Source organism: Nannobrachium achirus (genome assembly GCF_963921795.1).
Source record: "Nannobrachium achirus genome assembly, chromosome: 6".
Taxonomy (NCBI): Eukaryota; Metazoa; Chordata; class Actinopteri; order Myctophiformes; family Myctophidae; genus Nannobrachium; species Nannobrachium achirus.
This window is the reverse complement of record NC_137815.1, coordinates 32,986,501-33,130,679: the sequence shown is the minus strand read 5'-3', so window position 1 is coordinate 33,130,679 and position 144,179 is coordinate 32,986,501. Positions and strand designations below refer to the sequence as shown.

General features: G+C 41.9%; 5 protein-coding genes across 10 annotated transcripts; 4 read left to right on the top strand and 1 right to left on the bottom strand.

The window, feature by feature from the left end:
• Positions 1-1,839: 1,839 nt before the first annotated feature.
• Positions 1,840-18,755, bottom strand: ninj1 (ninjurin 1). The gene is made up of 3 exons (XM_080728647.1): positions 18,634-18,755; positions 7,293-7,542; positions 1,840-3,886 (listed from the first exon to the last, which is right to left on the bottom strand). The coding sequence occupies exons 1-3, from the start codon at positions 18,691-18,693 to the stop codon at positions 3,747-3,749; spliced, it is 450 nt and encodes a 149-aa protein (XP_080584773.1). The 5' UTR covers positions 18,694-18,755; the 3' UTR covers positions 1,840-3,746.
• Positions 18,756-23,616: 4,861 nt separating this feature from the next.
• On the top strand, positions 23,617-71,995 carry wnk2 (WNK lysine deficient protein kinase 2; the record flags this gene model as incomplete). Its single annotated transcript, XM_080728145.1, has 32 exons — positions 23,617-24,384; positions 33,758-33,930; positions 34,186-34,406; positions 36,118-36,275; positions 37,543-37,631; positions 38,792-39,011; positions 41,233-41,512; positions 41,742-42,055; positions 42,206-43,129; positions 43,770-43,868; positions 44,692-44,745; positions 47,105-47,203; positions 47,663-47,854; positions 49,429-50,199; positions 51,278-51,327; positions 52,001-52,163; positions 52,260-52,376; positions 52,937-53,110; positions 54,256-54,298; positions 54,656-54,802; positions 55,720-56,174; positions 56,661-57,122; positions 57,710-57,767; positions 57,916-57,980; positions 58,691-58,894; positions 61,312-61,712; positions 62,186-62,415; positions 62,867-63,085; positions 63,881-63,982; positions 66,744-66,788; positions 66,941-67,290; positions 69,201-71,995. The coding sequence occupies 32 exons, from the start codon at positions 23,617-23,619 to the stop codon at positions 69,513-69,515; spliced, it is 7,962 nt and encodes a 2,653-aa protein (XP_080584271.1). The 3' UTR covers positions 69,516-71,995.
• Positions 71,996-72,895: 900 nt separating this feature from the next.
• Positions 72,896-92,708, top strand: LOC308287780 (inter-alpha-trypsin inhibitor heavy chain H3-like). Of its 3 annotated transcripts, none has more exons than XM_080729037.1 (20): positions 72,896-73,046; positions 74,071-74,231; positions 74,604-74,708; positions 75,222-75,384; positions 76,015-76,125; positions 76,919-77,047; positions 77,971-78,087; positions 78,223-78,391; positions 78,490-78,600; positions 78,746-78,927; positions 79,098-79,277; positions 79,933-80,054; positions 80,544-80,794; positions 82,242-82,388; positions 88,471-88,572; positions 89,102-89,206; positions 89,823-89,991; positions 90,839-90,993; positions 91,706-91,793; positions 92,548-92,708. In XM_080729037.1, exons 1-20 carry the CDS (start codon positions 72,978-72,980, stop codon positions 92,660-92,662), a joined length of 2,751 nt encoding a protein of 916 aa, XP_080585163.1. In that variant the 5' UTR covers positions 72,896-72,977; the 3' UTR covers positions 92,663-92,708. The 3 variants fall into 3 exon arrangements, with proteins under 3 accessions (XP_080585163.1, XP_080585162.1, XP_080585164.1); XM_080729036.1 differs by having other exon boundaries at positions 82,242-82,391; XM_080729038.1 differs by lacking the exon at positions 82,242-82,388 and adding an exon at positions 82,096-82,182.
• A 2,341-nt stretch (positions 92,709-95,049) lies between these two features.
• On the top strand, positions 95,050-112,068 carry LOC308287779 (inter-alpha-trypsin inhibitor heavy chain H3-like). The gene is made up of 19 exons (XM_080729035.1): positions 95,050-95,518; positions 96,960-97,120; positions 98,190-98,294; positions 99,050-99,212; positions 99,720-99,830; positions 100,705-100,827; positions 102,034-102,150; positions 102,273-102,441; positions 102,548-102,658; positions 103,140-103,321; positions 103,877-104,056; positions 104,872-104,993; positions 105,527-105,840; positions 106,410-106,670; positions 108,110-108,214; positions 108,561-108,732; positions 109,514-109,662; positions 109,838-109,925; positions 110,887-112,068. Exons 1-19 carry the CDS (start codon positions 95,450-95,452, stop codon positions 110,999-111,001), a joined length of 2,817 nt encoding a protein of 938 aa, XP_080585161.1. The 5' UTR covers positions 95,050-95,449; the 3' UTR covers positions 111,002-112,068.
• Positions 112,069-114,501: 2,433 nt separating this feature from the next.
• il17rc (interleukin 17 receptor C) lies at positions 114,502-139,544 on the top strand. 4 transcript variants are annotated; one of them, XM_080727906.1, is made up of 17 exons: positions 114,502-114,630; positions 114,838-114,929; positions 119,762-120,082; positions 123,341-123,545; positions 128,871-128,968; positions 129,484-129,595; positions 130,575-130,616; positions 131,495-131,616; positions 131,802-131,864; positions 132,101-132,164; positions 132,652-132,878; positions 134,386-134,445; positions 134,568-134,619; positions 135,127-135,222; positions 136,598-136,633; positions 137,091-137,407; positions 137,944-139,544. In XM_080727906.1, the coding sequence occupies exons 3-17, from the start codon at positions 119,972-119,974 to the stop codon at positions 138,403-138,405; spliced, it is 2,067 nt and encodes a 688-aa protein (XP_080584032.1). In that variant the 5' UTR covers positions 114,502-114,630; positions 114,838-114,929; positions 119,762-119,971; the 3' UTR covers positions 138,406-139,544. The 4 variants fall into 4 exon arrangements, with proteins under 4 accessions (XP_080584032.1, XP_080584031.1, XP_080584029.1 ...); XM_080727905.1 differs by having other exon boundaries at positions 123,341-123,554; positions 137,097-137,407; XM_080727903.1 differs by having other exon boundaries at positions 123,341-123,554.
• The last annotated feature ends 4,635 nt before the right edge of the window (positions 139,545-144,179 follow it).

The following is a 144,179-nucleotide window of genomic DNA, read 5'->3' as shown; positions in this document are numbered from 1 at the left end:
CAGAGACCGGCATGGACCACTATATGGTCCACTAGTGTTCCATGGACCACAAGTTGAGAAACAGTTCAATCAATGACCTGGTGAGCTAAGTTGTAGTTGACAGCAGTTAACTGGGAAGTAGGAGGTCAAGAACTTCCACAGAAAAGGAGGTCAAGAACTTCCACAGAGAAGGGCCTTTTTCTGTGTTGTTGACCTCCTACTTCTCTCAAGAAGGGGAAGTGTACCAGATTCCCTTAGTTATCATTCTTAGGAAATGTGCCCGTCTGCTCAGTCACTCATACTGTACAACAGGCTGGTTTAAGAAAATAGCAATGAAACACTCAATCATTAAAAAATGCTCTGCTCACAAGCATAGTATTCTTCATTTTATTTAAGAACTTTTTTTTATTTTCCTTTTTTCCCTGGACCAGGAAAATAAATCTACCCTGTTAAAAGGTTTCGGGGAGAGGACCCCCAGACCTTGGGTTATTCCACGGCCCCCAATCGCCTGGATTCTGACAGTCCAATGTTGGCAGCCCTGAATTTGGGTCCCTTTTTACAACTCATACTGAGTTAAATGACAGACAAATAAAACGCAGTAGGCTACTATGCAGAAAATGACAAGACAGTCAAAATACAAAATAATAGGCCTACAGTAGAAAGGTCAGGGGCAGGTCAATAATACCATATTGTAATAATTTGAGATATGGATTTTAGATGTTAGCTGTTTGCTAGAATATATGAAAGTTACATTTCTTTATGGGATTACGGAAAATAATGAACTTTTTACATAGTCTATGGGGAAAATGAATGGGAGATTATTTTAGTAGCACAAGTAAACCACGCCCACTGCTATATGCCCTATGACTATGACTTGCCCTAAATAGGCCAATGATAATGTTGTTGATGTTTGCAAGTGTGTGCAGTATTTAAAATAGACACTATTAAAGCAGTTATCTCACCATGAAAACTTAAAATAGGAAAAGGTGCAAATCTGACATCGACTCCTGCTACTGTGTCAGTCAGCCTGTTTGTACCTCGTTTGTTTCAATACATATTTATAAGCGATTAGAAATATAATTGTTGGGATATGATTTTGAATTGGTGCATAATATATGTGTTAGTGAGTCTGTATAAATGTCACATTCTGTGTACTGTATTTAAAGAATGCCTTAGATCTCAAGTGCCATGAAATGTAACTATACAATAAATAAGGGATAATAAAAAAAGATATTTTGTGTTTTGTCGTTTTATTTACAAACTTCATTGATTGGTCACAAAATGGTAATTTTTATTTACAGTGCAAAATATAACAGATTATAAAGCTGGGCAAACACATTGGTCCTTTAAAATGGTAAACACATCTTCAAAGTTAACAGTATAATGGTCTTAGGTTGGATACAGGACAGGTCAGGTGGGCATAAGGACATCTGGGCACCTCGATGTAAAACAAAAAAAACGAAATATTTGAAAAATGGTCTTAAGTAATGTAAAGTATAGCCTCAAAATGATGGATATACAGAGAGAGAGACAGTGTTATATCAAGGTGCCCAGCTGTCCCTAGTGCACACCTGACCTGTTACCCTTAGGGATACACTAAAGAAACACAGATAATTAATTTTATATTTTTTGCATAGAACACAACATGCTTTGTATATTATAACTGAGGTTTGAGAACTGTAAACAGTAAAAGCTTTGACCACTAGAGTGTAGCATTGTTCAAAATAAATCTGCTTTCTCAGGTAACAAGGCCTCATCTAAAGGCAGTAGGATTCCTGATGCTGTCCCCATCAACACTACAGCTGCAGTAACACTGAAGGCCCTAAAACAGAGCCTATGTAGACACACACTGGTCTAAAGTACAAACCTCACTAAAAGGTGAGTTCTAATAGTGCTTTGGGAATCATATGTATAAAAAAACAAAGGTATATTTAGGAGGTTCAGAGACACTCAAACTAAAACTGAGCACAGTTTTTAAGGCATTCATCAAGATGGTATAGGCCAATCGAATGCTTATGATATGTAGATAATACAAGGCCTTAAATAAATTGCATATTTTTTATTTAGTTTGATAAGAGTTCTCATATGAGGTAATAAAATTGATCTTATAAAAACTAATACAAAGCTTGCACATCCACTGAAGAGTAGGTGCAGCACCAAACGAAAATCACTAGCAACTCAAAAATAAAATTATGCACACTGTGGCTTAAAAGGCTCCCATTTTTTGATTATCGTTTTGACTAAAACATCTTCTGAAAATCTGAAGACAAAACGCCAAAACGTTAATCGAATAAAGCTTTGGGACTGGTAGCCCTTTAAGCCACAGTGTGCAGACCTTTACATAATATTACATAAAAACTGTCCAATAGAATGCCTTTATGCAGTGGTGTAGTGTAGTGGTATCTGGAGAACTGGGTATACACATATTTTGAAAAGAAAAGAAATGAGAGGAACACGTCTTTTTGGCAGATGAGTAAAATACAACGAAGGTACTCTTTGATAAGTATAATAAAGTTGATGCATAAACAACATGAAACAATTAATACAAATTAAAAGGCTTTACTTGTTTCACCCCGCGGATAGCCAGTGTGCCGGACTCTTAGGCGTGTTTTAATCCTTGCTATGCATGAGTCATAGTACAAATAAAGGCTTCTGATATTAGGCTATTCTGATATAGCCTATATCATATCTTATCATAAAGAGGTAGTGAAATATGTGCTCCAGGAATGATCTTTAATATGACTCATAGAACACGCTACGCTAGTGCTCTTGAAGAAAATGGCTTAAAGGTCATGCAAAAAAACTCAAATCTAAGTATTTGTTGTTTCTACTCTTTGCAAGAGTAAGGTAGGATTGTCTCCAAAAGTGCAAAGAGCAGCAACAAGAAAAACTTAGATTTTAGACCCAAAAAGCTTTAATAAAAGCCCCTTTTCAACATGCCTAGTAATGTGTATGACAACAACGACGAAGATGATGATATACTTTATTAATAATAGCCAAAGGGGTAATTAATATTGTCACCAGCACAGAAACAAAGGCAATATATTAAAATGACCAACAAAACATAGGATCTGTGTTTAAAAAAGTATATAATCATCATCATCATTATCATCATCACACTCCTGTTTCAAAGCAGTCAAAGCAAAAAATGTGCTAAATGTATTGTTAGCATCATTATTTGGCATTGCTCTGCCAACTAGCGTTTCTTGTTGCTGTGTATGTTGCTGTGGCGCGAGAAAAATGCAAATTGTTTTCTTGACTTTTCCACAGCTAGTATCCATAGTGCGGCAAATAAGTATTTAAACACCGGTCACAATGTATTGAAACATACTGTATATACAATATATGTTGTGACAACACTAACTGATTGCTCTATACGCAGTACCCACTGAAAACTGGAGTGGGTATACAGCATATAACCTTGTATACCCTCCACTACACCACTGCCCATTTGCAAAAAGAAGTCGGCTAGACTATAAATCTATATGAAAGGACTTGATGGGCACATCAAAATCATCGTTTCGTCCTTTAGTCAACTGAGAACGTCAGAGCTGGAGACTTGTGGGAGCCTGGGTCGCGCTGAAGTATCACACAATAACAGATACGCCTGTTTCAAGACACAACGTTGTCAAAAAATGGTAATCGTATTTTAAGAATGAAGACAAGAATTATTGTCCATATTTCAACTATGGTATGATCCCCTCTAATCCGCACCTGTTTGAAATGTTGAACAGGAGGAAGAGAGGGGGTCATTGAGGAACTGTTGGTCATGAGCTGGCAGGCCGCTGTGTGCCGAAGGCTGTGATGAAGACGTTGACAACCACTATGATGAATACAAACGCTGTGGCGAAGTTCTCCATGATGTCCAGCTTGTAGTGCATGGCTTGGTCATTCAAGTTCCACTTCACTTTGGGAAAAAAAAGAGACAAAATGGAAAGTCAGTCAAATTCAGCTTAGTCACAATATTGCCATCAATTTCTTAGAAATGAGACAGAAGAGAGAGCTTACAACAGCTTACCAAAGCAGAATTTCTTGCTGACCTGGATGAGCTATTAGACTAATCATTTAAGAGTCTTGTATGAACAGCATGTTGTTGGTAGTATTGCCCTCAAGTGAATATCTGTCATGGTAATTCAATGTCGTTACATGCCTCACTGGTCCAGAGAAGAAAGATGTGAGAACCAGGTAGAGATGGACAGGTTTGGCATGTTTCATGCACCACCTTACATGCTACCGCTGACATACTACACAGTATGTCAACAACATGAAATCAGCCTGTCATTTTAGCATGTTCCTCTTTGCCGATGACACAACTCTGCTAGTCTTTCACCATGACAAACTAGAGGTAGAGAAAATGCTTAGTGCAGAAGTATACAGAATCAGTACCTGGTTACAGATAATATTTTGCCTCTCAATCTTGGCAAAACAGAGTCGATACACTTTAATGCTAAACGAGAGAGTTCTCCTGGGTTCACAGTGGTAGTAAGTGACCCTGAAGTTACAGGCATTGGAAGAAGTTACTTATTTAGACTGCTTACTAGACAATAATTCATCTGGGCGAGAGTATGGCACTAAAATATCTCAAAGGTGCATCAAAACGTAAAACGTCTAGCCAGAATATTCAATTCAGTGACAGAAGAGCTTTGGAAATCTTGGCAGTGGCAATGTTCAAAGTCGTTTTGATTATGCCTGCACTTCCTGGTACAACAACACCCCTAAAATCCCGATATCCCCTAAAATCCTAACGAAAATAAGTTGCATAAATCTCAAAATAATTAGGTTGATCCTTAATCCAATAATTCACGTCCTCACAGCTAATTTCATCAGAGTGGAAGAGTTTCAGAATAATGTTGCTCCCTTATCTATAGCAGTCATGTGGAATGGGTTACCTAAATTAGCATTATTGTTAGCTTCAGGTCCTCCCTAAAGTGCTTATTTTAGGCATGACAGCTGGCCCTCTTTTCTTTCACTGTATTTACTCCATTTATTCCCACTTCTAGCCCCCCAAAGGATCTCAATTTAAAAACTCCAAGTACGCCTATCCTTTTAGTTGACCGTGTACCAGTGAACTGTACTGTCATGAAACTGTTCCTTTTCCTAGGCAAACTTCTAATACATTCTTCAATCAGTCAATCAAAACCACCCACCTTAAATGATACAAATCAATCGATTACATATGGCAGGGGACAAAGCCTTTTTAAAACGGGCCCACATTTGATGATATGAAAAATACCAGCGTTCCATTTTTTCCAAAACAAAGTCACATACCAATGCACTGAATTAAAACTGTTTTGTTGTAGCCTCCAGTGCAATAACAATAGTTTTTTTGTTAAAGTTGCAGTGTAGCCAAATGTAAGATCCACTCAGGTATGAACAGGTCTGTACAACACAATCAGTCTATCTTTCACATTATGAGAATCAGATAACCTAAGTCATAATAAGACTTATTATGGCCTAGCAGTTGTTCAATAACCAAACATCCAATTACAATGCTGTCCCTCTAGATTATGGGATCTAAACGGTTTCCACATCCCTCCTGGTTATGGGATTGATGTCTCTTAGAAACACACAGCTGTGCCTTCGGGTTATAGGAACGAGGTAAACAGTCACTTGTAAACACTTTGCAAGTTGTTTTTACTGACAAGAAACAAAATGCTACAAACTCACAAAGCGCAACTTAAAACACTCCAAAATCACCAAAATTAAGCAAGAAAAAAATAGGTTCTTTCTATCTGCAAGTAATTAGCTAGGCATCTCTGGCATGTTCCAGCAGAGCTTCTGTCTAGTTCTCAGCTTTTTGCTCTTGCTGTTGTGTTATGGCAGAGCGAGCCAGAGCACAAGTATTTGATTGTATTATATAATACGTACATGACAATAAAGTTGAAGTCGGAACTGAACTGAATCTTTCAGGGTTTCCCCCCCGTTCCCCACCCCCTGCCTCTGCCTATGACACAATCCCCAATCCCTGTGGGTGTTATAATAGAGAGAACACAGGAAATTGGAAACAGCTGAAAGCAGAGGGAATCAACAACGAACAACTCTACATCTGTCTCTTTGGCTCCTCACACTCAATGTCATTCTCTGTCAGGGAAAGATAAAGACAGTGTGGGGACAGGGGGAGGAGGGGACACTTCCCTCTGTGACAAGATAAACTCTGAACTACTATGCAACATTTCTAAAGAGAGTTGTACCCAGAAACTCAAACATTGACCACTGCAACAGATAGTTTATTTATAATGTAAGATGACACATTTTAGGAGAGTGAGTTTTACTATGAAAAGCTCCACCGGCTGTCCGTCAGTCACGTCACACCTTTGCCCCTACTCTTATGGCCCTATTGATGCCAAACTTTGCACACACACTCCTTGGATGGCAAATCACAACCTGATTTCTCACATGGCCCTCTTCTAGCACCACCATCAGGCCGATTTCTGCAAAATCAAATTTTTGGACACAGATCTTGCCCTAAAATCACGCAAAGTGGTACACAGTATCTCTAAAGTCATGTCATCAACATGGATCTGTCCCATTTCCCATATTCTGCTCCACCTAGTATAGTATAGTAATAGATATGATATCAATCATGACACTGATCAGTAAAGGCCATGTGACAGTCAAGTCACCAAAGTGGACACTAATCACTTACATTTTGCATAATGTCCCCTGAGAAAACACAATGGTTAGATCCAGCTACTGGGGAAGGCAGAGGCCAATACAACTTAATTATTCCAATACAATTACATTTAGTGCACCAATAAAACAGACAGGAAACAAACTGAGTATGGGTTGTCTTGAATTTAATTTGAGTTCTTTGATATGGAGTGATCCAGCACTAGGTTGATTTATTTACTGACCTTTAATTAACCACTTATATACTTTGTTGTACCACAAATGGAGAACATTATCATGCACCATTTACCATTCATGTGGTTATTTTCCCACCCTGCATTGATTACTCCCTGCAGCGTTATTTGGAATCGCACATGAGTTCTGGGCGGAGCCATTTGTTTTCACGCCCGTCGGCAGGTTAGTTACTCAGAGCGTTAGTTTCAGTGAGGTTAGGTTTAGGGTTAGGGTTAGAGTTAGGCATAGTTTTACTGAGGTTAGGGTTAGGTTTAGGCATAGTTTTACTGAGGTTAAGGTTAGGGTTAGGGTTAGGTTTAGGTGGTCGCACCTCCGCGCGGTCCAAGCGAACAAAAAGGAGAGCTCCCTAGCTCCAGTTCAGCCAATCAAAAGCTTCCATGGGCGGGGTTTGCCCAGAACTCATGTGTTATTCCAAATAACGCCTCACTGCACCACCATACATTACTCACCAATAAAGATGAGCAGCACTCCCACCACCACCTGGAGGATGAGGGAGATGCTGATCAGTGTGATGAGGGGAACGTAGAAGGTAAACTCTGGTCCTTGCTCCAGCACTGCCTTCAGTTGCGAGGCGTTGGCCATCAGCAGGGCCACGTCCAGCATGCTCTCTGCTGCACTCTTCTTGTTGGCATAATGGTTCATGTTCAGAGGTCCTCGTTGGCCCAGCCTCCCTGGCCAGCGGCTCCGCCGTGGTGGAACCTGGGCAGAAACACTGTTGTCAGTATGATAAACCTGAACAGAAACCAGGGGTGTTGTTGGCTGGATTATTCATGAAGCTTTCCCGGAAGAGAAAGATCCCATGATTGGCTGCTAGTTGCGCTGTTTTCCCCCCGCGAGGTACCAAAAAGATTTGTTCTCCACTGGACCCCATTCATTTTCCTCTTTGATTTTCTAACCTTAATAAACATCGTCATAAATACTTTATGGTTCCTGTCGCTAGTGAAAAACTGCCTTTCGATTACCATGATATGTGTTTTGTACAAATATGGTCCCATTAAAGTTAAAATTGATGATAAAGTTGCGGGGGGCGTGGCCAACTAAACTGATACCAGCCGGCTGTGTTCTTCTTCATGTGCTGTATTTCGGGAGGCTCCGACAACATTCTCCCATGTATCCCTGCGGTTGCACGTGACCGTTGGCAGCCAATAGCATTCCTTATGATTCCTGGGGTACCACAGGGGGTACCATTCAAACAATGATGGCGACACCCATACAAGGGACAAAAAAGCGACATCTTCGCCGCATAGAAACCAATGGCTTCGTACCGTCCATATTCTTTTACAGTCTATGACAGAAACACTGGTGTCAGTACGATAAACCTGAGCAGAAACACTGGTGGTCAGTGGTACTGTCACGATTATGACATTTTACTTTATGATTAATCGTCACTCAAATAATTGCGGTTAAAGATATAATTGTGTTTTCGTTGTTGACAATTACATTTCTGTTTGGCTTTTAGGCTTTGAAGTTGCACATGGTAGATAGATATGACACATAACCTAAATATACAAAGAAATTACTGACATATACAACTTTATCCTTTAAAAAGAACATTGAAAGTGGAAATAGCTGATATACAAGCTCACAACGCGCCGTGAGCTTTTAGATCTGCTATTTCCACTATTTTTGAAAATGTGAAACGATTATGAGGATTATGACAAAATAATTGCGATTATATCAAATAATTGAAATTAGACGATTATGTAATAATTGTGAAAGGCCTAGTGGTCAGTACAAAAAACCTGAGCAGAAACGTTGGTGTCAGTACCAGTGGTGTAAAGTAACTAAGCACATTTACTCATGTACTGTTCTTAAATACAGTTTTAGGTACTTTTACTTTACTGGAATATTTACAATTTCCAATAATTTTACTTCTAATTAAAACTCCTCTACATCTCAGAGGTAAATATTGTACTTTTACTCCACTAAAATTAAATAATTAAAACTTTAGTTATTATTTATTTGTAGATTTTGTTTATTATTATAAAACATACAAACCACTTCAGCCCTAAATACATTTCGGACATTTGAAAATACAGTAGCTGATCGAAGTTCACAATGCATCGCATTTTCAAAAGATTTTTATCCATTTGAAAACTTGAAATAGCACAGTCTGCATAATGAGTACTTTTACATTTTGATGCCAATACTTTTGTACTTTTACTCAAGTACATTTTTAATTCTGGACTTTTACTTGTAACAAAGTATTTCTACATCGCAGTATTGATACTTTTACTTCTGTAAAACGTTTGAGTACTTTTTCCACCACTGGTCAGTACGAAAACCCCGGGAAAAAACAATGACATTTGGAAAAGTTTGGCGGAAGTGAGAGTTTGTGGGAAGTTTTCGGGTGAAGTGAGAGTGTGACCTTGACCGTCACAATAAATGTTTAGACTATGATTCTTTTTGCTTTTTTACACCCCAGATTTTCTCTTACTATTCCTCTTCAGATTCTACTGGAATCTGAAGAGGAACAGTTTGTTACAAGAGCCCTGAGTTTTCACAAAATGGTTTTAGCAAAGAGAAGCGAAACCCCGTCTCTGGAAGGCATATTACCATTTGACCTGGGTCAGAAGGGAAGTCTCCACCCATACGGTATGACAGGGACAGGAAACAATGGAAAATTTGTTGCCAAGACTCTTGGCAGTGTACTGACTGACTGTCATAGCGCTAAAAATGTAGTGGCACAGAAAGGCAATGAGAGCAGGGAGGGATCTCATGTAACACTTGTGTTGAGACACTCATTTGTAAACACAATAATCTACACAATAGATGTCGATTATTTGTGTTATGTGCTTCCTTCCTTTCACCGAAGTGGCGAAAAGAGGAGCCAATTTATGTGCCAAAACTACAGTGGCAGTGGCTCAAGGTTAGAGTGTCCGGTATAGTGGCCGGATGGGGACCGTGAGGTTCCCAGTTCGATCCCAGGCTCCCCTAGAGTTAGTGTCGAAGTGTCCTTGAGCAAGACACTGAACTCCTAATTACTTCTGAATGGGTGAATATAATGTAATCTCCGTAAAGCGCTTTGGATAAAAAGCGCTATATAAATGCAATATTTACCATTTATATTACATCACAAAAAAAAAACTGAAAACCAAACATTACTAAACCTTACATCACACAGTAAATCCCTAAATGAAACCCAAACACAAACCTCTCTCTCTCTCTTTGCCAGAGTTGAGCAGAGCACTGTATGTTTCTTTTGGGTGGAGCTCAGTCTACCTCTCTATAACAAGGACAGCCTTGTTGTGCCCCAGGTTGGCATCGTGAAGGACTGAGGTTCAACTGTGCAAGCTTTCCTCTCAATCTCTGACAGCCTGCCAGACCAGTAGAGAAAGCTGTCCTTGTGGTTGACCAACACATGAGTGCACCTGTGCTGTGAAATCATCAGTGTTCATGTAACTCTGAGAGGGTACAAACTGAACCTATTTGTACCCTCTCAGATTTACAAATGGCTAAACAAATATATAGTATTTTTAGTGTGTGACATGTTGCTTTTGTTTCCCAATTTTTTTTATTTTTTATTACCGTGGTCAGTGTATTCTAAGTTTAAAGTTTTGGTCTTCATGTATTTGACATCCCTGTCAGCTTTACATCTGTGATTGAGGTACTGATACAGCTGTAGTGAGGCTTTAAAAATCTAGAGACATTAATAAAGATATATAGCAGAAGTATGCATGATGTATTTATTCAATGATATACATTCGCTATAAGGCAGGGTGAAGCAGCAGTGTTAGAGGAATAGAGTTAAGCAGGTACAAATTGACTTTGTTTCCTGAAAACCTTAAAAATATAATATAGACAATTATGCTATGAGGCTAACAATATGCTAGTTGTTCTTTCTACATTTGGTTCCAACCATGAGCCAGTAATAAGCACTGAGCACCGTGTGGACTGACCCTGCACAACACTGCTTTAAAATAAACAAGTAGCTGACTTAGAACAATAATGAGTAGTTTTTCGCTGCCATCACTTTGGACCTCCCATGGAAAACTAAGCAAACAAAGATATGTTTCTTTTCAAATCCCAGCTGGGAGGTCAATTGTGTGGAAAACCCATATTGATATTGTCACAGAGGGGTGGAAACCTTGTACGTCCAAAACCGCAACTTTTTTATTATTGTTTAAAAAGCATTTTTAGATAGTGAAAATATCAATAATAAATAGATGCCATGTTCATGTCTAGTTTTCCTAGTTCCATATTCATATGTTCCTCAGCTGGATCTTATTTGTAATCAGCACTCATGTATTAGTCTTGTAGTCAGTCCTTGTTGGGTCATTGTTTAGTGTTTGTGATTGTGATGTCTTACTCTGTTCATCTGTAGGGCATAGCAGTGGGGTAGTTTACTGGTGCCACTAAAACATTTTCCCATAGAGATAAATATTTACATAAATTATTTTAAGCCTAGAATCAAGACATCCAGGATGCTGGTGAATCATGACCATAAAATCTTTGGTTCTGTGAAAGAAAGGAAAAGAAAACCGCTAAACAAAGGGTATTTACCAAATTAAATGTGGTAGGCCTATATGATATCATTAAATATTCAGACATTTGTTTTCACAGAATCAAAGGTTTTATGGTCATGATTCACCAGGATCCTGGATGGCTTGATCCTAGGCTTAAAATAATTGATATAAATATGTGTGTAAATCTCTATCTATGGGATAAATGAATGGCCGAGTTTCATTTAGTGGCACCAGTAAACCATGCCCACTGCTATGCCCTATTGAAACACACAATCATGGGTTTTGAGCTCTACCTGCCTTGTTGTTCTGCGTTTGAGTTCTCACCACACCAGTACATAACACTGTGCTGCCTCTGAAGACTGAATTTCAAGCTCTATCTATCTAGGTGGTCTATCTATTAGTATAGTCACATTTGTTCTTCCTCTTACCCTCCTGCCATGCTTCCACCAGTCTCTAGTCCAAACCCTAACCATTCAGTTCTTGAATAGCCTATCGTATTACACAGAAGGGTAGATTAGTTACGGCCGGGGTATCCTTTACTCAGCTTCAGTTCTCTATGAATTGAGTACAAAAGGACTCCAATGTGTAACAAGCCATTGTGCTTTCTTGGGTTTAAATCCTATTCGTGGACCTGTGCTTTTCCTATGTGAACATCTAATAAAGTATTCAATCAATCAAATCAAAACATATTCACACACATACTGTAGGTGACTGTTTCTGTTATTTACACTAGGATAGAGGTGAGTGCCACAGGTTGAAATTTCTGTTTGTATTTAATGTAAGAGGATTTTTGTTTATCTCTTGCTTAGGTTAGTTCTTTAATGTATTTAGATGATGGTTTTGATTGTACTTTATCTTACCTGTATGTTTTAGTCATTGACTTAAATACCTTATTGTTAGCCCCAGTTACTTTTGAATAAAGCTCTCAGTTCACTGAAACATCTGTGTTGTTTCAATGTGTCATTTGGGTATATTATATTAATGTCCCTTCTCCCTAGCCCACCAACTGGGACGTAACAAAAGGGAATGGGATTCTTTGAGTCGTCTGGGAAATGTAGACAGTCAAACGTTATTGTTAGCCTTAGCCCAAGTTAAGTTACTTTTGAATAAAGCTCTCAGTTCACTGAAACATCTGTCTTGTTTCAATGTGTCATTTGGGTATATTATATTAATGTCCCTCCTCCCTAGCCCACCAACTGGGACATAACAATAGGGAATGGGATTCTTTGAGTCGTCCGGGAGATGTAAACAGTCAAACGTTGACTTTTGCTTTCTGGAGTGGGAGAGGGCTCTTCAATCATCGCATCATGCCAGACACGAGATAGCACTAAACCCACCAATTCCCCACTCATGAGTCATGACTAGTCTCAGTATATAACTAGCAGCCTCATGACACACTGAGCACCTACTAATCGGTTCAGTTTACTGCCTGTGTCGTTTGCCAGCAGGCAGCGTCCCATCGAGATAATCTGTTTTCTGTCTAATCTCCTGCGTTCTGGAATCTGGATCCCCGATTGTTGCCTGGATTTACCAATACTCTTTTCCCATGTGTGCCTTAGCCTGATCAGAGAGATTACCTGCTCTTTGGACCTGAACCGTTTGCCTTACCCCTTCAAACTGAATCCCCAAACTGTCCAGTTGATAATAAGCTGACCCCCTCCTCGCCCCTTTGACCACGATTCTAGCCTCACCCACCTCTCTCCTGTTTCACTTGTTTGTAAAAGTAAACTGGACTTGTTTTCACTCTCTCTCTGCCTCTGAGTGCCTGCATTAGAGTCCAACAGGGTATCTTGCTCCTTGCCTGACAGATTAGTAGGCCACAACGTGGCCTCAGCAGACATTCCCTGACAATGCCCCTCAGAACCTGTCCGACTTTGGTATACAGGTTGCTTTTCTGGGAAGACATGACCAGACCATCCAAGAGTTTCGATGAATTGAGTACAAAGGACCCAAATGGAAACAAGCCATAGTGCTTTCTTGGGTTTAAAATCCCTTTAGCAGGCCTTATATTGAACTGTAATTTCTTGTACTTGTTTTTGCAAACTGTTAATAAAGTAGTAGTAGTAGTAGTAGTAGTAGTAGTAGTAATAAAGTATTCAATCAATGAAATAAGCTGCAACTAAATCAGCTGTAAATCAAGAGAAAAAATGCCCAAAATAGGGACACCAGGTTGAAAGTGTCATGTATGCTAATAAACTGCCATTGTATGATTTAAGGATGACATATTACATTAAACAAATAATATAATTAAAATAAACAGAGAATTGATTTCTTAATTTCACTTGGTATTAAATTGTAATCTGCGTTTAACAAGAACTCTACAATCCATATCCAGAAAAGATAAAAATCCCGGAAACGATAGAAAGCAATAAACAAATACATTTTTATGAACTAATAAAAGAGCCCTAGTTGTAAAAATAATAATAATTGAGGAATTGAAAGTGTTTAGTGGTGTAATTTAAAGAGGAACATATTGTTTGTAAGAGTCCTGAGTTTTCACAAAGTGGTTTTATCAACGAGAAGTAAGTACCATTCGACCTGGGTTGTTACAACAAGGTCAGAAGGGAAGTCTTCTTCCATACGGTGAGACTGCAGGTGTCCCTAGTGAAAATGTCAGCAACAGTACAATATTAGCTCTCTATTGTGTCTGTGTTTGAGTCCCATCAGTCATTTGCCTAACAGTTATTTATTTGCAAGGGGCAATTTCTGTAGCTTTATCACTATGCATGGACCTGTGTTATTAATCATTTAAAACATCACTTCGTTGACCCCTGGGCTCTATACCCAGGGGACCCCTACTTTGTTCCCTCTACACACAAAATCACTTTGTCGGAAATAGACGATGTACAAGCCCACAACATGTTGCGTTGCAACACGCCATGAGCTTGTAGATCTGCTATTGACCTTGTAGATGTGCTATTTTGTAATTTCCTATTTTCATTCAATGGTTGCCTATTATGATATTCCCAGAATAGGGACACTTGGGTTCATGTGGTAACAAACCACAGGAACTCCCCAGGTCTTGAGAACTTAAATGCAGAGCTCTTAAAAGCTCATGCAGAATTGGCTGCCAATAAACATCCTCCTTCCTTCCACTGATATCTGGAGTGAAGATACCATCAGACAGGACAAAAGGAGTGATCGTTAAAGTACAAAAGAAAAGCACTCTTATCAGAATGCTTAAAACTGGAGGGCCGCGTTACACTGCTGTCAGTTCCAAGAACATATTCTGCAAGATCATCATGCACCGAATGACATCAGACATGATATACAGTGAGATGAACAAGCAGGATTTGGGGACGCAGGGCTCCAGACTAACTTTTTTCACCTACGTCCCGGGACCGTCCCCAAATACAAATTTAACCGTCCCCAAATGAATGTAATCCGTCCCCAAAAAATAATATAAAAAATAATAAATGAATGCAGAACTATTAGTATTACTATTAAATACAAACACTCTGCTGCTTGTTCCTTACACTTTCCTTTGCAACTTTCTTTTCCACACCTCCCACACACTTTGTTGTCCTTACATATCGCCGCTACAAGCCCAAACTGTTGACAACAATAGCACCTTAACGGAGCTCTCTCATAACTTATGAGAGAACTTATGAGTCATAAGGCCTGACACGATAGCTCATATATTCAGCATATATCCGTCATAAGTCCCCATAAGTCCCCATCAAATGTCAAACATACTGACTTGGAAAACACCTGTTTTCCCCCCTCATACCTTGTCAGCCTTCTTGCTCTACAGACTCATTCCACCTCTGCAATTGATCTTGTGTCACTGATAGTGGCACGCCACTATCAGTGACACAATCTTATCAAAAGCCATAATCTCCATTGCTTTCTCCGCCTGGTCTCTGTCATTACATTCAACAATCACCAGCCCACTCCTGTTGATCCTCACTGACTTAACACGGCCCACTTTCTTCTCAACAAACTTTCCAATCTTTTGAGCGTCACTAAAAATCCCCTTTTTGTCATCGCTCTCATCCCAACCACAGTACTCTCATCTTCGTCTTCACTTTCTGAAGTTTCTGACGTCGGTCCTTTCTTTCTTTTCTTTTCATTCCTACGCGCTCTCTGTTCTTCCGAATCATTTCTTTCATTTTCCAAATCCTCCTCCACCTCCATTTCGAACCTCACGCCACCGCTGCTAGACGCAACCATCCTTCGACCGTCTCGTTTCTCTCCGCTTGTTCCGCTCGACATCGCGCTCCGCTTTACATTTTCATTATTAATATCACAATCCAAATCATATCCAACGTTACTCTTTGTGTCGCAGCAATATTTTCCAAGGAAAGGGGATGGTAAGATTTATCTCTCAGCCACAGCTTGTAGATCGGCTATTTTCCACTAGTAACTTGTAACCCAGATTGACAGTCTGTTCTCTACCTCATTCTGCTGGTAACCTCTTCAAATAGCGTAGCATTTTAGCAACTAAGTTCCACCTGAAACTTCTTAAACATTCTGTTTACATCATATTTATTTTCTGTGTGTCTCATGCTGCGAGTTTGCACACCATTTGAGCAGTGACATTGATATGCACCGTTGGCTCCAAAAATCTCTACGTCCCGTCTGCGTCCCAGGGGAGATTAATTTGCATCACAAATATATACTTTTACGTCCCCGGGACGTCGGGAGTCCCTTAGTCTCGAACCCTGGGGGGACGACAAACACTTCGACCACAAGACCACTGAGCTAGTGGCGGATGTGAAGGTGTGCTGGGCACAGACCACAGCTTCGCTCTTAGGAAAATCAATGACAACTTTTAGATTTTTCCAGAAGGCTTTCAATAGCATCCACCTTGAAGCCTTGGAAACATCCTCTGAAGTTATGGTACCATTTATCATCTCATATCTCAACATCCTCCAACCGTTTTACAATGGATTGTCCTGCACTGCATGCAGGTGTGAACAAAATCAGTAGCTTTGCAGTAGAATCTGGACTCTGCCGGGGAAGTGTAATATCAACATTATTAATCAACCAACCTCATCATAAACGGGGTCCGCTCATAGTTCCGAGGGTCTGTTGGTCCGAGTAGGATAACATTCACCAGGTTAGCATTGACCAGTGTCGGCAGGTTAGCTATTCACCAGCGTCGGCTGGTTAGCTACTCACCAGTGTCGGCTGGTTAGCTACTCACCAGCGTCGGCTGGTTAGCTACTCACCAGCGTCGGCTGGTTAGCTACTTACCAGCGTCGGCAGGTTAGCATTCACCAGCATTAGTTTTACTGAGGTTAAGAGTTAAGGTTGGGTTTAGGTCGTCGGCATACCGGCCCGTTGGCATATTGACGCAGACCCACAATAAACAGCGTCATAACGAGCATGGACGTGCAGAAAATGTTAGGAGGCAGGGGCTGACATTTCTATAAGGGCCTTTCGGTGAAAATGTCGAAAATAGCAGACCTCCAAGCTCACAACGTGCCGCATTGCGACATGTTGCAATGCGTTGTGAGCTTGGAGGTCAGCTATTTTTGGTGCTTGATACCACATTGAACTAAACGTAATCAAGTGAATACTGGAGATGTGGCATTTGCATTTCTTTCACCATAGTGAGAGGAATGTGATGGATTCTCTATTCCATCCATGAAGTCTTTGACTTTGCCAATGATCTAGCCCTCCTCTCACAAACACATGTATAGGGGGAAAACAGCTTGTTCTATTTACAAGTTGCACTGGTGATCCTCAACTGCTACAAAACCACATAGTCAATACAAAATACACACAACACATTACAGATATGCCACATGGACTGGACGTGCTCTGAAAGGAAGCAACAGCAATCCCAAACCTTGCATTAGGGAGGGAGTCCCACAATAACATGGTGCAGGGCCATGCTTCAACTAAACTGGAAAGCTATGGGGAAGGCCAAACACATACAGAAGTGCATGGGGGGGGGGGGGGGGGGGGGGGGGGAGGTGTCACCCCCCCCCCCCCCCCCTCTCAAATAGAATGATGTTAAACAAAGTTTAACAGGACATTTATAAATTATACAAGCTTCCCCATTCATAAAAAAACAAACTTCCCACTACAGTTCAAATTTGGAGTGAAGTGTGTGTGTGTGTGTGTGTGTGTGTGTGTGTGTGTGTGTGTGTGTGTGTGTGTGTGTGTGTGTGTGTGTGTGTGTGTGTGTGTGTGTGTGTGTGTGTGCGTGCGTGCGTGCGTGCGTGCGTGCGTGCGTGTCTGTGGACTGGACATACTCCTCACACTATAGCTTGGTATTACAAAGGTAAATCCTATTGTAAATCCTAATACTTGCTGTATGCATGAATGAACAGTCGGGCAAAAAAATAATAACTGGTCTATAACATGTGCATTGAAATATTTGTGGTCCATTGTGGTGCATTCATACTGTCCAGGATAATCTGCCTTCATACCATTGCAGGCTCTAAGGGGAATTATCAATGAAAACAGGAGGGGGTTGGGATGTCTGCGAACAAGAGTGTATTACCACATTGCTACAGGTGGAATTTCACCCATTTGCTAAAACCTATAAGCCCAACAAAATTAATATATTCTTCTCTATGAATTAAGTACAAAGGGACCTGTAAACAAGCCATAGGCCTAGTGCTTTCTTGGGTTTAAATCATATTAGTAGACCTTGTGTTTGAAGTGTACTGTCCTGTGCTTTTCCTATGCTAACTTCTAATAAAGTATTAAATCAATCAATAAATACATACATGTAGATCTATTTAATTACAACGCCACTTATGACCATGGAATCATTAGTGTTAAAAATGAATGGCCCTATAGGGCTATAGGCTATAATTACCTTTTTATATCACGAATCTGAACCCACCAGGCACCACGCATAACTGTAGATAAGCAAGGGTACACACTTCTTGTGTACTGAAGCACTTAGCTAAGTTACTTTGTAACTTTTGGTAAAACATTCACAATATAGCCTTGGCTCGTCTAATTGTGTGACTTAAATTGACAATGCTCGACTTTTATCCCCAAACTATTCTAATAGGCAAGGCCAGGGTAAAACAAAACAAATTCAGTGGGTCTACTAATAGGCTCATTCATGGTTATAGCCTACTTATTCAGTGTGACACCGGTCATCATCAAACCGAAAGAAACCGTGAAGAGAAGATGATGATGGCTGAGCTGCTGCATGACTTGAGAGAGGCTGATATCATATAGTCGCCGATTTCCAGCATTTTTCGAGTGTTTGCGACGGGTAGTAATGTGAGAATTCCACACTTAACACCGGATGAGGACATAAATTAGTCAATGAAAAGCACAAGGCAGGCAGGGGCACCATGCCCTTTGTAACGGGTTCGGTGGTGTGGTGTGACTGTGTATATCTTCTTACCTCTATCTCGCCGTCGTCTCTGTCAGCATCGCCGTTCATTTCCAGGTTTTCGGATGCCATCTTCGTTTAAAAAGTTCTTATAAAATGAGTGAATGCCGCCAAAGACTTGCAGTCTCTGTCTCTGTCTGTGTGGGTGCGAGTGGGTTTATAAGTATCGACGGTCCAGTGGGCATGGGCAGTGTTGCTGTGACAAGAAGAGGAGAGGGCGGGAGGCTGTATATTAACTACCGCCCTTCAAACATGGGGGACGTTGGTCCTATCGGAAAGTCATGTACTGTTGTTGTACGTTACTTATTACACTGAAAAGTATTCGGAATTTCGTTGGTCAGTAGGCTAGCTATAGTTACGGGGTATTTATAAACACATGGTTCCATACTGTAAGCATCATTACATAACATAAGCACTTGAATCTTCATGTAAGCACAGCAGAGCAGAGCACAGCTTAGTTGGGCTAATTAGTACCACCTTGCGTATGTTTGTGGGATAGCAACTTCTATGCAGGGACATCATTTATTTTCTAATGCCCAGCGCCCCTTATAATTTCCAGGTATTTATTGCCCTCCCCTCCCATGGACAACTATAGTATTAAAGCCCCCCTTTAAATGCAAAGGCATGTTGAAGACCCCCTTTTTTTTTTTTTTTTACAAAAAGAAAGAAAGAAATAGGTAAAAATATTACCTTGAGGCCTAAATCCTGGCATGCATCCAGTGTGTTGCAATATTGAGGTTCAACTAGTCCATAGCTACAGTGATCATAAAACATTTTGCAAAACATTCCTTGAAAATAGAGGAAACCTCTTTGTTCATTGGACTGGGGTCTAAAACTCAGTGATGTTGTAATAAAACATTACCCATATTGCGAGGTCGCAGATTAGTATGTGAGCGGTCACAGCTTGTCCGTATGTATGTATCTCTGTCACGCCTGACACTGTGGTTCTATGGGTTTGTCGCTCTGACATCATGCTCTGATGTCACTGTGATGTCACACTAAAAATATCCCTTTTATGCCCATATATGGAGTTCCCTGATGTCATCAATATTAAGCCCATATCTAACAGGACTTCATATGGAAATGCCCATGTATGGAGGCCACATGGGGCACATACCACACTAACAGAATCCACAGATGGCCAAGACAGCCCATATCTGTGTTGCTGGTTCTACAGACAGGGATCTCCATGTATGGGCATAAAAGGGTATGATGTCAGATAGGACTTTCACATAACGAATAACTGAGTCTGCATATCAGCAGAGCAGATCACCTGTTTCCATCTACTTCTGTTTTCTGCATCTTCCTCGTTCACTCCAGCAACCTGCATGACTCTCACTGCACCCGCACCTGGGTCGGTCCTCTAATAATTTCTGATCCTGTCCGTCCTTGTCACTCCTAATGAGAATCATAGCTTTCTCAGTCTGCCACTTCCAGCTCCGCCTCCTGCCTTTTTGTCAGTGTCACCGTTTCCAAGCTCTGCAGATGGTCTCACTATCGGCTGCCATCACTCCAGACACTTTCCTCCATCCACTCTGCCCTCTCTCAAGTTGTTCGCCTCTTAAGCTTCCACAATCACTTTGGATGGTTGACCCCAGGTATTTACACGTTCACATTCGCCACCAGCTCAGTGGTCTTGTGGTTGGAGTGTCCGCCCCAGACTGGGAAGTCAGCGTTTGATCCCCGGCCGGGTCATACCAAAGATCCCAAAAATGGGACCCAATGCCTCCCTTCATGCTTGGCACTCATCTGCAGTGTCAACGTGTCCATTACACAGTGTGGACAAGAAAGGGCACAGAGCCAATTGTGTAGGCACACCGCCACCATGAACCCGTCCATCGCTTCTACCAAACTCCTCACCACTGTCACACTGTCCTCATACATACATCTGCAAGATATCATTCAACATTCTGACATACTTCTCCGACACTCTTGACTTCCTCATACCACACTTGCTCTCTCAGCACCCTTTCATATGCTTTATAGGTCCACAAAGACACAGTCTAACTTTGACCTTCTCCATCATCAGCACTCTCAGGGCGAACAGCATGTCTTTCTTGGCATAAACCCGTACTGCTGTTCGCTAATTGTCACCTCTCCTCTTTGGCTAGGTTCCACTATACTCTTTCCCATAGTTTCATGTTGTGACTCATCAGCTTTATACCCCTGTACAGTTCATGTACATCACCCTTGTTCATTGGTACTGTCTTGGCGGGAATTAACCTTACTTAGGCCTAACTATGAAATTAAATTCCTACAAAGGTAAGTGGAATGAATCAGTGTATTTATTATACAAAAGACGGGAGCTCTCCCCATGCAAAGACTGCCCCATGCAAATGCAGCCTCCCAAATGTCTGTCAGACATGTGTTCTCTTTATACAAAACAGGAAAACGCAAATAGATCTTGGTTGGTGGACAGAGCCATACATGACTCTTTCTACATGACCATGCTAGTTTTAGTTACTCTGATACACTAGGTGAGAACATGGCTTGCTTACTCCTGTGAGTTGTAAATAGACCTGCATGCATTGTGCATAACTATAAACAATAATTGTATTGTCATAATTGCTATTAAAGCACCAGTACTCCACAAGTAGGCCTATATAGACAAACCGCTGCTTCCTATTTTTGTCCTCTTAATATAGTTGTCCTCACTTCTTTGATATGTATATCAAATGCAGTACAGTATAGGTCTACCCAGGACTAAATGAGTGAATGTAGGCCTACTTGAGTCATTTCTTGTAAACATTGTGATGCATTTGATCCAAAACTTGTACATGGACATGGGACATTATTTGCATTGTCTGTTTGTCTTAAAGGATATATTCACTTTCAAAATAAACCTTTGGTCATTTTATCATCTACTCAGGCTTTTGAGAACCCCAGGGCCCATTCCTATACAAACCCATTGTAACTTCAAACTCCATTTTAACTATATAGATTCATCAAAAACTCCTGTTTTTTTCCTGGTGACTCATACTGTCCTCCTAATACGTGATCTGGCCGTGTTTTTTCAATATCCTTTTTTCATTTATTTATTTATTTAAATTGGGAAAAGAGAAAAAATGTAATACAATAACAAAAAATTTAAAATAAATGAAAAAGGTTATCAAAAAACATGGCCAGCTCACGTACAGTATTAGGAGGGTAGTCACCAGAAAAAAGGACAGTGTTTTTGATTAATCTATTATGGTTAAAATGGAGTTTGAAGTTACAATGGGTTTGTAGGAATGGGCCCTGGATGGGGACTTGGGGAGTGTCTGATAGCCAAAATTAATATCAAATATCTAAATAGGCTATCGAATCAAGCAAACTAAAATCTGTCCAGGGTGTTCACAAAAAAGCCTGAATGACCAAGTTTTTTTAAAAGTGGAATATCCCTTTAATTTATGCACACACGCACACACACACGCACGCACGCACGCACGCACGCACGCACGCACGCACACACACACACACACACACACACACACACACACACACACACACACACACACACACACACACACACACACAGTTTGCTTGTTATTTCTTATCATAATTTATTTTACAGAATCTTGTACAGCCATCTAGTGGTCACTGCACTGCATCTGTGATGACCATATGAAATGGGAAAATGATTGTTTAGGTGAGGTTTAACTTAAGTTACACCACCTTAATATTTCCAATATGAATATAGCCGCTCAATAAATACAGGCTTTTAAAACTTTCTTCCCAGAAGGGTCCCTTAATTGACTTTCTTCTTTTGCTATGGTTTAAATAGGCTAATGTGAATGCTTTGTTTTGCGAGATCTTGTATTGTAAAGTAGCCTATGTATCTGTCATTAACTATCAATAAATAATCATTATGAAACTCAGTTTTCAGAGATGATTGATTGCATAGGCTACCGACGGGCCTCCGGTCATGCATCTTTTCCATTGGAGGAGCTCTACCCGCCGCGTCACCGCTGTGGGCGGACAGAGCAGGTGGCGTGTAATAATAATCCATGACAACCCTGGGACACTGAGGAGAGTGCATGGGTACCGCCTCAAAACGTGCACATTTATTGGATACGTGTTGTTGCTAGGGGCGTGGTGGTGGGGGTGCTGGTGCATGGGACTGTCAGGGGAGCCCAGTGAAACCTGCTATTATGAAGAAGTGACATTTGATTTGAGGAGGGAGACATGATGACATGACAGCGTTGAGAGAGATGCCCTGTGCCCAGCCTCCTCTCCTCGGCTCCAGCCTCCTGCACACTGAAGCCGCTGTGCCGCAGTGGAGCACAATCTGATAACGCTTCTAATTCAACTGCAGCCGGACAACGCTCAATAGAACAAAGTATAGGAGGAGGAGGCGGACGGTTAAACGAACGATGCAGAAATATGGAGGTCACACATCTCAGAGTTGATTCTTTATTGCCCCTGTCAGTCGTCTGGCCAGATAGACTGGATGGAATAATGCTTGTTCTTCTAACAGCGGATCTTCATTCTTCATGACAGCTGCGCATTTGGCAGTCCCGTGATGAACGTTCCGAGGGATTAGTAAACATATCCTGGTATAGGCTAATAGCAGGGATTGGTCTACAGCGGAACGCATCACACTTTGCATGGAACCCACTAGTAAACAGTCCGTGTTTGTGTCAGGCTTATATGTTAAAGTGGCAATGACATCGAGCCCATCTTGGATAGCAGCAGCACCGCGGTCTGCTGCTAACTGCTGCAGCCAAGTGGATTGACGCGTAACAACAGGGAAGATCAAGGAAGAGAAGGACCCTTGTGCCCCGTCTAAAAAAGTGTTAACATTTTGTAACGTGAGACGTCCTTTAATATTTATGTCAGAGACTGCATAACATAACAGGGCCTATCCATGCTAGTGGCAAAGAAGTGCGTCATATGCATGTGAGTGTTGCAGGTAAAGGCAGCACACTCTCCTCCTGACTGTTGTGGGAGGATGATGATGATCGTCTTCTCTGTAGAAGGATGTCAACGGTAGGTGTTTAGAGCTTTTACTGTGGGATGGATTCGGGAGAGTCGGACTCTGCTTCAGCAGATCCACCGCTGGCGCTGGGATCCACATTTTCATCGGTGCCCAACATTCTGGAGCTCAAGTCGAGCGCCTGCAGGCCCATCCTGTACGAGAACGGGACAGATCACAACATCATGATAGAGAATGCCGCCCTGCGCGGAGCCAGTGACCCCAGCGCCGGGCCCTTCCCCTCGGGCGACTACCAAGGGATGGTCCGGCGACGGTTCATCCGCCGGAGCCTGTGGTTTTCCGACGCGGACGACGTTGGGCCCGCGTTGGACAGCCCCACGGACGCGCCGGAGAGCGCCGTCGACAACGACAGCGTCAGCCCCACCGTGGTCAGCTTCCACCTGCGCACGATCGTGGATCGAACCCGGTCGCGGGCTCTCTTTCTGGAGAACAACTCGAGCACCGCGGAGAGCGAAGCGGCACTGGAAGAGAAAGACACTAGCACCGCGGAGAGCAGCGTGGTGTGCGCGGAGGATGAGGAGAAAACAGATGACAGCAGGTGCACGGCAGAAACAGAGCAGCACGGCGACACAGACAGGACGGATGGACATGGACCGTCGTCCGGGGATGTCACCGGGAAGGCTGGCAGCGATGAGAACGAGGAGGAGGCGGGGATGAAGGCGGTGTCCACCTCGCCCGGGGGCCGCTTCCTTAAGTTCGACATTGAGCTCGGCAGAGGGTCTTTTAAGACCGTCTACAAGGGCCTCGACACCGACACGTGGGTCGAAGTGGCGTGGTGTGAACTGCAGGTGGGTTGACTGGTGAAAGTCCATCATCTCATCAGGATAATCTAATATCAGACTTAATTTGATTTTAGGTTTAAAAAAAAAACTTTATTTATTTATTAAACGTTTGATCCCACGTAGTACATACTCAGCCTCGGTCCACATAGGCCTAATGTATAAACACTATGAAGAGAGAGTGAGATTAGATAGGATATGTTATAGGATAGTCCTACTGTTCAGTTGTCACTGACAGACTGACAGTTTGGTTTGATTTGATTGATTGATTGATTGATTGATTGTTATTTGATTGATTGATTGGATACTTCATTAACAGTTTGCAGACACAGGTACAGGGCAATAAAGGTCTGCTAAAAGGATTTTTCCAAGAAAGCCTATATGGCTTGTTTCCATTGGGGTCCTGTCACTCCTGTGTAGTCAGTTCATCGAAAAGTAAACATATGTCTACTTTATGTTGGCAACTAACCTTTCTGAATAAATAAACCAGACAACAATACACACAAGATACTGTACAACACACAACACTACACAACTCACAGTAGCCCCTCTTATCACTTCTTGAAAATGACTAATACCTATTAGTAGGCCTAAATGTCTGAATAGCAGGGGTCATCGCCATGCTGGCTTGTGGTGGACATTTTTCTTCTCCAATGACATACAAAATGAATGGACAATAATATCACTAGAAACACACAAAGAGCTAGCCCTGAATGACCCTAACAGGTCTGTAACTCTGAGAGTGTTCAAATGCAACCAAATGGACCCTTACGGGTCCATTTCGTTCCATTTGTACACTCATAGAGGTAAGGCGCACTCCCAGAGGTAAGGCACATAAAACATTTGAGAACCATTAGTACTAGTTGGACTAATGTGCCATATAGTGTTTTCGTAAATACATGTCACATATACATATTCAGAAGAAAACCTGGAGGCTTGACATTCAGTAATTGGGTCTCATGATCAAAATGAGAAGATTATAATGGTGTGTAAAAATGAAAATGTAAAATTTGCCACGGACAAGACCAAGTCTTTGCCACAGACACATTTGTCTTTGTACAGATATATTGATGACCCCTGCTGAATAGTTCAGAAGTATAGAATATCTATGTTGGTCCATTTGTTATCAGTAGCATATGGTAAAAAAAATGGGTAACATCCCTCAAGCAAACACTAACCAAAACACGTTTTTCCTGTGGGAGAGTGAGAATACAGTTGGAGTAGCCTAGGCCATGATTTAACTTGGAAAACTGAAGGGAAGGAGTGGATTGTTAGCTTTTATCTATCGTTATCTAAACTGGGTAGCGTTCCCCCTCTTATTAAAGGAGTAGTTAACTCCAAAAACTACTTATTTTCTATCAATTATACGCCCTATAAAGCCTTGAATTCATGGAGATGTTTTTGTCGCATTCCTAAGCCAATAATTTGATGACGGGCTCATCCATCGGTCAATAGGAGACTCAGGAGACTATGACGAACCAGTGAACTCAGTGAACCGGAGCCTCCGCTGGTCATCAAAAATGAATTCAAGCTTCATGGAGTGTGTAATTGATAAAAAATAAGTCTTTTTTTGGGGGTGAACTAATCCTTTAATCCACTGGATGTTAAATCCACTGCATTTTACTAATTTGCTTATTTGCTAAAATGCTTTATAGACGGTCACGGTAGGCTATATACACCTGAGAGAGGGAAGATTGCATGATGTTAGGAGGCCGTTTCTTATAACTTGTCTATTTTGGGCGTGCAAAGGCAGGACCTAGTTGAATTGCTGTAAAAGTAAATGTCCGCAAACGCCATTCTCCCTATAAATACTATAAATACTTAATGTATTTCTCATTGGCAACTACGACACTCACATTCTCATACAATGATCCCCATTCTTTTTAGTTTCTGTTGAAACGATACATTCAAATCTCCCAAACTTGTAAAAAGTTGGGGACTGTTAGTTTTAAGTGTAGCAGCAGGTTTCTGGAGAAATCACAGGACTCAGTTGCTGTATATTCGTTCACTAATCTGTGTGCTTGTGGTAATTTAATGATTAGTCTCACTGACACTCTATCCATGTACAGACCAGCATAACCCTGGAGTTTGGCTAGTAGTTTTAGTAGTTGCCCACATAGAAAGAGCTTTCCAGTCAAGCAAGTATGTAACAGAGTAGACTGTCTGGCTATGTTGGTACTGTAGCTGTTGGTTGTTTACATCAGTGGTTTTTCAACTTTTTCATGTCAAGGACCCCCCCAAAATAAAAGTCTGGGTTTCCGAGGCTAAGGACCCCCAAATTGACACTTTATTTGCCTGCAGACCCCCATTTTTAAAGATGTGCCTGCAGGAGCCCCCATAAGAGGAGACTTTTACAGCTCTAGCAGTGATTCTCAACCATTTTAATTTCAAGGACCCCCCTGTATGACATGCATCAGGCTACGGGCCCCCATTTAATGGCGTTTCTTTTTCTTTTTCTTCATTTACCTGGAACGCCCTCAAGGACCCCTGGGGGTCCCCAGACCCCACATTAATCAATGGTTTACATCAGGGGTGTCCAAAGTGCGGCCCGGGGGCCAAATGCGGCCCAGAGTATAGTTTGTCAGGATTCCTTGTTGGGGTCAAAGAAAGGCTATTTTATTGTATTTTGTACCTTGCATGTCTGGTTACATTTGGTAATGTGAAATAAGGCAGAGTTATTTGTGTTTTGTTCAGAGCATACACCTGACAAAAGACCATTGAATATTGATGACTTGTAATGACATGCATACAAGTATGTATGTGCCTTTTTTATGGTCCAACTAAAGGTGATAGTCGGCCCTTGGGTGTTTTAATATGTTCTAATGTGGCCCTCTTTGGAAAAAGTTTGTACGCCCCTGGTTTACATACAGGCGTGTGGTTTATCGCATTGTTCCACGTTCTATGTCATTAAAATCAAGTGGTATTTAACTAGTGAGAAGTATGAAGAGTGGGTTAAGGCAAGAGGGCCTTTACTGTAGCCAAAATATGCCACGGTCAGTCCCTGAAGCACATTTGCCATTTATTGCCAAAGCATCTTTCAGCAAAACACTAAACCCAGAACCTCCTACCTGTTCTGGTGCTGCTGCACATGGCTGACCCTGTGCTGTGAACATGCGTATTTGGCACAATAACATAATAGATAATATAGCCTAGACTAGGGCTGTCACGATATGACATTTTACATGACGATTAATTGTCACTCAAATAATTGCGATTAACGATTTAATTGTTTTTTTTCGTTGACAATTACATTTCTGTTTGGCTTGTAGGCTTTGATGTTGCACATGGTAGATATGACACATAACCTAAATATACAAAGAAATTACTGACATATTTGACAACTTTATACTTAAAAAAGATCATTGATAGTGGAAATAGCCGATCTACAAGCTCACAACGCGTCGCGATGCGACGCGTTGTGACCTTGTAGATCTGCTATTTCCACTATTTTTTTTTTTTTTTTTTTAAATATAAGAACATTTTCCAACATGGAAACGATTATGACAATGGACCAATCCCCAATCACATACACACCCATTGTAACTGTTACAATGGGTGTGTATGTGATTGGGGATTGGTCCATTATGAAAAATAATCACGATTATGTAAAAAAAAATCACGATTAGACGATTATGTAATAATTGTGACAGCCCTAGACCTCTATTTCATTGTGCTTACTTTACTACTTAGATGAACTACTGTCCACCTCAAAACTGCAACCACCTCAAGAGTGTCGAGTTTAGACGTCTAGTCTGTTGTCTACTCTGTTGTCTACAGTTTGGCGTCACCACTGAATAGCGATGGCATTGTGTTTGTTGAAGAAACCCCTCATACGGGGTCAGGGTTGGGTGGGGCTAACCATAATCCTAAACCCACAAATACAGTACATCAATTGTCACGCGTAGGTCATTGAGACAGATAACAATGAACAAATGTTTCAGACCATGCCAAATGGTAGAATTAAAGATGGCACACTTCCCGCTCCGTATAGCGGTTAGCAGCACTGTTATGTCTGTGATGCAGTAGGACTTGAATTGTGGGCTTGGTTCCTGGGAGATCCGAGGATGATTCAGCCTTTATTCCTTCCCCCGAGGTGAGACCCTCCCCTTGGTTGCCTCTGTGCCTAAGTCCCTCTACAATAAAAACACAGCCTCTATTTATCTGCGGTGTGGATTTACTTATCACTGTGTCTTAAGATGAATGAAGATGAGTGAAACGGTAGAAAATGCACGCAGTAAAATCCAGTGTAAATGTGTTCATAACTCAAATCTAATCAAATGGACTACTCTGTAGTGTTTGAGATGATAGTGAATGACAATGCAAAAAATCACTCGCTGCAGACTTGAGAATGCTTTGGATCAGTTTAATAGTAGACCTTTTTATTTGACAGATTTCACATATTATTCGGACCGTCTTGGGCGGTATTGTTAGGAATACTAAACGAGAATACGTCCCCCTGTGGTATTACCAAGCAGATGTGACTGGGGAGTGTATGGTGCTGCTGATGCAAGCCTTCTGCAGCAGAGATAGTTTGGAGAGGAAAAGGAGAGAATGAAGGAGGCGGGGGGGAAAGGGTGGGTTCATCTGAGGATAAAAGAAATAGACCCAGCATCTGATACACACTGCACAACACAGAGTTCCTTACAGTACGCTAAAAACGTCTAAATGAATGCTAATTTACTGAATTTTCAGTTTGCTGCCTTGTTTCTTTCATACTATTATTCATTTTTGGATCACGTTGCTATACTATACCGACGCTATACTATAAATGCCACACCCTGTTTGGATGTTTTTCAGCTCACACTCTCCCTTGAGTCCTTACCTCACCTCTTAGCTATAGGAGGAGCATCAGTTTGAGATACTCAGATAAACGCAACCTCCCAAGAAGGATATGCGTTGTTGAGGTGTGGTAGTTAGATTAGTGGTGGTGGTGGTGGTGGTGGTGTAATCCTTAGCGAATAGCGATACTACCCGTAATCTAAGATGCAAGGCAGGGTATACACTGCATAGGTCACTATGGGCTGCGATTGAAACATGACTCTGCAGCATTCTTCGATAATCAATGTCAGGGGGCGGCACATCAATGTACATAATACTCATTACTGACTTTTGAAATACTATATATTAGGGGTGTAATGATACATTTTAACAGCGATTCGAATGTGATACACATCACGATAGGTTGACGATACAATACATGGACGATAGTGGTGCCTTCATGGCGATATGATTCAATGATTTCGGAAATCGATACAGTAACTAGCAAAAAATTCTGTGAAACGTGTGGAGAGTGCTGGTGTTTATGGGAAAAAAATATTATTATGGATATACTGTAAATAAGTAAACAGTGATTCTCTGGCAAATACATGGACATACTTGACATGAACACAGAGATTACACACATTTATCGATAGACCAAGTGTAGTGATATGGAATGGAAAAGTAATTAAACACCATTGATGCTACTTACTGTAGCATCGATGCAATCGATTTTTGGCATTGCAAAACAGTTTGATACAATACAAAGTCAAATGATACAAAATTTAGCTCGATATAGTTAGGTCGTTGAAATTAAAATCGATGCATCGGTGCAGTTACTGTATTGTTACACCTCTAATATATACCTGTATACTGTATACAATCACTGTTTCTATTAACATTTGGATGCTAAGAGAAAGAAAGTAGGAGGTTAAGTGGCATGCCTTCGTGTCAGAGCTGTATCTAAGTGACAAGCTGACCAAAGAGAAACAAAAATGTCAGCTGTTTTACTATTTATACAAAAGGTTCAGGGAAGCCAAGGTGGGGGCAAAAATATTGATCCAGCGTGTGGCCGTGTGCACATTCAATCTGACCGTACACCCAGAGGGGTACAGCGAGACTTACAGTCCCAATCCATGGTTTTATGACTAAAGTCTAACAAATAAAATGAAATAATATTGACAAAACATGACACAATATGACCTACTGTTGTTAATCATGAAAAATAACCAATTTATGATGAGCTTTCTGTAAGTTTCACCTACTTTTTTCCTTTTATCCAAGGTTGAAAATTGTGATTATTGTGCATTTTCTATAACCTAAAACCACCATGACATTTATTCCCTTTTCTACCACTTTTTGTGGTCACATGTTCAGATACTGGATTCTGATTGGCTTAAAACAGTGGTAAATCAGTCAACAACCTTGAGTTGGCTCATGTCCCTGCCCACTGTTGTGTTGCAGTTGTATAACTAAATAACCTTGCAAGTTACAACTGTGTTTGGTAGAAAAGCAATTTACCATTCGAGGGTTGTGGGTTGTTGGCTGATTTTCAGGGTTGTTGTGGGTTGTTGGCTGATTTTCAGGGTTGTCACAACCCTGAAACAGTGGTAAATCAGCCAACAACCCACTCCCTCTCATGGTAAATGGCTTACTCTTCCTGAAAATGTTCTGTATCTTCTTCACATAAAGGTGTTAGCAGGGATGGATTTGCTTCTGGGGGAAGGGGGGAGATCCATGCCTCTGCTTATGATATTCACCCTTCTGGTCATTCATTTATATGCCCGGTGGGGATATGTTTTATCTCTCCTTCTGGTCAGACTGAATTAAGTCTTAATTAACATGCATTTCCTTTTGGGAAATGTACTGTATATTGACTGATATGTTTTGACGTTATGTTTTGATAACATCACAATTTAACAATTTTAATATAAAACAACAACAATTCATTAACCCTGACGATCCCTATGTCCAGCAAACTTTCAAAATGTGTACGTTTTCTTTCTTGTTTAAAAAGAAATCGCAGATTTAGCTCACAAAGCATCACGATGCGTTGTGTTGTGAGCTTGTACATGTGCTATTTTTGCAGCGCATCATGAGCTTTAGATCGCTATTTGTCATACAACGAAGTATATAGGTTAAGAAAATGTCCTCCCCTCAGTTTTATTTTTATTTTGACAAATGCAACCCTGGGTGTTACAATGCGTTAGGTCTTATATAATAGTCCATACGAGATGTCGCTCTCGGTAAGGTGGCAAAGGTTACAATGCATTTTTGAAAAGCTCTATATCTGTAGATTATATTTTGGTATGATAACCCTTTCTGAGACACAGCTAAATTGGTCTTATCAGCTGCTAAAGTCGGTGTCCCATTAACTTTTTTTTCATGATTCTGCATAGATTGCAAGCATGAGTTTTACACGAAAAACATTCCTTCGGCTAAAAACGGACCCACAAAACTATGGTTTAGTGATGAAAAGGTAAGGTAAGGTAAGGTAACTTTATTTACAGAGCGCTTTTCAAAACAACTGTTACAAAGTTCTGTACAATAAACAAGCAATAATAAAGACAAGACAGAAAAGTGTCACCACTTTTCACAGTTTTTCCTGTATAGTAAAGTTAATCGGACACCGACTTTAGCAGCTGATAACACCAATTTAGCTGTGTCTCAGAAAGGGTTATCATACCAAAATATAATCTACAAAAATGCATATATTTTCAAAAATGCATAGTAACCTTTGCCACCTTACCGAGAGCGACATCTCGTATGGCCCATGGACTATAGGAGATGAGTACAGGCCCCTATGCTTCACTACTACAGCAGGTAGAGGATGAGTACAGGCCCCTATGCAGCTCCACTCTCTCAAAATACCAAGTTTGTTTGTAGACACTCCAAACATACAGTACAGAGACAGGCAGGTCTGACAGAGCTCTGCCTCGGAAACACATAGGCTCATCGGGACAATGAGGAGAATGTTGGACATCCTGTTAGGACAGTGGTTCTCAACCTTTTCAGGCCGCGACCCCCAAAATAACCATATTTTAACTGGGGACCCCCCCACCCTGACGAGTACTAAGAGTTGAGGCATTACATTTTGTAATAACACGGTTCTAATGTGAAAATATTTGAAAAAATATATATATTTTCAATGTTTTCACAATTTCTGCCTCAAATATTTGACAATTTGGCCAATGTTTAATTAGTCATTTTAGAGGTATTAACAACTCCTTAAATTGTAACTTTAGAAATGTTCAGATACCCTCTATTCACTTTATGTTGGTTTGTTTACTGTTGAGTGAGAAAACAATGTTGCACATTAAGTTAATCATCTGGGGACCCCCCGAAATAATTTAGGGACCCCTCTGGGTGTCCCGACCCACAGGTTGAGCACCAGTGAGTTAGGAGGCCAGTGAAACTGACACACTATTTACAATTCAGGTATTTACTAGTAGACATCTCAAAATGCGAGTTGCATGCCTCCATCTTTAACCCGCCAAATCTCTTTGCCGGAAATAGTCGCCTATTTTCGCAGAATGTTTGTCTGTCATGACATGCCCATAATAGGGGTGCGAGGACTACATTTTACATTACATAACTACATTTTAGAGCAGGGGTCTTCAACAGGGGGTCCGGGACCCCTAGGGGGTCCTCAGAGTTACTTCATGGGGGCCTCCTTTGTGTGATAGGATCATTCTTTTAGATTAACAACTTGAACCCTCGCACAACTATTCTGAGGAGAACTTTGGCCTAAAATAGCAGATCTACAAGCTCCCAACGCCTCACGCTGCGAGGCGTTGAGAGCTTGTAGATTGGCTATTTTTGGCAAATAGGTTTCTTGTAGAGGTAAAAAAGAGCAGACCAAGTATCGAGTGATAGGTCAAGTTTATAAAGTATCGACAATCTAATTGATTAAATGTCTGAAAAAACACATTAACACGAATCCAACATAGACTGATGACAGTGCTGTCAAACAAGTCTATGAATCTATCTATGAAATTGATGAAAACACACGGCAACACAATTTTATACAACATGTAGAGGGGGTCCCTGTTTCATCTCCCTCTCAGCTAAGGGGTCCTTGGCCTGAAAACGTTGAAGACCCCTGTTTGCCTAGTATGTGTTAAATAATGTTTATGTTATGCATTAGCATTGTCATCATGTCATGTTAGCCTAATAGGACAAGGCTTTACAAGAACAAATTCATGAGGATTACCAGAATAAATTCACGGCTGAAGCTTTTGTTTTCTCTAATGGTTTAGTTACAATAATTTAAAAAGCACATGGACATGGTACTGTGTTTGTTTCCATCTGAAAACCAGTTCATAGGCAAATGCAATGTTGTTACTGTATTATTGTAATGGAAAATGGTGAATGGTGTCATATTTGTCAGTTGATGAAAGAAAATAATGAAATCCATAAAAAAAATATGTCAAAAAACAGGGGAAAAAAGAAAGAAAAAAGCAGTAAACTTGATTTAATTTGGGCAGTGATGCACATCCTATGTTAAATTTGAACCTCAGCATCTCTTCTGTATAGCTCAGAGATAATCTATGCCAGATGAGTGACTGTGCTAGCCTGGGTATTGATTTAATGTCCCCCCCTTCCCCACACACACTTCCCTCAGGAACGAAAATTGTCTAAAGCAGAGAGACAAAGGTTCAAAGAAGAGGCGGAAATGTTGAAGGCCCTCCAGCATCCCAACATCGTGCGCTTTTATGACTTCTGGGAATCACCGCTGAAAGGGAAGAGGTGTATTGTTCTGGTGACAGAGTTGATGACCTCAGGAACACTAAAGACGTGAGTCAATAATTGCTTACAGGACATCCTTAGTCAAACCAAACATTCCACACGAAACCACAGTGATCTGTGGGATTCAGGCATCACTAATGTGATAACAGACAAATCTGTCCGTGGCATATTTTAAATGTTCTTTTTTACGCACCATTATAATGTTCTTATTTTGATCATAAGACCCAATTACTGAATGTCAAGTCTCCAGGACCCCTGGTGGGATTCTCAAGTGGTCGTGTTGGCCTTCTTGTCTTCCTACAGGTATCTGAAGCGCTTCAAGAAGATGAAGCCAAAGGTTCTCAGAAGCTGGTGCAGACAGATCCTGAAAGGCCTTCACTTCCTCCACACGAGGAAGCCGCCAATCATCCACCGAGACCTGAAGTGTGACAACATCTTCATCACGGGCCCAACGGGCTCCGTGAAAATAGGAGATCTGGGACTGGCCACGCTGAAGAGGACCTCCTTCGCTAAAAGTGTCATTGGTTAGTCTTTCGGTTGGTAATCTGATCTGTATGTGGTTGGAATGTGAACAATGTGATACTTATTTACACTGTATCCACACGTTTCCAACGACCCATCGTGCGTTGCGCAGAAGGTGTGCGTCACTTCCGGCGTCGCAGTCGAGTGTGATCTACAAGCTCACAATCGTTGCAACTGCGACGCGATATGAGCTTGTATGTCAGCTGTTCTCCAGATGTGTCCCACACATAACTCTGCAGTAAATTCCCGTGGAAACAGGTGGATACATGATTTTCTTTTTACTCTTTTGTTTTGCATTACATACATGAACATGAATGTTACATTGCATTTTGTATGTTCTATAATGGGGCATTTGAATGCAATTAAAATAGAATACAGGAATAATACAGGAAAATAAGAGAATGCATTTACAGTGCACAAGAAACAACTCACAAACCACAACAAAAAGGCAGCGTCAAACAGAAGTCTGCAGATTGGATTTTAAAATAACAGAGTTGTAACAGACCTGCAGGTTTCTGGGAGTCTGTAAACTGAATGCTGCTTCTGCACATTTAAGTTCTGACTCTGGGTTCATCAAGCAGACAAACTGAGAGGTCTGGATGGTTTGTCATGATGTAGCAAAATGCAATTTGGCCCGGCGTACCATTCAATACTTTATAAAACCCAAGTCATATTTCGAAATCAATGTTTTTTTTTTCCACAGACAGGAAGCCATTGTAAAGATCTGAGAACTGGAGTGAATACTGTATGTTCCACTTTCTTGGTATTAAGTAGTAAGGACTCAAAAACAGTACCATTCTGAATGATCTGCAACTGTCTGATAATGTTTCAGGGAGAGCTGTGGAGGCACTGTTACAGCGGTTGAGTCTGTTGAAGATGAATGCATGGCCTAGTTGTTTTGAAATCCTGCTGAGACAGCCGTGATATTAATTAAAGAGATAGTAGGCTGACTTTGTATTTGTCTTAATGTAGCTGTTGAAATTCATTCATTCAGGTCTTGAGTCCGTGATTACACCATCATTTCTGTCTTGCGTTGTGCTTTTTTTTTAACATGACCAAGCAATAAGCGCTGACTTTTAATCGTTTGTAATTAGCTCCAAAATCAATTAATGAAATTCCTACCTCTGCCACTCTGTTTTTGTGTTTGAATCTTCAGAATAATTTATGGCTGTATAATGCAGTGCTTCTAAAACTGGGGTCCAGGGATCCTCAGATTTCCCCGAGGGGTTCTAAATGGACCCTTAAAGGCAGGCACGTGCACACATAGACATCATAGGGGACTTATGCCCTTTTACCCGTCTGCAAAAATGGCCCTCTCCAGACCATGAATGCCGTTTTTACTATGGAGAAAGAAATGCATATGCCCGCTTTCCATGCCATACCTGAAGGCAGCATTCAAGAGAATTGCCTTGTCCAAACTCTCCTGAACTTGAATGCAGCATCGTATCTTGAAAGAGTTGCCCCTCTGTGTAGAAATCCATGCCATACGCCACATCTCCAGTGTTGGCTTGATTATGCTTAGTTCGGTGACCTGAACACAGAAAATAGGCGATCTCTGATCGTCTATTTTAGATTTTCACCAAAAGTTCTCTGCATGTCCCTGCTTAAAGGTCTGTAACTCTGAGAGTTATGGCGGTCCTTGAAATAAATGAAACCGTTTGAGAACCTCTGGTGCAATGTGATCCTCTGTTGACCGTATTCCCCTGTATCCAGGCACCCCAGAGTTCATGGCTCCAGAGATGTACGAGGAGCACTACGACGAGTCTGTGGACGTCTATGCCTTTGGCATGTGCATGCTGGAGATGGCAACCTCAGAGTATCCCTACTCTGAGTGTCAGAACGCCGCTCAGATCTACCGCAAAGTCACCAGCGTGAGTTCATGTTCAATACAGTTACGATTGCTGGCCCGTCGTCTCAAATGTCAACTCTTCTTCAGCATCGTTTTCTATGATTGCTTTTGTATTCTTCTGGATACGCATACAGTATACTAGGGCATTCACCAAATATTCGAATATTCCAATATTCCAATATCAAAGTCACTATTCGACGTTGTTCACCGAAGTCGAATATTCGGTTATTTTTATTTTTTTATTGTTTTCTCTTTGAAAAATATATAGTTTATAAAGCTTGGCTAGATAGGAATGAGTTGTCAGTGCCCTTGGTGGATGAATTTGTTAATGCTCTATACCAGGGCTTCTCAAACCTTTTTAGGCCGCGACCCCCAAAATAAACATATTTGAACTGGGGACCCCCACCCTGACAAGCACTTGGAATTGTTACATTTAATGTGACTCGGTTCCGCAGATAAATATTGTGAAAATAGCTGATCTACATGCTCACAACACCTCGCGTTGCGAGGCTTTGCGAGCATGTAGATCGGCTATTTTCACAATGTTCGCTTCTTGCTTACTTAATATTTGACAGTTTGGCCAGTCCTGTCGAATATTCGACTATTCGAATACTTTGAGGTCGAATAATTCGAATACTAAAAATTCGCTATTCGTGAATGCCCTAGTACATACAGTAAAGTAAGTCATGTCCTAGTATAAGCGAATAGGGGAAGGGGATCAGCGTCACGTGATTCATTGTTTGGCTCCGGCAAAAAGATGTGTGTCTCAAATTATATGATTATATTGACAGAATTGTTTTAATTTCACACAAGATTGGTGGTTGTTGCAATTACCTGCCCTACAATACTTCACCATATGTTGTGCTATGACGGGAAAAAAAACATTAAATGTAACAACGTGCACGTTATGTAATGCAATCCAATGGTGAAAGCGGTGTTGTTTTCACCCTTATAAAACATGGCGGCCCGTATGTGTGTCTCAAAGAATACGTTATCACTCTATACAAACAAGTACATTTGAACGGCAAACAAGATCATTTATCTAAACCCTGCATTTGTCATAGAGACCCCTTCGCAGCTCATCGTTGTCATAGTTCTGGAGATCTCTGCAAGGAATATAATAATATAAACACTAGGCTAGCAATGTATGGGAAGTCTGTCCTTATCAGTTTGTCTCTATACCACAAAACAAAACTGTTTCTTTAACAAGGAATGCAGGTCACAAGCTGCGTGTGGCTGTATTTATTCTGTGTTCACATAGCTTGTTATTTTTTGCCTTTGATCTCCAGGGAGTGAAACCTGCCAGCTTCCTTAAAGTTAACGACCCAGAGATTAAAGAAACCATTGGCGAGTGTATATGTCACAAACCGCAGGAAAGGTGAGTGGATCAGGCCCTATAACTGGGGTCTTGGAGGCAGTCAAATGCCTAATTTATCTAATGCAATGGTTTTAAACCTTTTTCATATAATTATATATTCTGCATTTGAGCCACGGACCACCATTTGATTTAGCCTCTCAAAACGAAGAATATTTTGTTATCGTTGGATAAAGATTTTGTCCACAATTCCACCATGCTGTATTGATGTTTGTACCCATAAGGGTCAATTTGGTTTCATTTTACACTATTGAAAGTTAAAGATCTATAAGGGTCTATTTAGTTACCAACTCTCCATCATTTAGCTGGGGACCACCTGGAACCCCCTTAAGGACCACTGGTGGTCCCCGGACCACTGATTTAATGTACTTTCAACTGCAAAAAAAAAAGTGTCACAACACTCTTGTCACCGTAGCATAAATCAAGCTTTAAAGGTCCTTCTTGCATTTAGACAGAGGTTGCCCCCTGACAGGAGAGTTTCCACTGTTGTTTATGTTTCTCTCGTTACAGAAGTATGACGTTGGTGCCAGTATTTGTCTCCTGCTGCTGTTGACGCTTCTGTGTGTTGTCACAATTCCTTTACTGACACCGTGAACTTTGTTCTGTTCCAGTGTTGATTTTGTCGACTAAAACTACGATGAAAAGGGTTAGGGTCGACTACCTGACGAAAACAGAATAAAAACTAAGATATGATGGACTACTACGACGAAAAGGGTTAGGGTCGACTACCTGACGAAAACAGAATAAAAACTAAGATATGATGGACTAAAACTAAGACTAAATAATAATATATTGACAATTTCTTCAACAAATAAAAACTAGACCAAAATGTTAGGGAGGGACATGGAGAACAGATCCAGTAGAACTAAAAGACAAGTCATTTTATGTTTGCTTGCGCTCAGATGTTGTGCCCTGAAAATATCAGATCTAGAAGCTCACAGCTCGTCACAGCGCGCCGAAGCGTGTCAAGCTTGTAGATCGGCTATTTTCAGCATGCAACCGAGTGTAAAATCAGCCATTACGACGTCATTAAGGCCCGGGCAAAATATGTTTTTGTGTGTGGACAAAATCAACTGTAGATTTAGTTGACTAAAATCCTATGAGATTTCAGATGACTGAAATCTCACTGGCGGTGTGCTTGTGTGTGTGTGTGTGGTCTACAGGTACACCATCAAGGAGCTGCTGAACCACGCCTACTTTGCGGAGGACACGGGTGTCAGGGTGGAGCTGGCCGAAGAGGACGATGGGGACAAGTCGTCCATCGCTCTGAAGCTGTGGGTGGAAGACCCTAAAAAGCTGAAGGGAAAGTACAAGGACACCGGGGCCATCGAGTTCAGCTTCGACCTAGAGCTGGAGGTTCCGGAGGTCGTAGCCCAAGAAATGGTACACAAGGAGAGACAGTAGCTAGAGAGATGCAATTCTGGGAAATTGCAAGTGTGGTTGCCGTGACGCGATATTTGGGAAAAGTTAAATGTTTGCATTTGCAAAGGCACTGAAGTCCAACAGTTTTCATTTAAATTATAATACCGTTTACAATCAAACTTACGATGTGCCATTTCTTATCTGTAATTGGATCTAAATTAGCCAGATTATGACTGACTTGGATTTGAGACTATGTGGCGTTTTGATTGATTTCAGGCAAAACACTTACAGCTATATTTTCGTCCATGCCTTACCCCTTATCCCTAAACTTCTTTGCCTTTTTTTAACTATTAAAAAAATACAAAATAAAAATAAAATAGCCGATCTACATCGACCCGTTGTGAGCTTGTAGATCAGCTATTTGAAAATAGGGCTATTGGAAAATAGGGCCCTACATATATCTACACCAAAAAAGTCCTTGCAGTCTTGTTTCCATTGGGGTCCTTGCTATTCAATTCATCAACATGTAAAGGAGCATCAAAAACATTCAATATCATCAAAAACGATCGACATCATCACAAGTATAAAAGACTATATGTAGGCCTACAGAGTAGAAAACAGGGTGAGGATGGGGGTTACGTATAAAAGGAGGAGTTATCACTAACTACCTCCGCCTCTGGCCTCCAGAAAGGTGGATTAATTTTCAGGGCTGTTTTGAAGGAAGCCAGTTAACTACGTCTCAATGAATAGACGCTCTGTTCTCCAGAGTGTTCTCTGGTGACCTTGACTTGTGCTGTGCTGGACAGACTGCTCTGCTGCACTCTATGTTCTACCATTTCCCTAGCTATAACTCCTATTGTTGAGAGGATAATAAAAGTTAATTCCTGATTTATATACTTGTGTTGTGCGGTGTGTTGCACACCGAAAATAGCACCCCTGAGCCCGTCTACAGTATTCTATATTTGGTACGCGTCGCCGGGACACAACAAAAAAGTATAAATCAGGCTTAATCCATTAAGACCTGAGGCCGATTCTACAAATGCCTTCTAAATCCTAACAGGTTTCTGAAAAATATATATTGGTGGCATTCAAAAAGAAAATTCACTTTAAAATATACAGTACATATCGTCGCTGTCGGGCAGAAACCTTGTATCTCCAAGTTTCAAATTTGTACATTTTTTCGCAAAGTAAAGCACTGCTTCATCATACAAGGCCATCACAAAAGTAGTGAAAACAGCAGATCTCCAAATCTCCAAAGCCTTTACAATGTGCTCCAACGGTGGAGGAAACCATAGCCACCAACCTGCTCATCAGGAGCAGTAAGGCGTTCAGTGTGTTGCTCAAGGACACGCAGGAGGCCGCTCTACCTCATGAGCTACTGCTGCCCCACACAGACTACCTGAGGGCACTACTTTTGATTAGATATGACGTAACTTGGGGCTCATCAGTGGTCCCATTAAATAAATTGCAGTTTGTGAGCTTGTAGCCATTTCCTTTTTAATGGCAATGTCATATACCATAGAAGCATAAAATATGTCACACCCTGTGTGAAGTGAGCGGTGCTCATTAAGCGTCCAGCGAAGCTTGGCCAATGAGCCAAGTGTGGGACATGCATACATACAAACAGAAAAATACATATGTAGGAGCGGTCAGCACCGCTCAAAAAATAAATAAAAAAAATCATAAAAAGATGAAATATTGTGGGCACTGGAATCAAGCAAACTCACTGATGTACTGTGTCTACATGCTTTTCAGTTGACTAGCAAAGTGGTTCTCAACCTGTGGCCCAAATTATTTCCAGGGGTCCTCAGATGATTAGCTTAATGTGCAACATTGTTTTCTCACTCAACAGTAAACAAACCAACATAAAGTTTAAGTGTATACAGGGTATTATGCACATTTCTAAATTGACAATTTGAGGACATTTTAATACCTCTAAATATTGGTCAAAATGTCAATTATTAGAGGCAGAAATTGTGAAAATAGCCGATCTACATACTCACAACACCTCGCAACGCAAGGCTTTGTGAACATGTAGATCTGCTATTTTCACAATAGAACCGTGTTATACAAAATATAATTCCTCAACTCTTACTGCTCATCAGGGTGGGGGGGGGGGGGGGTCCCCAGTTACAATTATGATTATTCTGGGGGTCGCGGCCTGAAAAGGTTGAGAACCACTGGACTAGCATAGTTCACGCAAGAATCCTACCGAACATCTCCCACGCGTCTTGTCCCGCAGGTGGACTCTGGCTTTTTCCTGGACAGCGACATGAAGATAGTGGGGAAGTCCATCCGAGACCGCGTGGCTCTCATTAAATGGCGGCGTGCCCGCTTCCCGTCGGGGGACAGGGAGGGGCCTGCTGAGAAGGGAGCCCAACAGCACCTCCTGCAGGTACCCAGCGGTGGTGCAGGAGGAGTACCACAGGGAGCCACCCTGGCCATGGCAGACAGCGAGGGGATGGAGGTCGAGGCACAGCCTACCGTGCTGAGCACCCTGCCAGTCACCACCATTACCGCATGTGAGAACCTGTTACCATCTATCTATCTATCTATACAGCAGTAAATGAAAACATTTTAACACTCATCTATTATTTTCTCTAATTACAATCTAAAATAGTTGTCCTTTAAGATTCTGAATCAGCATCCGAATTGCAATGAGGCCATAATCCACATTCCTTAATCTCTCCTCTACCTATAAAGAAGGCAGGTGGGCGAATTGTAATGGAATTTTATTCCTTGTTATTCCAGCTGACAGTGGAGTGGGGTTGCTAATGCAAATGGACGATCTCAACAGTGTCACCTACCAGTCACTTCCGGAGCCCATTTCCACAGCTCAGATCGTGTACTGTCCCCCCGCACAGCAGCCCCAACCTCAGCCACCCCCAGGGTCGTACCAGCAGCCCACGGCAGCACAGCCTTCGCACGAAAACTACTCGCAGGCAGCCACGCAACCGCCGCAGCAGGGAGCGTACCAGCAAACCAGCAGTCAACCGCAACAACAAGGATCCTATCAACATCCTGCAGTGCATCTGCTCCAGCAGGGTCCATACACGTCTCAAACAGTGAGTGACCGCTGTTACTCTCTCATTGTTACATTTTCTCCATTAATCTCCCCACATTGTTTACCATATTTCCTGTCAGAAATGTTGTAAAATAACTTTATATTTATATTTATATTTTTTTCCTTTCATAAAAATGTGTACCCCAAGCAGAGACACTCCAGCGAGCCCTTATATCTGGTATCTCAGGCGGCCTCTCTCGTCACAGAGAGCTCGGGGTGCTTGAGGCACGGCAGCGGCCCCTTGGTGGAGATGCTGCGGTGTAGGACCCCCTCTCTCACTAGGAACGTGAACCCTCAGACAAGCTGCTGTTCCAAGCAGGACCTGTCTCCACCGGGGTGCACGCCAGGTGGCCACGACAGCTCGGTGCACGCCGCTCACAGTCTAGATTATAATAATTACCCTCAACGTCCTCTCTTGTCCTCTCACAATCATCAACATCATCATTCCTATCATGATCTAGCAAGTCATTCCAACAACGCAGCCGCAGGTCACCTTTCCCTGCCCTTAAAACGCCCGTCAGAGCTGCGTCTGAGCCCTCTGCTTGTTGGCACCCAGCCCCGCCGACACTGCAAGGCACCTCTTCTCCTGCTGGCGGACAGGACTAACGCCGGAGGCTCTCTGGGACACAGACACATGCCCCCGCTTCCCCCGGCACCAACAGTCTATAAGTCCTCTCTCAGGGCTCCACCCTCTCCCTTAGTGTTAACCAGTCCGCTGGCTTCGCCCCCAATGGTGACCTCGCCGTCGCATCCTGCCACACTGTCCCCCCTCGCCTTGTCCCCGAGGGGTGTGTGCCACGGTAGCTGGGGGGACATCTCTCTTCTCGACCAATGCCTCCACCACATTGTAAGCCGCGGCAGGACGAGCCCGCTCAGCCTCCCGGAAAAGGGAGCGACGCACCAGCAGCGCCCCACATACCTCAGCTGGGAGCTCGGCGGGCTCGGCTTCGCCGCCCCCTCTGTGCTCGAGCGCACCGAGCAGAGTCGAAGCATGCCGGTCTTGTTTAGCCCCCGTCTGGACAGCAGCAAACTGCCGCTAGGCCTACGTGACATGGTGGGCAGACCAGGTCCGATGGTAGGTGAGAGAACTGGCAGCCTCTTGTACATGCAGGGGCCTGCCTGGGGCTGTTTCCTCTGCTGGTGGCTCTGCCAAAATGCTTCGCTCCGCTTCCTCTGCATCTTGAATGATGAGAACAAAATCACCGCAGCTGAACTCTGCAACCTTTGCTTAAACCACAAACAAGATTTTCCCCCTTTTTCTGCAGGAGTTTCTGGTTTTGATGGGTGGAGGTGTAAAGCAGAGGATAGTAACCCACTGTCTGCCTAACTGCTATAAGTGAATCACTATCTGCCTTCTGTTTTCTACTGATGATTGTCCGTGCCTTAAAATACAAAAACCCCGCATCCATCGGTTGCATATATGTTATAGTATAATTCCGTTCTCCAGCGACCTGTTAATAATATACTTTGTCATATGTCAAATAGCTGAAATAGACGATCTACACATGCACTCACAACACGTCGCAATACAACGCGTTGTGAGCTTGTGGATCTGCTATTTGTGTTATGTTTTTTTTATCATTTTTATATTATACCTGAAATATTTTGATATCTTTTTTTTAAGCATTTGCCCAAAACAGGGATGCCAGGGTTCATGTGGTTTTAACAACATATCGATACTGCTTCTGAGCTCTCGTCTCTGTCTTTGGGAACAGACCATCTCGGCTCCAGCGACGCCTGCAGCCCCCTCTGTGCAGCAGAGCCTCCCAGCTGTAGCCCCCTCCGTACACGCGGCCCAGGCCAGCCAGGAGCAGGTACTGTAATAATAATAATTATGTTTATGGTCCCTGTAGGGATATTTGTCTGTTAGAAAACAAAAACAACACATAACCATTGATATAACACAAAACAACATATCACAAAGACAAAACATGAGGTCCTCACTGTACAAAGAATTTAGTCAGGAACGTCAAAGTAGGTTTAACCATTTTATTGCATGAATGGAATACAGTTTATTTTGGCGCTTGAAGGGCTCCGCGTTCGGAGATGTTCCCTGAACTTTGTGTGTGCTTTTTGAGCATGCTATAAGCAAAATCAGGGAATGCTAAGCAAGACCCCCCATAGGGATACAATAGCAATACATGATGACACGTAACTTAATCACACATAATCACAAGTATTTGAGCTTAGCCCGACTGATCAAAGGTGGAGGAGGCAGCTAGCAGCCAGTATCCGAGTCTTCGGATAACCAAGCATAGGTAGAGAAAGCAAGCCGTATTTAAAGGACCCTTCCCTACTGAATGAGAGCTTTGATTGGAGTATGACAGTGTGACGTAATGACCAGCTGATACGTGAATGAGGAATGGGAAAAGAGCTGACCGACAGCTGACTACAGCTGGGCGGGGCTAGACTCTTGTGTGCTACATAAACTAACGCTGAATCTTCAAAACCATCCTATCAGTTTGTTTAATGCCGCAATGGCTGAGAGGACAAAACTCCTGCTAAAATGTTTCTTTTCCAACTTCAGGGTTCTGTATGTTCGCCCCCAGATAGCATGAGGTGGAAGTAGCGATACAGGGGATGATCAGTGTCATTTGTTATTGAACGTGCTAAGTGTGTGATGGCCTTATTGTACAGTACATATCAGCAAGTGTGGGCGTGGGAACTCTGATGATCTTGGAAGCAATACGGGTAAAACTGTATGCACCCATAACTACCGTACATCAGGCCCCGGTAGCAGATATAGATACAAACGGTGCAGCAGAATTATGCACAGTATAACATGGAAGCCTGGCTGCAACAACGCTCTTGTTGCCTGGCTTGCGGATGATGGATGCCTAGCAAAACGACACCAACGCATTTGGACTGTCGCCTGTGTGCCTCTAAACCAGAGTATACATTTTGTGTTTATTTTGATTTCATCAGCATTTTTGGACCGTGGGCTATAAAGCACCAGCCTGCCTGGCTGTCAGTGCTATACGCCAACACCAAAATAGGAAATCTTCTTTAATGGCTTAAAGGTGATACACCATGCATTTAAAAAGTATTTATGTCATATTGTTTATGTCCCAAAATATATATTTTTGAAAAAAAAAAGCAAAAAAAAAAATTTTTTTTTTTCTTCAAAAACGGCAAATCTGGACAGCCTGTTTTGAGAACCCGTGGGATGCTTTTAACCTCCGCCTTCCCAAAACCAGAGAAAGACACAACGCTCAGAAATGGGACTTTGTGAGGATAGAAGGTGCTAGTGGGACCCCAAAAAAAGGTTTTAAAATAGGAAAAGTGAAATTTCATGGTGTATCACCTTTAAGCAATCCAAAATGACTTGCTGCAGTTTTTTAGCCTGGTTAATAAACCAGACTGCACAACAACACCCCCTGTTGGTACGACACGCAGTGAGGAATTAGTATGAGCAACGCCAGGCTAGCAGTTTTTATGGTAGGCATTCAGTACATCACCCCCTTCGCTGCAAGAGAACACGTGCATACACACACACACACACACACACACACACACACACACACACACACACACACACACACACACACACACACACACACACAGTATTATCTAAACCGACAGCCTTGTCTAAATTCATATGATTATATTAGGTATCCCATGTACTATTTACAGTAGTTTAGAAGGATAAAACATTTGGAAGATTTCCCCTTGCTGAGCTCCATGTGTTTGTACACGTGCCTATGTGCGTGCATTCATGCATGCATGCACGATCCGCTGGTGTGAATATTTCATTGGGAGCATTTATATAGCTTCTTTATCCAAGTCTATTTACAGAGATTGTGCATTACATTCATCCATCCACACACATTCATACACCGATGGCGGAGGAAAAAATGCAAGGCACCAACCTGCTCAACTAGGGGTTCAGAGTCTTGCTCAACTAAGGACTCCAAATTCCAAAATTCCAGGTTCCAAATGGACCCCTATGGGTCTGTAACTCTGAGAGTGTACAAATTGGAAAATGGAATTGGTTCCATTTGAACACTCTCAGAGTTATGATGTTTCTTGAAGTTAGGAATACATAAAAAATCAATTAATAATTGCTAGTGGAACTACAAGTTAGTAAAATAATAATGTAAACAGTACAGTAAAGGCCTTTGCACACAGGGTCCGATTTTACGCGCAGAAAACATGGACAATAAATGAACGCATGGTGTCTCTATGACATCATGCACACCGGGTCCAATTTGTCCAGATTCAATATTGTCTTAAGAGTATAAAACACTAGTGCAGTATCAACAGAAACATTCAAATGATTACAATATCAATATCATCAGGTGATAAATGACGTAGTCTGTCATACTCGGCGATAACGATACCAGCGTTTCAGGCAGTATCGTCCACTTTTGAACGACTCTACTTTGCTTGCGTTTTGGTTTCTTCCCGTCTGTATTCCGCTTTTTAGTTCCAATTCCAGCCAGTTAGGATCTGTTCCCAGGTAGACCTACCACCTCATACCAGATACTGTGGGCTATTTTATAGGACTATAACTGTTAACCACTTAAGCCTTATTTTATACCCCAGCTATTCAGAAATAGACAATCTACGGTGCAAGCTCACAAACGCATTTCTGAAAATGTGGAAAATGTGCAAAATTGTGGAAAAAGGAACATCTTTGAAAAATAATAACAATCACGTCCAAAATAGGGACGCCACAGTTAATGTGTTTAAGAGACCCCCGTGCAGCCGGAATGTAAAGAACACATTTGCTGTAAATGATCAAATATAATATATCGTCACTGTCGGGCAGAAACCTCGTATCTCCAAGTTTCACATTTGTACGTTTTTTCACCAAGTAAAGCCCTGCTTCATCATACAAGGCTGTCACACAAAAGTAGTGAAAACAGCCGATCTGCAAGCACACAACGCCTCGCGGTGCGAGGCGTTTTGTGCTTGTAGATCTGCTGTTTTCACTAGTTTAGTTCATTTTTAAAATTATAAATACAAAACGACATACGAGGTTTCCACCCGACAACGACGATATATTTTGTCAGCTTGATCTCTCTTCTCTCTGTCTGGTTTCCAACAGCTATGTGGAGTCCAGCCTGCTGCCACTCAGCCGAGTCCTCCTGACATGCCTGTGTCCAGTGCTCCTCCGCCCCTCCAGCCCCTGCAGAACGACACGCTGGTAGGTTGCACTTAGGGGTGTCATCTTAACAGCAATATGTATCATGATGATACGTGGTTGACGATGCCATACATTGGTTCATTCATGGCGATAAGATACGATTCAACGATTTAAAATCAATACAGTAACTAAATAAACCAAATGTAGTGATATGTAATGGAAAAGTAATTAAACCCCTCTTTCTCTTTTTTCTACTTAAAATTGCGAAATACAACTTACAAGTGCTTAATCGATTATTTGCATTGCAAAACGATTCGATTCAGTTATTTGCCGTGCAAAACGATTCGATACGATTGCTGTTTGCATACCGATATAGTAGATTGTTGTAAAATGTATTCTTTGATGCAGCTGCTATATCGTTACACTTCTAGTTGCACTGCAGGACGTTATCCACAGCCATTACACAGATAGTATCTATAATTGTACAACACGATCAGTGGGTGTTCTCACCCCAACCAGGCGCCTAGCGTGGCAGCGCCCATCCCGGCACCGCTTGCTATGACCACACCCGCTACGATGCCCCAGCAACAGGGCTGCCCACCCGTTTCCCAGCACGACCTTGGCACTGCCCACACTGTCCACACTGCGCCTCCTTCCCAGGCACAACCCGCCTCGTACCCCGAGCAGGACTTCACAAAGCAGCCTGTCCAGGTGAATGTTTGACTCGGTTTTCGCAGTATAGACTAGGAGGGCATTCACCAAATATTCGAATATTCGAATATCAAAGTCACTATTCGACGTTGTTCACCGAAGTCGAATATTCGGTTATTTTTATTTATTTTTTATTGTTTTCACTTTAAAAAGTATATAGTTTATAAAGCTTGGCTACATAGAGAGTCATACGAATGAGTTGTCAATGCCCCTGGTGGATGAATTTGTTAATGCTCTATACCAGGGGTTCTCAACCCTTTTTAGGCCGTGACCCCCAAAATAAACTGGGGACCCTGACAAGCACTTGGGATTGTAGGTATTACATTTAATTTGACTCAGTTCCGCAACGCGAGGCGTTGTGAGCATGTAGATCAGCTATTTTCACAATGTTCGCCTCTTGCTTACTTAATATTTGACAGTTTGGCCAGTCCTGTCGAATATTCGACTATTCGAATACTTTGAGGTTGAATAATTCGAATACTAAAAATCACTATTCGTGAATGCCCTAGTATAGACATGGCGAATCTTTTATTCCATAGTGCCGTTTTGTCTTGGTTTCTGTGTCTTGGTTTCTGTGTGGTGTTTTGGTCGAAGCCATATCATGCATAAGCTGATTGGCAGTGGTGTAAAGTAACTCAAGTACTGTACTTAGTATTTTTTGTACTTTTACTCTACTACAATTATTTGATAATTTTAGTTATTTCAGAATTAGATTATTATCACAAAACATACGTACATTAACCACTTCAGCCTTATATTTTCAATAGATTTTTACACATTTGAAAACATGAAATGGGACATTCTGCATAATGAGTACTTTATACTTTTGGTTCTTTAAGTACATTTTGTTACCAATACTTAAAAAAAAAAAAAAAAACTTTTACACAAGTACATTTAGAATTCTGGACGTTTACTTGTAACGGAGTATTTCTACATTGCAGTATTGATACTTTAACTTAAGTATAAAATGTGAGTACTTTTCCCAGCACTGCTGAAGTGAGATTCTAACACCTCACTCACTCCCTCATCTCCTGGCCTGGGTGTAGGGGTGTCATGGTGGATGCTTGGGCACAAATATGGGCAGTCAGGGATCCCCAACACTCTCCATCTTCTGCTGTGCGTAGCAGGGTTTGGAAGCTGCAGCCAGTCCACTCCTTGATGTTGGCCATCCAGGTCTTTCTCTGCCTGCCTCTTCTCCGCTTTCCCTCCACTGTCCCCTGTAGGATGTTTTTTGACAGTGACGTTTGTCCTGTGCCATGACCATACCAGGCCAATTTGCGATTGATACTGTTATCCAGCATTGGTGATAACCAACTGTCTAACATAATCATTTGCCCGGTGTTCTTTATATGATATATCAGGGGTATATATCAAACAATGAATCTATGAACAGGTTGTGGGGGTCCCTGCTTCATCTCTCTCTCAATTAAGGGGTCCTTGGCCTGAAAACGTTGAAGACCCCTGTGATATATTATGTAGCATCCTTCTGTAGCATTTACTTTCAAAGGACTGTATCCTGCGCTCAGTGTCTGCTGTGAGTGTCCAATTCTAATATACGTGACGCTATTTTCTAGGTACAAACGACCCCAAAGGGGAGCATGGGAGGTGGTCAGGTCTTGGCTCCGGTTCATCCTGCCGTGCCTGCTGACCCAACCCCACCTTGGGGAGGCGGGGCGGTAGCTGTAGCTGGCCTAGACTTCACCTACACACCTGCAACGTCAGCTGCTCCAACCATGGCCCCTTCAATACCCCCAGCCCCACCCCGCGCCTGCACCTCTGCCCCGGCGTCGGCCTCGGCCCCAGTCTCTGCATCAGCTCCAACCCTAGTCTCAGTGTCAGTTCAAGTTGACAGTGACACCCAACCCCCATTACAGACCCTGGCCTCGGCCCCGATACCAACCCATGTCACAGACTTAGCCCCAGCACAAGCAGCGACACCTTCTCAAGGCCCAGGTCCAATTCCGGTTCAAGCTCCGACCGCAGGGATAGTCCCGTCCTCAGACCCAGTCCAAGCTCAAACCATCTCTCAGTCAAGTGCCCCGTTAGACCCATCTGCGGCCTTGTCTCTAAGCACAGACACATCTTCAATGCCAGCTCGGCCGTTATGCCCAGCCCCAGGTCCAGGTCCAGTCTCGTCTCAAGTTGAAGCCACTCTGCCAGCTCAAGTTCACGCCGTAGCCCCTGCCGCTGCCCCTCCTGCCACGGATCCAGCTCCTGTTCTGCAGTCTGCTGGCATCCAGACTGCAGCGCCAGCACCTGAGTGTGCCAGCCTCATCACAACATCGCAACAGAAGCTAGACGCTGAAACTGCATCCAGCCCACCTCAACCAGAGGCTCCTGTAGAGGTACGTGTAAAACCCCATTTTGTATAGTATACCAATCATGTAGATCAGGGGTTTTCAAAGTGGGTGACGGGGCACCCTGGGGTGCCGCAACGGCAGTCCAGGGGTGCCGCAACATAATTTGATAATATTTGGAATTTATTTTACACTTGAAAAAAATATTTAGTATAATTTTATGAACTTGAAGTACAGTTATTTTCTGTCAGTTCTAACCAAAATGGCTATTATCTCAACGTTTTCCTCGCAACATAACCACTAAAATATCATCACTGTCAGGCAGAAACCTCTGTCGCACAAAACTAGTGAAAACAGCCGATCTACAAGCACACAACGCCTCGCATCGCAAGGCGTTGTGTGCTTGTAGATCTGCTGTTTTCACTAGTTTAGTACATTTTATAGATGATAAATACAAAACGAACGGTTTTGGACATACAAGGTTTCCACCCGACAACGATGCTATGCTATAAATATAAGGTGCTGGGAGTGAGAATTATAATGTAGGGGTGCCTGGGATTAAAAAAAAATATTTATGGGGTGCCCTGAGAAAAAAGTTTGGGAACCCCTGATGTAGATGTAGATATGTTTATCAATCATTAAAAATTGTATCGTTTATTTTATTGTCTCCGGCCCGCCAAGTTGGAACGGCACACTTTTTGGTACTACTCCGATTTTGTCCAAAACTCACACAAATTGTTGTTTTATTATTATTTGTTGTACAGAAAAACTGTTGTTGAAACATAATTACATCTGAATACGGGATAAATTTGTGAAAATCAATCATTGTTTTTTTGTTTTGATGCACAAAGAATATCACCATCAAATACATACAAATAGTGATATTTTTTGATATATATGATATTTTTGATGACATTGTTGTGGTCTGTGGCTTTTCATTTGTGTTTACAGTAAGTTGGCATGTGACATCTTTATTTCCAGTATAATATACTATATCTTACTCCCCATCTACACACAAACACCTTATTGTCACACACACAAATAGCACAAAGTACAATCATTAAAAGGTTTTTAGTGTACTAACTCTAATGAGCTCTTTTCTTACTTTCTGTTATTTCACTCTTAGGATGTGATTCAGGAGAAACCAACGCTTTTACCCAACTATGCCTATGACAGGTGTGTGAACACAGTGATTATTAACAGTCATTCAGGTGTTGAATGCTGCAGCTCTGCTCTCTACTTACACCAGTCATACAGTAGAGCAGGGTTCCCACGGTCATGAAATTCCTGGAAATATTTTGAAATTAGAAAAATATTTTTCCAGTACTGGAACAGTTTTGGAATTGATCAAGGGTCCTGGAAGGTCCTGGAAAAAATAGCTATGCATTGTCTTTGGTTATTGATTTTGTTAATACCTCTGAAATGACAAATTAAACTTTGGCCAAATTGTCAAATATTAGGCAGAAATTGTGAAAATAGCAGTGCGAGGCGTTGTGAGCATGTAGATCGGCTATTTTCACAATAAAATCATGTTATACAAAATTCCTCAACTATTAGTGCTCGTCAGGTTGCCGGGGTCCCCAGTTCAAATATGATTATTTTGGGGGTCACGGTCTGTAAAGGTTTAGAACCACTGGCATACACTACCTGTCTTTGGGCATTGCGCATAGGAGTAAGCGACTCGTTATTGAGCTGAATTATTGTTATATAGTCCTGGAAATTGGGCTCAATATTCTGGAAAGGTTTTGGAAAGGTTTTGGAAATTAATTGGTAAAAATGAGTGGGAACCCTGAGTAGAGCATAAAAAGACAAAGAGTGTTTTATGTGTGTTGTGAACATTCCTTTACAGTCTCAATTCTGACGTGGCCTCTGGTAAGGAAACCAGCGATGGTTACGAGAGTTTCGCTAGTGCGGGGAAAGGAGACGGAAAACACAGGAAACACCATCGCAAGTCAGCGCGCACGCGCTCACGACAAGAAAAGACCAGCAAACCCAAACTGAGCATCCTTCATGTGAGATTATGATGACCATTTATCATTTTGTGCAATTTTACATATTTTATTGGACTGTCATGTTCAGACAAACATCTAATTCCCTCTCCATTACAGGTTAGCAACACAGGCGATAAAATGGTGGAATGCCAGCTGGAAACCCACAACCACAAAATGGTGACGTTCAAGTTTGATCTGGACTGTGATGCTCCAGAGGAAATCGCCATTTATATGGTAACGGTCATGGCACAAAGAAACATCAAAAACATGGTCTCACCTCACCTGCTTTCTCATGTCATATCCTAATAAATGTATAGTATATCTTGACCAGTGGTGTAAAGTAACTAAGTAGTACTTAAGTTCAATTTTTTAAGTTCAATTTTTAGGTATTTTTACTTTACTGGAGTGTTTCCAATTTCCAATACTTTTACTTCTACTCCACTACACCTCGGATCCAAATATTGTACGTTTACTCCACTACAATTATTTGAAAACTTTATTTACTATTACTTTGCAGATATAAATTATTATTTTATAAAACATACATTAATCTACTTTAGCCCTATTTTATAGGCTATTTTCAAACATTTTGTACTTTTACTTTTGGTACTTTAAGCATATTTTGATACCAATACTTTTGTACTTTCACTCAAGTACATTTTGAATTCCGGACTTTTACTTTTACAGTATTGATAGTGACCCCACTTGCTTTCTCATTTTCTATAAAATATAGTGACATGTAGTGATTGTGGTGGTGTTAATGCTGCTGCTTATGATCAAATTGTTGACTGCAGGTAGAGAACGGATTTATTCTTCCCATTGAGAAGGAGATCTTCATTGACCAGCTGAAAGACATAATGGACAAAGCTGAAGACATGTTAAATGAGGACATGGAGGGTGAGATGGGCTCTGTTCTGGGGACCAGTCCCCAGAAAGGCCTTACTTCTGAAGGACTAGTAGGGGGAGAGGTAATGCCTGCTTAACTCAAACATGAACGTAAACGCATACATGAACACATATGCATAGCAATACGCATTCAAATGAAGACATAAAAAGATATATATATATATATATATATACACACACACACACACACACACACACACACACACACACACACACACACACACACACACACACACATGTGTATACAGATACTAGAACATTTTGAGAAAATGCAAAAAAAAGTATGGTTGCACAGATGTTCTATAATCTATAGCTGTTGTGAAACGGGAATATTTGAGGAAAAGTAGCATAAAGTTCAACTTGTTTTTGTAGCGCCTTTTGTAGCGCCCCCCTTATTTCTAGAAGTGAAAGTGATACATGTCATTTATTTTTAATAGGACCCTCCCAAAAATGTTGAAAGACATTTATTGTCAAATGATGTAGAAAATCTAAAACATGTTCACATTTTCCGACGAACAAACATTGAAATGGCAATACTTAAAACATTGCAATATCATATTTATATCAGTTAAACTACAGTATAATCAGAATCAGAAAGCATCATTATTATCACATCACATTACAAGTAGGGTGGGTGATAATGTCTTAATTGTAAAGGCTCATCATTGTGTGGTTAAAAGATAGGTTAAATCATTTGAGTATAAAAGACATAAAACATAACATGACTTAGAAAAATACAGGCACGGGATTCCCGATGAAGCTGGTCGATTTTACATACTGTATGGCTCGTGTATGTGTCGGCAGAATTGCAGGAAGTGAATCAAGCTATTGCAGACAGATGATATTTAACACTGTTGGTGCCATTACTATTACCGTAATTGTCTATAAACCGCACACACTTGTGACATAAAGTTAAAGGTACAAATGCGGATGCAGGTACTGTGGTTCTCAACCTGTGGGTCGGGACCCCCGCATGATTTTATTTTGGAGGAGGGGTCCCCAAATATTGTCACTTTAATGGTCTTAAAGAAATGTTTAATACCTAAAAAGGGGGGCAAAGTTCAAATATGATTCTTCTGGGTGGGGGTCACGGCCTGAAAAGGCTGAGAACCACTGCTCAAGAATGCCGTAAAACAGACTCAAGAGATGCAACACGATAGAACAGGACACAGCGACAGCGACATCTGTTCTTGTTCTCTGTGTGCAGGCTCAGCTGAACGGAGCACCACAACCTGTATATCAGCAGAATGGTAAATGAGTTTCCCTTGCTCCATAGGCCAAAACAGGTTTATTTTTAATTGTATTGTTTCAAGTATAAAAAAAGTACCGAAACCTACGCACATTCTCACATGGTACTGCATTTAAATGTCTTAAAAATAGTTATTTTGCTGTGCATGCAGGTTTCTGTACTTTTTTATTTTTTTTACGCGTGATGTTTCTCTCAACCCTGCACCTTTTTAAGATGTACAATACGTGTGACTAGACTACGACACCTCTTTTCATACCTTTTAAAAGTACAGCTCTCTTCTCTTCTCTTCTCTTCTCTTCTCTTCTCTTCTCTTCTCTTCTCTTCTCTTCTCTTCTCTTCCTCTTCTCTTCTCTTGCAGTTCTTCACACCGGTAGGAGGTGGTTCATAATCTGTCCGGTGGAGGAGACTCCCGCGTCCAGCCAGGAGACTCCATCTGAGTCCCATGGGAGCGCGGCCACCGTCCAGCCGGCCGACGGTGGCACTGCAGGGCCAGCTGCAGCCAGAGGTGACTTTTACTTCTTTGGTTTAGTTCCCAAACTCCCAAATAGAGACTAGACGCTTTGCCCGGGACCCAAGCTAGTGAAACAGCAGATCTACAAGCGTACAATGCATCGCTTTGCGCCACATTGTGAGCTTGTAGATTGGCTATTTTCACTACTTCTGAAACAACTTATTTTGAATTTATGGAGTTTCTCAGATTATTATTATTTTGTATTAATAAAATTACTTAGAAAATCATTAAGATTATATATTTTTTTATTCATGAAAATCTTAGCTTTTCAGGGATAAAAAAAACATTTTTGACAAAAAAAATGTACGAACCCATAAAAATGTGTCGACCCAGTGTTTGGGAACCACTGTACTCAGTGGACCAGTGGTTCTCAACCTTTTCAGGCCGCGAACCCCAAAATAAACATAATTTAACTGGGACCCCTCCCCCACCCTGACGAGCTCTAAGAGTTGAGGCATTACATTTTGTATAACATGGTTCTATTGTGAAAATAGCAGATCTACATGCTCACAACGCCTCGCAATGCTATTTTCACTTTAGAAATGCGCAGATACTTTCTAAACACTTAAACTTTATGTTGGTTTGTTTACTGTTGAGTGAGAAAACAATGTTGCACATTAAGTTAATCATCTGGGGATCCCCCACAATAATTTGTCCACAGGTTGAGAACTATGATTGAAGCACAAATCCAGACAGCCCCTTCCCAAAAGTAGTCCAACAGCGCCAGCTGGTGGCAGCTGAACAAAGATCCCCTTGATATGAATTGCATTGACATCCTTTTTACATGTTCTGAATGAAGTTGAGAAATGTTTACTTAATTTTTTTTAATTAGACACTAAACTGGTGTTTTTCCAAATGAAAGAAATGCTTCTATATGATCTGATCCAGCCTTCTGTTTGTCCTCCCCACAGGAGAGGAGTCGGCATCCTCCACCATGTCCGGTGGAAGTGGGGGTTTCAACTACGAGGCCTATGGGTTCTGCAGTCCTCCCGTCATGCCCAACACGGACCCCCTCCTCCTGGCCACCATGTCTCCTCCCGTCTCCGCTCCGCCCACCCTGGGCTCGGGCGACCCCATCAGCAGCTACATGCAGCACGGCGGGCAGCCGGCCCCGCCGGCCAGCGCCCCGCCCATGGTCCCCTTGGCCCTGCGCACCACCTTGTCTCTGGACGAGTCACAGGAGGAGGCCCGTCCCGGCTCCGTCACCCCCATGCACGCCGCTCAGCAGATGCAGATGGCGGACATAGCGTGTGCCGCCTCCATGGTGGAGGAGGTGGCCTGCTGCCCGCTGGTCATGCCCCTGACCCTGGATGTGACCGGCGCCCAGGCCGCGGCCGCGGCCGCCCTGACTCCTCTTCCCCTCCAGGTAGGTGTGGGCGATATGGAAAAATACAATATCACGATATTTTCCCAAGCTGTATCACGATACACGATTTTATCACGATTCCTTTTCACATTGTTTTTTTATGGTTATTTTCAAATTACTTGACAAAAACTAGACTCTCTGGGTTCCTTTTGGAGGTCTAAATTGAACTTTACAAGTATGTAACTCTGACAGTATACAAATGAAACCAAATGGACCCTTACGGGTCCATTTGGTTTCATTTGTACACTTGTCAGAGTTAAGTGGAGACCTTGACATTTTTAAAGTTTGAGAACTACTGATTTAGACCAAAATGCAGGTTTAAATTGAATTCTGCAATGAATCTCTGTATTAACGATTAAACAGGATTTTTTACAAGGCTCTCTCAATTGTATCACGATATATACGATACCTCTGAAAAGGCATATCGTGGAGACATTGTATCGTCTCAATGATAATTATCACCATATCGCCCACCCCTACCTCCAGGAGATGGTATCCTCTGGGATCCAGGGATCCAGGGATCCTCTGTCCGTCTCCTCCTACCAGTCAGCCTCCCGTGGCGGAGACCGCCCGCTGCAGCAGCAGCCCGTGGTCCTCCAGCAGCCCTTTCCCAGCGTGGGCGGCAGCGCCAAGGGGTCCTCGCTGCCCCAGAGCCCGGCGCCGCACCACCACGCCATGGGGCCCAGCGAGTCGGACGGAGAGGGACGCATGGCCCGAGGAGGCGGGGGCTTCGTGGACAGCACCATAAAGTCCCTGGACGAGAAGCTGAGGAACCTTCTCTACCAGGAGTACGCGCCCATGTATCCGTCGGGAACCACCGCTGAAACGCCAGGCTCGGGAACTGAATATATCCAGTCTCCCCCCGGTCCGGATAGCGCCTTGCTGGGGTCAGGAAACAGCACGCCAGGCCCTATCGGCGAGGGACGCTACAGGACTGGAGAGCAGCTGGTAAATATAGAAGCTTTCGTTTAGCTCAGGGGTTGTCAACCTTTTCATATCAAGGCCTCTCGGACCCAAAACATAGAATGTTTTGTTATCATTGGACAAGATTTTGTCCACAATTCCATTCTGTGTTGATGGGAGATAGGAGAGATATTCAGACAAATGTTGGTCAAAATAACAATTCTTCTACATTCTGTAATTGTGTAGCCTTTAAGTAATGCAGTAAGTAATTAAGTAATGCAATGCAATTGTAATGTTTAACAATAATTTTAACTCTTGAGAGTGTAAAATGAAACCAAAAAAGGCGGAATATATTCCTATGCAATTGATGTATTGATGTTGATGTATCGATGTATTATCTTGCTTGTTGTATTGATGTATTATCTTGTAAGTCGCTCTGGATTAAGAGCGTCTGCTAAATGCCTAAATTGTAAATTGCAGAAATGTACGCTAACACTCGGCAACCCACTTGGGACAATGCTGATGACGACGTCCCATGAGTGGACTGACCGCCCTGTTAACAGTCATCTTTTGCTTCATGTTTTCTCATCTTCTCTACTTTCATACTTTTCTCGGTTTGTCATTTTCCATAGCCTCAAATTCCAGAGAGAATGGATAGTTTGAGCACACTCAGTGACTCGGCTGTGTGTGGTATGTACATGCATGCACTAATCTCTCAGTCTAACAGCCCTCTAGAGTGAATTTGACGGTTCCCTTAACTTGTTAATACATCTGTTATATTTGTTGGTTCGATACTGTGATGCTGCAGTGCTCTAATATTGCGGAACACTCTTTGCAGCCTCCATGTCCAGGAGACACTTCCCCCACTCGGCTTCCTGCTCAGGAACAAGAGGCCGGTTTAAGGTATAGCGAGAACGTTTTGTTTTTCCATCACATTTTGCATGTTATGGAAATGGCATTTCACCTGTAGCCAGGTAAAGCTTTACTCAGAGCTTTTACTCAAGGTTATAATAGTTTTAGATTTTTCATTTCAGTTTAGTTTTAGTTGGTTAAAAAAACTAAAAACAAAACAGTTAGTTTTAATTACTATTTAGTTTTTTTTATACTTTCGCCCCTTTTCAATCTTGCACCAAATAAACAAATAAATCACGTGCATAGTGTCAGAGTAAGTATTGTGTAATAAAAACTCAAGAAAAAAAAAAGATTAAGCTTATGAACAAAAATGAAAACTAAGGGCATTTTATCTATCATTTCAATTCCTTTTAGTTAGTTCTGTAAACGCAATACAAATTTCTTTATCATAGTTTTTATTTAGTTCAGTTAACGAAAAGGTTTTTACATTTTTTGTTTTCTTTATTTTTTTTTATTATTATTTTCTTTATACTTTATTGAGTCAGTCAACATAATTTCATTGTCCTTATATTCTTTTTACATGTCATGTCCCCTTGTGGACATTTTGACCCCTTTCTTTTTTTCTTTTTTCTTTTTTTTTAACACGTGTACAAAAACCCGTCACCTACATAACAACAATTATAAAAAAAGTTTCAGTTAACTATAATAACCTTGCTCAGAGCAACGAATGCATTTTGACGTTGCGTGTCATCGTGGCTCAGATCATCTCGGCCGCCCCCGACGTGACGGCCAGGAGAGACGTGAAGAAGCAGAGGAGCTGGAGCAGCGCCGCCTCCCCGGTGCATCCCTCCGTCTACGTCAGGGACCACTACGGTGGGCAGGGCGGGGCCATGATGGCCGCCTCCACCACCATCGGCCGCTTCTCCGTGGTCAGCACCGAGGACGACGTCACGCTGAGGACGCAGGTCAGCCCGCCGCTCCGCCCCGCCGGACCTCTGTTTTCAGACTTATTAAACCCATTCAGAACGGGTACACATTATTGTGTATATCATTATTTTATGCTTTAACTATTGAAAAATAGCAGATATACAAGCTCACAGCGCGGCACCGAGTGCCGCGCTGCGAGCCTGTAGATCTGCTATTTTTGAAAAATTGTGAAAATTTGAATTCTATAAGTGTCTTTTGAATCCTTCTAAGGTTTTTGGAAAAACCTGTTTCTATTTCAGCAATCTGGCTAGCCATCGTCAAAGAAAAGGTCCTTTTCACTTAACTGGAGCTCAGTTATTAGTCTGTTCTTGAGAGACTGCTATGTCAGTGGTTCTCAAACCATTTCATGTGAAGGAACCCCAAAATTATATTTATTTGGCCACGGACCCCCATCTCAAAATATTTAGTTCCAGGGACCACCCAGAAGCAAAATTTGAGTAACAAACGACTTTTTCAAAAATAGCAGATATACAAGCTTGCAGCGCGGCACTCGGTGCCGCGCTGTGAGCTTGTATATCTGCTATTTTTCCACTGGTTAAAGCATTCAATAATTTAGGCCTAAATTTTCAGATATTCTCAAAATAGCAAAAAATGGCGAGGTCGCGCCAATTCTTGGCCAACTGGTCAGTGATATCGGACCAATTACCCATATATGGAGATCTATGTACTGTATATAGCACATCTCTTTTATGCGCCTACATGGAGATCCCTGTCTGAACCAGCCGCACAGATATGGGCTGTCTTCCTCCATATATTGGCATTCCCATATGAAGTCCTGTTAGATATGGGCTTAATATTGATGACATCAGGGATCTCCATATAAGGGCATAAAAGGGATTCTGTTAGAGTGGTTCCCATGACATCACAACATACAATATCTTTTATGACCATGGAGATCCCTATCTGAACCAGCCACACAGATATGGGCCATGTCTTGGCCATCTGGCCAGTGATACTGTATATATTGATGACATCAGGGATCTTCATATATTATGGGCATAAAAGGGATTCTGGAGAATACCCATATATGGACTTTTACATAGGTGATGTTACCTGTGATATCACCTTGATGTCACAGTGATGTGTCAAGGGAACCAACCCATAGACTGTAAAAATGGGTACACACGTCTACACGCGGACAAGGGACAAGCTGTGAATTTTTTCATGGTAAACTGCGACCTTCGGTCGCAATTAACTCATTTAACGCTGATCCCGAGTATACTCGTGAAAAATACTCAAGTATTTAGAGTGCCGATCCCGAGTATACTCGCGTAAAATACTGTATATAGAGTAACGCCGGCACCCTTACCCTATGGTCCGTTGGAAAGTCCTGGCACGATTGGACTCGCCGATTCATCATCATCCCGGATCCACGTGCACAAAATAGTAATCCCTTAACATGGAGGCCGACGGTGGATCTCATCTTTAATGTCCATTTTCTCCAAACAACACTTTTAAAGCCAAGGATGGCATTAGATTCTCACTACAATAACATAATAACAAAGGCAACGATCGGCCATTTTAGCAACGGCATGGGGTGACGATCGCTTCCGTTGAATGACGTCATGACGTCAAACCGGAAGTGTTTACGCTATGGACTTCTGGCCTTCAAAATAAGAGAATGGCAGCGTATGGAGCCTGCGAGAGGCACGCTGGACATTTAACCCGTTCATGTCTGGAGCACTAAATGGGTTAAGAGGAGTGTGCACTAGGGCTGTGACGATTATGACATTTTAATTGACGATTAATTGTTGCTCAATTAATTGCGATTGACGATTTCATAGAAAATTGGAATATTATGAATGAAAGTTACATTTCTTGTTTGGCTTTTAGGCTTCGTAAAAAAAGGTGCACAGGGCATATATGACAAATAACTTACATAATTCAATAACTTTATACTTCATCTCTCAAATAATTGTGATGAGGCAATAATGTAATAAATGTGACAGGCTTAGTGTGCACCTCTTACCTCAGTGTCCTCTTTTCTTTTTTTTTTTAATGTTTTTTATCCCACGGTTTTTGTAACCCATTTTTTCTCACCCGGTGACTACCTAACCTGTAGTCCTGGTTTCCGCTCTCCCCCTGCCGCGCCAGGGGACATTGAGGAGCACCCGGCTGGCTAGGGGGAGGTAGTATAGAAACCAGGACTACTGCATGTTTTTGTGTGAGGGCCTATGCCCAAGGAGACACGGGGAGAACATGCAAACTCACCACAGAAAGGCCCTATCGCCAACCCCACCTAGGGTGTGGGCGCTGATGACGCGGGTGGAGGAACACGCCCCCAGCGCCCACGGCTTCCTCCGGCGGGAATCGAACCCAGGACCTTCGAGCTGTGAGGCGAAGTGCTAACCACTGCGCCACCGTGCCCCGCTGTGTCCTCTTTTCTGTCCTCCAGGTCAGCCGCTACTCTGCCCCGCCAGACTTCTACCTGGACACGCCCCCGTCCATGGCCAAGCGGGGCTCCCTGCCGCGCGCCGTCACCTCCCCGTCTGCGTCCGTCCCCGCCGACGTCACCGTCCACAGCCGCTTCCTCTCGTCGGACTCGGGCGCCGACAGCAGCCCCGCCAAGATGCCCCCCGTGACGCCGTCCCGGCACGGCCGCTCGGACCGCAGGGGGAGCGACCTCATGAAGAGGGCGGTGGCGTTCCTCCGCCGCTCGGGGCGGAGCAGCAGCGTGCAGAGCTCTGACTCGCCGAGCCGCCACGGCGGGATGCAAGGAGGCTACGCCAGCAGTGACAACGACTCGGAGATGGAGGACTCTGACATGAAGAAGGAGCTGCAGAGACTCAGAGAGAGGTATGCTGCTTCGTCAGTATGGCTAGGGATGGGACGATATGAACATTTCATATCACGATTATTGTGACCAAAGAAATCGCGATTTACAATATTATCGCGATAATCAAAATATCCCCAAAATCCATTATCCTGGGGCAGAACATTTGCCAAAAAATTGCCGATCTACAAGCTGTAGATGAGCTATTTTTTGGCCAAGAGATTTGGTAGAGAGTGAAAAAAACACTGTATAGGGTTTAAATGGTACTGGATATACAGCTCGGTAAATAAAAGGTGAATTGATCCCAGTGCATGACGGAGGACGATTTCATGATAAGTTACAACTCCATGTGCGAGAGAGAGTGGGGGCCCCCAGTTCAAATGGGATTATTTTAGGGGTTGCAGCCTGAAAAGGTTGAGAACCACTGCCTTAGACATGCAAAAGAGATCTCTGAACTGCATGCTAAATGTTTTGTTGTGTGCTTTGTCTCCCTCAGACATCTGAAAGAGATCTCTGAACTTCAGGCCCACCAGCGAGGAGAAGTGGAGCTGCTCTATCACCGGCTGGGCAAAGCCCCGCCCCCTGGGCTGGGCCTCTCGCACACAGCACCCCCTACAGGCCGCAGGAGGAGGTCCAGCAAGCACAAACTTAAGGCTGGCAAACTCCTGAGCCCCCTTGTTCAGCAGTTCAGAAATGTCACCAAATCCAGTGACTCCAGCAAAGCCAGTGAGTGTTTGTTAGCTGGCAGAATATACAGTAGGTAGTACAGGATATGGCTATTCAATTCTGATGGGTGGAGGTGTCAAATCTGTGTTTGTGTGTGTGCGCATATGCTTGCATGCGCATGTGTGTGCGTGTGTGTCCAACTGTTTCCGCGGGAATTTATTGTAGAATTATGTGTGGGACACATCCGGTAAGCGAGTAGATAACAGCTGAGAACAGCTGACATACAAGCTCACGTCGTGTCGCAGATGCGACCGTTGTGAGCTTGTAGATCACACTCGGCTCGGCTCAGCCACGACACCGGAACTGCCGCCCACCTTCTGTGCAATACACGATGGGACGCGGGAAACTTGTGGATGCTCTTGCACGTGCAAATGTGGTTGCCATGTGTTTGGCTGTTTTTAATTTAATTTAAGCTGTAAATGTATTGTCTGTCTATGTTTTTTTTGTACAGATGCATGTGAAGCCACGGTGAGTTTGAACGGATCTCCCGCCAAAGGTGCAGTCCCTTTACTCCAGCGCAGCAGAGCCGGCACCAGCCACCTCCCCAGCTCCACCACAGAGCCCGTTCAGACCCAGCAGCCATGCTCCCTCAAAGGATCCCTGTCGTCTGACAACATCTACGCTGGACTCCACGGAGATGGCACTGGCACACAAGCTCAGCCTGGGCAAGGTAACCACAGAACAGAACACAATCCAGGAGTCCTTTATTTAGTGATATGACCAGATCACTTATATTCAGTCAGAGTGTACATTTTAGTGATTATTTTCTCTCTGGTATTTTGATATGAGCCTAGAGCCATAACCAGTCATAACCTCCCCCTTATTGATTTTATTCTTAGTTGTACACCTTTATTGTGCAAAAGGTTTTTCAAATATTTTCAAAAAAAAAAAAAGGGGAAAAAAATAGCTCATCTAAAAGCTCATAACTCAGTAGGTCAGCTATTATTTCCACTATTCGTCCCATGACGAAGTATATACTGTATAGGGCTTATAGGGAGGAGTGTGCACTAGGGCTGTCACGATTATGACAAGTCCTGGAAAATATCAAAAAAATGTCTTCTAAACCCCAATGTTTTTGTGGTGCTCACAAGTTTTTAATGTCAAGGACCCCTAGAATTTTATGTATTTGACCATGGACCCCCATCTCAAAATATTTAGTTCCAGGGACTAAATAGCAAAATTTGAGTTAAGAAAAGAAAAGAAAAAAATATATATATATAATTTATATATCGTTCACCCAGGGTCACATTGGCCGAGCTTCGCAGGACGAAAATGGAAATGATTATGACGGTTATTTTTGCGATTATCTCAAATAATTGCGATTAGGCAATTATGTAATAATTGTGACAGGCCTAGTGTGCAGTGCACCTCTTACCTCAGTGTCCTCTTTACTCCTCTCCTCCTCCTTATTGTTCTCCTCCTCCTTCTCCTTCTTCTTCTTCCTCTTCTTCTTCCTCCTCTACAGGCTGGCCTAATTGCCCTCCACCTTCTGAGAGAGTGACCTATAAATCAAGTAGCAACAAGCCGCGGGCTAGATTCCTCAGTGGGCCTGTTTCTCTGTCCATCTGTTTGTATCTAGACTCTCCTCCGTACCCTCACCCTTTTTGGTTTTCTTCATTTGTCCTCAGTGTGATCCTTATCATCCAGTGGTGGAAAGTAACAAGCTTAAGTACTGTATTTAAGTACAAATTTGAGGTACATTTTTTTTTAACTTTACTGGGGTACTTTAAATAATAATAAACCTTTATTTATATAGCGCCTTTAAAAACTGGGTTACAAAGTGCTTTGCAGAGGACACAAAACAGCAAAAGGACAAAGAACAAAACATACACAAAAAAAGGTTATAAGGTTAAAAATAATGCAGAAAACAGTGCATAGAAATAAATTCATAGCTTACATAATGGTAGAATACCAGTGCAAATACATCAAAGTTACAGCAATTAGGGATTAAAAGCTAGTCTGTAAAAATGGGTTTTGAGGAGAGATTTAAAGCGGGGGACAGACTCAGCGAGCCGGATCTCCAGGGGCAGGGCATTCCAAAGGGTAGGGGCTCTAAAAGCAAAGGCCATACGTTCTTTGGTATTAAATTGACCTGCTGGAGTGTCCAGGAGTGCTTTATTTGCGGATCTCAATGTAAGTGATGGAACGTAGTCAGACACTATTTCTTTCTAAACATTAACCACTTAGCCATTTGAAAATAGAAGATCTATTCTAAAAGCTCACATTGCATTGCGATGCGACGCGTTGTGAGCTTGAAGATCTGCTGTTTTCAAAAGATTTCTATACATTTTGAAATGGGGACCTTCTGCGTAATTCTGCGTACTTTCGGTACTTTTAAGTATATTTTGATGCCAAGACTTTTGTACTTCTATACGCACAGTACATTTTTAATATTGATTGGATTTTTACTTGTTGTAACAGAGTATTTCTACCTTGTGGAGTTAATACTTTTACTTAAGTAAAAAAATGTGAGTACTTCTCCCACCACTGCTGTCATCACATTTAGGGCTGTCACGATATGACATTTTACATGACGATTAATTGTCATTCAAATAATTGGCGATTAACCATTTAATTGTGTTTTTGTCGTTGATAATTACATTTCTGTTTGGCTTTTAGGCTTTGAATGGTAGATATGACACATAACCTAAATATACAAAGAAATGACTGACATATTTGACAACTTACTACTTAAATAACTTTGATAGTGGAAATAGCCGATCTAAAAGCTCACAACGCGTCGCATCAACGCGTCGCGATGCGACGCGTTGTGAGCTTGTAGATCTGCTATTTCCACTATTTCGGACATTTTTCAACATTCACGATTATGACGATTATGACAAAATAATTGCGATAATGTCAAATAATCACGATTAGACGATTATGTAATAATTGTGACAGCCCTAATCACATTATGTCTTTGCCTCGTCACCTCCTCAGTTCTTTCCTTTCATCTCGTGTCTGTCACCTCTTTTGTGTCTTTTTGTCCTTGAATCGCCGTGAACGTTTTCTCTTGCTAGAATATTGCTTATTCAAACCTTTTTATTCAAAACTTTTCAAACTCATAAAAAATGGAATGGTTCTTCTGTCCCGGTACTGAAGTCTAAGGTTTGGATAAGTAAGGTTTGGCTGAGCTACAAAGAGGTTGGCAACTTTGGTATTACTAATAATTATGTACATGTCTATTATTTATCATGCCCTGCAGTGTTGGGGTGGAAGTATTGCTTGGTGTCATAATATTACTGTAATGAGAAATGAAGTAATATCATGAGGAATTTAACCATATCACTTTTTTGTGAACATTTTGTGAAGCACTGAAATGACAATGCTTTGAGGACTTTAATTACATTTTTCTAAATGTATATCCTGCAGGCCTCCACCGATAGAGGGCGCTGCAGCGTTTGTGTTGTTTCATTGTGACATAAATCTAATGAGCTTTTAACACTAACAGCATCATTGTAGCCATCTTTTCTATTCCATTTAACTTACCCTCTTCCATTTAACATTGGTTTTCAACTTTTTTCATATCAAGGTCCATTATATATTTGGCATTTGAGCCACGGACCACAATTTGATGAGATCGCTTATATTTTGATATCGTTGGATATGATTTTGTCCACAATTCCATGCTGTATTCATGTGGTACCATAGGAGAGATAACAGGCAAATCAAAATAACAATTATTCTACATTTTGTAATTCTGTAGACTTGTTGTAAATTAAGTAATGCAGATGTTTAACAATTATTTATCTTTTGAGAGCATAAAATGAAACCAAATCCATTTGGTTTCATGTTACACTCTCAAGAGTTAAAGGTCTATAAAGGTCCATTTGGTTACCAACACTCCATCATTTAGCTGGGGACCACCTGGAACTCTCTCAAGGACCACTGGTGGTCCCCGGAACATTATGCTTAGTCCTTTTGTGCTTCATTTGAGCGTGCTTTGTCAAAGTACCACAAAAAACACATTACTTGCCACATAATTTAATATTGGAGCATACCTTATTACTTTTAATTGAAAGTAATCTGTAATATGCAATCTATTAAATGGTTTTACTTCCCCAACACTGATGGAATGTATGAACTACCTGCATGAAGAAGATGTGCTTTGTTTTAGAAAAACTGACCTCATCTTGCTTTCCCATACATGGTTTGTTGGTCTTATAATAATGCTTCTATAATGCTTATAATAACGTTTGTTGCGTCCTGCTAATTAAGCGGCTGCGTTTGACATTGCATCCGGCTATGCACTAACGGTAACAGTTTGGCCATGTGACCTTTGTTCTGTGTAACTGTATGACATTGTGAACTGTGTGTGTGTTCCGCAGGGTCGACACTGAAGCGACTGTGTCTCGGTAAAGAGCGCGGCAGCAGTACGTACCGTAGTAGAGTAGTAGAGTCAACTGTGTCTGTGTGTGTGTGTGTGTGTCATTCACTGGAAATCCTATTTTCACGCGGGCAACTGTTTTAACACAAAGTATTTGTGTGTGTGTTTATGTGTGTGTGTGTGTGTATTTATTCCCAGGGTCTGGGGCGGGACCTGGGGCTTCCAACCACCCACAGCAGCCGCCGGCCAGTGCCACCCCCTCTCCGCGGCCGCCCCAGCAGCCTGTGATGGGCCTGGCCCAGGCGCAGGCCAACAACAGCAATAACAAGAAGGCCAACCTCTCTGCCGGGGCGACCATGACGATAGGAGGCCACGGCGGTGACGTGACTCTGACCGAAGACCTCCAGCGGCTGATGGACAACTGGGCGCAGGAGGTCCTCGTGGTCACGCGCTCGCCGCACACCAACTCCCTCAGCCTCATCCGGCAGCAGCTGTGGGACGACAGAGCCTTTCAAGCACACGAGAGACTGGCGGCAGGCGCTCCGGAGGTGGGTTTCATGGCGATTTGTTTCTGTGTAATGTTTATGGCGGAGGGAAGCATTGTATACGCTGCACCAGGGGTCTTCAACGTTTTCAGGCCAGGGACCCCTTAGTTAAGAGATAGATGAAGCAAGGATAGTTTCATTTTTTGACAGCACAATTTGTGTTTTCAGATGTTTAACCACTTGAACCGCCAATACTTAAAAAAACTTGACCTTTCACTATGTACATAAGGCGCATTTCCACTGCAGGGCCAAGCCAGAACCAGAACCAGAACTTTCCAGAACCAAGAACTTTCAAGAACCTGTGAAGTTCCAGAACCAAGTTCTGCTTTTGTTTCCATATGGGTCTGGTTCCACTGGTAGCCTGATTTAAATTGGCTGAGACAAAACAGCTGGTCATTGAACAGCAGCACATTCGGGAATCTAAAATCTAAAATAACAGCTCAGCTGTAGTAAGAAATACGTCTGGATAAAAAAATATAAAACAATAGAACGTTCAAACAAGCTGCTATTATAACTGTACTGAGCGTTTGCTCGGTACGCTGCCTGTGCTCTAGGGAGAAGCACCTCCTTGCTCCCGTGTGTGTGCGTGTGCGACGTGCGTGTGTGTCCACAGTGTGTGTACACGACAGCGCGAGCCGCTGTTTCCACCGCGTGGTCCACGTTGAGCTTTGCAATCCCTTTATTTTAGTCCTATTTTCATTGAACGGAGTGAGCGCATATCACACTCGTAAAGATTATTAAATAATTAATGCAATGCGATGCAATGCTCTGATGCAATGCAAACAGCGTCTCTCTCTCGCACGCGCGCGCACACACTGTGTAGTGACACAAGGAAACAGGCATGTCCTGAGCTCGTCTGCGGGCTGCCTTGCGAGTCGTGCAAATGAATGTAGAAGTGTAGACTGGCGTCGCGTCCATACTGTTTGTGTGTTTCTGTCTGTCGGACTCGGAATAGGATTTTAAAAATGACGGTGTTGTGTTGTGAGAGATTTGGGATTTCTCCCAGTTCTCCTCTGTGTTGTGTAGTCTCCGCTCGAGCGGCGAGGCTCAACCAATCAAGAGCAGGAGCGCTGCTAGCCCCGCCCATAGGTTCCCAGAACTCAAGTTTAGTTCTACATCAGGAGCAGGACCGAAAAAAGGTTCCAGGAGGTTCCAGGAACCTCGTCTGGAACCGGGCCGTTCGCAATGGAAACAAAACCAGAACCAAAAAAATAGGTTCTGGTTCCTGAAAGTTCTGGTTCCACCTTGCAGTGGAAAAGCGCCTATAGTCTCTCTTTGCTGCGAGGCGTTGTGAGCTTGTAGATCTGCTATTTTTGGCTAAAGTTCTCTGAATATGGACGCTAGGGTTCAAGTGGTTAATATAAAAAAGGAGGAAAAAAAGGTTTCTATCACACAAAGATTTGGAGGACCCCTTGTGGTAACTCTGAGGACCCCCTAGGTGTCCCGGACCCCCTGTTGAAGACCCCTGCACTACACGGTCTGTATAATTGTTGAGGGAAGCCAATGTGTATAATGACAACATAATCTTTGTTATGATTGAATTCTGAAAGTAAAGCTTTACACACACCTTTGAAATGTTAAGTTTGGCCCTAAAGGAGCACTTCACCTCCCTAACGCTCATTACCATTTGTGTAACTGACATCATCAGTAGGCAGGTTAGGTAATTTCAAATAAGTCAAGAACATTTAAGACGCATTGTCTGTACTTACTGTACAGACAATGCCCTGCATTTCGAGTAGCAGTGCTCTGTAGAAAAGAAATACAGCTTTGCGTTATCTTTCTTCGTAGAAAGAGTATGTTTTTATTTCATACTACTTCATACGAAGATGTTTCTGAAAGCCTGAAAGTGGTGTGGTGGACTTGTAACTTTTTGGGAACCACAACTGTACCCCCACATTGTCCCAACTCCCCAGGTCTCTTCAAAGACGGCGCCTGACCACAGGGGCCCCCGTCTTCCCGCGTCACCGTGGCCCATGAACGAGAGCCATCCTTCGGTGAGGAGGACCAGCCCCTCCGCAGGGCTCCCTCCTCCTTACGAACTACCTTCTCCTCCTCCGTTCAGGGGCCCGTCTCCGCCCGTCTGCGTGACGCAGTGGCCCGGGCTGCTGCCCGACCTCGCCTCGGGTGTATTTGCCTTCCCTGCTCTGTACTCGGCTTGGGGTGTGCCCGCCACCCCGGCTCCGGGACCGCCATACGAGCCCCCTGACCCCAAAACCAGGACTCTCTAACCCCCAGTAGCATCATGTCTTACCAAAAAAAAAGGAATTCTCATTCATTATAACGCTAGTCTACCTACAGTGCATATGCTGTATATATTTAACCAGCATGTATATTTATAGTAGCCCTCTGTATATAGCAGATTTGTTTCTGGGGTTTTATGTTATTTGATCAATTTGCATCGACATTGCCTCAAATCCAGTACAATGCAGTACATAACTTTTGTGTGCAGCATAATACCGGCATGGATGTGCTGCAGTAGTTCATAATAAGACATGCTTTATTAGCCCACTGTGGTTCGAAAGTGCACATTTATGTACATTAGAGCTCCCTTGAATTTGACTCATTGATACGTTCTTCCTATACTCTGGTTGGGGTTGTATATAAATCTTTCATGTTTGTGTGACCCACATTGCCCATTATGTATGTATTCTCCCATGTGTATATACTGTATACACTCTTGTTAGTCTGTACATAGCCCCTGTGTGTTTGTACAGTTAGACAATTCCATATGAAGGTGCTGTGTTTCCCGACATAACACTGAACCATTCACCATCACACCCTCACTGTGAAGCCTTGTCTCTGTCTGTGGTCATTAGGGGCCAGCTGCTTTAAGCCTGATGTAAGCGCTGAACATAGCTGATCTAAAAGCTCAAAATGCGTCACATCCACGACACATTGTGAGCTTGCGGATTTGCTATTATCGACACGCGACATGACAAAGTACAAATCAGGCTTCTCTCTGTTCTCTCTGCTCTCTCTCTCTCTCTCTCTCTCTCTCTCTCTCTCTCTCTTCCAAAGATAGGTTTCCTTTCCTTTCCATTAGCAGTGACACGCACAAGCTCTGAAAGAACTTGAACATTATCTTCAGGTTAAAAAAAAAGAGAGTGCCTTGAATTGCAGTTACAGTTCTCTGAAGAGCATTTAGAATCAGACAGTTGTGTACTTCTGTTTGATGATGGGTTCGCCCTCCAAGATAAAGGCTAAATTAGAGGATTTGAACAATGAATGTAGATTCAGACATGTTTAATCTACTGCAACAATAACCGATGTGACATGTTTGACATGGCAACTAAAAAGATCCAGAACTTGAACAATATACAGTATATAAACTGATGCTAATGTGTTGGAACATCCATTATTGATTTGTGCAGAATTGTCCAAAACCTCGTCAGGCGATGTAATGTCATAACTGAGAGTTTTCCTCTGTTAACTGAAGCTGTAACATTCACCCTATCAGAGCTTCTGCCCTTCTCGAATCGCAAGGCAACCCGCATGAACACATTGATATATTGACTGTGCACAGGTTGATATGGCGAGTTAAGGTTGATGTCGAGCGGCTGACGTGTCATGCAAAAAAAAAGCTCGACAAAGTTTCCCTGCGAAGAAGTTGGCGTCGATATCATAAAACAAAGAAGGCTGAGTCTTCTCCAAATCACGATAACCCCATACCTCTGCAATCTGTAGCTTTACATACCGATGCCTTTGTGTTTTCTAAGAGATTATGTTTTGGTTTATGAAGGTGATGGTTGGTGAGGGGGTCAACATCATGACACGAATGTTTTAGACTGGTGGAGAATGTGACCATTGAATAACTAACTACACGGTTTGACTAACATGTTTTAACTTATTTGTACGAAGTGTGGGTTGTTCTGGGCCTAAGGGCATTAGACATGAGTCATCTGGCTCGTGACGTGAGTCCTTTAAAAATGCAGTATGAGTGGTTGAATCCAGAGGATTTTTAACAGAAGATTGTGTTGATGTTTAAATTTGAATGGCCTCGAGTAGATACAGGTTTGTCTCACCATCAGTGATTTACTATACCACACTTCTGCTGTTTAATAGACTAGCTGCTGCTTTTTATGACTTATTATTTTACTGCTTCTGAAAGCCATTCTGGTGTATTCATTAATGCCTTCCGGTAATCAGCAAAAGAATGGAGATGCCATTTCTTGAAGACGTTTGACACAGCCATGTAGAGGCCAGTGAAGTTCGTGTTGACTACTGAATAAACTTGATGACAGTTGTCTATTTAAATCTCTGAATGGTTTCCAGTGCAAGTCACTGTGCTGTCACCTCTTGACAGCCAAACGCCAACTAGTCTTGAACTTCAGCTGTTATAGCTTGTCGCAATATGAATCCTTTCATATCAGTGTTTAGCTAGTTTGGTTCATTAAACTGAACCTTTTGTAGACCCAACACAGGGTATCTTCCACTAAAAATACAGATGTTTTATGTAAAGATGTCAGCTATGCAGCTATCTTCATGCTTGCTTTATACAGTAAAGCCTAATTTACTACAGAGGACAATGTTTTTGCTTGCTTAAATCTGATCAACAGATCTTTTAGGCAAGCAACACTGGTGCGATGGAATATAAATTAAGCTTAGACTCATCATTGATCCGTTTATTGCTTTGCAATGGAAGCTTGTATGATTGCTTTTGCCTGCTGTATAGCCTCACTGCACCTTCCTGACACGGTCAGTAGCACTCTTTCACACAAGCTGTACAGTACATACTTGATGACAGAAACAATAAACTCATTTTTGCTTGATACTAAAGTTCTGTCATGTATTTTTCTTATACTGTCTGTGCATTTAACAAGAGAAAGGTTATTGAGAGGTGCTCCCGGAAGGAGCTAAGCTCCAACATCTGGCTTTGTCCAGGACGCGAACCTTGGCCTACATCTGGCCTACATCTTGGCACAAAGCGATCAAAGTTTGTAGTACGCCCACTAAATGTCCGGTCTCTGTAGCGTGGCCTATATCTGGCCTGCATGATTGGGACAAAGCCCTCTAAGATTGTTGTGTGCTCAGGGCTACATTGGCCAATCTGTGTGGGCGCTTAATGAAATTAACTCATAAATAGCACCGCTCACTACACACATAGGTGTGATTTTATTTTTTATTTTTAGAGATACCATGGTCCTGATTTGATAAACACTATTCACAATTGCTGATTCCTGGCTTGAGTTAGGGACTTCTGAGGTTCAAAGAAGTTTGAACCAATTAATACAAACATTCTGCCTAATTAACACGTCTTGCATGACTGAGCCTGATTTTGAGATTTTGAGGTGGTTTGGGTTTGCTGAGTAATTTTCCCTTCTACCATTTGAGACGTTTGGTAAATATGAAATAAAATGTTTTGAGTGTTTCCTGAGCAATCCAATTCCATTTCTAAATCTCAAAAACAGGTCAAAACGACCTGTTAGTCATGCAAGTGAAGGCTGATGAGAAATGACAAAAAGATTACGTAAACAGACAGCCTATCTGAGTGTGTGTGTGTGTGTGTGTGTGTGTGTGTGTGTGTGTGTGTGTGTGTGTGCGTGTGTGTGTGTGTGTGTGAGAGAGAGAGAGAGAGAGAGTGAAAAAAGGAGGAATCACATAACGAGGGTTTGTCCCTTTAAGAACTTCTGGATCATCTGAGTTTAAAAGGCAGCTTGAACATCCAGGCATCATTTTGTGTGGAGACCATCATGGAGAGAGTGGTGCGACTCACCCTTCTTGGATGGTTGCTGGCTTTTGCAACCGCAGCACCAGTCAAGGTAGGTGATAAATGACATATATGTATTGGGGGTGTGCTGAAATGACAGAGAGAAGCACTGCAACTGTTAACATCGTAAGAATATTTAGTATGTGACATAGCAGTGTAACGTAACAGATCAAAGTTGAACCTTCTGAAAAGGTGTGTGTGTGTGTGTGTGTGTGTGTGTGTGTGTGTGTGTGTGTGTGTGTGTGTGTGCTGTGTTTTTGTTTTATATGGACAAGGGTTGAGCTCAGTTGAAAGTGATTCAAGCTTTTCTCAGTGCTGTGACTTTACTTTAGACATTTTCTTTAGCAGTAAATTGTTTCAACACTGACAGTGAACTATGTCTCTTTGACAAACACCACAACAGAGGTGAAGGACCTGCTGACTGTTGTTAAATACTCTGTGTGTGGGTGTGTGCGTGGCTGCGTGCGTGCGTGCGTGCGTGCGTGTGTTGAAAGCAGGAGTATATGAATTTGCAGGCCTATCTTGTGGAAGGCAATTGAAAGTTCACACCCAAAATCACACCCAGTGTTGAAGTGAGCGGTGGCTTTTATGAGTTAATTTCATTAAGCGTCCTGCGAAGCTTGGCCAATGCCAAGCTCTGCGGGACTGACATCAACCACATTCCTTTTTGAGTGATGCTAACCGATCCAACATCAGGCTTTGTCTGTATGTATGTCCGTCACACACTTGGTTCATTGATATTTGGCCAAGCTTCACTGGACGCTTAATAAAAAGCACCGCTCACTTAAGTCTGTAGTCAGGTTCTGGTCAGTGGTCAGTTAAGCTGGTTGCACACTGCTGCGTTTTTCGTGCCGAATATCGGACTGAATTTCGGAGCACGCAAATAAAAAAATCAACCTCACGTTATGTCAGTCACGTTTGCACACTGCCGCCCGTTTCGCGCACCACTCGGTCCCTTGCTCTCTCTATCTCTCTCTCTCTCCTTGCCCTGAAAAACGCATTTCGCAACGAAAAACGCAGCAGTGTGCAACCACCTTTAGGCTGTGTTATGTGGTGTACTGTATGTCTATTTCCAGGAGGATTGGGACATCTACAGTTTCCACATCAACTCCACTGTGACCAGTCGCTACGCCACCACTGTCGTCACCAGCCGAGTTGTCAACCGTGTGGACGCACCCAAAGAAATCAATTTCCAAGTCAGGATCCCTAAGAATGCCTTCATCAGCAAGTTCAGAATGTGGGTCTCAAGAAAAGATACTAACATTTTTGTTAAACCGTTATTCAACAAGGTAGACCTCTTGACATAGGGATAGGGACCTGGGAAAGAAGGCAACACAATAAAAACAAACATACATTTAAATGAAGGATTTGGCTGGCACAAATACTGAAACTGACATAATCTATACAAGCTTTAATATTTAGATAAAAGCATCATTAGTGACCAGACGAAACGATCCAACTTTTGTAGTTGGGGAAAAAGTAATTTCCGGTGAGTGATGCTTCAGTACGACAAAGTATACCTCTAGACGAGACCGGGTGTGCAAAGCCCATTGATCCCAGTAATGAGTATAAACGAGACTTCAGCTCTTTCACTGTTGGTATTTCTCAGGCTTATTGAAGGCCAGATGTACGATGGTGTTGTGAAAGCCAAGGAGCAAGCACAACAGCAGTACACCGAGGCTGTGTCCCGAGGGGAGAGTGCTGGGATGGTCAGGTAGGTCAATGATGGATCTGTGCATTTCCAGTGTGAAATATAGAAACATTCATGTTTTAAAACAGTGGTTTTCAACCTGTGGTGAAAGATGGACCATCAGTGGTCCCTGAGGGGGTTCCAGGTGGTCCCCAGCTAAATGATGGAGAGTTGGTCACTAAATGGACCCTTATAGATCTTTAACCCTTGAGAGGGTAAATGGAACCATTTGGTTTCATTTTACGCTCTCAAGAGTTAAAATTATTGTTTAACAGCTGCATTAATGAATTTACAAGAAGTCTACACAATTAGAGAATGTTGAAAATGTGTTATTCTGATCAACGTTTACCTGTTACCTCTCCTACGGTACCATCAATACAGCATGGAATTGTGGACAATTAACAACAAAATATTCTACGTTTTGGGTCTGAGAGGCTAAATCTCATCAAATGGTGGTCCGCGGCTCAAATGCAGAACAAATAATGGACCTTGATGTGATGTGTTTTAAAAGTATAAAAACGAGATGTGTCTTTACAGCTCTGTGGGGAGAACACTGGAGGAGTTTAAGACCTCTGTGACGGTGGCTGCCCACCAGAAGGTGACCTTTGAACTCACATACGAGGAGCTCCTGAAACGCACGCTGGGCAAATATGAGCTGCAGATCCACGCCCGACCCATGCAGCCTGTCAAAGACTTCAAGGTGAATGGGATTGAGTCATACAGTAAGAGTCAGTCATACACAGGGGCGTCACAAGGGGTAGGAAAGTGGGACTGAGTTACTGGGGCCCAAGGTGGAGGGGCCCTAATAACTATCTGCCGCGCTGCGAGCTTGTAGATCTGCTATTTTTGAAAAGTCGTGAAAATGTGTGCAAATCTTTGAATATATGTATTTTTTAAGCGAACATTTGTAACTCAAATTTTGCTTCTGGAGGGTCCCTGGAACTCAATATTTTGAGATGGGGTTCCCTGGCCAAATACATATCATTTTGGGGGTCCTTCACATGAGAAGGTTTGAGCTCCACTGACATAGAAACATAGGTATAGGTAGGTAAAATATTCAAAGATTTTCATGATTTTTCAAAAATAGCAGATCTACAAGCTCGCAGCGTGGCACTCGGTGCCGCGCTGTGAGCTTGTATATCTGCTATTTTTCAATAGTTAAAGCACAGGGGCCCCGCAGTGAATCCTTGTACCCAGGGCCCAGAATTTGGTGCGACACCCCTGGTCATACGAATCAAGTCGCCATTGTGAACATACTGTTGTAACTCATACAGTTTGTCCTTGGTTCTATCACTCAACACACGTATGTTCTGTTTGTTTTCAATGCCAGATGGATGTATACATCAATGAGAAGCCAGGCATTACCTTTGTCCAGGTTAAGGGAGGACTAAGTACCAACGCTCTAGCCAATGCCATTACAAAAACACATGCTGACAATCAGGTAATGTGGCTGTCCAGTGCAGTACATTATACAATATTTTGTTACAGTACCAGTGTTGGGTAATATCATACATATATACCGTAATTGCTGGACTATAAGCCGCACCTGAATATAAGCCGCACCAGCAAAATTTAGAAAAAATAAAAAATGTTTACATATATAAGTCGCACCTGACTATAAGCCGCAGGTGTCCTTCCTGCTTCCCGCTAGAGCACCCCTGGTGGCCGTTAGCTGTATAAATCTATATATAAATCCTTGTTAAAGACCATTGTAAAACAAACTAACTGGCCGGTGGCTGTAAAAATCTTTATATTAGCCGCACCGTTGTATAAGCCGCAGGGTTCAAAACATGGGAAAAAAGCCGCGGCTAATAGTCCGGCAATTACGGTATATATATATATATATATATATATATATATATATATAGGCTAAAGTAACACAATATGTAACACAATTATTTTACATGTGTAAAAAAAAAAGAATAATTTTACAAACTGGGTAATATTGGTTACTACTGTATGCTAAGCAAAGAATTGGTTTCAGAAATTCTCTTTAATGACAATATAATGTGTCTATCATTCAGCAATGTACACTTTTATTAGATTGTTCTAAATATGTACTCTACTCTAAGGAGGGTAATAATGCAAGGTTCAAGTTTCAAGGTTGTACTTTATAGTTAAATATATCTCAAGTTCATAGTCAATCTAAATTACTATTCATTTGTGCAAGATTCATATACACTATGTGAAGAATGTCTTGCTACAGGAAACTGATTGATGTATCCTGCTCCCAGGCTTGGGTGCATTTTTACCCTACAGAGCAACAACAGATCATGTGTGACAGCTGTGGACCGCAGGGAATGAACGGAGATCTGGTTATTTCTTACGATGTCAACAGGGACGCCTCACTGGGAGACATCAAGGTATGGAGAGACTGACATCAGTGCCCAACATCCACAGTGCAGCAGATGATCCTGTCTTAAACTGATGGTAAAATTCTGTACGTGTATAAAGAAGTTCACTGTAGGATTGGATGGATGACTCCAGATGGTTTGTACTGGCTGAAGCTACATTTAATGTCAACGTAAGTAGGGGTGGGCAACTTTGATGGAAAGGGCCACTATATTTTCACATTAACTCCAGAGGGCCACAATGCATATACGCGTCGCAGTGCGACATGTTTTGAGCTTGTAGATCTGCTATTTTTGCTATTTTTGAATTGGAATCCTATTTTTTTTTTTTGGAATCCTGAAAAGTAAAAATGTAATGTAATTTCAAATGCATTTATATGTTCTTCCTATGTTAACTTTGTGAACTTAAATGCAAATATATTGGACATAAAAAAGACTAGTCATTACGCTACTAATATAGACTGAAGTAATTAAAGCGAGTCATGTTTGCATGGTTGGAAATGGAATTGTAACAGCTGAAATCAATAATGTATCAGTATTCTGCTATTAACCTGCGGGCCGCATTAAGTGAAGGTGGGGGCCGCATGTGGCCCCCGGCCCGCCAGTTGCCCATGTATGCTATAGAGGAATCGAACTTCAAACATAAACAGGAGCTTAAGCCTGGTTCAGCTCTACACTTACACTTACTTTTGTCAAATCAGTGTGTCCAGCTGTGTGGTACAGCTCCATTCTCACTGCAAGATACAGAACAGAGAAAGAGGACTGATCGACTGTCTTGAAATGAACACCAGACACTTTTTTTGCAGGCTAATTTAACTGCCCTGATAACACTCCACTTGCAGCTGATATAGTAGTAGGAATTTCTAAGTGAGATTTCTTGTCATGTGCAGTCTACTGACGGTAGCTTTCCCCCCGTTCTTTTCCCACCTGCAAAGGTGTCTGGTGGGTATTTTGTCCATCACTTTGCCCCAAGTGGTCTCGCCCGCATACCAAAGAATGTTGTATTCATCATTGATCGAAGTGGCTCCATGCATGGCAAGAAAATGCAACAGGTATGGTCCAGTGTTTATGTTTGGCTACATTTACAAGGATACAAGAGCTTACTGTTGGCCTGTTAAGATAAATGAAATGTTGACAATCAAAATGTATGAAGTTCTTCTAATTTACGAAATGATCAATTTGCTCAGACCCGTCTTGCTCTTCTACACATCTTGGGAGACCTGGCAGAAGGAGATTACTTTGGTTTGATCACTTTTGACAGCAGGATTTCTACCTGGAAAAGAGAACTCTCCCCGGCCAATAGTAAAAACCTGGCCGCTGCCAAAGAGTTTGCACGGCGCATCCAAGATGCAGGAGGTAAGGGTTCTGATCTACTGCATACACTCTGTAGCTGTCAGAGCTTGTGAAATGATACAAGAATCAGAATGGCAATGACATGTGATTGTGTTTTACAGCCACAGATATCAACGCTGCAGTGTTACAGGGTGCAGAAATGCTGAAACGACACCCCAGAGAAGGCTCTGCATCTCTGCTTATACTTCTCACTGATGGTGATCCAACCTCAGGTAATAACCCCCACCCCCCTGTAATCAACCAAACCCCACCCTCTAGATAATGATGATTCTATCTGATTTCATTTCTTTATGGATAATAATAGCATACTAAACAAACGGTTCCTCGGTTTTCAAGTAATGTTGGTTATCACTACAGGGGAGACGAATCTTGAAAGAATACAGGCAAATGTAAGAAAGGCCATAAATGAGAAATACCCGCTCTACTGTCTTGGTTTTGGATTTGATGTCAATTTTGAATTCCTGGAGAAGATGTCACTGGATAACAACGGTGCGGCGCGACGGATTTACGAGGATTCAGATGCTGACTTGCAGCTGCAGGTTGAGAGATATTTCATTTAATTTCCTTCTAAATTCGTGTTCGATGTAGAGTTACTAGACTACACTTCTAACTGTCATTGTTGTTAGTATTCATTTCTACATTTCCAGTAGCAGCAGCATCAAGACTGAATGTTAAGGAAATTGCAAACTATAATCTTATATTTCACCAGGGTTTCTATGAAGAGGTTGCCAATCCCTTATTGACAGATGTGATAATGATCTATGTTGGTGGGACTAATCTAACCAAGACCAACTTCAGCCAGTATTACAATGGCTCTGAAATCGTGGTGGCTGGTCAGATCACAGACAACAACATCGAAACGTTTGATCCACGGGTCGTTGCCCTATCGGTAAGGAGAGCCCAAAGGGAGAAAATGACAATGAACTTTTTGATGGGACTTATCAGGGCTAGAAGTGTTACTGTAAACAGTAATAAAGAAGTCGCTGGCTTATTGTGTCTAAAAATACACATTTAGCCACTTCCACTCGCTAAAACGATAGAAAGCAGTAATTGAAAACATTGTAACACTCATCTTTTCTTTTCTCTAATTACAATAAAAAATATCAACCCTTGATGTAAAAAAAACAAAGTTGTCCTTAAAAAGGTTTTGCCCCTATTCTGGGAAACTTTCACTGAAAATATGATACAAATATCATATGATATCATATAAAACACACAACAATGTCAGCATTTCAGACACCCAGAAGATTGCTGTTTCATGGCTCCTAGCCCTACAACAAATTTATCGGGATAATGCTGTTGAAATTGCAATAGCGCCCCATTAATCAAGTAGGACTAGTAGCCTACTGAAGGATTAAGTTAACATTTAGGCATTACCTACTGCTTTTGGACACAACTTACATACAGTTATATTCTTATGCTTAACTTACAGTATACTCTGTCATACTGTGGAAAATGATAACGTAAATCTGCTACTGTTAACACGTACAGTACGTCTTTGACAATAACTGTTCTGACACAAGGATACATTTTGATAATCATAGAAAAGCATACAGATGGAGTTTGAGTCTGAGAAAGACAGGAGGCTGGAGTCCACTGGAACCAGCTCTGACCACCTCCAGAGGGTCTGGGCATACCTCACAGTGAAACAGCTCCTGGACAAAGAGTGAATATGCCGTCTTATAACCTATTTTAATCATTGGCACATTCTGAGTTTGAATACCAGAACACTCGCCCCAAAACACAGTCGCCTAGGTGTCTATCCGGTGGAACGGTAGAACGGTCTCTCCCTGGAATTCCTAAAAGTAACCTCGGTAAACTATGCCTACTGTAAACGGTTAAACCTAACCTTATTCCTAACCTTAACCTCAGTAAAACGGTGCCAAAACCAAATCCTATTCCTAATCTTAAATTATACCTTTAGGATTGAGGTTAAGATTCTTAACCTCAGTAAAACTATGTCTAATCCTAAAGTTATAACCTTATCCTCAGTAAATCAAATACAAGAATGCAAGAACGGCGTGAGGTCGGCAGAAAGGAATGAGGGCGAGCGATCTGGTTACTCTGAGTTTTACTGAGTGTAAGTGTAATTTTTCATTTACAATCATGCGTCAACTTTACAACACATTGTGACATCATCGTGTTTCTACTATAGGTTGCAGTTATCTGGTGCTGAGAAGGAGAACGTGAAGAAAGAGGTCCTGGAGCTGTCTCTGAAGTACAGCTTTGTGACGCCACACACCTCCATGGTGGTCACCAAGCCACCGGGGGAGAACACACAGGTTCTCCATAAACCCAAGGAAGGAGAGGTGCCGGTGTCATCAGGAGGGGGTGGGTCAAGCCATGGCACGCAGTCTCGTGGATTTGGAGGACAAGTGTTCCCATTTTCATCGTTCTTACTTGATGGTATAGTATGTTTACATACTGCATGTAGAACACTATCGTGCCCCTCGTGTCCTTTGAACTGAATTCCAAATACTCAAATTTCTGCTCACTCGCTCACACTCACTCCAGCATGACGGCGTTGAAATAATATTTCAACTGGTCTCCGTAACGCTGTAACGCCGCCACATATAACGTGATAATCGTGTAGACGTCACCAGTGTTTGGCAATATTACTCAGGAGAGTAATATGTTACTCATTACATATTACTCCTTAAAAAAGTAATAATTAATTATTACTTCGAATCAAGAATAATATATTGTAGACGTCACCAGTGTTTGGCAATATTACTCAGGAGAGTAATATGTTACTCATTACATATTACTCCTTAAAAAAGTAATAATTAATTATTACTTCGAATCAAGAATAATATATTGCATATTATTTTACACTACGTTATGTGAAGTCCACAAGATGGTCACATATTTCGGTATGTCACCAATTCCACCCTAAGGGCACGGTCACACTGCACTTTTATTCTACCTATGAGGGCGGATTCTGCCTACTATGCATTTCAATGGGAATGAATGGAGAGGTTCTTTTTTGCAGAACTCCGCAAATGGCAGCAAACCACTCCATTCCCTTGAAATGCATGCAGAATCCACCTTCATAAGTAGAATAAAAGTGCGGCGTGACTGTGCCCTTACTAGTTACTTTGTAAATTTTAATTATTATAAAAAAAACATACACTAACCACTTCAGCCCTATATACTTTCCATCATTTGAAAATAGCTGAGCGATTTTCAAAAGATTTGTATACTTTTGAGTACTTTTTGATACCAATACCTTTGTACTTTTACTCAAGTACATTTTGAATTCCGGACTTTTACTTGGAACAGAATATTGATAATTTTACTTAAGTAAAACATTTGAGTACTTCTTCCTCCACTGGTTAATATGATGTAAGATATCCAACAGTAAAATATCTATCAACAAGCAAGCAGCCATACAACGCGCGTCGCAAAGCGATTTGCTATTTTGGCAAATTCATCCCAGCACAACAATTCACGAAGGGGTACTTTGCATTTTGTTCGGCCTATTCCAACACTTCGGTCGTGTTGGAAGTCACCCATTTTGCAGAAATATATAATGCATACTATGGTGAAAGTAATAAAGTAAATGTCATGTTTTCAAAATGCATATTTACCGTTCAGTTTGTGTTTGTATGCTTATTTCGCAATAACTATTGCGCATGTCCAAAATAGGGATGCCAGATTGAAAATGGTTACAAAACAATTGTTAAACAATATTCTTTGTCTTCCAGATGATTACGGCTTTGCGGATCTGGAGATTGAACAGTCTATACCAAGTCATTATCCTGTCATCCCAGTCCTGCTAGGGTCTTCACCAGGTTGTAGTTTACGTTTTCTAAGCCGTGTTATTTTACATACAATATTCTTTGTCTTCCAGACTACATGCTCTTATCTTCAGCAAGTATCCCTCAAGTTACCCGCGTCATCCAATCTTCACCAAGTGTCACTAAGTTTACCCGCGTCGTGCAATCTGCACCAGCTCTTCAAAAGAAATCTAGGAGAATGAAAGCCAAAAAGCCATTAGGTAGTAGTACGTTTTCTATGCCATTAGCCCAATTCCAATTTCCAACCTGTCATTTTATGTGCTACCGCTTTGGCCCACCTTTATGCTAACAATACCCTGTCCTGCTTTTGTAATTTTGGTGTCCTTTTCTCTAATTGAAAGAATAAGGAACTGCATCAATGAGCAATTGAGCATCCAGGTGACACAGGGAATTGGAATTGAAATGTTAGTGTAGCCCCCACAGTTAGTACCAGCCATGAACCAACGACAACAGCCCTGCTAACCGGGCTCAGCCCTATTGGCACGACTGGTTGTGCGTTGGACTGGCGAGTGGGAGTCCCGGGTTCAATCCCCGCTTCCGCGTCTCACTACAATCTGGCGTTGTCGGCAGGATGAGGAGCGTGGTATCCTCGCGTGAGGGACAGGTCCACGTCGTGTGCGTGGACCTGTTTTTTTCTTGTTTTGTGGTCTTGGTTCCCAGTGTGTATTCCAGAAAAAAAGAAAGAAAAAAAAAATCATTAACTCTAAGACTTACCGATCAAAGCCGATCACCGGCATATCTCTAATATATTTTATATAAATATTGGTCCATAATACGGTTTTATACAGGTTTTAGCCTAAACAACCACTCAGATATTGAAATTTCATGTTCTGTCTGTCTCTAATTCCCTTGCCAACAAAATGCCCTTTGTTGGCAATAGTGAGGGGATTAAGGGGAGCAAATGCTAATTTCGTGCAATTTTGACTTAAAGCGCGAAATTTTACAAAGATGTAGCCCAGGGCTTGCTCTAATGATTTAGCTAGGGCGCCCGAGTCTGCGACCTTCGGGGTCGCCACAGCGGCCAAATCAAGTTGGGCTCACATTGACTTTCTATACAGGAGGAAAATACCCAGAATTACTTTTTTTTCTGGGTATTTAAGGAGGATCTGAGGGGTCTAACTAGGGGTTTGTCATGATGCTGAATCCATTGCAGGCATTTGTTTTGCACAAAAAACATTCTGTGGGCTAGAAATGGCCTCAGAAAACAATACACGTATGGGTGCGTTTTCATGTTAGTCGGAGGCCTTAGGGTTTTTTTTTTCTCGTGCTAATCAGTCTAAAAGTTCAAAATTTTGCACAGATGTAGCTCAGGGCATGCTCTAATGATTTAGCTAGGGCGCCCGAGTCTGCAACATTCGGGGTCGCCACAGCGGCCAAATCAAGTTGGGCTCCCATCGACTTTAGTGATGAAAAGTGATGAGTCATCACTTTTCAGAGTTTTGTTGGTGCTGTGGCGACCCCGAAGGTCGCAGACTCGGGCGCCCTAGCTAAATCATTAGAGCATGCCCTGAGCTACATCTGTGCAAAATTTTGAACTTTTAGACTGATTAGCACGAGAAAAAAAAACCCTAAGGCCTCTGACTAACATGAAAACGCACCCATACGTGTATTGTTTTCTGAGGCCATTTTTAGCCCACAGAATGTGTTTTGTGCAAAACAAATGCCTGCAATGGATTCAGCATGATGACAAACCCCTAGTTAGACCCCTCAGATCCTCCTTAAATACCCAGAAAAAAAAAGTAATTCTGGGTATTTTCCTCCTGTATAGAAAGTCAATGTGAGCCCAACTTGATTTGGCCGCTGTGGCGACCCCGAAGGTCGCAGACTTGGGCGCCCTAGCTAAATCATTAGAGCAAGCCCTGGGCTACATCTGTGCAAAATTTCGCGCTTTAAGTCAAAATTGCACGAAATTAGCATTTGCTCCCCTTAATCCCCTCACTACAACGGGCAGCTGTTCTGGCTCTGACCGACCGCAGGTGTTCCGAACACCAAAGAGCCAGCTCGCGGCCCAGCCTGTCTAGGCTCTGTGACCGTAGCCCCCCCTGTTTGTTGACATAACACACGTGGCGGTGTTGTCGGTCCTGAGTAGGACGTAACACCCCCGGATAGATGGCTCGAAGTGCCTGAGTGCCAGGAACACTGCCATCAGTTCCAGGTAGTTGATGTGGTGCTTCTGCATAACAGAATCCAGACCCCTGGCCGTCCGGCCATCCATGGTCGCACCCCAGCCCGACAGGCCGAAAGGGAGAACGGCGTACTCGTACACCTTTCCCTTGAAAAGCGAACCTCAGGAATTTGCGATGCGGGGGATAGATTGAGACGTTCGTGTACGCATCCTTCAGAGGATCTTGAACTTGAAGACCATGAGGGACCGCGTAGGTCCAGTATGGGCCACAGCCCCCCTTCTTTTTCGGCACGAGGAAATACTTTGAGTAGAACCCTAGGCGGATTTCCGTCCGTGAGACCTCTCTGATGGCGCCCTTCCGGAGAAGGGACTGTATTTCCTCCTCCAGAGCCGTGGCCTGATGGTCCTTGGCTCTGGTGAAGATAACCCTGGAAGACAGTGGGGGCTTTCTGTCGAATTGTATTCTGTAGTAGAGGTCTTCACGGGTCCAATTTGAACTACCCGAACCCAAAAGGACCCGGGGGAAATGGACCCGGACCCATATGGCCCCGTCTATCATTTGGAATTTGAGAACCGTTACCCGATCAGCCCCGAGACGTGATGGATCCGATCCGAACGGCCCCGCCTGTTATTAGAAAAATTGGATCCGAAACCCGAGCAGAACGGGAGATCCGAGACCCGAACCTGTCGCCCCGAAATGAAAGAATGCCAACGTTATTATATTAAGAGTTGTATCAGACATATTTCTTACCTAACGTCGCCACGGTGCTGCTGTTGCTGTCAGCGGCGCTGTGCCTCTCGCCAAAAGATGATCTTTTCCCAGACCAGTAAGTCAATGCGGACAGTTTGTAAATACAAATAAATCCATGTTTTTATTCCTTCTTCTTTGGCTAGCCAATGCTAATGCTATCGTTTTCTGTCGCATGTGTTGTTCATTATATCTTTCTGCTTTGAGTGTCCATTTTGCTCTGCAGAGCATGACAACACGCAATGACAACTCCATTGTAAACCGTTAACCAAAACGTTACGTTAATATCTTTGATAATAATAACAATCCAACTGATACAGTCAGTGTTGTTGTGACTGAGTGAGTCAGTTCTCACAACCAAATCCAATGCAACAGATTACATGCTGCATCTTTAGTGCCATCGTGTGGCGTTATCTATTTGGTGCAGTTGTTGCGTTCGCTTTCACTTCAATCTCGGCCTGTCTCGGCTCCACTCGGGTAACAGGAGATACCCGGGGAACCGGGGCAGACGGCCCCGGCCCCGGCCCGCCCCGCGGTAAAAGCTCGAAAACGGCCCCGTTACCCGGCTCGGGGCGGTTCGGATCGCGGGTAATTTCGGATCTCGGGCAGGTCCGAAGACCTCTATTCTGTAGCCCTTGGTTACTGTGCGATAAATCCAACGGTTGGGATTGCATCTCTTCCATTGCGAGCGGAGTGTAAAGAGGGAAAGCGAAGTGATGAGACGCATATCGAGCGCCCTGGCGGTGAGGGCACTTCCGTCAACACGTCTCTGCGTGATGGCGTCGGAAGTGCACGGGCTCCGTGACGCAAGCGCGTGGAGCCGCAAGTGTCCGGGCGGGCAGAAGCGCCGAAGGCGGAAGCTCCGCCCGGCGGGGGGCGGACGTGGACCGAAATGAACGCCTCCGAGGCGCACGCGCCCTCGCAACCAAACCCTTGTAAGATAGAGTCTTCGGTGACGGGCGCAGCCACTTGGTGGGGCTGCAGGATGGCGTCGGGCCGGTCACATGATCCGCTATCCTTTTCGACAAACCGCTGTAAGATGGTCCCGTGTGGGCTCATGGGTTTTACCTTTAGCAAAGGATTTAGCAACTTTGGAAAAGAGCGATCCACTAGCCCTGGAATACACTGATGATACAGAGAAAGATCTGGGCTGCCCTCGCGTGGAGGGATGTGTGAACTGTGTGTGTGCGTTTTTAGCAGAGTGTGTGATAACACCGGAGCAGACTGCACATTTAAATCTTTCTTTACATGCACGGTGGTGTTTGGGGAGCTTCTGCAGGGCCTCCTGTTCAGGTGACTTCTTCTCAAACTGTGTGAGGTGAAGCCACCTGGCCGTCTCTTGTTGCATCGAGTGATCCATGACCCGGCCCGCCCAGGCCAGGGCATGAAATTCATGTCCACGACCAGGTCCAGAGAAGCAAGGTTCTCCACTGTCTGTGAAGCGATGATCTCTGCTGTCTGTTTCTGCGACACACTTTTAGACATCTCCTGAGACTGACTGAGGCCACCAGGAGACCGGCCGCGTTCAAATCCCTTGTGACGTGGCTGGCGGCTCTGTAGGCTTCCCTGGTGGATTTGGACATGTGTAGGTGGAAAGTATCCTCTAACATGGGACCGCTCCCCGGAGAGGATAAAAGGGCCTTTACCACTTGGGTTCTTAAGTTTGTACTTGCAGAGTGGTGGCTAGGGAGTGGCTGATGTTGGGGCATCTGGAGATCCATTTCCCGTCCTCCCACAAACTCCGTGGAGAACGGCAGCTTGCTAGGGTCTTCGTGTTTCAGCCAGGACTCCTGGATCGTAGTTCTCTGTACTGTAGCGGCATCGAGCGGCAGAGGAGACACTCTGGTTCCTCGTCCATGCCCAGCACTAGGTGAGACCAATCCAGACATTTCATGCACTGCTTGTGCGGGTCGTCTGGAGCGATGAAGAACTTGCAATCGGTGGTCTCACACGGAGTCACGGCGTCGGTAAAGCGATGTTTGCGAGCACTCATGACTGAAGCTACTGTTAGCACGCTGGCCTAGTAGTAATGAAAGCAACTGCGTAGGAGATTAGCTTCGTGGCTAGTTAGCATGGTGGCTAGAGCTAGCTAACAACACAGTGCTGGAACAACTCACTGAGTCTAAGTAGAAGTAGTAAAACGATGGAAGAAGGGTTTCGGAACCGGGTGACAACTCCTCTGTCGTCCGAGTCGGTTGTCTCCGAAACGGTTATATCTTCTTGACGATGTAGGCACGTTGTTGGTAGGAGCTTGTGAGTTCGCGTCTGCGTCAGGCAGGCAGAAAGAGAAAAAGAGGAGGATAGACAGGATGTCACCGGTTTTGTAGGGGCGACGCCCTCAACATGAGTGACATGCCCTCCGGCCAATGAAATTGCCCTTCGGGAGCTAACGTGAGACGTTTCTGCGATCTGGGCACCGCAGTAGCGCCACCCATAGGATGGAGTACTGAACTGACAGAACAAAGATAAACCCATTGTTTAACTTCAAACTCCATTTTAACCATGATAGATTAATTGAAAACAAAACTTGGTTCTGGTTGGTTATATAGCCGGCAAGCATCCCTCAATGCACTCAACATTCAGTTCAGACTCATTACAGTATGTATTTGTGTCAAACATGTGTGTGGCTCACTGGCTCTTGAGAAGCTATAGCACTTGTGCGGAAATCGTCCAAGGAATCATTCTAAAATACGTAAGTTAATAGAAGGTTTTTGTAATATAGCCTGATAAATCAGTCCGCACATCACCACCCCCTGTTGGTGGGTGGTGTGTAGTGTGGACTGAACCCGGAGATATTTTATTTTATTTCAAGCTCGCCTAAAGAGCGGGCGAATTGAATGGGCCAATCAGGGCTGTAGACTTGAGGCACGTGGTAGGCTGGTCCGGTCCCAGCCCCCTCCCTTCGGAGCTGTTCTGCCCACGTGAGAGTCCGTAGTGGACTCTGATTGGTGCTCTTCTGCCCACGTGAGCTGCTAGTGGACTCTGATTGGTCCGTGAAAACTGTCATGGCGGAGTCAGATTCGACTCGAATTCTTTTAATAAACTATACAATAGTGCCATTTCATTACGTTTTAATACCATTTTGCACTAACGTAAACATGCAGTCATATAATATGTTATGAGAAATAACGTATTTTTGCAATGTCACGCCACGTCGCCGTCGGCGACACACGGGGCTGTGTGTGTGTGTGTGTGTGTGTGTGTGTGTGTGTGTGTGTGTGTGTGTGTGTGTGTGTGTGTGTGTGTGTGTGTGTGTGTGTGTGTGTGTGACGTCAATAGGCTTTACCCCGCCACCGCTGAAGTAGAATCTCCGTCCCCAGGCTCAGACTCAATCCCAAAACGAAGTGTGTGATTGAGTCTGACGCTTGCAGTCAGGCTATTTGTAATACAGTTTGTTCTTTGGTTACAGCTATGGACCATGCTGATTTTGATGTTGTACCTGCAGCTGAGGCTGACTATAGCTATGATAATAATCAAGCACCACCACTACCAACAAGAACAACAACAAAAGGCATGTAAATATGATTTTCATTTAAAAGCCACAAAACACTTAATTATAAATTGAGCGACATACAACAACTCATAGTCATAAATGAGCTTCAAGTTGTCAAAACACGCCTTACATTCATTAATGCATGAACTGAAAATGTGAAAATATGAAAAATATTTATAGCCACAGTCACTCACAAACCGAGTCAAACGCTTGTCAGGGTGGGGTGTCCCCAGTTGAAATATGATTACTTTGAGGGGTCGCGGCCTGAGAATCACTGTGCTACGGTAAACTTCAGCAGGCCTGCAAGGTCTGAGTAAAGACCAGTTCATGCTTCATGCATTTCTTCTTGACAGAAATAACTCAGTTATTTTTGTCAAGCGTCTTGTGAAAAGGTACAAATTATTGAAAAGGAATTGAATGTCAAAATTGTATGTGTTATAACTTTTATTGCAATCTCTCTCACTCTCGATCCATCCATCTATTCCTTTCTTTCTTTCTTTCTTTCTTTCTTTCTTTCTTTCTTTCTCTTTTTATCTATACTTTCTAGTCCCTCTACACCACAAGTTTCTGTTAGGAGCTGAGAACCAGACCACGCCACTATGTTACGATGTCAGTGCCAAACTTGTGAAATTACTGCACGATCCCGACACAGGTCACTGCAGTATATTATCCTGCACTTACATTCGTACAGAATGTGTTTAAATACAGTAGTTCTACCTATTAGCTGGGAAGTTTATGCACTTGGTGACTATAGTTTTTTAATTTTGGCATGGTGTATATATACGGGTTTTAAAAACACATCACAAACGAGTTGTGCTCACCCCTCTAGTGGTCAATTTGCAATGAATCCATCGTGGATGCCATCTTGAAAATTATGCCTTGCCAGAAGAATTTTTTCCCTTTATTATTATTATTATGTTAACATTATTATGTTAGCATGCCCAATAGTTACAGAATAAATTGAAAAATCTCTTCTATCAATTATTTGGGGTTTCAACCATGCATATACTGACCTATCTAGGCTAATTTTGGATTCATTTAGAACAGACCTATGGAGCGAGGTTTTTGAAAACCTCATACCCATACCTGTCAAAAATCTAAAACTAGTCAGCACAAACTTTATAATTTTTGACAAATTCCTTCCCAGCTACTAACAGTTCATGATCCTTCGGATAATAGACGTTGGTCCCTGCCTCAGGTAGGGAACCATGCTTACAGCAGTAACCCAGACGTTGTTGTGAGTTATGGTATCTCCTCTGTCGTCCCAGGATTGTCTGTGAATGGGAAACTCAGACGATCACTGCAGGGGGGCCTCCAGAAGATTGTTATTAACAGCATCAATCAGCGTATCGAGGTGAACATCGACTCCATCACTGTGCGATTCGGACAGCGTGTGACAACTTTTAACTGGGGCCAGAACCACACGACAGCTGGAAGGTACCAAAAGCCTGCATTGCTTCCTTTATATGAATTCAAAAGTGATTTCCAGTGTTGTTTTTGACAGAACATTTTGATTTAGTTTTAGTCATCATAGTCTTTTGAATCAAATGTCTTTTAGTTTTAGTCATAATTTAGTCACCCAAACAGTTTTAGTTTTAGTCTAATTTTAGTCGACTAAATATCATAAGATGTATTTTGGCATTGTAATGACTGATTTTACACTTGGTTGCGTGCTGAAAATAGCCGATCTACAAGCTGTTGATCTGCTATTTTCAGCGTGCAACACCTGAAAGCAACCAAACATAAAATTCTTCTCCACTAGTCCCTCCCTAAAGTTTTAGTCTAGTTTTTATTTTGTTGACGAAATTGTCAATATATGTAGTCTTAGTTTTAGTCATCATAGTTTTTTATTTAGTTTTCGTCAGTGAAAAAAAAAACGTAGACGACAAAAATTTTCGTCATAGTTTTAGTCGACTAAATCAACACTGGTTATTACGATCCTGTTCATGGTACTGTACTCATTAAAGTCCTCTGCATTAATTCAATTCTGACAGTTTATGTATGTACTGTCAAACTGCCTGGAGGGCAGAACAATGTATTTTTTTTTATGTAAGTAAAAGTATCAATACTGCAGAAATACTCTGTAGTAAAATTCCGGAATTCAAAATGTACTTTAGTAAAACTAGAACCAAAAGAATAGGTTCAGGTTCTGGAAAGTTCTGGTTCCACCTCGTAGTGGAAAAGAGGCTATAATCTAGGTTTTTGATTGCATTTGGATTGTACATACTTTATGTCAGGCCCATAAAAATAAAAGTACCCTAAGTTGGGATGCTTTGTTTTGCAGTGTCACACTGATTATGAGGGACAACGAGATGGACGTTTCAATCGGAGACACGCGTATCGTCATCCTGCTTCACCAGACTCAGAGGAAGGGAGAGAAACTTCTCTGGCCTGTCTTGAGACAGTTTCCATCAGGCACCAACACTGAAGGGATTTTAGGTGAGTGGGGATAATATATTATTATATATATATTATATATTAAAAATAAAATAAAATAAAATAAAAAACATACAGATTGGATTTCTGTGTGTTAGAATGTAATGTGTGCTTGCTTTCGTGTGTGCCTGCGCGTGTGTGTGAGTGTGAGTGTGAGTGTGAGAGTATGTTTGACCAGGTAGGGTGCATGTGTGCTTTTGAATTTTAAAGACATTTTCAAGGTTACTGTATAATTTATAACTGTCAGTCTTAGGGCTGTCACGATTATGACATTTTACATGACGATTATTTGTCACTCAAATAATTGCGATTAACGATTTAATTGTGTTTTTGTCGTTGACAATTAGATTTCTGTTTGGCTTTTAGGCTTTGAAGTTGCACATGGTAGATATGGCATAACCTAAATATACAAAGAAATTACTGACATATTTGACAACATATTTGACAACAAAAAGAACATTGATAGAACATTGATAGTGGAAATAGCCGATCTACAAGTTCACAACGCGTCGCGATGCGACATGTTGTGAGCTTGTAGATCTGCTATTTACACTATTTTTGACTTTTTTTTTTAAATATATGAAAATTTTTCAACATGGAAACGATTATGACGATTATGAAAAATAATCACGATTATTTAAAAAAAAAATCACGATTAGACGATTATGTAATAATTGTGACAGCCCTAGTCAGTCTTGTCTTTGTTGTCTTCCAGTGGCAAAGCCTGCAGTTTATTCCATACTGCAAGAAACCTCCCCCTCAGCAAGACTCAGCATCCATAACGTGGAGGTTATTGCTCTCAGGTACCGTATGGTCCATTACCTGTTTTGATCTTTTTATGCCTCTTTCCTGTAAGTGACAGCATGTCTTTACAAAGCCTTGTGAGTTTTGCAAAGCTTGATATTTGCAAAAGGTGTAGTGCAGGGTTCCCCAATTAGTTTTCCCCAAGGGCCGAATTATGTCTAGTGTACCAAGCCGAGGGCCACAGCATTGCTTGGGGCGACGGTGGCGTTCCCGCTACTCCAGCGACAGTTCAGATATCGTCGTTGTCGGGTGAAAATCTTGCATGTCCAAAACCATTCGTTTTGCATTTATAATTTTAAAAATCATTTAAACTAGTGAAAACAGCCGATCTACAAGCACACAACGCCTCGCACCGCGAGGCGTTGTGTGCTTGTAGATCTGCTGTTTTCACTACTTTTGTGCGACGGCCTTGTATGATGAAGCAGGGCATTACTTTGCGAAAGAACGTACAAATTTGGAGATACAAGGTTTCCACCCAACAACAACGATATACTAGTGTTGTTGCTGCTCTTACAGTATACCACCATTATTACTGGGGTTGGTGGGGGCCAGACAACTGTAGCCCCCCGCGGGCCGCAAATGGCCCGCGGGCCGCCTATTGGGGAACCCTGGTGTAGTGGCTAATGTGACTCGACTGACTCTGTGGTTGAACATTTGTCATCTTTACAATAAGTATGCTGTATAGTACTATAATGCTGAATGATAGTACTTACTAGTACCACTGTACCAATACGACTAATGTCTTTCTTCTAGGACATCCGCTGTGGACTACCGTGTTCCCTCTGCCCCGACACTGGACTGTTGGTCTGTGTCTCCTGAGCTCGCTCTGGGGAGAGAACTGTCTGACTTCCTCGTGACACAATTATAACTGGTTGCACCATTACACCAAATAAATCTCAAACGGTTTAAAACTACGCTCTGATTTTATATATATGTGTGTGTGTGTGTGTGTGTGTGTGTGTGTGTGTGTGTGTGTGTGTGTGTGTGTGTGTGTGTGTGTGTGTGTGTGTGTCAGGGGACGTGCTGGCCATTTTGGGGGCTGGGCGGCCAACAAAGTAAATCGGCACTGTCGGGCAGAAACCTTGTACTGTATCTCCAAGTTTCAAATTTGTGATTTTTTTCGCAAAGCAAAGCCCTGCTTCATCATACAAGGCTGTCGCACAAAAGTAGTGAAAACAGCAGATCTACAAGCACACAACGCCTCGCACGGCTGTTTTCACTAGTTTAAATCATTTTTAAAATGGTTTTGGACATACAAGGTCTCCACCCGACAATGACGAAATATAACTCATATAATTGGCCCACTGGCTTGTCACTTGTCATGATCTGAAATGGCAAATCTTTGAGTAGCAGCAGCGCTATAGAGAGATCTCTCTCTATAGCGCGCAATGAGGGCCTCTACAACTCTTTTTCCCAGGCTGAATCAGGGGCCCAGCATGTCCCTGGCGTGTGTGTGTGTGTGTGTGTGTGTGTGTGTGTGTGTGAGTGTGAGTGTGTGTGTGTGTGTGTGTGTGTGTGTGTGTGTGTGTGTGTGTGTGTGTGTGTGTGTGTGTGTGTGTGTGTGTGTGTGTGTGTGTCCATCCGTCTGTGGAACAGCTAATCTGAGCTTAGTTGATACTTGCAAAAGGTGTTTGCCCGATCTAATTGAAAATTGCACACGCACTCCCTGGATGGCAGATTTTGTCCAAACATCACACAAATCAGCTTTGTAGTCATGTGATCTAAGACGGATCTATCCGATTTTTCAAATTCCATCCTGATTGGCTAAGATTGGCTTCCGAAGTTTGCAGGAGTGGCTTGTTTTGAACAATGCCTCTTTCTGAAATCACACCCCTGATCACTGGCACACTGCCATAATTTGTGAGGGAGAGGATGTATTGGTTTATAGAAAAAGAAAAATCAATTAAATTAAAGTCCCCTGGGTTATTTTAATCTCTTGAGTCTAGATCATTACATCCTGACGTGAAAGAAAACATAGTTCAGAAGAAGAAAAAAGTGTTATTTATAGACGATCAACATCTTTTGGAAATATTTTATTTTGATGGGTCATAATTTAACTTTACAGGTGCCCCTAAAACATGATGATCAGGTATTATGATTATACCAGGAGGAAGATGTTTTCCAAAAAAGTGTACAGAAATTGTTAAAATTATGTTTTTATGTGGCCACACCCACCAGGTCATTAACTATGCCTGAGTGTCTGGTGGGTGGTCTGGTGACCCAGCTGAAGTTAGCCTCACCCACAGTGTTGGGTATGGTAAAATGGGAGGGAATTTTATGATGTCATTAAATCTGTGTTTTTCGATCAGGCCTTTTGACTCAGTGGCTTTCAGGAAGAAACCAAAAATACAAATAATGGATTGCATTTTTGTGCACATTATAACCCCACCCGGTGGTCTATTAGAGTAATGTTAACTCCAAAGACACATACTACAAAACTATGGCACCACCTCTTTAATGTTGATATGGCACTTTCATGTCAAAAAGGTCTGAGTGTAAATGATCATGTCTGTTTGTTCATTAGCCACCGAGAGACACAGATGCATTTGTTTACTTTACTATTGTTGTCCCTATAGAGAACTGATATCACATATCAACACATTGCCCCGAGGATAGATTTTGGACTGATTACCCCGTATCACATGTTATGTGTCATTAAATAATTTAAACAGTTTTTTGAAAAACTGCTCAAACATCCAAAGACCTTCAGATTTGAGTTAAAAATGTTCTCTTAAAAGAATATGTATTTAAAGATTTACAAGCTCATGAGCTTGCAGTATGTATATGTGCTATTTTTGATTTTCAAACCACTGTGCTACTGTATATGGCCTATATAGGCTATATAGCCTATATATTGCTAAAATAAAAAGTGACATAGATACTTTCCCGGTTAAAAGACAGCAATGGAGGTGTGAGCAATAGTAAAATCTCCAATCGTTGGAATTCTTTACTACAGTATGATATGTATGATGTTTTTAATCATGTCGCCAGTGCAGCAAGTTATGCTATGTTTTGGCCATAGGAATATCAAAAAGTATGCACTGAAGAAAAGTCTGGATGGCGGAAGACTATGCAGAAATGGCCATGGCCTTGTGGGGAGTTGCGTCAGCATCCAGTAATCCTGGGAAAACAACATTTTGATTGTACAACACTACGGTTCAAGAGTTATAATAGGTCAAAACCTACAGTGGGGTGGTTTAGCACCACAACGTGTCCAATGTGAACAATTTGGGAAGGAGCGACTTGAAGAATTTGGGGTGGAGAAATCTGGTGCTGATCGGTCCATTATTTTCCCAAATGAACTCTGATATAGAGGGACAGACAGACAGACAGACAGACAGACAGACAGACAGACAGACAGACAGACAGACAGACGGGAGAAAGAACACTATTTGTTAATTTTACTACTGTTAACCACAGATAACTGATATCAGTTATAATCCTTAAGAGCTTGGATTTTGGACTGATGACAGAAGAGTATATATTCAATAGTGATCTCTGTGGAATGCACTGAATCTGTCAGTGAAAAAAGGAGGAATCTTCTAGGGTTTGTCCCTTTAAGAACTTCTGCACACTGCTATTGTCTGTTTGGATCAGCTGAGTTTAAAAGGCAGCTTGAACAGCATCCCGGGCATCATTTGGTGTGGAGACCATCATGGAGAGAGTGGTGCGACTCACCCTTCTTGGGTGGTTGCTGGCTTTTGCAACCGCAGCACCAGTCAAGGTAGGTGATAAATGACATATATGTATTGGGGGTGTGCTGAAATGACAGCACTGCTATTAACATTTTAGGAATATGTAGACATAGCAGTGTAGCATAACAGATCATCAAAGTTAAACCTTCTGAAAATATGTTTGTGTGTTCTTTTTTTTGAATGCAAACGGGAGATGAGCACAGTTGAAAGTGATTTAAAGTTCCTCAGTTCCATGATTGCTTTTTAGGGAAAGAGGAATTTAGAATATTGCATTTTTCCAGATAATAATAGACGTACTGTAGTAGTAATGCTAAATGAGCACATCGTCATTCAACCCCCCTCCCCCATTACTGGTAGAATGGAAATCTCTTTAAACAGTAAATAGTTACAACACAGTGAAGTGAACTATGCCTCTTCGACAAACACCACAAAATATATCAGAGGTGAATGACCTGCTGACTTTGGTTTAATACTCAATCAATGTGTGTGTGTGTGTGTGTGTGTGTGTGTGTGTGTGTGTGTGCGTGCGTGCGTGCGTGCGCGCGTGTGTGCGTGTGTGCGAGCGTGCGTGTTGGCTTGTGGTGGATATTTTTGTCTACTTTTTCTTTAGTTTTTTTTTGCCACAGACATACAAAATGAGTGGAGAATAATATTAGCAGAAATGCTTCAAGAGATAGCCATGAATGACCATAACACGTCTGTAACTCTGAGAGAGCTCAAATGGAAGGGTCCATTCTGTTCCATTTGTACACTCTCAGAGTTAAGGGTGTCCTACATATTCTGAAGAAAACCATGGAGACTTGACATTCAGTAATTTGGTCTTGGGATCAAAATAAGAACATTATAATGGTGTGTAAGTCTAACATTTGCCACACACAAGACCAAGTGTTTGCCACAGACACATTTGTCCGGGTAGGAAAAAATGATGACCCTTGGCGCGTGTGTGTGTGTACGTGCGCCTGCCAGTGTTTGTGTTTGTGTTTTTGCAGAAAGTAGTACCTCTGAATGTACAAAGGCCTCTCTTGTGAAATGCAAGTGGTAGTTGAAAAATGAGGTTTGATACAGGGGGTGTTTCTGCCTTGGACCAATGAGATTACCAATGTGCTATTGGGTGTTAATTTCGTCAATTAAAACTGTACACGTTTGGCGAGCTTGTGGATCTGTTTTCGGCACACAGCTGAGTACACATGCAGTAAATAAGGCATTTCAACACCATCAGGGCCCGACCAAAATCATTTTAGTCGACAAACTTAACTGTAGATTTAGTCGACTAAATCTGTATATTTAGTTAACTAAAACAAGACTAAAACTAAAACATTTCATATGGCTAAAATATGACTAAAACAAGTTTGCTGTCAAATCAACACAGTTACATACCTGCTTAACTACTTGTTGTTTAATTCTCTGGTCAAGTTGTGGTCAGTGCAGTGGTCAGTTGGGTTGTGTTTTGTGGTGTATGTCTATTTCCAGGAGGATTGGGACATCTACAGCTTCCACATCAACTCCACTGTGACCAGTCGCTACGCCACCACTGTCGTCACCAGCCGAGTTGTCAACCGTGTGGACGCACCCAAAGAAATCAATTTCCAAGTCAGGATCCCTAAGAATGCCTTCATCAGCAACTTCAGAATGTGGGTCTCTAGAATAAGAGATTAGTATAAGAACCTTTCACTTAACACAAATGACAATGCATGACAACTTACTAATTGTGTATTCATTATTAATCGACAATAGAAAATGAAATTGACAAATTTTCCTAATTGGAAATTAGATAATTTCAGCCAGCGATGCTCATGTTGTACAATAAAGTAACTCGGATGTGAAAACGGCAAAGCACATTGATACCAGTTTAATGACAAATAGTCTGTGAGCCAGGACTCCAAATGTGGGCCATGGGTACCAACGTAGGGGGACTAATTCTCATAGCGAGTTTTTAATACACCTCTAGCGTTAGAAAACTTGATAATATTGCAGCGTTGGTAGCTTGCTGTGTGTTATCAATCCATTCATAACCCCATGCCAAAACACACATGTCAAATGTTGAGCCTATACCTGTACATATAACTAAAGCATTCTACTTCAAACGGATCATTGTCTCTTATTATTGACTCTTTTTGACAACATAGCAACTATCTTTATATTACATCAGAGTAAGTGATCTACTTCCGGGTCATGGTCATCACCCATATGTATCACTAACTTAATACCAAACCACTTGGCCAAGATGTACTACATTATGTACTAAATATAGCTTAAAAATTCAAACACCCATGTCACCTTTGCAAGATGTCGTTTCCAAACCTCATATACAGTTGTATTCGTTATTACCCTCATCTTTTGCCTTTTTGCCTGTATAAAATAGCCTCACGTCGACCCGGAAACAGTTAGCCAAATAGCTAATAGTTAGCTCACAACTTTCTACTTTTCTCTTTCACCTTAATCGCAGTAACGTCCGTATTTCACTGTTGGCCGCCCAGTCGCGTTAATAGTCCCCTCAAATAGTTCTCATCTACTGGCAGTGACAACATAGTGACTATGTTTACAAAAGATGTCTTACTGGCAGTGACAACTGCCAGTAACAACAATCACTGAGCATTATTCCCATCAGATGGTACCATACTGGCTGTCTGGCTCACAGACGTAAAAGTACAAATAGACCTACTGCAGGCTTCAGCTTGATCACTGTTGGTCTTTCCTCAGGCGTATTGAAGGCCAGATGTACGATGGTGTTGTGAAAGCCAAGGAGCAAGCACAACAGCAGTACACCGAGGCTGTGTCCCGAGGGGAGAGTGCTGGGGTGGTCAGGTAGGTCAATGATGGAGCTGTGCATGTTCAGTGTGAAATATAATAACATTCATTTTAGTCAGGAACACTCTTGTCAAAACAGATTTAACTATTCATTGCAACAAATGGAATACACATACAGTTAAACTTGGCGTTAAGGCTCTGCTTTCATATCCTCCCACTTTCAGAGATGTTCCCTGCATTTGGTCCAAGCAGCTTGCTATAGGCAAAATCAGGGAACGTTAAGCAAAACCCCCCCATAGGGATGCAAAGCAGTACAAAGCAATACATTGACATAGCTTGAATCAGCAGACATAAATCACAAGTATTTTGAGCCTATGCCAGACAACGAACAAAAGGTGGAGGCTGGGGTGGAGGAGGCAGCTAAGCAGAAGCGGATCCAAATCTTCGGATCCAAGACCAGCAGAGTTATGGTGAATGCAAGGGTATTTAAATAAGCTCCTTTACAGAGCGTGAGCTCATGACAGTGGGACGTAATGATCAGCAGAGTTGTGAATGAGTAATAGGAATTGGAGCTGACTGACAGCTGATCACAGACTCTTGTGTCCTGCATAAACTAACGCTATGCTAATGTAGCACCCAGCCATGAACCAGCGACAACAGCCCTCCTAATCGGGCTCAGCCCTATTGGCACGACTGGTTGTGCGTTGGACTGGCGAGTGGGAGTCCCGGGTTCAATCCCCGCTTCCGCGTATCACTACACTAACGCTATGGTTTAAAAGTATAAAAACAAGATGTGTCTTTCTGGTCTACAGCTCTGTGGGGAGAACCCTGGAGGAGTTTAAGACCTCTGTGACGGTGGCCGCCCACCAGAAGGTGACCTTTGAACTCACCTACGAGGAGCTCCTGAAACGCACGCTGGGAAAATATGAGCTGCAGATCCACGCCCGACCCATGCAGCCTGTCAAAGACTTCAAGGTGAATGTGATAGATTCTAATCGTTCTGCAATGATGCAAATTATAGAGTGTATCGGGACAAACGGACAAAGCCAAATGTAGAAGCAGTTAGCGCCGCTCAAAAAGGAAAAGAGGGGTTTTATTACTTTTCCATTCCATGTCGCTACATTTGGTCTATCGATAAATGTGTGTATTCTCCATGCGGGGTTGTCCAAAATGTGTTCAAATACAATGGCCATGTACCGTATTTGCCAGAGAATCACTGTGTTTACTTATTTATATCCATAATAATGTTTCCCTTAAAAAACCTGCACTATCCACACGTTTCACACAGATTTAATTTCTTTGCTAAATAGTTGTTCATGTATCTCCATGAATGAACTATATATATTGTCCATGTATCGCATCGTCAACCATGTATCGTGATGCGTATCGTATCGCTGTTAAAACTTTGTGTCAGGGGTGACACTACGTTTTTCCTTAGTTCTATCACTCAACATGTTATGTTCTGTTTGTTTTCAATGCCAGGTGGATGTATACATCAATGAGAAGCCAGGCATTACCTTTGTGGAGGTCAAAGGAGGGCTAAGTACCAACGCTCTAGCCAATGCCATTACAAAAACACTCGCTGACAATCAGGTAACGTTGCTCTCCAGTGCACTACATATACAGGGCAATATGTTGTTATAGTAACGGTTTAGTAAAGCATTGTGCTTTTACAAATGTGGGAATATTACTTTAAGTAATATTATATATATATATATATATATATATATATATATATATATATATATATATATATATAATATATATTCTCTAAGTAATTTCAGAAAATCTGTTAGGCTATTTATGTTTTAAAGTTTACCTTTTCTTTTTAACAAATATATGCACACTAATGACGATGCCATTCGCAATTTAACCTTTATGAGAAATTTCAAAATATCTATATATAAAAAATGGTAGCTTCAGAGTAGTTGTCATCATTATTATTTTGACATGCTTTTATATTCCCATGAATCCTCTTATTTAATATCAGCCGTGTCATTTTGCACTTAATTTGAGGGTGTTTTGTGAACGTACCGCATAAGTAATGTGTTACTTTTAACAGAAAGTAGTAGGCCTACTGTAAAATATGACCTTTATCAACATTAACTTTAAAAACATTTTCTTTATAGGATGTAGTGATCATTAGATTCAGAAAAATAACCCCGCTATCTCCCATTCTCCCATTCCTCCAGACTCCCTCCCCAGTCAGACGTGGGCGTTTAAATGAATGTAGAATTATGAGCAGGATGTAATTTATAGATGGATGAGAGGTGTATTATTAATATGTAATTTTAAAAGACAAAAGAACTCTCTCTCACATTTATTCCTGTGTGCCAGTGATCACCCTCCCCAATGTTTGACGCCTGTGCCAAGGGTTTATTTGTGCTTGATAGATGCAGTATGTATACTGTATGCAAAGAATGTCTTGCTACGGGAAAACCCTAAATAAGTGATATCCTGCTCCCAGGCTTGGGTACATTTCTACCCTACAGAACAACAACAGATTGATTGCTGTGGAGAGGATGGAATGAACGGAGATCTGGTCGTTGCTTACGATGTCAACAGGGACGCCTCACTGGGAGACATCAAGGTACAGTATGTCTTCTTAAAGCTGCTACAGTATGTAACTTTCCTCCATATGAACTAGGGGTGGGCGATATGGTGATAATTATCGTTGAGACGATAACAATGTCTCCACGATATGCATTTTCAGAGGTATCGTATATATCGTGATACAATGGACCAATCCCCAATCACATACACACCCATTGTAACAGTTACAATGGGTGTGTATGTGATTGGGGATTGGTCCATTGAGGGAGCCTTGTAAAAAATCCTGTTTAATCGTTAATAAAGAGATTCATTGCAGAATTCATTTAAACCTGCATTTTGGTCTAAATCAGTTCTCAAAGTTTAAAATGTCAAGGTCTCCACTTAACTCTGACAGTATACAAATGAATGGTTTCATTTGTATACTGTCAGAGTTACATACTTGTAAAGTTGAATTTAGACCTCCCAAAAGGAATCCAGAGAATCTAGTTTTTGTCAATTAAGTAACTTGAAAAATAACCATAAAAACCAACGTGAAAAAGAGTCGTGATAAAATCACGTATCGTGATAAAGCTTGGGAAAATATCGTGATATTGCATTTTTCCATATCGCCCACCCTTAATATGAACCCGATTTTCTGCATGCGCAAGCGCTGACATTTGAACCATTGAGCTAATAGAGCGCGCCTGCTTGCTCAGCTCAGGGACATTATTGTCCAATCAGAAAAGGGACAGAAAAGGTCCATTCAATTCGACTTTTGGGGTTACAGAAAAGGTTACAGAAAAAAAGGTTACTCTAGATTAAATAAAGTCTGAATCCTTATAATAACCACACTAATCATCACAATTATGAGCTATATTGTATATTACTTGGAAAAGGGATTGGAAAAAGAAACACATAATCGTTTTTGAAGAAATGCTAAATGTAGTGCTGTAAGTGATTTCTATTTATCATATTTTTGTGTTAAATAAGTGTTAAATAGCTCTATATCGCCTATCCAATAGTAATCATTGCTATTGGCTCTAGTATATGTGTTTCTTCCCATCAGCTTAAATTTTATGGTGGTCCAATTCCAATTTTGTCTGTTAAGCTTTTTGTTTCATCATTCAAAATTCCACTTGTCTTGTGAATCCTGATTGGATAAATGAGGTATCCCAAGTTAAAAAAAAATATTTTGTTTTCGCTAAAGAGCTCTAATTTTTACAGTATTCTGTACTGACTAGGCCTACTCTTTTTTCCCATAAAGGTGTCTGGTGGGTATTTTGTCCATCACTTTGCCCCAAGTGGTCTCGCCCGCATACCAAAGAATGTAGTCTTCATCATTGATCGAAGTGGCTCCATGCATGGCAAGAAAATGCATCAGGTATGGTCCAGTGTTTGTAGTGTTTGGTTACATTTCAAGAGCTTACTGTTGTTTACTCGCATTAAGATAAATGTTCAAATGTATGAAGTTCTTCTAATTTATGAAATTATCAATTTGCTCAGACCCGTCTTGCTCTTCTACACATCTTGGGAGACCTAGCGGAAGAAGATTACTTTGGTTTGATCACTTTTGACAACAGTATCTCACAGTGGAAGAGGGAACTCTCCCCGGCCACCAGTGAAAACGTGGCCGCTGCCAAAGGTTTTGCACGGCGCATCCGAGACGCAGGAGGTAAATGTTCTGATCTACCGGTAAGTCCGGTATGCACCATGTAAATGCCAGAGCTTGTGAGGTGACACCAGAAAGGCAACAGGGTGTGTTTTTCTTCTCATTTCAGCCACAGATATCAATGCTGCCGTTTTAGAAGGTGCAGAAATGCTGCAGCGACACCCCAGAGAGGGCTCTGCGTCTCTTCTGATACTTCTCACTGATGGTGATCCAACCTCAGGTAATCCTGCAAAGCTTGGCCAATGTGACCCTGGGCGTACAAGGATGTAGCAAAGATGTAGGCCAGATATAGACAGATGTAGGCCAGATGTAGACCCTGATGGGCGTACAACAAACTTTGGAAAAACGGACAAAGCCAGATGTTGTAGCTAAAAAGAAAATAAACATGGGTACACAATTTGAGGACAGCCCTCTATGTTGTGTCATCACTGTTTAAACCTCTCCCGTCATCTGTCAAAAATCCACCCTTTAGATAATAATGAGATCTGATTTCAGTTAGCAGACTAAAGAAACGCTTGTGGGAATGCAACAGTTTCTACATTATGAAGTACAGAAGGACAAACAAACAGACAGACCATTGGACCCTTATAGTATAGGTCATAAAATGTTTTATCATGTTCATTATCCTTTACAAATTAAGGCTAACACCACACCATATATTGAACACAGTATCCAACCAATAATGTTGTTTATCATTACAGGGGAGACAAATCTTGAAAGGATTCAGGCAAATGTAAGAAAGGCCATAAATGAGAAATACCCGCTCTACTGTCTTGGATTTGGATATGATGTCAATTTTGAATTCCTGGAGAAGATGTCACTGGCCAACAACGGTGTGGCGCGACGGATTTACGAGGATTCAGATGCTAACTTGCAGCTGCAGGTTAATATTTAATTTACAGTAATTACATTTTCTTCTGTTTTGTGGTGTTTGATGTAGCGTTATTACAGTGGACAACACTTACGTTGTATTTAATTGATTATGTAATTTATAATGTCATTTCCAGTAGCAAAATATAAGCAGTAGCATCAAGACTGTATGTTAAGAAAACAACAAACCATAATAATTTAGGTTATTCTTATTTCACAGGGACAATGTAGAATTTGTGACACACATTTCATCCAAAAAAACGTAATACAGTGCATTGTACCAGATATACCGGTAGCTAAGAGGTCATCTTCATTTGTAGTCCCTGGATAGAAGAATAAAACAGACCAATCACTAAAAAAGAAGTAGGCCTATATGAAATCAGTTACAGCAGCTTTAAGTTAATGTTGGCAAGTTTGAAATTGATTATTTCACTTGAAATTTAAAAGCTTGCAAATCAATGTTATTTTTAATGTCCAATGGAAGAAAAAAAGTGCTATACTGTATTGTATACTGTATATGAAAAAGAGGATTGTCTGAATTGTGTGCATTGTGTTGTTATTTCACCAGGGTTTCTATGAAGAGGTTGCCAATCCCTTATTGACAGATGTGATAATGATCTATGTCGGTGGGACTAATCTAACCAAGACCAACTTCAGCCAGTATTACAATGGCTCTGAAATCGTGGTGGCTGGTCAGATTGAGGATAACAACAGCGACTCGTTTGATCCACGGGTCGTTGCCCTGTCGGTAAGCAGAGGCGTAATTTCAGAAAGAAATAGGGGGTGGCAAAAAATAAGTTACCATGGCCCCATTTCTAAAATAGTGTATCTAAAAGCTCTCAACGTGTCACCAAGCGTTTAGAGCTTGTAGATCAACTATTTTCACTATTTGTTTTGGGACAAAAAGAGAAAATGTTTGAAAATGTTTGCCTATAATGACATTCCTAAAATAGGGATAACACATGAAAGTGGTTAATTAATTACTTGCACCAGCAGAGGGCGCAAGTACTGCGTCCGGTGTATCTGTGCGTCCTGTGCATCCCATTGGGAAAACCCTTGAAAAAACACAGGGTCACATCACATGTCAAAAACAACAAGGGCAATAACAAAACACAAGTTGGCACCTCGACAGAGTGCCAACTTGCCCACCCACATACATACAGACAGCACCGAACAGCACCGATCGCTGTACTTACGTGCTCTGCTGGTGAAAAAGTAGGCACAAGGCGCAAGTTGGCACCTCGTCAGAGTGTAGTCTATAGTTAATGGTTGCATTAAACAATAAAAGGCTAAATCTAAATTATTACACATGTCACATGTTGACTGGCGGGGATCAATTGCGATGAAATAATTAATCTGCTGAAACAATTCAGAGTTTGGCGACAATATGCATAAAATAACTTAAATTAAAGTTAAATGAGAACACTGGGGGTGGAAATTGCCACCCCCTAGTCAAATGACGCCCCTGTTGGTAAGGAAAGCTGCCCGCCGTGCCCACAGGGTGAAATGACAGTGAACATTTTGCAACATGAACATACTAGGACACATTTTTGATGTTCATAGGTAAACGTGAAGATGGAGTTTGAGTCTGAGAAAGACAGGAGGCAGGAGTCCACTGGAACCAGCTCTGACAACCTCCAGAGGGTCTGGGCCTACCTCACGGTGAAACAGCTCCTGGACAAAGAGTGAATATGCTGTCTTATAACCTATTGATTCTCAACCTGTGGGCCCAAATTATTTTGGGGGGTCCCCAGATGATTAACTTAATGTGTAACATTGTTTTCTCACCCATCAGTAAATAAACCAACATAACGTTTAAGTGTATAGAGGGTATCTACACATTTCTAAAATAACTTTTTAATCTAAGGACTTTTTAATACCTCTAAAATAGCAAATTAAACATTGGGCTTTGGGCAAATTGACAAATATTAGAGGCAGAAATTGTGAAAATAGCAGATCTACATGCTCAAAACATGTGAGCATATACTGTAGATCTGCTATTTCCGTGTTATACAAAATGTAATCACTCTTAGTGCTCGTCAGGGTGTGGGGGGGGGGGGTCCCCACTTCAAATATGCTTATTTTGGGGGTCGCGGCCTGAAAAGGTTGAGAACCACTGACCTATTCTAATCATCGGCAAGTTCTGAGTTACACTGTGTGTGATTTATCATTTTAAGTCGTGTGACACATGTGTGACATCATCGTGTTTCTACTATAGGTTGCAGTTATCTGGTGCTGAGAAGGAGAACGTGAAGAAAGAGGTCCTGGAGCTGTCTCTGAAGTACAGCTTTGTGACGCCACACACCTCCATGGTGGTCACCAAGCCACCGGGGGAGAACACACAGGTTCTCCACAAACCCAAGGAAGGAGAGAAGCCATCGGCGAGGGGTGGCTCGGCACGCTTAGTTGGTGGATCTGGAGGTTTTTCATTATTTAGTAGTGCTGGAGGTGGTGCTGGAGGTGGTGCTGGAGGTGGAGGTGGTGCTGGAGGTGGTGCTGGAAGGCTTGGATCTCGAAGTTATTCTCGTCATGGTAAAAACTAATTTAAATATTCTATGTAGAATGTACTTAAAGTACCAAAAGTAAAAGTACTCATTATGCAGACTGTTCCATTTCAGGTTTTCATATGTATACACTTCTTTTGAAAATAGCTGATCTAGACGCTCACAATGTGAGTTTGTAGATCGGCTATTTTCAAAGGGCCAAAATGTATACAGAGCTGAAGTGGTGAATGTATGTTTTGTAATAATAATCAAAATCTACGTAGTAACTAGTAACTAAAGCTTTCAAATAAATGTAGTGGAGTACAATGTTTGGATCCGAGATGAAGTGGACTAGAAGTAAATGTATTGGAAATTGGAAATACTCAAGTTAAGTCAAGTTAAGCACAAGTAACTCACAACCATACTGAAAATAGCAGATCTGAGCTCACAATGTGAGCCGCCCTTTCTTTAATAACTCTATGGGCGCAACACCCAAGCGCAACCAAACATGGAGAGCAGGGGGGAAAAAAAGAAGAAACAGAAGGAAAACAAAATCATGAAAAATATACTGCATCAATTTACAAGTGTATTGAATTCACATTATCATGTCTTCTGCAGGCCAGGGCCACCAGCCCCAGAAGGGATCTTCTGGAGGCCAGAGCTTCCTTAGGAATTCTCCCCCCGTGTTGGCAATGCCCCCCCCTCCGCCAGTGGCCCGCCAGGGGCCCCCCGGATTCCCCGGAATCGTATTAATGCGATCGATGGACTACGACTATGATGACTTTGATATGGCTCATATTCCAGCAACTCAAATCACTCCCCGAAATGTACCAGCAGCAACTCAAATCTCACCCCGAAATGTCCCCCCGACAACACAAGGTACTTGTACTGTGCGTGTACTGTAAATACGATTTACTCAATGTCACGAAAAACGGGATTACAAAAGACAGATTTACCAACAAATTTGAAATAAATAAATTATGAAAATAAGTCAAGTCACTGTCACACATAAACGAGGGTTTATTCAGTATATTTTCATGGGTTGGAATTTTATAGTTAGGTAACTTAGTAAAAGTAGCCTATGCCTGGCTGAAGCACTTCTGCAGCACTAGCTTGTAAAAGGTCAGCATTTCAGGAGCATACAGAGAAACATATTTCAAGTGCTTTACAACAATGTGTTTTACGTACATTTTCTGGTGCCCACTATGTCACGACTGTTTGGTTGATTGCAAACATAGCCTACTATAGTACCAACCTATATAGGCCTTCATCAGGACAGTTGGGGGTTCCTGTTCAAGTGGAATTCTTCACCATGACACCAGGGACAAACGTTGGATTCCCAAATCTACCTCCTCCTGGCTGACCACACTGCAGTTTAGGCTAGCGCAGTGCATTCTCAGGCTCAGGCCTTTTCATTTCAAGGATCCCCAATTTGATATGCATTAAGCCAGTGGTTCTCAACCTTTTCAGGCCTCGACCCCCAAAATAATTATATTTTAACTGGGGACCCCCTACCCTGACAAGCACTGAGAGTTGAGGCATTACATTTTGTATAACACGGTTCAATGTTGCACATTAGGTTAATCATCTGGGGACCCCCCAAAAGAATTTGGGGAACCCCCTGGGGGTCCCGACCCACAGGTTGAGAACCACTGCATTAAGCCATGGACACCATTTCATACTTTGTTTTTTTAATCTCTGTAATACGGTTCCAAATGGTTCCATTTGTACACTCTCTGAGTTACAGACAGGTAACATTGTATTTGGTTTGTTTCTATTTTCTAACTATATCAATCGTTTAGCATGGGACCCTCAGGAACATCCTCAAATACCCCTGACCTGGGGGTCCGTGGACCTCGTGTTGAGAACTAATGGGCTAGACTGAGCTAATGATGCATTGCTTGAAAACATGATCAAATATAAAACTGATATTAAATTAGCAAGTACTCGCAGGCGCTATTAGTTTCACAGTAGCCTACAATACTTTAAGTATTGTAGCCCCCCCCCATAATATTACATCAATGATGTAAGCAACGCTACAGTATGGGCTCTATTTTCGTCCATGCCCAAGCTCACAACGTGTCGATGTGGTAGATTCTCTATTTGAAGTATTTTAATATAAAATGTTTTTAGGGATAAGGCATGGACGAAAATGTCATGGTTTCCTCCGCCATCGGTGTAACAATGTGTGTGTGAATGAGTAAATGTATAATCTATGTAAAGCGTTTTGGATAAAAAGTGCTATATACTGTAAATGCACCATTTATCCCTCTCTCTTTCTTTCTATCTCTCTCTCTTTTTCTCTATATGCTTTCTAGTCCCTCTACACCACAAGTTTCTGTTAGGAGCTGAGAACCAGACCACGCCACTATGTTACGATGTCAGTGCCAAACATCTGAAATTACTGCACGATCCCGACACAGGTCACTGTAGTATATTATCCTGCACTTACTGTACATTCTGTTTGGCTACAACCTTTATAGTATATGTTTAAATCTTTAATAATTTCCCTATATGCCGGTTTATGTTATTATTATCCAAAACTGTAATAATATTACACTTACAGTATTAATCCAAGTGAGTCAAATTACAATGAATGTGATTTGTTTTCAACAGAGATGGACTATTTGAAACCTATAATTTATAATCCATATAGTACGGTTGACACATGCAGGAAAAAATAACCGATCTATACACTATCAAATCGTTGCATTGTGATCACATCGTTTTGTTAGCTTGACAGTTGGTATCTCCTCTCTGCCGTCCCAGGATTGTCTGTGAACGGGGAGCTCAGACGATCACTGCAGGGGGGCCTCCAGAAGATTGTTATTCACTGCAAAACCGATCAGCGTATCGAGGTGAACATCGACTCCATCACTGTGCGAGACGGACAGATCGTGAAAGCTTTTAGCTGGGGCCAGGACCACACGACAGCAGGAAGGTATACCAAAGCCTGCTTTGCTTACAGTACCTTTACGTATACTGTACAAAATTACACATGGTACCAGGGGTCATCGCCATGCTTTGGCTTGTGGTGGACATTTTTGTCAAAATACTTTCTTTTTGCTACGGACATACAAAATTAGTGGACAATAATTACCAGAAACGCAAGACAAACAAGACATAGCCCTGAATGACCATAACAGCTCTGTAACAATTTGGTTCCAATTGTATACTCTCAATACAATTGGAACCAAATTGTACACTCTCAGAGTTATGGGGGTCCTTGCAAATAAAACGTTTGAGAATCATCATTACTAGTTGACTATATATGCCATAGTCATTCATAGTCATAGTAAATATGTTTCATACATACAGTATGTCATACATTGAAAACCTGGAGGTTTTGACATTCAGTAATTTATGATCAAAACATTATGACGTTATGTAAAAATGGTATCTAAAAAACGGCCAAAATCAAGTTTGCCAGAATTGCCACGGACAGAATTGTTTGTATACAGACATATTTATGACCCCTGCATAGTTCATAGTTAATTCCTCAGTGTTCATTTAACTCTGACAGTGGAACCAAATTGATGAATTTACACTTGTATTGTATTTCAGTAAAATCTGACAAAATATTCATTTTTCACAATCTAGTTTATACATTGCAACTATTTGCAACTACTGCAGATCCCCAATGGCAGTTCCAAGGAGTTGCATTGGTGCGGTTTGGCCCATAAAAATAAAAGTACCCTAAGTTGGGATGCTTTGTTTTGCAGTGTCACGCTGATTATGCGGGACAACGAGATGGACGTTTCAATCGGAGACACGCGTATCGTCATCCTGCTTCACCAGAGGAAGGGAGAGAAACTTCTCTGGCCTGTCTTGAGACAGTTTCCATCAGGCACCAACACTGAAGGGATTTTAGGTGAGTTGGGATAATATATCATGTGTGTACAAATATTTGCAGATTGGATTTCCGTGTGTGTGTGTGTGTGTGTGTGTGTGCGTGCGTGCGTGCGTGCGTGCGTGCGTGTGTGTGTGTGCACGTGTTTTATCAGAAATACTTCAAATAATGATTTGTCTTGTTGTCTTTCTTCCAGTGGCAAAGCCTGCAGTTTATTCCATGCTGCAGAATTCCTCCAGTTCAGCAAGACTCAGCATCCATAACGCAGAGGTTACTGCTCTCAGGTAGGGTACAGCAATGATCCTTTTGAAATTCAAGTTTGGTATGCATGCAGTGGTGGTGGAAACTAAGTACTGTAATTAACTCTGGGAGTGTATGACTGCAACCAAATCAACCCCATTTGGTTCCAGTTGTACACTCTCAGAGTTACATACCGGTTAGGGTTCATTTGGACCCCTGGTGGTCGGTTCACCCATCCGACGTTAGCCGGTTGTGGTACAGTGTCTGTTTTGATCTACCCAGGTCGCATCCCAATCGGTGACCTGTTGAGTGAGTTTTTCACAGCTTGACACTTGCATGGTTGTCTGGCCAACGTCGCTCTGTGGCTGAACATTTTGTCATCTTTACTGTCACTACACCAGATGTCTTCAACAGGGGGTCCGGGACCCCTAGGGGGGTCCTCAGAGTTACTGCAGTTCAAATCTTTGTGTGATGGGGAACATTAGCCAAAAATAGCAGATCTACAAGCTGCTATTTTCAAAGAAGATAGCAGGTCTACAAGCTGTTGTTTGTGAGCTTGTAGATCGGCTATTTTTGAAGAGTTTGTATAGAGGGAAGAAGAGCAGACCAAGTACAGAGGCAAAGGTCAAGTTGACTAAACATTGAGGGCTCTAGCTATTTTGATAGTCATAAAGGAGCTGTAGTCATAGTCGAAAAACGGATGCTAAAATAAAAATAATGTTTCGAAAATATTTTATAAAAAAATAAGCTTGTGTTTCTATTCAAAAATGGGATGTAACAGTGTCGGCCCGACAATGGCCAAAATGATTATTTTATCATTATTTTACGGTTTTTGTGGTCATTTTTGAATAGAAACACATTATTTATTTTTTTATAAAATATTTTCGAAACATTTTTATTTTAGCATCCGTTTTTCAAGACAAAGTTGACTATAGATCCTTTAAGTTAGATTAGTGTAACTACCAGTGCAATAATACCAATAAGAATAATGTGTTTTTCTTCTAGGACATCCGCTGTGGACTACCGTGTCCCCTCTGCCCCCACACTGGACTGTTGGTCTGTGTCTCCTGAGCTCGCTCTGGGGAGAGAACTGTCTGACTTCATTGTGACACAATTATAACTGAGTGTCACCTTTACAACCAGGGGCGTCACAAGCGGTAGGAAAGTGGGACTGAGTTACCAGGGCCCAAGGTGGAGGGGCCCTAGTAACTTTAGCTATTGAAAAATAGCAGATCTACAAGCTCACAGCGCGGCACCGAGTGCCGCGCTGCGAGCTTGTAGATCTGCTATTTTTTGAAAAGTCGTGAAAATGTGTGCAAATCTTTGAATATGTATTTTTTAAGCGGACGTTTGTAACTCAAATTTTGCTTCCGGGGGTGTCCCTGGAACTAAATATTTTGAGATGGGGGTCCGTGGCCAAATTCATATAATTTTGGAAATTCACATGAAAATGTTTGAGCATCACTGACATGGAAACATGCGTTTCTTGCACACTTTTTCACAATTTTTCAAAAATAGCAGATCTACAAGCTCGCAGCGCGGCACTCGGTGCCGCGCTGTGAGCTTGTATATCTGCTATTTTTCAATAGTTAACATTCATGGGGGGCCCGCAGTGAATCCTTGTACCCAGGGCCCAGAATTTGGTGTGACGCCCCTGTTTACAACAAATACATCTCAAACAGTCTCAAACCAAACCCTTACCTAATATGAAACACATATAAACTGTGGTAGTGTTGACTCAAATGTATACTTGTACAATGAAGTGCTTCACGGTATCAGTTAGTTGTCACTTGTCACTGTATACCCACATGTGCAGTACCAAATAAATAAGTGTTTGTGTCTTTGTTTAAACTCAAAGGGTAAAGTCCGACGGAACTGCCTTACTTTTTTGTTTGCACCAGATGTAAGTCTCTGATCAGAGACGGTACACAGAAAACATTCTTTATGTTTTATTTGGTTCTTTATTAATTAATCTGTCAAAACAGCTGCCTGCCTGAGTTAAAAGAACACATTTCTTTAATTGGAAGACGTAAAAAATCATACAATTCTCACATATCACCTGTAAAATGTAATAGATATTTTGATGATACACTCACTAAATACAGTCAGAGCCAGGCTTCACAGTTGTGTTCTCTCAATTTCTTGGAGGCTTTTAACTGTTGAACTATTAAAACAGTATGAAGCTGAGTTTGTTTGTTTTGTTTGCACTGAGTCTCTGCTCTACACCAGTGGTTCTCAACCTGAGGGTCGGGACCCCAGGGGGGGTCCCCACATGATTTTGGCAATGTGTGTCCTGTCTCACCAGTGAGAACTGTCCCGTTGAGTTCGAACAGTACCTTTTATGACCACACATGTTAAGGGAGGGGCGCTGTTTTCAGGCCAGGCACACACACGCACACACACACACAGGGGGGAACACATAGAATCAAAAACATAGATCTGGAAGTGCTCAATTTCACGGCTCCACTTCGAACCAAGGTTTGATTTTTTTCTCTTCAGATGGGGCCTTGTTACCTGAGAAAGCAGCTTTATTTTTGAACAATGTTACACTCTAGTGGTCAAAGCTTTTACTGTTTACAGTTCTCAAACCTCAGTTATAATATTGGGTGACAAGTGTCAATCACAGTTTGATGGCACTCACCTGATTGTGACTGACAGACGGAACGGTGATCATTCATGGCTGGACATGATTGTTTTAGGGAAGGGACACTACAAAACTGTTTGCTCAGTAATAGCACTGGGCACTTAAGTCCAGAAGGTAGCACTTCATGGAAATTCCTCTCAGGTAGATCTACAGTAGATCTGTTTGTAGTTAATCTAAAATGAACTGGATGCCACGGGCAAAAATGGCTCCAAGGTCCAGGTGCCGAGATTTTGTATGTTTTTATTTACTGTTTCATGAAAAAAATATTTTTTTTTTGGGGGGGGGGCACTGATCGAAACAGACACAGTCGTTGTGATTCAGTGGCAAAAATAATTTTGTCAATCGGACAAATGGTTCCAGAGATAGAGCTGAATCAATCAAAAAAAATGTCCATCCACAAGAATGAACACGCAATTTCTCCAACAGCCACCCGAGGGAGCCAACACACAAACAGAGAAAAGCATCTTTCTGATCTCAGATCATTTTGACATCTTTTTGTTCCCTTTGATCTAAAAAGACATCATTGGCACCGTATATTATAACTGACACAGGAATGACAGGATCTGTGTACCGTATGAATTTATCTGTCTGCCTGAACTTAAAAGGATCCCTGGCTAATACGACAAATATGCCTTAATACATTATAATTGTCCTCTATAACTACAATGTAAAATTAAAAACACCTTAAATATTGTATTTCTTCTAGAAATAGCTAATCTTTCACTCAATAGGGGAAATGCCTGTCGCAAGTTGATGATGTCATAAATGTCATGTTTATGGCATGCATGTGCAAAAAAAAAAAAGAAAAAAAAAACACAAACACATTTGAAATATTGATTTGATGCTCATATTAACCATAGGAAGTATTACGTTTGTTTGTTTTTTGCACATGCATGCCATAAATTCCATAGGGGTATATCACAAATTACATTTATGACATCATCAACTTGCGACGGGCATTTCCCCTATTGAGTGAAAGATAAGCTATTTCTAGAAGAAATAAAATATTTAAGGTGTTTTTAATTTTACATTGTAGTTATAGATGACAATTATAATGTATTAAGGCATATTGGTCGTATTAGCCAGGGATCCCTTTAAGACAATATCAATGCAAGTGTCTATTGTTTACATTGTGTTTATCGTGCTTTCATAAATATCTGTTCCATATGAAATACAAAATGATGTGATGAAACAGTGGCAGTGTTGCCAACTCTCCTGAGAGAATTAAGCCAACCCATCTCCAAAAAACAAGTCAAATCTTGCGAGAGAAACAAAACAAGCCCAATAATATGGCCAAAAGATATTAGATGCATATCATTATAATTACTATGTAGGTCTATAATAATTGAGGTTTTGGTTTCACGCACACATTAGTCAGGGCTTAGTAAGTAGAGAGATCAGACCGATTCTGTCACTCAATGTGATTCACACTCCTCCCCAAACAAACCTAGGGAGAATTATGACTGTATGATCATGATGCAATGTAGCTATAGCATTAGGAGGTCAAAGGCATAATGAGGATTAACAGGTGTGAGCTGTAGACCTGTTTAACAGGAACGACCAGGATCTGTGCCAGGTACTGTATACAGGGAATGAGAAAATCAATGCAACATTTAACACAAATGTTGAAATCAATGACTCCAAACCCATTGTTTCACAACCTGTATTCCACAGAAATCCACTTTGACTTAACACTTCAAACACTTCAAACTTCAAATAAACATTAAAGGTGGAGGCTTATTTGACAATGAAATGAATGGTAATATATCCATGGACTTTAACATGTGGACTGTGAGCTGTTTATTGCAGTACAATAAAGAATTCTGAGAGAGCATGTGTATTTGCTTAAGGGAGTGTTTGAGAGAGAGAGAGAGAGAGAGAGAGAGAGAGAGAGAGAGAGAGAGAGAGAGAGAGAGAGAGAGAGAGAGAGAGCATAATAAGCGAGGGAGGGGACTAAACTCTATAACTCTATAACACAGCAGGTGAAGTGTAACGTCACGCCTTGTACTACAATGTCCTGACTCATGAAGCATAGTCATACTTAAGAAACGGTCCTTGATACACCGAAAACTGGATTTGTGAGACAACCATTCAACCTCCACATGGTAAGTAGCCTACTATATATAGCCTACTATATCACTGCAAATGTATTTTTACTAATGTAATGTGCTTATAATGCTGCTAAATGAATGTTCCCACACAGTCAGGGATAACAGAAGATTTTTAAGAAGGGCCATTCAGTGGTGTATTTTAATTAATAGGCTGTGGTTGTTTGGTGCTGGTGTGGTGGTGATTGGATGTCTTTTATACAGCTGACACAGGTAATGACAGGAACTCAACATGCAACACAAGACACAGACTCAACACGCAGGGACTGACTGGAGAACAATACAATAAGCACAAGGTACACCAAATGATTAGAAGTTTAAACTAAAAACTTAGGTAAACTAAGAACCTATTCAATAAAATCAAACCCTCAATAATCTGTACCTTGAAGCTATACACACTATAGCTCACTATATACACACACAAGATCGATATACAAATGACGGGAACGAAAACTAGAGTACAATGACAGTACAATGAATGAGCACAAAGTGGCACAAAGATCCCCCCTAGGGAGGGCTCCTGATATCCTAAAAATATGCATTAGGAAGAGGAGTATATAGGGGAGAGCGGGGTAAACTGAGACACCGGGTAAACTGAGACACTCCATTTATCTTGGCAATGGAACACATTTGTGGTCATCTGACCATTATATTTTCAAGCCCTTTGAATTTCCCACTTGCCATGAAGAGAGAGACCTGATAGTGCTGTAGAAAACATGCTTTTTTCACAAAAATGTGTTTTTTGCATGTAAAAGTAAATTTTCTTGCTGTCACATAATCAACTGTTGTGTCAAAGCAAATTCATGCAGGGACAACATTTTATATCATACATGTTGATGAACTACCAACTTATAAATCCATGTGATAGATATAGCTGAAGATTACCCTGAATTGATAAAAGATATCACTTTTCCCAAAATGTGGCTGTGGGGTAAAGTGAGACAATTGCTTCGGGGTAAAGTGAGACACTATCTCACATTATCCCAACATGATAGACAGGGAGATAGCTGTAAAAACCTGATTAAAGGGTGTACCAAACTTTTCTCAGTTCATTCTTATGTCATTTTTCCTGTAGAACCCATTTCTGATATCTATCTTTATGTCTATCTAGGTCGTCCTCAGACGAGCCCTCCATCGTTGTTTCCAGTCATCTCGGTTCTCCATACATCTGGCCAGCTCATTGGTGTTCTGTGTCCCTACGTCTTCCTTGAGTATGTCCACGTATGTTTTTGTGGGACGTCCTCGCGGCCGGTGCCCGTGTGTTGGCTCCCACAGTACCAATTTGCTGGCTGGAAGCTCCTGGTGTCTTTGGCAGTGTCCTGCTAGTCTCATTCTTCTGGTGGCAATTTTCTCGCTTACCTTTGGTATTCCCTCATACAGGCTCTCGTTTGTAACATGTGCACTCCTGTTGATGTTGAGTACTGCACGCAACATTCTAGTGTAGCACCCGTCTAGAGACTTCTGCAGGGTTGGCTTCAGGGTCCAGCATTCACTGCCATAGAGGAGAACAGACTCCACCGTTGCAAAGAAGAAGCTAAGTTTGATTTGGCGGGGGAGGTTAGAGTTCCATACACTGTTCATGCCGTTCAGGGCCCTCCAAGCGAGTGCCTTCCTTACTTTAAGGTCTTTCTCAGTTGAGTCGACCCATGCGCCCAGGTACTTGAAGTCCTTGACTTCCTTCAACACAGCTCCTTCTGTTGTTGTCAGAGGTGAGTGATCAGGTAGGTTATAGGTGATAACCTCAGTTTTCTTAGCGTTTAGCCTGAGACCAACTTTGGCACACTCTATCTCCACCCTGTTCAGGAGTTCTTGTGCTTGTTCCATGCTGTCGGAGAGCAGGCTGATGTCGTCCGCATAGTCCAGGTCTGTCAGAACTACTGCGGGATGCCGTCTTGACCTCCTTGGTGTTAGCGTGAAGCCAAGCTCTTGTTCCCGTCCCCCTATGGCTTTCCTGAGCGCATAATCTAGAACTATGATGAAGAGGTAGGGGGCTAGGGTGTCTCCTTGCATTACCCCAGCTCGGATGTCAAACACCTCACTGCTGCCATCTGGGGTCACCACTTTGGCCCTTGTTTTTGCGTACATGGTCTCGATAGCCCGGAGAATGTTGGGAGGGACATTGTAGGCCTCAAGGATCTTCACCATCTTGCTTCTGTGGATAGAATCAAAAGCCTTTTTGAAGTCAATGAAGCACAGTACAGCTGCTAGGTTGTTCTTTTTCACCTCCTCTATTAATCTCCTTAATGCCAGGATCTGTGCTACGGTTGTTCTCTCCTCTCGAAAACCATTTTGGTTCTCTCTCAGGTGAGGGTCGATGGCATGCCGTATCCTGTTCAGTATCATTCGGTATATCTTTATGTGTCGTGCATAATTAATGAGTTAATTAGCATATTGGACTAAATTTGCTAATTATCTCATTAGTTATGCACAATACAACAATATGCTTTGCAGAAATGCATTCTACAGAAGAAATTACATAAGGATCAACTGAGGAAAGTTTGGTAAACCCTTCTATCAATGTTTTATAGGGTTGTTAGTTTTTACCTTCTGCCCATGTGTCACATTATTTGACACATGGGTGGAAATGACAGGACAAACCCTATTAAAAGACTTTCTGCTATGTACATTTTTGTGTTGTGCATATTTAACCTGGTTAACTGGGTTTTTGTGTTTTAATGGTAGTTTTAAAGTGAAAAAAGTGAGTGGATCACTTTACCCCGTTGATTCTCTGGTCTGTCTCAGTTTACCCCGAGACACAAGACCACTTTTTTAAAAACAATCATATTTTCTCTGTCTTTTGTCTTGAATATGTTCTGATAACTTCCATTGTTAGGAAACATCCCAAATTACTGGTAAATGTGTAAATTTTTACTGGTATATCTTTTAGTTCGCCTATAGGGGAGAAAATGTAAAAAGTGTCTCAGTTTACCCCGCTCTCCCCTACTGTACATAGGGGGCAAGAGCCGGCTGGGACTCTTGAATGGAGTAAAACATCCAGTATGGGATTTTTTATCAATACCTTGCTGCCCTGCACTTGGGTCTGACTCCAGTCACAATACATGTGACCAAAGGTTGATTTATTTTACTTTTTGTTTCATTTTCAGAGAAACCTGCATCTGACTAATCCTTATGCTAGGCCTATGTGCGTGTTTGTGCGTGTGTGTGCGTGTGTGTGCGTGCGTGTGTGTGTGTGTGTGTGTGTGTGTGTGTGTGTGTGTGTGTGTGTGTGTGTGTGTGTGTGTGTGTGTGTGTGTGTGTGTGTGTGCACACACATGTGCGTCCGTGCATGGATGCGTGTTTTGTAAACAGAATGTAAAACACCTACCATAACTATGTAGTTCAGTTACATGTCTAGTAGTTTCATAACTTCTCCAACACATTGTTTGCAGTTAGACAATCTCAGCTTTTAGAAAAGAAAGAAAAAGCAACACATAAAGATATTCATTACTTTCCACCAGCTGCTTAAAATGTTTGGAGAAGAAGAGTGTATTGCCTGGAAATCCTCTAAGTTTGTAATAAGTGTTCACATTTATCTTCTTTCAGACCCAGCCAGTGATTTATCTATTTTCAATTAGCTTGCTTCTAGTAATTAAGTTAACCTTGCTAACCAATGGTTGCCGAGTCATGTGACCCATAACTCGCATATCAGTCGATACAGAGTACCGGTCCGATAATGGCGTGTAATTAAAACATCACACCCGGTGTGAAGTGAGCGGTGCTATTTATGAGTTAGTTGTGGGCTCGCTTTAGTGAGCAGACTTATCACATCTTGGCACAATGGCACCTAAAACTTGTCTTTTGTTTTTGAGCTACACGTTTCATTCAAACTTCAACTATTACTTTACTTCCAGCACAGAATTGGGAATTGGGATGTGTACTTTTTGTACTGCCCATAATATACTTGAGTGAGTTTCTCTAGGAACTGCATTTCTAGTTTCATTAAGCATCCTGCGAAGCTTGGTCAATGTGGGATGGGGCGGGATATAGGCTACTTACAAACAGATGGGGGACATACGTACACACAGACAAAGCCGGATGTACCGTAGGAGTGGTTAGTACCGTTCAAAAATAATCTAAGACAGTGATTCTCAAGGTGGGGTTCAGAGACAAGACAATCTGGGTTCCTTGAGGGGATTCCAAATGGACCCTTGCAGGTCTCTGAGAGTCTACACTCTCAGAGTTATGGGGGGGTCCTTGAAATTAAAACGGTTGAGAACCACTGATCTACGGTATAAATAAATACAATTCCATTAATAATTGTTAATGTGCAGCTTCAAGTTAGTCAAATAATAATGTCATAAAGACAAGTACAGTAAGACTATAAACAGTAGTGCAACATCAACTGAAGCATTCAAAATACAAAACAGTTGATGACTGTAAATGACATACTGTACAGTATGTGAAAAATTAGGTGGTATATCGGAATGGCATAGACTGGCATACTCACCGATACCAGCATTTTAGACAGTATCGGTAGCCTTTGATGTTCAGTACACACACATGTCACAGGAACTTAACCCTGATGCTGAGTGCCAAGCAGGGAGGCAGCATTGGGGACCATTTTTATAGTGTTTGGTATGACTCGGTTAGAGATTGAGCCCCCTATCTCCCAATCTCAGGGTGGAAACTCTAATAATCACAAGGCCACTTAGCTGGTGTGAGAAATTAGGCTTTATGATGCAATATAGGCCTACTGTACGTAATATTGTGATGTAGTCATACAGATGATGAGTTAATGAATGCAGGATAGGCCTACATACTACATACTGTATATTAAAGGTATTATTTAGTCTGAAAGGTCAGAAACCACACTCTGGGCAGAAGTGGCTCAGGGGTAGAGGGCCCAGGTCAATCCCGGGCTCCCCTAGAGGTATCGTCAAAGCGAAGTGTCCTTGAGCAAGACACTGAATCCCTAATTGCTCCCGAAGTGCAGATTCAGTGAATTTAATGCACAATCTATGTAAAGCTCTTTGGATAAAAAGCGCTATACTCTATAAATGCACCATTTTGCACTCCCAACATTAAGTTGAGTCTTCATATCTGTGTTGGGCAGCAAATGCTCTCACAGGACCTCCAGATTTACTGTGACACGCAGCCTGTCATCAGCTTTATCTTTTCCCTTCTTCAGGTCATGTGAACAAACAAACGTCACGAAGAAGTGACCCGCCGCCACGAACGTGATGAAACCCAGCCGGCAGGGTCCAGTCTCAGCACATTGTGGAGGGCGTTTCCAACCTCAAGCCATGATGACATGAAGGGGGACACAGGACTTGTTACTACTGCTTCTGAATATTGGAGAAATATGGTCTAAAATACAAGCATCTCAAGGGGAAGAAATATGTTTTCTTCTGCATGGATGTTGGTATATATCCTGCTGAGACTCGCAACGCCAGCCTTGGCTTTGTATACCATTGGATATGATGACTATCAAGAAGTTGTTTGCTCGGAGGTAGACTGCACATGCACTGCTCTGCACTGCACACAGAAGTGCAAATATCCTGTTCTAATATGCACAGTTTATATTGATGAAGCACACATTTAATTTCCTTGGATACACTGGCATTATGTTTTCTTAATTAACCTTTGGCCACCACCACATCATAGATTATTCCTTTCAAATATTGAATCGGGATGGACGACTGAGCTTGAACATTATAAATGTAGACCTACTGATAACGTGTAACAATAGAATGATTTTACTAAGGCATTACCTAGCAACATGTCTCGCTAAGTAATTGGTTGCTGTGGAGCTAATGCCTGATTTATGCTCTGCTATTATCTCTGTTTCAATATTTGTATTAAAAGGAAGAACATTGACGATACATCACTAACATACATGAGACACAACTTAACAATACATCACAAACGTAACGACATGAGACACAACTTAACAATTCACCAAGAACAGAAAACAAAAAGGGAAAAGATTATGACAAAGTATAAATTACCCTTAAAGCTATACTGTGTAAGATGCTCAACTAGTGGTCATTAGCCCTATAGGGGGTGAGGACTGGGCGGGGCCTTGTAAAAATCGGCCACTTCCACCCGCCATGTTCGTTGCTATCTTTCTTGTAAGACTCTTGGATAAAAGGAAGCAATGACCGGAGAACAGCATTGACAGTTCGCTGGTTGTAGATAAGATGGACTGGTCAATACAAGTGTACTCTATTACAAGTCGAAGTCCAGTAGGCCTATTCAAAATTTACATGAGTAAAAGTATAAAAGTATTGGTAATAGAGAAACGAAGCCATGTCGTCATTTGTGCGTAATGTCGCCCTCTGGGGGGTTCATGCTGGTATTGTTTTGTATTCAGATTGCCATAGGGGATTCTGCGAACGCCGCATATAAGGTCTGTGTTAAAAATATAAACACACCATGTGCGCGTTTCCGTCAGCGGGGGGGGTTCTGCATAGTTTATGATATTCATTCATATCTGATATAGCCTGTTGTAACTCGTTTCTAGCGTTTATTGTGTTACTCTTTGGGTAAATCTGTACATTTCCACCTTAGTCGATGCTTCATATCCATTTGGGTCAATCCGAGAGCATGGTGTGTTTATATTTTTAACACAGACCTTGTATGCGGCGTTCGCAGAATCCCCTATGGCGATTTGAATGCAAGACAATACCAGCATGAACCCCGTAGAGGGCGACATTTCACGCCATTTCACGGAAGTGACATCACACTTCGCTACTGAATTGTATCAAAATGTACTTAAAGTACCAACAGTAAAAGTAGGCCTACTCATTGTGCAGAATGTCCCTTTCAAGTTATCAAAACATCTTTTGAAAATAGCATGGATCTAACATTGTAAGCTTGTAGATCGGCTATTTTCAAATGGTCAAAATATATGTATATGCTGAAGTGGTTAATGATGTTTTGTAATAATAATCAAAAGTATAGTAGGCCTAGCATTACTAATACTAACTAAAGTTTTGAAATAAATGGAGTGGAGTAAAAGCAGGCCTACAATATTTGGATCAGAGATGTAGTGGAGAAGAAGTAAAAATATTGGGATAGTACATATAACTCAAAAGTGTAGGCCTACTTAAGTACAGTACTTAAGTAAATATACTTAATTACTTTACACCACATAGCGTGCCTACAGCCAGTTATTGGGCCACTGCCAAGACCACTTGCAATTTGACTCGGCCATTACTCGGTCAATTTTCATCAAAAAATTTAAATTTAAACGTGTCCATATTCACTGGAATGTCTGCTTTCATTTGCTGGTGCTCATTATTGTCTCCCAATAAAAAGATATCACGCTAAAATCACGACTTCGGCTGTCCATGCATGAGCGCAGAAAGAGCACAAGCAGATCAGAACAGCCATCACATTCATCTATTGCTTTGGAAATAAAGATCGGTTAATAATAATATAACATTCCCTATAAACAGTCAAATGTGTGTGATCGTTATGTTGATCAAATATGGTTTTATTGAAATGCAATCAAAGCCTAGAGCAATTGAAGTAAAAGTATCGTTGCTTGCTCAACAAGTAGAACTAGTACAGACTGATCTTGATACATCCAAGACCTAGCAATGGCAATGGCCGCCAAAGTGGGCGGAGTTAAGCCCCGAATCTTGCGGTGATGTCATAACCGACAGTCCCTATAGCAAACCGCGGTCGCGTCCGCGTCTTTCGGCCGTTTTTCGTACCTTCACACCCCCGCGTCTGCCTCCACCTCGCCGAGAGCTATCTTTAGAGGGGTCCCTGGTTCCTGTGCGTTCAGGCATTCCGGAGAAACGGACTCCTTCACCCTACCTGGTAGGCGAGATTACCTTTTGAGTATAGAGACACACGGGCGACTACAAATATGGCGACCCCACTTCAAGATGCGCTGTGATTGGCCGGCAGTGTATAACCCTCGCTGTGATTGGCCGGTAGTGTGATGACGTAATTTTGCCGGGAAATCCCGCCCCTGTCACGGCTAAGTAGAAAACATATAAAGAGAAGGCTTCAGAAGCTGAAAATAACGGAGTGGGGGTCCTAAAACTTTAGCGATTTAACAGTTAGGACAATTTTAAGATTTGTTTTATGAATGAATCTTCAATGAAGAAAATACACCCGCACACTGCCACTTGCAGGTTCCAAGTATCCACGAGTTTCCTACGCCCCATAGTGCATTGCGCAAACGTTTGCATTGATCTTCCGGCGCCGATTTACAAGCTCACAACGGGTTGCATCTGCAACGCGACGTGAGCTTGTATGTCTGCTGTTAAACCCGGAAGTTTGGTCCTGATAGTCTCCAGTAAACTCCCGCGGAAACTTGAGGATAAATTTATTAAAAGCAACGTTTCGGTCGGTAGACCTTCCCCAAGCTCAGCTTGAGGAAGGTCTACCGACCGAAACGTTGCTTTTAATAAATTTATACTTGGAACCTGCAAGTGGCAGTGTGCGGGTGTATTTTCTTCATTGAAGATTCATTCATTCAACTACTTTGTGACCGACGCACCTGCTTGAGAGGAGCTACTGGGTGTGCGACAGTCTTCTCTTTACAAGATCTGTTTTATAAAAAAAGTTACATGGTATAACTTTAACCTATTGAAACCAGGAAAGCATCTGTGTCATTCTGTGCATCACTATGAGTTTGTAGATCTATTATCTTTGAAATCGTATGCAATTCTTTGAATATATACATTTGTTAAGCAAGCATTTTTTACTAAAATCTTTGCTTCTGTGCTTACTGTGCATCTCTCAACAGAACCTGTCAAGGTGCAGCGTGAGGGATGAGATGCCCATCATCATCGCCCCTCTCTCTACAGAGAACCAAGCCGTGAATGTTACTGACATGAAGGTGCGGCCTGTCATGGTCTGTTGCCAGGAAGGAACACCACAGTGCGCGTTGTGCCTGAGCATGGAAATACAACTCACCATGCACCTGAATGATGTCCACAAAGGGACCAGAAGTAAGAGAGGTGTGTGAACATCATATTCCCTGCAGTGATTCGCAACCTTTTTTATTTAATTTCCTGGACCCCCAGTATGATATATGTCTGTGGGTTGGGACATCATTGTTCTGTTCGTTGAGACAATGATGAGCTTGTACTTTAACTGCAGGTTTCTTTATTCAACTCAAACAGGGTAGACATGTTTGCATGGTGATCTCTAGGCCTACATGAACTGACTTCCTGTCTTTGTTCTTGCCTACATATAGATTGAGCAGTCCTACCTCACTTGCGACACCTTGTGGCTATAGTTAATCATCACATCCCCCTTTCTGTGAAGTAGCAAATAATGCAAATAATACTAAGCACAGTTCTACGCACATCACTAGGACTATGAATACTATTAATACGCTTAGCATGAGTTAGTCAGCATAAATGAAGTAGTCAGCAATTTTAAGCAATGTAATGTAAGTAATCTGACTTTCCTACCCTGCACTAAATCTAGACAATCTAGACATCACATCACCTTTAATTTCACAATGCTTTTTTTTTTTTTTTTTTTTTACATTTTTTTTTTCTTTTTCTTCTTCTTTTTTTTACATTTTTTTTTCTTTTTTTAATGCACTTAAAAAAAATCACAAGATCAGTCTGTCAGGCTTTTTACTTTCTCTTGTGGATCTCCTTAGCACAGGGGGTAGAGGAGAAGCAGTGTGTTGTACAGGTGTTGTTTGTGAATCTGTGATAGGTGGAGGGATGGACTCAGACTCAGTCTGGGCCTCACTGAGCTCTTCAGTCTCTGGTGTTTTGAGAAGACTGCGGCGATTGCGTCTGAAGATTTGTCCTTCCTCTGTCCTCACAGTGAATGATCGTGGAGCTACTTCTTGAAGAACAGTGGCTTTGGTTTTCCATCCACCAGGCTCTTCAATTCTGACAGTGTCATTGCTTGACAGTGGAGGAAGCAGTTTTGCTGTTCTGTCATAAAATGACTTTTGCCTTTTCTTCTGCTGTAGTAGCTTCTGGTCCAGTTTCAGATGTTTAGATGTTTCCTTTGAAATGCATGGTAGTGTAGTACGCAGCTTTCTATTCATCAGCAGCTCAGCAGGTGACAGTCCGCACTCCAGTGGTGTTGCTCTGTAGCTGAGTAAAGCCAGGTATGGATCAGAGTCACTGTCAGCAGCTTTCTTCAGCAGCTGCTTTAGAATGTGGACTCCCTTTTCAGCTTTCCCATTTGACTGTGGATACAGTGGGCTAGATGTCACATGCTTGAAATTATACTCTTCTGCAAATCTTTGCCATTCTTTGCTGTTGAAACAGGGGCCATTGTCACTTTGGACGACAAAAGCTATGCCTTGTCTAGAAAAGATGGACTTGACATGTGTGATGACACAGCTTGATGATGTGTTTGCAAGTAATGCCATTTCAGGGAAGTTTGAGTAATAGTCAATGACCACAAGATAATCTTTCCCCTTCAGATGAAACAAGTCCATTCCGACTTTATGCCATGGTGCTGTTGTCACATCAGCTAACACCATAGGCTCTTTGGGTTGCTTGTTTCTATGCTTCTGGCATGTTTCACATCTGCTGATCATTCTTTCGATGTCCTTGTTAATTCCAGGCCAGTACACTGTGTCTCTTGCCCTTCTTTTACACTTCTCGACACCGAGATGACCTTCATGGATTCTCTGTAGCAGATCCTGTCTCAATTTGTGTGGAATGACTATTCTGTTTTGCTTCAGCAACAGTCCATCCACAACACTCAGCTCACCTCTGTTGTGGTAGAATAGTGGGCAGGAACCTACAGGCCATCCATTCTGCATATTTTCCATAACATGCTGCAGCTCTGTGTCTTTTTCTGTTTCCTCAGCCACTTCTTTCAACTTTTTGTCTGACACAGGCAGTGCAGCAGATACCATGTTCACATGGCACTGAACATCTTCATCTGTTGTGCTCTCACAGCTGTTTGTGGCTGCTCTCGAGAGCGCATCGGCAATTATCAGGTGCTTTCCAGGTGTATATATTAACTCAAAGTCATATCTCAGCATCTTCATCATGAGACGTTGAATTCTTGGTGACATGTCATTCAAGTTCTTCTTAATGATGGCTACTAATGGTCGATGATCTGTTTCCACAGTGAAGGTGGGTAGGCCATATATGTAGCTGTGAAACTTCTCCAGGCCAAACACCAAACTCAGGCACTCTTTTTCGATTTGAGCATATCTGCATTCAGTCTCTGTCATAGTTCTGGATGCATAGGCCACCGGTTTCCAGTGCTCACCTTCAGCTTGTAGGAGAACTCCACCTATTCCATCTTTTGATGCATCTGTTGACACCTTGATCTGTTTTGATGGGTCAAAGAAAGATAATACAGGTGCAGTGGTCAGCGTCTGCTTGAGATTTTTCCACTCTTTCTCATGCTTGGCTGTCCATTCAAACAGATTTTCTTTGCGCAGGAGCTCACGGATGCAGGATGTTTTGACTGATAAGTTGGGAATGAATTTGCCAATGAAATTCAGCATACCCATGATGCGCAACACACCTGCTTTGTCTGTGGGCCTTGGCATGCTCTGTATGGCACATATCTTTTCTTGGTCAGGCTCAACACCCTGTGCAGAGAGTTTGTCTCCCAGGAAGACAATTTCTTGAACTCCAAACTGACACTTCTTTTGGTTGAGCTTTAGTCCAAACTTTTTCACTCTCTCCATCACTTTTATCAGCCGATCATTATGCTCCTGGATTGTGGAGCCCCAGATAATGATGTCATCAACATAGGCTCTCACACCTTCCAGTCCTTCAATGATGTGTTCCACTGCTCTGTGAAAGATTTCTGAAGCAGAGATTATTCCAAATGGGAGCCTCAGGAAACAGTATCTCCCGAAAGGCGTATTAAAGGTACAGTATTTGGTGCTGCACTCATCTAGCTTCAGCTGCCAGAAACCTTGTGATGCGTCAAGCTTTGAAAAGTATCTGGCGCCCGCCATCTCCCTGGTGATCTCCTCACGCTTTGGAATTTGATAGTACTCACGCTTAATGCTCTCATTGAGATCTTTTGGATCCATACATAGTCTCAGGTCTCCATTCTTTTTCTTCACACAGACCATGGAGTTGACCCAGTCTGTTGGTTCCTCAATCTTTTTGATCACTTCCAATGTTGTCATCCTGTCCAGCTCTTTCTTCAGGCTGTCTTTGAGTGGAGCTGGGACTCGTCGTGCAGCATGCACAACTGGCTGTGCATTTTCTTTCAGCTGTATTTTGTATGTAAATGGCAATGAACCTAGACCCCTGAAGACTTCTGCAAAGTTCTGTACAATGGTGTCCACAGAGTCATTTAGTTCATTTACAGCTGTGTTGATGCGATACACTCTTTTCACCAGCCCCAAATCTTCACAGGATTTATCACCCAGCAGGGAATCACGTTCTTCAGCCACAACAGAGAACAGTAGGTGGTGCACTTTGCCTTTGACAGTTACTTTCAGTTTACATGTTCCTAGACTGTCAATTCCTTTTCCATTATAGTCTTTCAGTGCAAGTGTCTTTCTCTGTATTTTTGGCTTTTCTTTCAGTTCTTGGATATCTGACATGCTGATCAAATTTGCCTTTGCACCAGTATCTAGCTTCATGGTGACCAAAGTTCCATTGATCTGCAGTGGTGCAATCCATTTATCTTGCTTAATAGCATTAACCTCTTTTACAGGCTCATCTTCACAGTTCACCATGCCAACGAAAAATGTGTCACTCAGATCAGTGTCATCATCCACTACATATACAGATTTGCCTTTCTTTCTCTCTTTTCCTTTTGAGAAACATTGTTTAGCAAAGTGATTCTTGCCCTGGCAGTTAGAGCATTGCTTACCAAAGGCTGGACACTGTCTGGGTCTGTGCTGTGAACCACACCGCTTGCAGTGGAATGTGGTGTCGCTCATCTGCTGCTGTGCAGGTCGCATCTGTGTGCGTCTTTTTCCACCTCTTGATATTGTGCACACAGAGTTGTCACTCACGATGGCAGTGCTGTATGTCCCTGTTTCGCTGAATGTCTTGACATGCATTTGGGACAGCTCACTTGCATGGCAGATCCTTATGGCTCCATCCATTGTCAGCTCCGTTTCCCTCAGTAGCCTCTCCCTGAGTTTTTTATCCTCCACGCCGAAGACGATCTGGTCCCGGATCATGGAGTCCCTCAGATTCTCAAAGTTACATGTCTGTGCTTTTAGCTTCAGATCTGTGAGGAAACTGTCAAAAGGCTCACGCTGTTGCTGCATTCGAGAACGAAATACATATCTTTCATAGGTCTCGTTCTTCTTTGGAGAGCAATGAGCGTCAAACTTTTCGAGCACTTTATCCAATTTATTTTTATCATCTTCGCTGTCATAGACAAATGTATTGTACACTTCAATAGCTTGTGGGCCTGCCATTGTAAGCAGTAACGCTACCTTCCTTGCATTCGACTTGTCTTCCAATCCCATAGCCGAGATGTACAGCTGGAATTGCTGTTTGAAGGCACGCCAGTTGCTGTCGACATTCCCAGTCAGCTTCAAACGCTCCGGTTTATCCAGGATATCCATTGTAATCTTGCTTCTTGTTGCAATATCACTTTAAAGTTGAGTTTTTACTCCTGGTACCATGTTCTGTTCGTTGAGACAATGATGAGCTTGTACTTTAACTGCAGGTTTCTTTATTCAACTCAAACAGGGTAGACATGTTTGCATGGTGATCTCTAGGCCTACATGAACTGACTTCCTGTCTTTGTTCTTGCCTACATATAGATTGAGCAGTCCTACCTCACTTGCGACACCTTGTGGCTATAGTTAATCATCACAATCATGATCTCACATTATTTTTTGGAGGTCCCCGGACTACAGTAAAGTGACAATTAAAGACCTTTATAATACCTAAAAGAATGAAAGAAAGAAAGAAAGAAAGAAAGAAAGAAAGAAAGAAAGAAAGAAAGAAAGAAAGAAAGAAAGAAAGAAAGAAAGAAAGAAAGAAAGCTTCAGAGGTAATGAACAAATTAGTCAATCATTGACTAAATTGGCAAATAATATAAGAAAGACGAAAATAGCTGACCTGCCCATTTCAGAGAGAATTCCTTCAGTGCCTTTTTGGTCAAAATATGGTTTTATGTGGCTTTATCACTAACATTCATTACACATCTCTGGTACAAACACATATAGTGGAAGGCTGTAACTTAGGACAATATTATTTGCAAGAGTGTTTGTTTTCTTTTGTCTTCCAACAATTGCAAGTTGCCATATGAAAATGTCTTTCTAGTGCTTTTAAGTAAAATATTGTATTATTATTTATATTGTTCCAGAAATATATATTTTTGTGGTTCCTCTGTTGTTTCTGCAGGATCTGTTACAGTGTGCTACACTGCTGCATCTAGCTTGTCTGTGTGTAAGAAGGTTCAGTTCACAGTAATTCCCTCTACGCCTACAAAGGAGGCCCAGGTACAGTTCAATCAGGACACTATATGACATGTAAATCAGTGGTTCTCAAACTTTGACATTTGAAGGTCTCCCCTTAACTTTACAGACTTGTAAGGGTCCTGAAATCCACTTTGAGAACCACTGATTTAAACTACCGGTATATACTTACACTGTGTAAAGGTTATAGGAGCATGTTTCATTTAACCACTTTCAATCTGGCCTCCCTATTTTGGGCAAGTCATTTTATAACGGGACATTTACAAAGATGTTTCAAACATTTTCAACAATTTTCTATATGTTGCAAGATTTGAAAATTGTCAACACATTTGCATCGCAATGCATTGTGAGATTGTATACTGTCAATTGAAGGTTAACTGCAAGAGTATGTAATGTGTGTGTGTGTGTGTGTGTGTGTGTGTGTGTGTGTGTGTGTGTGTGTGTGTGTGTGTGTGTGTGTGTGTGTGTGTGTGTGTGTGTGTGTGTGCGCGCGCGTGCGTGCGTGTGTGTGTGTGTGTGTGTGTGTGTCATATCTGCAGTTGACTTTAGTAATTGCTAAGCCGTCTGGAGTGTCGTTCAGCAGCAGTGTGTCTGTGATGGTTCGCTCTTTTAAACCACAGAAAGAGCTTGTGATGCCTTCTATCGATGAAGGTAATGTATGTCAACTCAGCAGGGAACTCAGGGAAAAGTACTCAAGTTTTTTAATCAAGTGAAAGTATCAATACTGCACTGTAGAAATAATCTGTTGCAATAGATGTCCGGAATGAAAAATGTATAGGCTACTTGTGAAAAAATGCCAAAGTATTGGCATCAAAATGTACATAAAGCACTAAAAGTTCAAGTACTCATTGTGCAGAATGTCCCATTTTACACGTTTTCTAGTGTATAAAAATCTCTTTTCAAATGGACAAATTCAAATGTTGGTGAATATATGTTTTGATTTGATTATAATGTAGAAAGTAACTAGTAACTAAAGTTTTCAAATAATTATAGTGGACTAAAAATATTTGTCTCTGAAATGTAGTGGAGTAGAATAAGTAAAATTATAGACGTTCGGAAACACTCCAGCAAACTGTTCTTGACTAAGTGTACTTAGTTACTTTACACCACTGCTAGTGCTCAGTATATCTGACACAATATTCGAACATGAATGATAATATTAGTGCCATTCCCAGTTCCCACTGAGCACTATAACTATAAAGACAACTATAAAGGCCCATTCCCACTGGGCCAGATAACAGTTATCTGGAGATATTTCTCCAGATATTTTTCCATTCAAAGTTGATGGTAGATACAGATAAAAAAAATATCTACCACAGATATTTGCCACAGATACTTTTATCTGTGGCAAAACATTTTTTTTATCTGTATCTACCATCCACTTTGCATGGAGAAATATCTGGAGAAATATCTCCAGATATCTGTTATCTGGCCCAGTGGGAATGGGCCTTTACTACGTATATCGTTTTTAATAGTTGGAGTGAACTCTGCCATCCACTTGACTTTATAGTGACAATACACAGATCACATAAAAAATACCCCACAACAGACTGACATTTTTGTAAAGAGTTTCTGTGTTTTTTAAAAAGAATATTGTGGTTTATACCTACATATTCATGTCTGTCCCCAGTCTGTTCTCAAGCATCACAGGAACGCATAGAGGAGTGTGATGGTGAGTGACTCTCTGATCATCTCAATACTTTGATTGCTGTGTTATTTTTTGGTGTGGTTTTAATGTAGTTTTATTAGTTTTCAAATGGACCCTAACAGGTCTGTAACTCTGGCAAATGGATCACAGGCCGATTTGGTTCCATTTGCACACTCTCAGAGTTATGGTGGTCCTGGAAATTAAAACGTTTGAGAACCCCTGGTATTTTAAATGCATATACAGTGGTAGACGTGAAGTCCACATAAACAGCTCTGCAGTGTGATAATAACAAAAACAGAACTGGAAACGGTTCCAAATGTGATGAATGGAACCGAGGCCTGTTCCTCAATGTTGGATCCGGTTCCCAGGGGCGTCACACCAAATTCTGGGCCCTGGGTACAAGGATTCACTGTGGGCCCCCCATGAATGTTAACTATTGAAAAATAGCAGATATACAAGCTCACAGCGCGGCACCAAGTGCCGCGCTGCGAGCTTGTAGATCTGCTATTTTTGAAAAATCGTGAAAATGTGTGCAAGAAACCTATGTCAAGGACCCCCAAGATGATATGTATTTGGCCACAGATCCCGATCTCAAAATATTTAGTTCCAGGGACCCCCAGAAGCAAAATATGAGTTAGAAAATACATTCAAAGATTTTCCCACATTTTCACAACTTTTAAAAAATAGCAGATCTACTTTTCAATAGATAAAGTTATTAGGGCCCCTCCACCTTGGGCCCCAGTAACTCAGTCCCACTTTCCTACCCCTTGTGACGCCCCTGCCGGTTCCACCGATTCCTCCGGTTCAACCCCTAACCAGGGATCTGTCATCAGGAACCAGCTTACACAGACCGACCGTGAATCTCATAGAGTCTTGTTTTGTCTTGTCTTTCTGTCTGTCAGTCCCCACACTTAAAAGTACAATTAACCAGGAGAGGAATCAGGTTGAGCTTCACGTGGACCACAGGAACAGGAGCCTTCCTACTGCTGTCTGCCTCCAGCATGAGAGGGATGGAAGATGCCAGGTCAGTGAGATACACTTATTATTAAAGGAACACTTCACCCATTTTCATAGGCTATTTTATTACCAAAAGAACAATGTTTTCCATTATAGCATGCAAACCTTCCCGGAATAGAAATACTTTCTTTTTTTTTTTTATTGACAAAATATCACAGTACACAGTACTTTTAACCTTTCTGTCATCATCAGGTACAGGCATGGAACAGGACGAGCATTCCATTGTACTTTGTCACATCCTGCATGTGTCTCCAGGTACTGTTGTGTAGGGTTGTTTACCCTTAATTGCCCTGATCAGGTTACTGGCTTGTGGGGATGGCATATTTCCAGTATGACCTATATGCCAGTGTGAGAACCTGCCTATTTTGTTTACTTACTCTGTGTGTGTGTGTGTGTGTGTGCGTGCGTGCGTGCGTGCGTGCGTGCGTGCATGCGTGCGTGCGTGCGTGTGTGTGTGTGTGTGCTTGCGTGCACATGGTTGTGTATTCCAGGTATGGTGGGATGAGCGTGACCTGAGGTCACACCGGTCTGTAAGCTGCCCTTTCACAAACCACGGTGAGAGTGGTTTGATTTTTTGTCACCCATAGACCAAATCCTTTATTCTCTCAGCTTATAATGAGTTGTATTTTTATAGTGAATTGAATTTTGAAGCCCTTTACAACGGTTCATTCATTCATACATTGGGAGGTGAAGTGGAGAACAGTCGACACCAACGTCCTCACTTCCCACATTCACACACCAATGGTGGCGAGCCAACACCGAACGACTTGTTGGAGGCAATGTGGGGTCTTGCCCAAGGACACTTTGACATGGACATTGGACAGGAGGATCTGGGATTCAAACCGCCCACCCACGGATCATTGGGCAACCTTTTCTACCTCCTGAGCCACAGCAGCCCCATGCATGCGGAGCCATATGCTCCATATGACAGGGATAGGGCTGTATAGAATAGATGTTATATGTGCATTAAAGTGATGCCTTCTTCGTTATTAAACCCTGCTCTTTCCCCACAATATTGAATGTCCTTCTGTCAAATTTCCAGAGGCCTCCCAGAAGAATGTATGGAACAATGTGTCCATGTCTGTAGTCCTGGGCCAGAGGACGTACAGTGACGCTGCAATGCTGTCATGGAACCTGTCTGCCCCCTGCAGGCTGGAAGGTGAAGTGTGGCTGTGTCAGCAAACAGCAGACAACAAGTGCAAGGAGATGCAGGGCTTTAGGAGGCAACTGTCAAATGGTACCTGGAGACAAGAAAGCAAGGGACTATGGGTAAGAGCAAGCCATATAACATTGCGTGTGTTATTTGTTGCTGGTTGTTTTAGTTGTGTTTTACCCGTCCGGGGTGTCAGTAGGCGTAGGCCTATATTTCTTTGTCAAGTGTTAATAGCTCCATATTCTGATAGCAAATTCTCCGCCTCTCCTAGCCTGATTTCAGAACAGTCCACTCTGAGAGTGGGCGGGGTCTATGGTCTGGAACCAGGCAACGCCTCTCCAGCTCTTTAGTAACAGGATAGGATAAACTAATGAAGTTGGAAGTGATGGGGAAAGAAATGATCAAACAGCCACACATAAAATTGAAGCAAAAGCATATTTGTCAAGTTCTCTTTCCTAATCTATCTATAAATGCGAGAAGTCTCTGTCTGCGTGTCTGTCTGGGGTTTTGCATTAAAGGGGGAACCAGCACTGTGTCTGCAACACAGTCGGAGGCACAGACAGATACAGAGATCTCCATAATGGGCATAAAGGGACACAGACAAACAGATGGAGGAGGAGACAAACATAAGACAAGCAACAAAGAGTGTGACTGGGAGGACATCGATGATGCAGATTTAAATTACTTTACAGCTTTTGCTGAAGAGAACAAGGATCAGTAGTGGAGATCTGGGTTGGCTAAGGTGCAGACGGAGGAGACAAACATAAGACAAGCTAAATCAACAGCACAAGACTGAAAAAAAAACAAGTTCTCCAAAAAAACTCAAGCTGAATTCACTCTCCCGCTCCAAAAAAGAAAAAGAAAATAAAAGAGACAAAGACAAACATAAGACAAGCAACAAAGTGTGGGACTGGGAGGATGACTTGAATGATGCAGATTTAAGCAGGCTGCATATTCTGCTTAAAGAGGAAACAAACAAAAAGCGACCGAGATCTCATATATGGGCATAAAATGGACGCAGATAAACAGTTATCTCCATATATGGGCATATATGGGCATACAATGGACGCAGAATCACAAAGAACTCCATATACGGGCATAAAAGGGACACAGACAGACAGATACAGAGATCTGCATATATGGGCATAAAATGGACGCAGATATACAGATAACTCCATATATGGGCATAAAATGGACCCAGAACTATATCTGCAGTGATCTCCATATATGGACATAAAATGGACGCCGACAGAAAGACAGATACAGATATCTCCATATATGGGCATAAATGGACACAGGCAAACAGATGGTCAAAACGGGTCCTATGACAACAGTATAATGGGGTTTGCATTAAAGGGCGGGGCATTCATTCCCTATTTACATCGTTCCCGAGTTGGCCAGGTTGCCGACTAGACTTCTAGTTGGTTAAATTAGTAGGCCTATTCCAAGCTGTTAATTTATTCTCTTTTAAAGAGTTGGAGAGACGGAGACTCCTTTTACTGTAAAAGGGGGAAAAAGTTTATTTATTCTTTTACAAAAAAAAAAAAAACAAAAAAAAAACATATAGGCCTAACTTGCACCCTCTTTAATACAACTGGGTTGACAATATTGTTTAATCCACAGGAGATTCCGGGGGTGTTTCAGTTTGAAGATATAAACATTCAACTTTCACCATGTGTAATGGTAATTTATTTCAAGCTGTCCTCCAACGTATAATATATGCATCATTTATCAGCAAATTATGCTTCATAGGCTTCATATACAGTATGCTTAATGATCTGTTTATATGTTCACCATTTGTACAGGCAAAATTGAAAGGACTGGAAAATGACCTGGGTCCCTTCTGCATCAATGAAAGTGAGTTGGCTATATGACACATACGGGACAGAGGGCAGTGGTGGAAAAAGTAGTCTGTATATATTTCTTTTAACTTTTAACGTACTTTTTTAAAGTATCAATACTGCAATGTAGGCCCTACTATCCTACTATATATTACAAGTTTAAGTCCATTATTCTAAATATACTTGAAGGACCAAATGTAAAAGTACTCAATATGCAGAATGACACATTTCACAAGTTTTCAAGTAACTTATTTTTGTTAAAGTGCCTCCGCGGCTCCGCCTATTATAGGCGCACTGTGAAAATGCTGCACTTTATTGGTGTTTGTGGAGGTAAATAAATATAAAATAAACCATGCATTCCTGGACTTCTTTGGAGCCTGAACCATCGGCCAACCGTTACAGCCACGTTTAAGATACATTTTTGTACTTACAGAAATTGATGATGTAGGCCTATGGAACTATTGATAGATTCACTACAACATAAACTGGGGTTAATAATCATGTTTGCATTTACCCCTGACAGACACCAGGTGGCGGTGGAGTCCAGTGTTCATCGCTTCAGTACTGCTGCTTTGTTTGGCAGCTCTAGTGTTCTATCTTCTGCATCACAAGCTCAAGAGTATGTTTTTATCTGGTGTAAACCAGATCTTTAAAGAGATGATTTTCTGGCGAGACTTTCAGGAGACTTTCAGGCGACCTATTTGCCGATTGGCTGTCCATGTCACATGGTAACCGAGCTAGTTTCATGATTGGGAGCGCCATTCCTTCACACTTCACAGGCCAGGCCCTGTGGTCACACATTTCTGGACACCAATGTCTGTGTAACATACATGCATTCATACAACTGCGAGTCTGCCGCTGCGTGCTTGATTTGGCTGTACACGCTGACTTGTTCATCAGGAAACATGCTCCCTCGTCGATTGGATTTTACAAAACCCGCGTCGTCACATTGAATCCTGTTTAAGAAGAGCTTAAAACACAACTTTCTAATGTTACATTGATGACGTGAGGAACGCTAAAGTCGTATTGGTTACATAGTAGGCTATGCGAAAATAACAAAGCTCAGAGTCGCAAATTCAATGATCGCTGCATCAGCACACACAAAACACGGGCGTGAGAGAAGTAAATGAATGAAATGGACATCACGTTTAGCCGATTCAACGATTCCAAAAGTCATACGATTGGAAGTTATTGCTACATGCGGCTACATGCGTCTCATGCTGGTTTTGTTAGGCAACAGCCAGGGTCCAGGGAGTGCACAGAATTTTAGAGAGGCATGGGCTGACATTTCTAAAAGGGCCTTTTCATACGGATAAAAGTTAAGGGCTCAAGCCCCTTTTGCTGTATGTGCGCACGTGCCTGGCGACCAGCGCATCACATTACAGACTTATAATTTCAATCCGTTTCTTTGCAAAAACACATTTCTTTTAGAAAACATTTGTATTCTTGTTTCTCCCTGTGTTATGGTTTTTAATGTGTAAATATAGCACTTTATTATGGGGAAAAACGTGTGTAGGCCTATTTTCCTTTTTTAAATCGCTAAAATAGCGCATTTTTGAACACATTTCCTTAACGGTTAACGGTTAATTAACTGATAAGGCCTGACGGTTATCGGTTAAGAAAAAAATCTCCATTTGGCCATCCCTAGACATATAGCCTACAGTAAGTTAGAATATTATGAAATATACATGAGAAAGAACACCAACACTAACTTCAACACACCAATACACCAGATTTTAAATTGACTGTGTGTCGATTCTTGTTACTTACTTTTTACTTTACTTTACTTCATTATTTTTTTATTTTCTTCTTGTGTTACAGAGTGGAGAATATGTTGATAAATGATTCACTTGAAATATTGTGTTCCTTCTAATTAGTGATCTGTGCCCTCAAATTAAATAATTAGTTTTCTTTTGAAGATGATGATGGATGATAATGTATATATTGATAAATAACATAATCATTCGCTGTTTTTTTCCCCTGTTGCTATACAGGATGGGCTCAGAGCTGGCGCTATGGTTGTTCACAAAGTGAGTTTACTGTTTTATTACTAAAAGATCCTTGAAATCACTATTAGTCCTTGGATGTAGAGGTGTAATAATACAGTAACTGCATATGCATCATATGCATCGTAAACAATATAAACAATCTACTTTATAGAATTGTAAAAAGCAAAATATTGCATCGTTTAACTTTGTATCATAATTGAATAGTTTTGCAACGCAAATAATTGTATTGAATAATTTTGCAATGCAAATAAGAAATAATCGATTGTTACTGTGTTTACTTTATTTTTAAAGTCAATGATTATATCAATAATCAATGTTCCCTTAAAAAACCTGCACTCTCCAGGAATGACGCAACGTTGTAGTTTTATGACTCAAAAAGACTACACCGCGGTGGATAGCTTACCACCGCGGTACCGACTATGATAGAGGCTTTACAGTATATAACCCCTCATTTCTCTCCTCTCTCTCTCTCTAAAAGCAACAGTGAGAGGCCATGTGGTGCTGCTGAGCCCTCCTGAAGGGGGCGGCAGCGTTAACATCGTGTCAGAGGCAGTGTGCGGGCTGGGCTCCCTGCTCCGCGCCCAGGGCTTCAGCGTGTCCGTGGACCAGTGGAGCAGAGCGGAGCAGTGTGCCCTGGGACCCCTCCCCTGGCTGCACTCCCAGCTGCTGCGTCTGGACAGCGTCGGGCGGGGCCGGGTGGTGCTGGTCCTGACCCAAAAGGCCCGGGACAGGGCGGAGGAATGGAGTCGTCAACAACACCACCACCACCACCACCACCAGGCAGTGGTGGAAAAAGTAGGCTACTCAAAGTTTTTACCCGAGTGAAAGTATCAACACTGCAATGTAGAAATACTCTGTTACAAGTTGAAGTCCAGAATTCAAAATGTACTTGAGTAAAAGTACAAAAGTATTGGCGTCAAAATGCACTTTGCAGAATGTCCCCATTTTACGTTTTCATTCAAGTGTTAATGTAAAAAAAAATTAATCTTTAGAAAAAAGCAGATCTACAAGTTCACAATGCATCACATCGCAACACATTGTGAGCTTGTAGAGCGGCTAGTTTCAAATAGCCGAAATGTATATAGGTGGTTAATGTATGTCTTTGTCTTATAACAAGAAGTAATCTACAAAGTAACTAGTAACTAAAGTTTTCAAATAATTGTAGCGGAGTAAAAGTACAATATTTGCCGCTGAGATCGTGTAGAGGAGTAGAAGTAAATGTATTGAAAATTGGAAATACTTTAGTAAAATGAAAGTATCTCAAAATTGCACTTAAGTAAATGTACTAAGTACATTTACCACTTTCCACCACTTTCCACCACTGCCACCAGGATGCTGCAGCTGCTGCCACTCATGGAAACATGGAAGAGGACAAGGGACCGGGACGACCCTCTCCTCAGATGTCTTCCTCCCCTTACTCTGACCTGTTCACTGCCTCTCTGTGCTGCATCAGAGCGGACAAGCGGCTCGGCAGGGCCGGCCAACGCTTCACGCTGGTGAGTTTTGAGACTTTCGCCGCAGCGCAGCAACAACCGCCCGCGCCCCCCCGCGGTGACGGGGCATTACCGGAGCTTCTGCGGGGACTGACTCTGTTCCACCTGCCCTCCCAGATGCAGGCGCTCCTGGCTGAGCTGTCATCTGCGGGACAGAGGACGAAGCAATGTGACAAAACGAGAAAGACAGGCGGGGCTGTGTATGATGAAACTGAATGGACGAAAGCGGATCAGTTGAGGGTGCCGCGCCATAAATGTCTTGGAACTGAGAAAAACTGGGAAATGAAGCCTTTAAAATGATTGCCATCCCACAGTATATAGTATGCCACAATTAATGGATTTGTATAACTTTATGTACAGTAAATTATATGGGCGCGGCAGTGGCTCACGGGCAGAGTAGCCGCAGTTCGATCCCGGGGATCCCCAAGGGTTAATGTTGAATTGTCTTTGGGCAAGACGCTGAACCCCTAATTGCTCCTGATGAGCAGGTTGGTGCCTTGCATGGTTTCCTCCACCATCTGTGTATGAATTTGTGTGTAAATGGGTGAATGTACCTTCGATAAAGGAGCTACTGTATGGTGCATAATATAAATGCACCATTTACCATTTATTGTGACCATAGATCGCAGTTAACTATGAAAACCGACACTGTCCTTCTGCCCATATATGGAGATCCCTGATGTCATCAATATTAAGCCCATAGCTTGTGATGTCCATATATGGACATATTGTGTGAGTCTCATGTGGTCTATAACATAAGACATCTATGATGTCAGACGTCAGTCATATCCATATAGAGGGTATGCATGTCACATCATTATACGCCTACTGAGTGTCAAAAAACTATTTCTGGCCTTGACGGCTCATACATCCAAACAGAAAAGTCCTATCTGATTGCATTAAACAACGTTAAACTCACTTTGCCACTCAGCTTGCCACTCAATTTGCTACTCGATTTTCCATTCCATTTATGCATGCGCATAACCTCTATTGGGGAAAATATTTTGTCCACTATTTGTCCAACTTAAACAACCAACCGCAACTCGAATCACACTTTCAAATTAATTCCGTCCTGTGTGAATTCCGTCATGCGCGACCTGCCGACCTCGCCCTTAGGCGTCTTACTTTTCGCCCTTAGGCGTCTGGTACGGTATATATAACGCTGCTTACGTCTGTATTCTATTTTAGTAGTTCTATTTTCATAAATGTATACTTTAAGAAGTTGTGATCAATTGGCTATCAAACTCTTTCTAGCAAGTACACTGTTATCATACATTATACTTTATTATACGGTATTTAACAAGATTGTTACCTATGCTAAATCACACCCATTTACTCATCCAATTATATTTTTTATCTGATCACCATATGCATTAATAAGGTTATTTCACAGCAGTTGACTAAAATAGTATCATGTCAGTATTATGTCAGTATCGTAGTCAGTGTCACGTCAGCATCATGGTTATATCATGTCAATATCATGTTTAGTATGATGTCAGTATCATGGTCAATACAATATTCAATTTAAAATGTTGTCCCTATCGCTTGCATGTGCGCGCGCGCGCACACACACACACACACACACACACACACACACACACACACACACACACACACACACACACACACACACACACACACACACACACACACACACACACACACATGGTGCTTTGGCCTAGGGGCTAGGGCACATGCACAAGTTGGGGCTTACCTTGTTGGAAAGTGGAGGAGTAGATCTTTCTTTTGAGCTATTGTGTGATATTATCAGAATTATCTGTATATCTAAAGAAAGGTGAAATTGTTGAAAATTACTGGCAAAGGCTAAACAGCTTGAAAATATTCTGGCAGTAAATGAGTTTATATATTTGACATTTTTGTCCAGTGCTTGTTGTTGTTGTTGCTGTTGCTGGCTGACCACTTGTCCATTAGCTTATTGTTGATTTATTATTTGGTCAAATAAAGCTTACACGCAAGCTTTACACGCATCTATAGTTTCTTTGGAACATTTAATTGTTTTCTTTACAGTCTCGACTAGAATACTTAGAGTATGAGATCATACCCTGTCGTTTACTGACTACAGCTCATGCCTTTTACTCCAATCTAGCTTTTTTAAAGTCACAATGAAATGGCCTTAATTGTAAACTATAACAGCTACATCATCACACTGTTGCCTGAAGCAGGGCACAGAGTACAAAAGCACTGTGTGATATGCACAAGATTTTACAGTACATGTACATACAGTACTGCACCAGGGGGACATGTCTGACGTATTCGGTTCTGTTTAGATCAGTGGTTCTCAACCTATGGGTCGAACTTGGGACCCCCAGGGGGTTCCCCAAATTATTTTGAGCGGTCCCCAGATGTTAAGCTAAATGTTTACATTGTTTTCTCACTCAACCGTTTTCTCACCCAACATACAGTGTAAGTGTATACAGGGTATCTACACATTTCTAAAGTGACAATTTAAGTAGACTTGCATTGCCACACACGGCCAGTGCGATAAGAGTCTGGCAACGCTAGGCTACAATTTAAGGACTGTTAAGACTTTTTTACTACCTCTGGTTAAATTGTTAGAGGCAGAAATTGTGAAAATAGCAGATCTACGTACGCGTTGCGAGGCGTTCTGCGCATGTAGATCTGCTATTTTCACAATGGAACCGATTGAGTCAAACTAAATGTAATGCCAACTCCTACAATTCCAAGTGCTTGTCAGGGTGGGGAGGTCCCCAGTTCAAATATGATTATTTGGGGGGGTTGAGAACCAGTGGTTTAGATGAGTCATTTGTAAAGTATAAGGTCTGTGAGGACAGACTGCCATATCACTCCCTTGACCCAAAGTAGTGCAAACGCTGACACGAGGACCAGGCTTACCTCTTTCACCACATAAGGTGCTTTGTGTAATGAGGAGAGCGGGACACTATTAAATAAATACCACAAATACGTTAGATGTACCATGTTATTTTCTTTATTTTAAAATTAGATTTTAACAATGTGAAAATGATACAAAAACGGTGAGATGTTACAGCTCGGCTTCATAGAGTTGTGAGAAAATTTTGAGAACGAGATGCTTGTTAATTAGCAGGTAAAAGCAGTGATGAAAGAAGTACTCACATGTTTAATGAATTAAAAGTATCAATTCCCCGTTCAAGTACAAGTATTCATAGTTTACTTGAATAAAAGTACAAAGGTATCGGCCTGATTAAAAGGGAATAATCCCACGTCCGTGGTGAAGGTTTTGCAAATCTGCCTTCCCTGTGTATTTTTGGTCACTTACTGAAAGCCTCTGAGTCAAAAGGCCCAACTGAAAAACATTGAGTTAATGACATCATAAAATCAATAAAATGAGAAACGACAGCAAGCTGCAGAAGTCCTGTTGAGTTGAGTTCTGTTCTCAGGCAGCATACACCCACACCTCATTGTGTAGGAGGTAATACGTCCAGGGGTAGTCGAATCCTGCCCCTGTGTACTTGTGTTCCTCAAAAGATTTTCCAGCCTTGGCCAGGGCCTTACGGAGCTTCTCTGCATTGTCCTTTCCATCCTCATAGGACACTACAGTATCGAACACCCTGCAAAGTAAAGTCATGTGACAATGAACAAGACTGAGAGATATTATTTGAAGTGATATTATTATATTTTGATAATCCTTTTCATATTCCAAAGTAACCTCTAAACTTGTTTTAATTAAACAATTTAAAGGTCAACTTTGTTTTTTTTCTTCTTCATATTAGTTCATATTAGTCATTAGAGAAAAGAAAAGATGAGTGTTAAAATGTAAAGATTTTATCAAAATTATAAATATAAAGATTTTGATTTGCATGCATGCCCCCAGGTTGGGGACATGCATGCAAGTGGCCAAATATGTATTTTTAGACACAATAAGCCCATTCCCAAGATGCACCGCAATCTTTCATGGGCAGATGTGACTTATGGGGGCTGGTGTAAATAGTAACTAAAGAATTGCCAGCTTATTGTGTCTAAAAATACATATTTGGCCACTTGCATGCATGCCCCCACCCACTGAAATCAAAATACTAAAATCACTAAAACAATAGAAAGCAGATCTTTTCTTTTCTCTTACAATCTAAAATATGAACCCTTGATGTAAAAAAACAAAGTTGTCCTTAATGTTTTATGTATGTTTACTGAAACCAGACTAAAACAGGTTTTAAAAAAAGACATCAGCATACAACATCAATTAATTCTGTGGATATTTTTTATTTTTATATTTTTTGAGAGTTATAAACTTGTGAAAATAGCAGATCTACAAGCACACAACGCCTCCTCGCACTGAGGCGTTGTGTGCTTGTAGAAAGGAACGGTTTTGGACATACAAGGTTTAGGGAGCGTGTCGCTGTTACAACATGTCATCTTTTCGACACCCGACTCTAACCCTCACCCTAACCTTAACCTCCGTGGAGTGAGTCGCTAACCCTCCGGTCGAAATGATGGCCGTTCGCAAAAGCGAGATTTCCCCCAAGGTTTACACCCGACAACGACTATACAGTATCATGCAAATAGTTCTTGGATCCGTCATTCTTACCTGACATATACAGTGGCAGCAGGTCTGACTTCTTCTACGATGGAGAGATCGTTGGTTTCAGGCAGCACCGTATCATCTTCCAGAAACCATGACAGAGTCAGAGACTCTGAGCCGTTCAGCCCGTTCTCTCCCTCTGTCAATGTGATCAGAACTGGCCAGGTGTTCATGGGAAGCTCAGCACCTGGAAGAGAGAAGAATCATGAACCTACTAAATCAGGGGTCTTCAACGTTGTCAAGTCCAAGGACCCCTTAGCTGAGAGAGAGAGATGAAGCCCAGATTCCATATAGTTTCATCGTTTGACAGCACAATCATCAGTGTATTTTGGATTCATTTCAATTTGTGTTATCAGATATGTAACCACTTGAACCGTCAATACTTAATAAACTTGACCTTTCACTCTGTACTTAGTGTGCTCTTTTCCCCCTCTACACCAAACCTCTGTTGAAAATAGCCGATCTACAAGCTCGCGCTGCGAGGCGTTGTGAGGTTGTAGATCTGCTATTTCTGGGTAAAGTTCTCAGAATATGGACGCTAGGGTTCAAGTGGTTAAATGTAAAAAGGAGAAAAAAATGTTCACACAAAGATTTGGAGGAGTAACTCTGAGGGGTCCCAGACCCCCTGTTGAAGACCCTTGTACTAAATAATTGAACTGTAAAAGAAATGTATTTTCAAAAAAAAAAAATGTTTGTAGGCTATATAAAAGGTCTTTTGCGCATGTAGTGCCCAAGTCCCATACTTGGTTGCAGAGGGAGTTCAGACGTGTGTCCTATACTTTGACATAGAATATATACATACGTAAATAGGTAAACAGTCAAAGCATGAATCACAGTCAAAAACCGGTTTGCCTCTGCCACTGGCAACACCTGAGGCTGATTAGGGACTTAGGGAGTAAATACCTGGCTGTAACCCAGACAACCAAGGCATTTACCCAGCCCTGCTATGACACCATCAATTAAGCCTAAATAACAAGATGCCTCAAATGGCTCTTACACCCACTCCACTCCCAATTGCTACTGGCAGGATACAGAGCAATTAAAAACAAAGACAAAGAATACAAAGAGCCATGAATCAAAACAAAACTTGCACGCTCTGCGGGCACAAGTAATACAATAATCACACATAGCCACCCTGATAAGCACTTGGAAAGTTGGAATGTAGTTTGTCTTGTCCAAAACAACATGCCTTGACGCACAAAGTCTTTTGAAGGCGTTTGTTACCAGTGCATTTGGGTTGTGCACATCAGTTATAAGTAACATGGCCATTGTTTGTATAGGCGGGGCCGCGCCACCTGTAGCCTACTAGCACACGAGATGCCTCGGCCCTTACAGCGCATTTTCATGAAATTGTCTGATGAACCCCTGAAAATGTTTAAACCATTGTGTTAGATCATAACTTAAGTAAACCTAATATGGTAAGAGCTATGTATTTTGAACACATCTTTAAACAAAACAAGCAAACAAATGTCACAAGACTGAACTGTTACCGGATGGAAAGTACATTTACTTAAGTACTGTTAAGTACAATTTCAAG

Coding starts and splice junctions, on each gene's coding strand:
- LOC308287779 (XM_080729035.1), top strand. CDS start 95,450: ATGGAGAGAGTGGTGCGACTCACCCTTCTTGGGTGGTTGCTGGCTTTT. Junction 102,151..102,272: donor ATGGCAAGAAAATGCATCAG/GTATGGTCCAGT, acceptor CAATTTGCTCAG/ACCCGTCTTGCTCTTCTACA. Junction 106,671..108,109: donor TGTCCCCCCGACAACACAAG/GTACTTGTACTG, acceptor TATGCTTTCTAG/TCCCTCTACACCACAAGTTT.
- ninj1 (XM_080728647.1), bottom strand. CDS start 18,693: ATGGCATCCGAAAACCTGGAAATGAACGGCGATGCTGACAGAGACGAC. Junction 7,543..18,633: donor GAGACGACGGCGAGATAGAG/GTAAGAAGATAT, acceptor GTTTCTGCCCAG/GTTCCACCACGGCGGAGCCG. Junction 3,887..7,292: donor AGTGCTGCTCATCTTTATTG/GTGAGTAATGTA, acceptor TTTTTCCCAAAG/TGAAGTGGAACTTGAATGAC.
- LOC308287780 (XM_080729036.1), top strand. CDS start 72,978: ATGGAGAGAGTGGTGCGACTCACCCTTCTTGGATGGTTGCTGGCTTTT. Junction 88,573..89,101: donor AACAAGAACAACAACAAAAG/GCATGTAAATAT, acceptor TATACTTTCTAG/TCCCTCTACACCACAAGTTT. Junction 89,207..89,822: donor ACTGCACGATCCCGACACAG/GTCACTGCAGTA, acceptor CTGTCGTCCCAG/GATTGTCTGTGAATGGGAAA.
- il17rc (XM_080727903.1), top strand. CDS start 119,972: ATGTTTTCTTCTGCATGGATGTTGGTATATATCCTGCTGAGACTCGCA. Junction 129,596..130,574: donor GATGCCTTCTATCGATGAAG/GTAATGTATGTC, acceptor GTCTGTCCCCAG/TCTGTTCTCAAGCATCACAG. Junction 131,617..131,801: donor AGAGGGATGGAAGATGCCAG/GTCAGTGAGATA, acceptor TGTCATCATCAG/GTACAGGCATGGAACAGGAC.